We start from the raw sequence: 133,348 nt of genomic DNA, 5'->3' as shown, positions 1-133,348 counted from the left end.
TAGCAATAATAGTTTTGCCAACCACAGTCCCATTCAGGAACATAACCTCTATAATTGATGAAGGATTATCATGTTGCTTTTAGATGTGGGGAGGTCAGGGAATCATTAAATGTAAAAATAAAATAATTTAAATGTTCTGATTGAAAATCATAAGCTGGAGGCACAGCCAAAATGCCCATGGATGTTGGAAGAATACCCTCTTTGACATAAAATTATAAATTATATCAACATTATAAATTATATTGATTCATTTCTGAAATTTTCTCCAGATATTTAAAAACAGATCAGTAAAAACCTCAAAACTGACTTTATCCTTCTAAAGTTTAAAATTTCATAACCGGCTGGGTGCAGTGGCTCACAGCTGTAATCCCAGCACTTTGGGAGGTCGAGGTGGGTGCATCACCTGAGGTCAGGAGTTGGAGCCTAGCCTGGCCAACATGGCAAAACCCCGTCTCTACTAAAACATACATTTGCCAGGCATGGTGGCATCCCCCTGTAGTCAGAGTTACTTGGAGGCTGAGGCAGGAGAATGGCTTGAATCCAGGAGGTGGAGATTGCAGTGAGCTGAAATCACATCACTGCACTCTAGCCTGGGTGGCAGAGTTAGATTCCATCTTGGGAAAAAAACTTCCATGATTAGTTAGCCAGCTAGAGGTACAAACTCACATGAGGCCTCTGAGAATTCAATAATTTTTAGTGCTATCCTAAATTTATTACCTATAAAAATATCTATAAAATCCTGGATCTGGCCATTCAAACCTTCACTGACAGTAGGGTTACTCTGGTATATCAGATTATGAAGGTTCTATATCTGACAGACATTTTGGAGGCCTCTTCAATTCTATCATCTTAAGACAAATGCCCTGAACTTTGTAAACTGCAGTCTTTTCTCTTATTCAAATCTACTAATATCTCCTCATATAATTCACGTGAATAAAAGGTTTGAATTAAATAGGGCATACAGTAAAGACTTTTGCTATCAGAACAGTTCAAAAACCTCAGATTTGTGTACTTCAAGCCTTGCCAATCTTTTAACCTACTTATATTCAACCAGTGAGATCTGTTTGAATGGACTAAAGAGTAGATTCAACCCAACGTCAAAGTGAGTATTCTTCCAACACCTAACGCTATAGACAAATTAATTTGTTGCCTATATCATCTACAACTTATGACAGCATCCTCTTCAATAATTGCAAATCTAAATTTTCAGATCAATACTCAGCTGGGTTTCAGGCATGACTAATCTGCAATTAACCTGTTATACTATTTTAATATCTTATAACGAAGTTAACTGAAAAAAGATAATATTATTGGCAGCTTTTATTGGTCATTTATCGAGCTTGAACTAAAGGCTAATCTATACAAGCTCAATATAGATCCTGGTTGTTGACACTTTTACAAAACCTGCACTTCAGTGGACAAGAATAATATCTTGGCATATTTCAAATAATAAATATAATTCTAAGCCACCTACAATTCTTGTGTATTTTCTTTAAATAATCTAGCTTTTTCTAAATTTTATATTAATTTAAACTCTCTACAGTGGGTGCTTAAAAAAATACTTGGCTCTTCTGTTTGTGTTCTTTACAACATCAAACCATGATACAGAGAGGATAAACTTGAGCCACCAAGAAGTGGACTCTGCCTAGGAAGACAGTTTGCTGAAGTCAGAAGGTACTGGTCTAGGAACTAGAAAACCTGATTTTTGCCCAAGAGTTAGAATTGTGAGCAAATTCTTTCTGGTTTTTAGTTTCCATCTGTAACGTAATAACCCAATTGGATTGGATAATCTCTATGATTCCTTCCACATTCTGAATACTTGGATATCTACTGTTTCTAAATATTTTGGTATTTCTTATAAAGCTCTTTCATGTTTACTTTATTATTTTTTCCTCACAAGAATTCCTGAAATAGACAAGGCAGAAGTTTAGAGAACAGATGGGTCGGGTATCATTTTAGATGTGGTAACTAAGGTTATGAGAGATTAGGTGTGATATGGTTTGGTTGTGTCCCCACCCAAATCTCATCTTGAATTCCCAGGTGTTGCAGGAGGGACCTGGGGGGAAGTAATTGAATCATGGGGCAGGTCTTTCGCGTGCTGTTCTTGTGATAGTGAATAAGTCTCGTGAGATCTGATGGTTTTAAAATGGGGAGTTTCCCTGCACTAGCTCTCTTCTCTTGTCTGCCGCAGTGTGAGACATACTTTTCACCTTCTGCCATGATTGTGAGGCCCCCCCAGCCACATGGAACTATAAGTCCCTTAAATCTCCCTTTCTTTTGTAAATTGACGGGTCTTGGGTATGTCTTTATCAGCAGTGTGAAAATGGACTAATACAAGGTGATTGGTAAAAATTACCTATCTGGGGCCAAGTTCGGTGGCTCACGCCTGTAATCCCAGAACTTTGGGAGGCCGAGATGGGCAGATCACGAGGTCAGGAGATTGAGACCATCGTGGCTAACATGGTGAAACCCCATCTCTACTAAAAATACAAAACTAGCCGGGTGTGGGGGCGGTTGCCTGTAGTCCTAGCTACTGGGGAGGCTGAGGCAGGACAATCGCTTGAACCCGGGAGCCGGAGGTTGCAGTGAGCAGAGATCGCACCACTGCGCTCCATCCTGGGTGATAGAGCAAGACTCCACCTCAAAAAAAAAAAAAAAAGCAAAAAAAACCCAAAAAACAAAACAACAAAAAACCAACAAAAACAAAATTACCTATCTGGTAAAGAGCAGAACTGGAACATAAACTCAGATCCTCTCATTCCAGCAAATTTCTATATAGGCCACAAAAACACACACAACAGGAAGTATAACTGCTTGGAATCATTAGTTATATGCATGAATTACTTCTAAAGGAAGTGATACTTCCTTTAACTACTGAAACTACACTACACTTAAACTCAAAGCTAATAATAGAAATAAAAGTAATAAAATAACCAGTGCTTTATTGTAATATGAATGGGAGGGTAATTACAATGGTTTGGAAAATAACAGCTGAGCTCTGAGGGGTAGGTTTGAGGCTACAGTGTGGAGCACAGTTATGATTCAGTTATGGCTCCCCTCTTACCAGAAATGTACAGAAAATGTACAGATGTGTTTGGAGAAGCAAAGCTATGAGGAAAGAGGAAAAATTGGGAAACCCTTATTACATAGCTAGGTGAAAGTTAATGAGAAAACTAATGGCATAAAAACACTTGAAAAGCAATAGTATATGAGAAACATATCATGTACCATGTTGGATAAAAGTAAGACTAGGAAAGGATATAAACTTGATGGTTAGATTGCAGTAAAAACAAAGTTTGTGCCGACAGATTTACAGCTTTAAAAAGTGATAGGACACAAGAAGCACACACTGAAATACTAAGGAATAAAGGACATGATGTGCAAAATGAAATAATTAAGAAAAAATAAGTAATTGTGTTTGTGTGTGCTTCTGTGTGTGTGTCTCAAAATGTTAAAGAGTGATAAATCTGGGTAAAGGATACATGATAGTTCTTCCCATTATTCTTAACATTTTTCTGTAGGTCTGAATCATTTCAAAATCAAATGTAAAAGATAAAAGCAGTGATAGGAGCACAGCCATTAAGCCATTCAGCAATGTCACAAGACTTTTAATAGAGTTGAGAATAATTTCATGTAGTATTTCATACACAGATCAGTGGACTTGAATTCTGGTTCACATTTGTCCTCTAAGTAGCTATGCAGTCTTTGACTATTCTTGGAAAAATTGGTTTTGGACTAGATCAGTGATTTAAAAACTCTTCTGTGGATTCTGGAAAAGTATTTTGGGCCCAAAACAGCAAAGCAGGAAGTATGCCAGGCGTGCCTTCTATCCCTGTCCCCGTTTAACCAGAGAAGCATTCCTTTTTTTTTTTTTTTAATTTTTTTTTTTGACGCTCTCATTGGTTCAAAACTTTTTTTTTTTTTTTTTTTAATCCCAAAGCCAGTGAACTAGATGACCTTTAAGGCTGATTTCAAGCATGAATTCACAGGCTTCAGTTGTCTGGGGGGGAACTGTGGTATATTAGACCCAAGGGCCAAATCCCCTAGCCATTGTGTCCTGTAGAAACTCTGAGCTAATAGTGGTTTTTAAATTGTTTAAATGGTGAGAAAGAAAAGAATACCTCGTGATTTGTGAAAATTCTATGAAATTCAAATTTTAGTGTCCATATGTTTGATTGAAACACACCCATTTGTTTACGTTTTGTCTCTATGGCTGCTTTCACTTACTACAGCAGAGTAGAATAGTTGTGATAAACATCAGAGACCTTATGCCCAAAAGGCGTAGATATTTATTATCTGGCCCTTATAGAAAATGGTTGCCAATCTCTTTTGTAGAAGTAATAGCCATTAAAACCAATAACCATTATAAATTATCAATTTTAGGACACTCAGTGATTTCTGTGCCAAATATTTAGACCAAAAAGAAAATTGTCCTTTTTTCTTTTTGAGACAATGTCTCACTCTGTCTCCCAGGCTGGTGTGCAGTGGCATGATCATGGCTTGACCCCTAGGCCCAAGTGATCCTCCCATCTCAGCTTCTCCAGTAGCTGGGACCATTTGCGTGTGCCATCACACTCAGCTAATTTTTGTATTCTTTTGTAGAGACAGATTTTTGCCATGTTGCCCAGGCTGGTCTTGAACTCCTGGGCTTAAGGGATCCTCCCGCCTCGGCCTCCCAAAGTGCTGGAATTACAGGTGTGAGCCACCACACTTGGCCATGATAATCCATTGATTTTAGCAAAAGAAACTTCTTTCTTTATTTCCTCAATTTCAAGGCATGCCTCATTAATCCTGCTGAATCTATGTTATTGAAAGAGGAGTATATATGCTTACCTCACCATTTGCAATACTATGGTGACAGTGAATTCAAAGACCTACCACGTGGAATTCTAACATACCCAGCTTGGTGTGTCAGTTTTTCAATACACAGATCTTTTCTCCAAGAACTAACGAATCCTAAGTGAAAATACACCTTAAAACTTTATAAGACCCGTGGAAAATGCGAGAGGTGTGTTATGGTTGAAGTCAAGCTGTGGGCTTAGCTGCAGACTATAGTGTAATCAGAAGCCTCTGAGGATAGGTGTTCACTGGTGTTAAAGGGAAAATAAAAAATAATATTCTTTTTTTTTTTTCTTTCTGAGTTGGAGTTTCACTCTTGTTGCCCAGGCTGGAGTGCAATGGCGTGATCTCTGCTCATAGCAACCTCTGCCTCCCAGTTTCAAGTGACTCTCCTGCCTCCACCTCCTGAGTAGCTGGGATTATAGGCATGCACCACCAGACCCGGCTAATTTTGTATTTTTAGTGGAAACAGGGTTTCTCTATGTTGGTCAGGCTGGTCTCGAACTCCTGACCTCAGGTGAAGAATATTCTTATAAAGAATATATCAGTGATAGAACACTTACAAATACCAGATCTCAATAAATTCTGTTGGACAACAAATTCTTTAAGAAACACAAGGGCTGGGTGCAATGGCTCACACCTGTAATCCCAACACTTTGGAAGGCTGAGGCAGGCAGATCACTGAGGCCAGGGGTTTGAGACCAGCCTGGCCAACACGGTGAAACCCCCGTCTCTACTAAAAATACAAAAATTAGCCAGGCTTGGTGGCATATACCTGTAATTCCAGCTGCTCAGGAGGCTGAGGCAGGGCAGGAGAATCATTTGAGCCTGGGAGGCGGAGGTTGCAGTAAGCCAAAATCACACCACTGCATTCCAGCCTATGTGACACAGCAAGATCCTATCTCAAAACAAAAAACAAAAAACAAAACAAAAGAAAAAGAAAAAGAAAAAGAAGCTCAAGGCATTGGAGAAGACTTTCTATGGCTAAAATATTTGTAAATCTGAGAGTGAGTCTATTTATTTTAAAAGCAATATTAAATTCATGTGCCATTTTCATAAAATTATTCCAGCAAAAACATTAATTGCAACAGCAAGCCTTTCCCATTGTTCCCTCAGTGAACCCCCAAAATTCAAAATATAATCTTCATTTTCATTTGTCATACACTAACATGTGCCATACATCTTACAGGCAATTACTGAATATGTCTTTGATGCAGTAAGACAGGTTCTGCCTAATTCTCTGACTCCACAGGGTTCAATGATAAACTCTGAAAATGAAAAAAACTCAAAATCTTTTCATGAAGCCTTCCCCCAATTTGTATTCAAGCAGTAACAGGTTTAGTTATTAGCCGTAGGTCTCCCCTGCTACCAACAATTCTATGGTTACTGTGTAGGAAACTATCAGTGAAGCCCATATAAGAAGCTGTGAAACCAGGCTTAGAAAAGACTGAAAAATGAGTGTTGTCAGCTTCACGCCTGCAGCAGCGTGTGAGGGCAAAGGTCTGAGAGAGAAATCTTCAGTTACCTTTTGCAGTAGCCTGATTTCCAGTCCATGCATTTGTTTATTTATGAATGCCTTTCCCTCATGCAAGAGCTCAAAGTGTACCCGATGGACTTAAGTCAACAGTAAGTAGCGGCGATGACAGACACTGAGCCCCAGCTGAATTGAAATTTTGGTACAAGAAACATAATGAGAAGGAAATAATCTAGCATTTTCTGAACACTTAGTGACTAGGTCAGTGCCTCCCTCCGACTTTGATGTGCACGTCAATCATCTGGGGATTGTTTTAACAAGCATATTCTGATCCAGCAGGTCTGGGAAAAGACCTGAGATTCTGCAGATTTTTTTTTTTTTTTTTTTTTCACAAGGTTTTAGCAACTGCTACCTGCTGGTTCCCAGGCCACACTTTATCACAAATCCAGATCCTTTATATTTAATACTTAACAATAAATTTGAGAGATAGATATTATCATCTTTTAAAACAGACATTAAAAGAGAGGTTAAAGGATTCATAATGGGGACACATGAGGGTTATCTAATAACAAAGTTCGTATTCTTTCCAGTACCCTAATAACACCTCACAGGAGTGACTGATGCTTTATTGTATGTTACTGTTTTGAAATTTGAGACCAATGCCTCAAATATGTCTGATCACCAGTGACATTTGTCTAAAATTCAGATCTTCAAGGCCCTGCACAATCTATTTCATCATAATTTCTTAATGAGGTCCCTAAGATAACTTACTTTTAATGATAACTGGTGATTCTTGGGACCAGGAATGTTTGGGAAACTGATCACCTAGGTCACACTTTAGTTTTGAAAACTCCAGTAGGGAACATTGGTGTTCTGTGTTTATCAGAGAGCTTTGAAGGAACATTGTCTGCTCAGGCAAAGAGGATATCAGAACCACTTTAATGAACATCAGCTCCACTGAGAAGGGCTGCAGGGTCAGATGGTGTGAAACTTCTGACGTAAGGGATAGGTTTAAACCTGTATCTTATAACAGGGTGCTAAAGTATAGGATCTAATTATGTCACTTTTAATTGTAAGGTGAAAGCAACAATAGCCACAAAGTTTAATTGTCCTCTTTATCAGGTAAATGATCTTTGTCACTCAATCCAATTACAGAGCATACGTATTAGAATAAAAGATCAACTAGAAAATATTTCCCATATCTGAAGTCCATAATTAAATATTTCATTAGAAACTTTCAATGAGATCAGAGTGAGGGTAATTATTTATTTCTGCTTTGAAAGGATACTTTTCAGCCAAGGAGATTACCCATAAATTTTTCACTACAGCTCTGATTGGTAAATATAGGGCCAAGGGAAGTAGACTTTTTTTTTCTTTTCTTTTCTTTTGAAATGGAGTCTTGTTTTGTCACCCAGGCTGGAGTGCAGTGGTGTGATCTCGGCTCACTGCAACCTCCGCCTCCCGGGTTAAAGCAATTCTCCTGCCTCAGCCTCCTGAGTAGCTGGGACTACAGGTGCGCACCACCACACCTGGCTAATTTTTGTATTTTTAGTAGAGATGGGGTTTCACTAAGTTGGTCAGGCTGGTCTCGAACTCTTGATCTCATGATCCACCAGCCTTGGCCTCCTAAAGTGCTGGGATTACAGGCGTGAGCTACCACCCAGGCCAAAGTAGACTTTTGAAAGTAAACATTAAGGTTACTTCTTTCAGATCATTGATATTTTTTCTTGCTTAAACAAAATACATTTAGAGTACTACAGTTATACATTTTTCAAATGCGTTCTAGGATCTTGATACAATTAAGTCAGTGTACTTACAAAATATATAATTTTTGCTTAATATATTCTGTTGTTAACAGAACCTAATAATTCAATTAATTACTAGAAGACTTTGGGTTTTCTTGACTTTCTATATTTTGAAGAAAATATAATTACCTATGACTATGTTCAAATGAAATATCATATTTTTTCTTAAAATTAACAAGGTATTTCAAGTAAGTCAGAAGACTTCTATATTGGAATCTTATTATGCCACAATTCACTAAGGGTAGAATTTGTTGCAGTGTAGGTCAACCAGTAAATAGACATATAGAGACAGTCCAGTCTGAGTTTGAAGCCTAGATCAGGCCAGTTATTTAACTTCTTTGAGCCTCCATTTCCTCATCTCTAAGGAAATGGGACATTTCATTGCTGGATTCTGTATTAGACTAGAGACAGTTTAATGGCATGTGGTAGATGATTAATGAATGGTCATTATTATAAAATAGTGTATAATTGCTGAGCTGCCAAAAGGGCCTACTTTTAATGATTGTAATTTACAGGGTAATCTCAAAGAATGAATCTCCCATAATCAGTTTAGCAAAATTCCTAAATATTTACTTCCCCCATTGGATCACAGTAAAGTCACATGATACCTACGTTTAACATATTTAAATTCAACTATATGCATTTGATTAGAAAAAAAATAGAAGGAAAAAAATCCCTCAGTTTTAATTTATCTGGGAAAATCAGCCTAATATTCCTCTCAATGAGCAAATACTCTGACATAAATATGAGAAACGTGAACCTTTTTTTCAATGGCCTCTCAAAGTATCAACATCTCAGTGTACAGAGCATAATTCTAGTATTTAAAAATAGACACTTTCGTGCAACATACTACTAAAGCACAAGCCAACTGCACTTTATCTTCTGCTCAAGTGAAGAAACAACGTTCTGCCTCAAAGTTGGAAGAAAAACTCAATTAGAACATTGAGAAATACTATGCCTCTCTCTGAAGTAACAACTTCCTGAGGAATTTTCCAATGTAATTTAAAAACATTTTTATTTTGAAATAATTTTAGACTACAGAAGTTGCAAAATAGTTGTCCAAATAGTTCAGAAAGTTGTTATCTACTCTCTACCCAGTTTCCCCTAAGGCTAACAACTTATATAACCATAGTATAATTATCAAAACTAGGAGATAAACATTGGAACAAAACTATTAACCTAAATAATGGACCTTATTCACATTTTGCCAGTTTTTCCCCTAATGTCCTTTTTCTGTCCTGGAATCTGATCCAGGATCTCACTTTTGATTTATTTATTATATTTACTTAGTCTCCTCCAAACTGGGACAATTTCTTACTCTTTGTCTTTCATGACTTTGATCTGTGGTTCCATGAAGGTAAAGAAATGTAAATCAAGTCAATAGTTTTTTCTTTAGTGTCTTAAGTATCAATTTTTCAGGCAATTCTTTATAAATCCAAAACCAGGATATTTTCTATGGTAGATTATTAATTAATTTGTCATTACACAAGTGAATGTAGCAAATGGCATTACCGAATTGAATTTAACTGCCCAAGTGACCAAAAAGAACAAACTTCTCCTATTCTTGCATAGTTGCTACCTTATAATAGGAACCATTTCAGACACTGGCAGAAGACTCCATGGCTAACATTCCATTTTTCTTATCCTCAGATGGATAGGAGATTCCTTGGCCTTCACATAATTTGTGAATTCTGACATCAGGTACTCATTACCATTTCTTTCTTTCTTTTTTTTTTGACACAGAGTCTCACTCTGTCACCCAGGCTGGAATGCAGTGGCACAAGTTTGACTCACTGCAACTCCGTCTCCTGGGTTCAAGCGATTCTCATGCCTCAGGCTCCTGAGTAGCTAGGATTATAAGTGTGTGCCACCATGCCCGGCTAATTTTTGTGTTTTTAGTAGAGATGGGGTTTCACCATGTTGGCCAGGCTAGTCTCGTACTCCTGGCCTCAAGTGATCTGCCCACCTTGGTCTCCCACAGTGCTAGGATTATAGATGTGAGCCACCGTACCCGGCCTACCATTGATTTCTTAATAATTTTTCTGGCATTTATTAAAAAAAAAAAAAAAAGCCAAAGCTTATAGACAAGTAACAATCATCTTATGTAGAAAGTTTTTAAAGAAGTGATTATTTCAACAGCAGTAATTGTCTGTTTGCTACCAATCTGTTCAAAAATATTCTTCAATTATAAACACTACATAGACATCAACTCTAATGATAGCATTGTTTAAAGATTTTACAGCATGGTGACAGAAATGAAAAAGAATAACTGAGACCTAAGAGGTTTAAAAAAGTTTTAAGCAATTCAAAGGATAGTAGTTATCAAATATGTCTATATTAGTAACATTAAAAGGCAGGGTTTATATTACACTTTTGAGTACCCGTAGCAACATATAAGTATTTCTCTAGATAAATTTTTTTTTTTTTTTTTTTGACAAGGTCTCACTCTATTGCCGAGGCTGGAGGGTAATGGTGCAATCTTGGCTTACTGTAGTCTTGACCTTCCCTAGCTCAGCTGAACCTCCCACCTCAGGACACCATCGCCTCGACTGCCCACTCCCCATCCTACCTGCCTACCTGCTCATGCTTGAGAATACAAGCATGAGCCAGGGCCACAGCATCTGGCCTCTAGAGAGACTTCCTATTTTAGTTTTTTCTTCTTTTATTTGTGAAGACTTGAAAAAACTATTGTGGTTTATTTAGATTCTGGTTTGTGATTTTTTTAAATAAACTTTTTATTTTGGAATAAATTTATGTTTAGAGAATAGTTGCAAATATAATAAAGTGAGTTTTCATAAACCCCTCACCAGTTTCACCTGTTGTTAACATTTTACATCACCATGCTGTCGCTTTGGTCAAAACTAAGAAACTAACATTGCTGGATGCAGTGGTTCGTGCCTATAATTCCAGGACTTGAGGTCAGGAGTTTGAGATCAGCCTGGCCAACTAACAAGGCCACATCTTTACAAAAATTATTTTAAAAAACAAAATTTAAGTAGAAACCAAAATTAATGTATTTCTATAAACGTCAGATTTTATTTGTATTTTCATCAGTTTTTTCCATTAATGTCCTCTTCCTGTTTCAGAATTTAATCCAAATGTCACATTGCTTTTAGTTGTCATGTTTCCCTAATGTCTTTCAATATGGGACAGTTCCTCAGCCACATCTTGTCTTTCATGACCTTGACACTTTTGATGAACATTGGTTTTGTAGAACACCTCTCAATTTGGATGTTTTCTTATGATTTGATTGAGGTTATGCATTTTGGGCAAGAATTCCACAGAAGCAACACTGTGCCCTTGTGATTACCTTTTATAAGGGATACATCCATGTGGTTATTTGGTTAAGTTAGTGACTGCAGATTTCTCCACTATAAATTTACTATTCCTCTCCTTTTTTTTTTTTTTTTTTTTTTTTTGAGACAGAGTCTTGCTCTGTCACTCAGGTTGGAGTACAGTGGTATAATCTCTGCTCCCTGCAACCTCCACCTCCCGGGTTCAAGTAATTCTTCTGCCTCAGCCTCCCAAGCAGTTGGGACTACACGTGCGCACCACTGTGCCCAGCTAATTTATTGTGTTTTTAGTACAGATGGGTTTTTGCCATGTTGACCAGGCAGGTTTCAAACTCCTGGCCTCAAGTGATCTACCTGCCTTGGCCTCCCAAAGTGGTGGGATCACAGGCGTGAGCCACTGCGGCTGGTCCTATTCCTCTCCTTTTTATTTTTTTGTTTTGAGATGGAGTTTTGCCCTTGTTGCCCAGGCTGGAGTGCAATGGCGCAATCTCGGCTCACTGCAACCTCCGCCTCCTGAGTTCAAGCGATTCTCCTGCCTCAGCCTCCCGAGTAGCTGGGATTACAGGCGTGTGCCACTACCCTGGCTAATTTTGTATTTTTAGTACAGACGGGGTTTCTCCATGTTGGTCAGGCTGGTCTTGAACTCCTGACCTCAGGTGATCCACCCACCTTGGCCTCCCAAAGTGTTGGGATTACAGGCGTGAGCCACTGCACCCGGCATATTCTTCTCCTTCTATACTCTATTCTTCAGCAGCCAGTCACTATGTCTAGCCCACCAGCAAAAAAGGGGAGATTAGGAAAGGGGGAGATTAGCCTTCCCACAGGAGGGCTTATCTACATATGGTGTTTGGAATTTTTTGGTAAGGAAAATTTGTTTATAACAGACTTTAAAATCTGACATCTTCCAGGTGTCCAATTTTTCCACCAACGTTGAAATAATATTTGTTGGCCAGGTGGGATGGCTCACACCTGCAATCCCAGCACTTTGGGATGCCGAGGTGGGCAGATCACAAGGTCAGGAGTTCGAGACCAGCCAGGCCAGCGTGGTGAAACTGGGTCTCTACTAAAAAAATACAAAAAATTAGCTGGGCATGGTAGTATGCGCCTGTAATCCGAGCTACTCGGGAGGCTGAGGTGGGAGAATTGCTTGTACCCAGGAGGCGGAGGTTGCAGTGAGCAGAGATCGTGCCACTGCACTCTGGCCTGGGCGACAGAGCGAGACTCCATCTCAAAAAAAAAAAAAAAAAAAAACCAAGAAAGAAATAATATTTATTTACTGCAAGTATATTTTTGGTGGATTCTAATAAAGTACAAGGCATACAAATTTTCCACCCTAATATGTTGTAATAGAAGAGAGAGGCATTAAAAACAAGTAAGCTGTAAATAAACAAGATAATTACATATTGGGATAACTGTTATAAATGAAACTCAGCAAGATATGAGAGAATGTGGTAACTCTGGGGGAGGCCTTCTGAGTCAGTGCAGCTTGGAAAGGTCAGTATGAGGTGTTGACATTTGAACAGAGAACTCAAAAAAGAGAACAAACCAGTTCTGTGAAAAACGTTCCAAACTTCAGGATGATTTGGAGGCAGAAAATTGTCCTGTGATGGTTAATTCATGTGTCAACTTGACTGGGTCATGGTGGACCCAGATATTTGGTTAAACATTATTCTGGGAGTATCTTCGAGGTGTTTGTAGATGAGATTAATATTTGAATCAGCAGACGGAGTAAAACAGTTTTCCCTCCCCACTGTGGATGGGCGTCATCCAATCCACTGAAAACCTGAACAGAACAAAAAGGTTGAGTAAGGGAGAGTTTGCACCTTGTATCTGACTGTCTGAGCTGGGACATCAGTCTTCGCCTGACGTTTTAGGCTTGGGCTGGAACTTACATCATCGGCTTTCCTGGTTCTCAGGCCTTCTGGTTCAGACTAAAACTATACCACTGGCTCTCCTGGCCTCTGGGTATCCAACCCATAACTAATATATGCACCCAGAATAGAAAAGGGTCTAGAGGCCGGGCGTGGTGACTCACGCCTGCAATCCTAGCACTTTGGGAGGCTGAGGCAGGCGGATCACCCGAGGTCAGGAGTTCGAGACCAGCCTGGCCAACATGGCAAAACCCTGTCTGTACTAAAAATACAAAAATTAGCCAAGCATAGTGGTGCATGCCTGTAATCCCAGCTACTCGGGAGGCTGAGGTAGGAGAATCACGTGAACTCAGGTGGCAGAGGTTGCAGTGAACCGAGATGGTGCCACTGCACTCTAGCTAGGCTACAGAGCAAGACTCCGTCTAAAAAAAAAAAAAGAAGAAAGAAAGAAAGAAAGAAAGAAAGAAAGAAAGAAAGAAAGAAAGAAAGAAAGAAAGAAAAGGGGCTAGAGCAGCCCAAGTGTGGGAAAAGATGGTCACTTGCTATGAGAAGTAGAGAAGAGATGGAGCCTGAGGACCATGGCGAGCAAAAGGTTTGATTTTTACCCTAGGTATTGTAGGAAGCCTTTGAAGGATTCTTTTGCAGGAAAAGGCAATTAGATATTACATTTTTAAAAGATTATTCTGGCTGTCCTAAGGCTCACAGATTGTAAGAAGCAGATATTAGGAGCCCAGCACAGTAGGCCAAGCCAGAGATAACTGTATGTATATAGATTGGGGGCAGGTGTGGGGGTAGTGTCAGTACAGACAAAGAGAAGTAGAGGGATTTGAGAGAACATTTGGAGGTAGACCCGACAGGCCTCATGTGTCATAATGCGCTTATAAATAAAGTCTGCAAGTTTCAGTCATTGAGAGAAAGGGAACTACTTGATGTCATATAGAAAGTGCGAGCAGATTAACATAGATCAGGCACACTGTGTTTAATTTATAGACATCTAACTTTAATGTAATTTTTTAAGTACCTCATTTTTTGTTTGTTTTTGAAAAACAGAATCTCCCTCTGTTGCCTAGTTTGGAGTGCAGTGGCATGATCATAGCTCACTGTAGTCTGGACCTCCTAGGCTCAAGCAATCCTCCCACCTCAGACTCTGAGGAGCTGGGACTACAGGCACACACCATCATGCTTGGCTAATTTTTAAAGTTTTGTAGAGATGGGATCTTGCTATGTTGCCTAGGCTGGCCTTGAACTCCCACACTCAAGCAATCCTCCTTTCTTGCCCTCCCAAAATGCTGGGATTACAGGTGTGAGCCACTGCATCCAGCCAGTACCTCTTTTTTTTTTTTTATTATTGAAAAACTAATATATGATTATGATGGAGAATTTAGAAAATATAACATTATAGAATTTTAGGAGATTCCATCTGTCTTAGGGAAGGGTGGGATCAAACTCATAAAGAAGGACACAAAGATACATGAACAAGAATGTTCACTGCAGCATTACCAGTAACAGCAAAAAATCACAAATAAGTGTCCATGATTATGGAATTGGTAAAACAATGTAGCCATTAAAAAGAATGCAGTAAGCTTTTGTGCACTGAAAGGAAATGATGTTCAAGGTATACTAGGCAAAAAAGTCTAATGCAAATAGTATATATAGTGTGATCACACTCATGTGAATTAGAATATTTTTCATTGTATCTTCCCTATATTAAGTATATTGTAAATAAAAGTATGAAATGCATCAAATTTTGTTAGCAATGGTCACCTCAAGGTGGAGTAGGGATTAGGAAGGATTTTAACTTTATGCCTTATACCTTTTTGTTTTAGTAGGATTTCTTAAACAATGGATAAAAAGAAAAAAAAATTTAAGTAGACACAGAAGCAGTAATTTTAGGATTAATAAGTACTTCAATGAAGTATTTGAAGCAACAGTAAGAAAAAGTCCTATAAATAAAAGCATTACTTTTCTTTATAGTTTATATTAATCTCAAACCAGAAAAATGGAGATTATTAGGTTGAATTTATTAGCATTTCCAAGATGAAGTTGAGACTGTCTTTATTCATGTTCTTCAAATTAACATTAAAAATAAATAAATGGATTAAAGGTTTTCTGTGTCATTTATTTAGGCAATGCCTCTTATAGTGGTTTTTGTGGTTTGGTAAATAAATACACAAATTTATTTGTGGAAAATACAAAAAATTAGTGGGGCATGGTGGTGCACACCAGCTACTTGGGAGGCTGAGGCAGGAGAATTGCTTGAACCCAAGAGGTGAAGGTTGCAGTGAGCCGAGATAGTGCCACTGCACTCCAGCCTGGGCGACAGAGTGAGACTCTGTCTCGGAAAAAAAGAATAAAAAATCCGCAACTTTCTTTTTGTCATGCTTTGTGAAAAAATGATTAAAGCATGGTTTTCTGAGCATCAAGATTATGGATTATTACAGACTATTTCCATTGTTTTCTTAAGGCCTATGTTTTGCAAATTCTATATAATAATAATGAATTACTTTTGCAATCAGATAAAGAGGTACTTTACAAAATAAAGTTAAATATCTATAAATTTAAAACAGTACACCTGATCTCTACTGATCTGCTTGCACTTTCTACATGACACCACGTAGTTTCTTTCTTTCAGTGGCTGAACCTTGCAGACTTTATTTACAAACTAGGACCAAATGACTTGTATTGTGATCACATTGGTCTGCACCTCTCTCCATCCAAAATGACAAGGCTAGGTCCATTGAGCACATCCTGGCAAACAACATTTAAAATATCATTACTGAAATGACTATGCAGGCTTTTCACCAGACTTCTATAGCACCACAAAGAAAAGTCAGAGCAAGAAGCTGACTATTAGAAAAACCAGCATCTTAAACCTTCTTTTAGCCCCAATCACATGGTGTGCAGCAGATACTCTTAGGTCACACAGAGTAAACCTGAAACTGCAAACTGCAGTTATGGTGTGCAATGTGATGGTGGAAAAAAAAAAAAAGGTTTCTTTGTGACAATTGAAATGTTTATGCTAAAGGTTTGAGACCCGTAGATGAAAGGTAAGTAAATACCGCAGGACATGTACATTGTACTACAGCCAGCATAGCATAATTATACTTTGCTTTTAACCTTTTGAAGCCTGTGTTTTCTGGTTTCAGTCTCTTCGCCTTTCAAATTATTTCTGACTCATTAGCCTTTTACCCTAAGGGCAATTCATAAGCTCCATAAAAGTGTGGATAGTTTTTTCTCTTTCTTTTCTTTTTTTTTTTAGACAGAGTCTCTGTCACTCAGGCTGGAGTATAGTGGCAGGATCTCTGCTCATTGCCAACTTCCATCTCCCAGGTTCAAGTGATTCTCCTGCCTCAGCCTCCTGAGTAGCTGGGATTAAGGGCCATGCTCAGCTAATTTTTGGATTTGTAGTAGAGACAGGGTTTCATTGTGTTGGCCAGGTTGGTCTTGAACTCCTGATCATACCACGTTGGCCTCCCAAAGTGCTGGGATTATAAGTGTGAGCCACCACGCCAAGCCGTGAATATTTTTCTTAAATTTCTTTTCTAGCAAATGCGTTCCATTTGTTTTTTAGTATCAGAATGTAAATTCCCACAGTGAAAAGCAACTAAATAATACTTATTTTCTTCTTTTATACACTCTTTTCTTTCCTTTTCTTTTGTGTGTGTGTGTGTGTGTGTGTTTTTCTTTTCTTTTTTTTTTTTTTTTTTGAGACAGAGTCTCACTCTATTGCCCAGGCTTGAGTGCAGTGGTACAATCACAGCTCATTGAAGCCTCAACCTCCCAGGGTCAAGCATTCCTCCCACCTCAGCCTCCCTAGTAGCTGGGATTACAGCCATGTCCCACCAGGCCTGGTTACTTTTTTTTTTATTACTTTTTTTTAGAGACGAAGTTTCACTATGCTCATCTCAAACTCCTGGGCTCAAGCCATCCTCCTGCCTTGGCCTCACAAAGTGTTGGGATTACAGGCATGAGTCGCCAAACCTGGTCCTATTTATAATTAAAAGCACATAACTGAAGACCAGTTCTTCATTACAACTGGAGACCCTAATCTGAAGAGGCTAGTTGGGAGCAAGATGGGGTAGACACTACTGGTATCCCAACCACGGACGAACTGATACTTTGGGATGAATAATTCTTTGTCATAAAGGGTTGTCTTTGCACTGTAGGATGTTCAGCAATATCCCTGTCCTCTACCCATTAGATGCCAGTAGCACAGAGCTCCAACACCAGAGATGTGACCACCAAAAATATCTCCAGACACTGCCAAATATCCACTAGAGAACAAAATCATCTTGCTTGAGAATGATTGCATTAGGCCAAAGACCTCACAAAATCAAGTCCTTTGTGCCTTTGCCAATTCAAATTGCCCCTTTGACTCCATGGTCAATCTCTACCCACTTAGCCACCCACCAACATAAAATACAGACACTCACAAACACCCTCACATTCTTCATATGAAAGACCTTGAACATTGTCTAGAGTTCTTCCTCTGAGCCATATGTGGCCAATTTGGCTAACAGGAGAGAAGTAACCACTAATGCCTATTTCTTACCCTCCACTGACATGGGAGTTCATGCTTATCCTTTTAAATGTACTTAAGTTCACAATGTGCTGACTTTCTTTCTTGGTTTCTTTTTGAAGATGGAGTCTCACTCTGTTGCCCAGGCTGGAGTGCAGTTGCATAATAATATATGAATGAAGCTTCAAACTCCTGGCTTCAAGCAATCCTCCTTCCTCAGCCTCCTGAGTAGCTGGGATTACAGATGTGAGCCACTGTGCTGGCATGTCTTGACTTCTGAAGCTCTAAAATGCCTCCAGCTTCTTTATCCACTAGCCATGCTCTGCAAACCCATGCTCCTCCATTAATTTTGTTTGACCGTATTATTATTTAATTAATTATGTCTATTCTGCCTTCAAATTGTTTTCCTCATTTGGCACTTAAATATACAGTTATGACCCAAGCTCAAGATAGCTATTTCCTGAAGTTATTCTAGATTAGATCCTCTTAACTAAAACTGGGAGTAGTGATTTATAGAATTAAACCCCAAAATCCTTTTTTCCTAAAACATTCCACAACAAAGAGACACATGTTAGCTTATGTAAATTTTATTTTTGTGCTTCTTAATACGTTTGAGGGATGTTTATTCTCCCCACTGCAAGTTGTCTGGTGTTTGAAGCAGTGAGGAAAATGGTCAGACCTAACTGATTTCCTCTATAGAGAAAACATTGTTAATGAATTATTCGCTGTGGAAAATTCTAAAAAGTGAATCTGCCATTGCTAGATTCATAGCCTTGAGCAAGCATGTAAATCTCTCCTAGGCTGTTTCATCTTTGATAAAATGAAGATGCTGACACCTACCCTCTAGTGCTACTGTATTGAATGAAATGACCTGTTTCAAGCTTTTAGCCCTGTGCTTGACATACAGGTGTTTTATGAGTGTCCTTTTTAGTGCTACTTCTCTTCCTTGTTTCCAGCACTTGCTAAATAATTTCTGGAGTCCAGGGCAAAATGAAAATGTGGGGCTTCCTTGTTCAAAAATTAAGAATTTCAAGACAACAGCAGAATATGAAATCAAGTGTTGAGCCCTGTGTGACTGCCTACGTTACACACTCATAAAGCCCTGCTTGCTCCCCTAGGATTTCCAAGGGTCTACTTTTCTATCCTTCCACGAAATTAAAAGCCACTCTTCAAATTAAACAACGGACAAGGAAATACATGCAATAACTAAAGAGGGCTTGATTATGTGCATTGTTTTTTTTTTTTTTTTTTTAACACTGTCTCACTTAAGCAACATGTTGAATGCTAGTGAATCTAGGGCTCTTCTAGAGAGACTGTTTTCATCTGCCATAGTATTTTAGTATTTATATCATTTTCTATCTGGAAGAATGAAAAGAAAAACAAACTTCGGTTGCCTATTAGTAATCAGACCCTTGAATGTTGTCCAAGAAGCACTTAGTGGAAAAAGAGACACTTAATTCAAAATCTCTCTATCTAGGCTGGGCTGTGGTGGCTCATGCCTGTAGTCCTAACACTTTCGGAGGCCGAGGTGGGTAGATCACTTGAGGTCAGGAGTTCAAGACCAGCCTGGCCAACATGGCTAAACCCTGTCTCTACTGAAAATACAACCACTAGCTGGGTGTGGTGACACACACCTGTAATCCCAGCTACTCAGGTGGCTGAGGCAGGAGAATCTTTTGAACGCAGGAGGCAGAGGGTGCAGTGAGCCCAGATAGCACCACTGCACTCCAGCCTGGGAGACAGACTGAGATTCTGTCTCTAAATAAATAAATAAATAAATAAAATGAAAAACCACCAAACAACTATCTAGATTTACCAAACGGCATTCACAAAGATAGCAGCATAGCTTTCTGAATAGCTAATTTATAACCTAGATATGAGACTGAAAGAACTGGTCTAGATGTTTAAGAATTAAATATGCAAAGAGGAACATTTCGTTTCCAAACCACTGAGACCCAGCTCTGCTTGTTATTCCTTTTTCTTTATGGATGCATCAACATATCCTTTAAAGCGGGGGTCCCCAATCCCCAGGCCATGGACCAGAACCAGTCCCTCACCTGTTAAGAACCATGCCACACAGCAGGAGGTGAGTAGCGGCCCGGGAGTGCAGCATCATCTGTATTTACAGCCACTCACCATTGCCGGCATGACTGCCTGAGTGCGGCTTCTTGTTAGATCAGCAGCGGCATTAGATTCTCACAGGAGACCAAACACTGTTGTGAACTCGCATGCGAGGGATCTAGGTTGCATGATTCTTATGAGAATCGAATGCCTGATGATCTATCAGTCTCCCATCACCCCGGATGGGGCAGTCTAGTTGTAGGAAAACACGCTCAGGGCTCCCACTGATTCTACTTCGTTATTAAAATGTAACAATAATAGAAATAAAGTGCACAATAAATGTAATGCACTTGAATCATCCAAAACCATCCCCCTCCCTTCCATCTGTGAAAAATTTGTCTTCTATGAAACCGCCCCTGGTGCCAAAAAGGTTGGGAATGGCTGCTTTAAAGGGTTTCTCAAGGTTCTAAAATTTTATTTGATAAGAAGTAGAATCATACAAAAAACAAAATATGTGTGTGAATATGGGTATTTATACAGATATAGTATATATACTTACATACAGGCAGGGAGGAATTTCCAAATTTCATCTACTGTAAAATATGCACACACCACACCAACACATGTGCACACATGGCATCCTAATAGAAGGCAAGGAGAATTGACATTTACTGAGCACTTCCTATGTGCCACATGTTTTATATACATTAGAATATTACAGTATATGGTAGCTTTTATCCTTTCATTCAGTCTCAATACTTTTTTTTTTTTTAACAGTAGAGCAACTGAGGCTCACAGCAGTTATGTAACCTGCCCAAAGTCACATAGCATGATGGAGAGTCTGGATTGGAGATTTTGTCTGACTGCAACACTCATGTATCAAATCCTATTCAGTTTTGATGTTAAAAATTCTGCGGTTGAATTCGTCACAGTGTATTTAAATAAAACAACAACAAACAAAACACAGCAAACCTTAACATAGTTGCTAATCATATGAGTCTTACAAGGCCACCTCTCTCTTACTATCATTTATACTCTTTCCCACCCCATCACATTAATCATCAGGTCTAGGGATTTGCAATTTTGCTAACAGCCGAACAGAACAAAGATAAAAAGTTAAAATTTGTGATGTTGGCCTCACTCCAAAGCCTTCAAGAAATAAAAAAAAAGTTAGGCCAGGGGCAGTGGCTCATGCCTGTGATCCCAGCACTTTGGGAGGCCTAGGCGGGTGGATCAGGAGTTCGAGATCAGCCTGACCAACATGGCAAAACCTCGTCTCTATTAAATACAAAAAATTAGCTGGGCGTGATGGCGCATGTCTGTTAATCTCAGCTACCTGGGAGGCTGAGGCTGGAGAATCGCTTGAATCCGGGGAGCAGAGGTTGCAGTGAACCGTTATTGCGTCATTGCACTCCAGCCTGGACAACAAGAGCGAAACTCCGTCTCAAAAAAATAAAAATAAAACAAATAGTCACTTGTGCTTTCAATCTCTCCGCTTCTGGCCTCCACCCAGCGGGAAAAACTCCTGCACGTGGACCTCTACGATTCCCTGGCATGCGCGTCACTCTGGGCAACAGGCTGGTCGACCACGACTGCGCAGGCGCGACGTACGGAGCGGCAGGAGACTGCCGCCCCCGGTTTCCCTGGAGACCAGGCGGAAGTGGCCGGAAGTAGCGCTGCGGTTGGCAGCGGCGGGATGGAGAAGCTGGGGGTGGGGCCGGAGGAGGAAGGCGGCGGCGACGAGGGCGACACCGAGGCCTGGCCCATGGAACTGGCGGACGTGGGGGCGGCAGCGAGCTCGCAGGGTGCGCCGCAGCCAGAGGAGCCAGCGGCCTCCTTGGGTGTAAATAAGAAGGGTGGGGCTGGCGGACGCTCTGGGCGGCGGCCACTGGGGCGCGACCGTCCCCGCCCCGCTCGGCCCCTCTAAGAGAGGGCTGCCTCCTTCTGCCTGGTGTTATGCGGCGGGTACCTCTAGAGGAATGGCTTCACCCAGTAGGAGTAGGGTGGGGCGTGTCCACACTACAAATGCGTGTCGAGGGTGCATCTGCATCGTCCTCTGTGAGGGGCCAGGTGGGGCGGGAATCCCTCAGCCAGCCAGACGACAACTGCAGAGGCTTCTGGGCCTTTTAAGTTTGGAGAAGTTGAGGACCTTGTCGCTCATTTGGCAGAAGGTGGGACCCGGTTCTCAGTCTTGGCAGGAAGGGATGGCTTAGAACCTAGGCGGAGTCAGGTCCGCTGTGGTCACGTCTCCGGTGACCCACTTTCCGCTCTGGTCTTTACCTTGTACCGCCCACCTCAGGGCCTGCATGCAAAGGCACCGGTTCTCATTTCCTGCTGGTTTTCTTTCATTCATTAATTTAGAGACAAGGTCTCCTAGCAGCCTCAAACCCCTGGGCTCAAGTGATCCTCTGCCTCAGCCTCTCCCTCCCGAGTAGCTGGGGCAACAGGCACGTGCCACCACACCTGGCTAATTTTCAAATTTTTTTTAGATCAGGTGTTGCTGTGTTGTCCAGGCTGGTTTCAAACTCCAGCCACAAGCGATCCTTTCACCTCAGCTTCGAAAGTGTTGGGATTACAGGAGTTAACCATCGTGCCTGGCCTTTTTAAGTTTTGAAACAGCTTTAGGTTTACTTGAAAGTTGCGGAGCTAGATCCCCCTAGTGTTGACATAAACTCAGTACATTTGTCAAAACTAGGAAATTAACATTGGTATAATACTGTTAACCGAGCTACACGCTTTATTCAGATTTTACCAGTTTTTCTGCTAATGTTCATTTTCTGTTCCAGGATCCCAACAAGAATATTGTATTGTATTTTGCCTGTCTTGTTTTTAGCCAGTGTTGAGAGAAGGAGTCGCCTCTGTCATTCCCTCCCCCGCACATGACCTAACAACTTTTTAAAATCAAAGAACTATTCAGTCTTTCAATTTAGTGAATATTTATTGATGGTCTGTTATGTCCTAGACACTGTTTTAGGCACTGGCGATTTAGCATTAAACCAGGTAATCCTGCTGTCATGGGAGCTAAAAATAGCCCACACTGGTACCCACTGGTTGTCTTTTGCCATTTTGTATTTCAGTTTTTGTTGTTGTTGTTTTAAATGTAAGGGCATGCTGCTTAGAATAATTTTCAAGTTGTGTGAAAACCAATGTCATTTCAACTTTTCTGCCCCTTCTGGTTTACACTAAAAGCTACTATAAACTTTCAGGTGATAGTATCAGCTCTTGCATCATCCATTATTTATCACATTTTTTCCCCTCAAACTTTTTACTATCCTGAGAAAAATGCAGTGCACAAAGAAACAGTAATTAAGAGGACTGAAAACCCTACTCTAAGTAGAGTTTCATGTCTTTGTAATTTCAATGCTTTCACACATAATCCAGTAAAAAACTAACATCGCTCTGCATTCTTCCTTCACAGGTACCATGTTTTAAGGAACTGTGAGTTGCTCAGAGATAATAAGCATCCTGAATTTCTTTTTATTTCTTTGCATATTGTGCAGGAGTTCGTGATCAAGTGTTGCCCACACGAAATTCTTCATCCAGAGTCATAGTACATGTGGATCTGGATTGCTTTTATGCACAAGTAGAAATGATCTCAAATCCAGAGCTAAAAGACAAACCTTTAGGTAATTGTACATTTATAATATTTTTATTGCATAGTGATTAGATTAGCAACTCATGCTCATTATATACTGATTTATTAACCTTATTAAGAAAGATTTTGGAAGCAGTTCTTACAGTGCTTTATAGCTGGTCATTTTTGCTTCACTACCAAGTGTAAATTTTACAAGCCTCATTTAATAAGTGGTGAATCTGAGAATAGTGTAGTTGGCAGAACAAATGAAGAGAAAGCAGAATAAATTTTACTTTTCTCTGCTGGTTAGTAGCTTAGTTTGCTGGGCAGATTTCTTTTTCTCAGTATTTGAAATTTTACAGGCTTTCCTCTCAAAAAACAACCTCTTATTACATTTTAATGGAAGTGTTCATCTGTCCTTCCCTTTCTGAAATTAACTCTTAAATTGTGTAACGTCTAACAAACTAGTTGGATTTTGAACATAAACCTTAGTTTTACTAAGACAGCAAACTTTCCATAAAAACATAAGCAGCTTTTCAAAATAAATTTTATATTGGATATTGTTGATATACTGGCTTGTTTTATCATTTTTATTATTCATATTTTAAATTGAGAAAGATAAAGAGATTTTCATGCATGCAGGAAAGATTCTTCCTTTAGTATAAGCATAAAGAACAGTTTTGCTTCACTTGCTGCTACCCTCTTGTGCCCACTTTGGCTTAATAAATCCCAATCCAGCATAGCTGCTTTACTGAAGAACAAAGGGGTGACTAGTTTTTGCTACGCCAAGGTGAGTCTAGGATCTTAAAACCTTCCTAAAGGTTGCCAAGAAGTTAGAATCATGGGCCTTAAGTTTTTTTCTCCTGAAGGCATTTCTAAGTAGTAGCACTGTGATATAAGATGTTCTGTGGATAATGCTTAATAAAAAAAAGTGTAATTAAGTACGAATGAATGATTATTGGGAAGTGAGGGATGTGAATGCTCCGCGTTTTTTGGGGAAAACTAAAGTAGTCTTTCATTTTTTGTTGTTGTTGTTGAGATGGGTTCTCACTCCAGCCCAAGCTGGAATGCAGTCGTGCGATCTTGGCTCACTGCAGCCTTTGCCTCTGGGTCTCAGCTGATTGTCCTATCTCAGTCTTCCAAGTAGCTGGGACTAGAGGTGTGCGCCACCACACTCGGTTAATTTTTTCGTGTTTTTAGTATAGACGGGGTTTTACCATGTTGCCCTGGGTGGTCTCGTACTCCTGAACTCAGGCAATCCACCTGCCTTGGCCTCCCAAAGTGCTGGGACTACAGGCGAGAGTCACCGTTCCCGACCAGTAGTCTTTCATTTATACTCAACAAATATATGACAAACTCAGGCTAGTGACATGCAGTGATGAGGCCATATAATGTAATGCTCTATTAAAAAACTCCTTTTTTAGTTAAGAAATCTACCAATCTGATTTTTTTAAATAGTTCACTGTGGAGTCTAAAATTACTACTACCTTTGGTTCCATGATTATATTTTGGGCGTTACCTGATATATGAAAAAACTTTATATAAAAATAACATTTCTTTGCCTTGTTTATGACATCAAAATTTTAGAAACAATGTCTAACAGAGAAATGGACATAACCTTTTTTTTCTACATGTTTGTATTTTACATATTTTAGGTGAACATTACTCTTACAATGGTAAGCAAGTAGTAAACTTGTATAAAAAGAGAAGAGCAAATAATTTTTAGCACTCTTGAGTCACCAATAAACTAGAACTTTTTATGCAGTCTGTAAATAAATGATTATTTAATCATTTTTTATAGAACAGTTCAATAAGTAGTAGGTAACTATTAGATCCCTAAAAATTGCTGTAGCCCGGCACTTGTTTTATATATTTCATGTACATATTATATTTTATATTGCTTTATATTAGCAAATTACTCAGAAGAGAAGTTGAGTTTTTCTAGCAGCAACCAGTATTTAGTTGTACTCAATTATTTTCATCTGGTTTTTTTTTTGGTAGAACATGCCCTATTATATGGCAATATAAATTAATCTGCTTTTATATTGTCTGGAAAAAAAATCCTAGAGAGATTTGGTTTGTATGTTATCACTGAAGATTCCATAGAATATATCGATTTAGGTTCATTTTTACTAAATTTGAGAAATGTAATACACAGATTGCCTTTTGTATATGAATAATTGATCTAACTTGTAATTCTGTGTTATTCAGTGTTTTGTTATTTAATAATAACTTTCCTTCTTCAAGGAGACAAAACAACCAGAGATTAAAAGTGGGGTATGGAAAAATAATACATTGGTATATTATAATTCATAATTAGGAGATAGCTTGAAAACCTAATGTTTCTGCATTATGGAAATTTGATTTATGGAGGCTGTGTTTTTTGAGACAGGGCTTTTGCTTCTTATCAAAACTGTCTTACAACTTAGACAAATGTAATATGGAATTAATAATGTCTTTAAATGTTTCTTCAATTGTGCTTGAGTTTCTCCTAAAATATTTTTATAGGGGTTCAACAGAAATATTTGGTGGTTACCTGCAACTATGAAGCTAGGAAACTTGGAGTTAAGAAACTTATGAACGTCAGAGATGCAAAAGAAAAGTGTCCACAGCTGGTATTAGTTAATGGAGAAGACCTGACCCGCTACAGAGAAATGTCTTATAAGGTTACAGGTACAAATGATAAGCAATATACTTTTAGCATTAATTTTTATGTAGGATGCCTGTTCATTACATGAATTTTTTAGTAAATGTAAAAATAACATAAGATGCTTTTTCCTAATAACTTCTTATTTTGGGTCTTGTCAACTTTAAAAATTATGTAAAAGGATAACTGTATGCTGTGAATAGTATTTTTAAGAAGATGTATAGTTGGAAGAAATTTTAACTCTGTTATGATTGATGTTTATATAATAGGGAAAAATGGAAAACAAAGTTTAAAAGTGAGAAAATGGGAAACTGTACTGTAAAAGATGCCAGGTCTTTAAAATTTTAAGTTTAAATGAATTATGAAGAAATAATGTTGTTTTCTAATGCATTCATGATAATTGAAAGAGGCTTCTGTAACTTTTGATCAGCATAATTAAAAATTGATTTATGAAATATTAATAAAAATATTGGATATATTAATATTTTCTTAAGTTTTATATATATACTAAATATTACAATGTAGCTAAACTTTCCCATGCTAAGGTTTGGATTTAAATCTTAGTGTTATAGTAAATTACAGGAAAAATAAAAATGAGTGTGCACTGGCACATTGCAAATATAGTAGATTGGTGCAAAAGTAAGTGTGGCTTTCACAATTACTTTTAATTGCAAAAACCTCAGTTACTTAATATATAGTGTAAAAATGCATAATGATCAGCTTTGCAATTATTTGTCTTTTTTACTTTTTTTTGTTTTTCTTTTATCACAGCAATTTTCAGATGACTGGGTTAAATGTCTATAATATACAAAGAGCTCTTAGAAATTAACAGGAAAAAGAAACCTAATAAAAAAGGATGAAGAATATGAATAGGCAGTTGACAAGAAGAACTTAACCCAGTGTCTAACAATTACAAGGAAAAAATACTCAAATTTATTAGTGGCCAAGGAAATTTGAATTAGTAAGATATTTTATATCCATCATACTTACCCAAAATTAAAAGGAATGTGAGAAAAAGTATCAAGAACACTTACTGAGTTTAAAGATAAATGTTCTTCCATCCAGTGAGATCATTGCTGGGAGTTTATCAAATAGAAATAAAATCATGAGACTGGCGCATTGTGACTCATACCTGTAATCCCAGCACTTTTGGATGCTGAGGTAGGAGGATTGCTTCGCTCGAGGTTGCAGTGAGCCATGATTGTGTTACTGCATTCCAGCCTGCGTGTGCATGACAGAGTGAGACTCTTGTCTCTAAAAAAAGGAGAACCACAAGTACATAAGGACATATGTACAACAATATTTATCGTAGCATGGTTTATGATTGTCAAATATATGGAAGGAAAAATGTCCATCAAGAGGAATAGCCAAATAAACTAAGACATCTGTATGATGGATATTATATAGCCATTAAAAAGAATGCATTGGTACAATACTATTTGACTGATGGAGATAGGCTTTGTTGAGTGAATAAAAGGCAAGGTACAAAATGATGTATCATGTTTTTCCAAATGTGTAAAATGATGGCCTAAATGCCTCCTCTCATATATATGTGTATGTCTACATATGAACAAGAAGAGAAACATTAGAGGGTATATTACAGGTTTTTAACATTGGTTAACTTGTGGTGGGAAAGGTGTAGTGCTGAAATGGGAGGAAAGAAGAAGGGATAGTGAAGCAGAAAAGACAAGATTATACTCCCGGATATCACTGCTTTTATTATGCAAAATTGTGTCTAAATATTAAAACTTTAGTTTTTAGAACTTTCCCTGTGGAGAAAAAATAAAAATTTGAGTTTTAGTGTACACAGAAGTGATTATATAATATATACAATTCTGTAGCTTGCCTTTGAGCTTAATGATCTTCCGTGTCATTCACAGAGATCTTCCTCACTCTCTTTAATGCCTGCACAGTATTTCATTGTATTTAGTCCGTATTTATTTAACCAGTTCTTCAGTGATACGAAGACAGTACGTCCAACTTTATGCCTGTTGTTGCTACATGATTAGTAATTGCACCTTCTTTCACTAAAAAAAAGTCTTGTTTTGGATGGTAATTTATATGGTTTCCCTGCATAGTGATGGATTATTAGGCTGTTACCAGATTTTTGCTCTTAGACATTTTCGTATAGAAATGTTGGCATACTTTTAAGGGGATTTCCATAAGGTAAGTTCCTAGAAGTGAATTGTTGGATCAAACATGATTTGCATTTAAATGTTTGGATATGTTACATTTGAGATTGCCGCAACATATTGCTAGTATGTACAAGAGTGTTAGATTTAAAAATCTTTGCTTCATAGTCGAAGAAGAGTAAATCATTGTTTCGATTTGCAGTTTTCCATGAGTAAGGTTGAGCCTTTTTTTTAATATATTTTTGGTCATTTATGTATCTTTTCTGTTAACCTATTCACTTGCACCTGTTTTTTATTTGGGTTGTTCATCTTTTTCTAAGTACTTGGTACTTTTTGTGTCATTTTTTTTTGAAAAAAGTTTTTTTTTAGAAAAGTTATTTTATCAATTTTTCTCACAGTATTTTTCTGAGTTGAAGTAGGAACATAGCCAATGTAGTCCCTTACTGTATTTATCTCTGACCTGTTTATAATATATAACCTTATTATTTATTTCATATTTTTATGCTACTGCATATATACCTTTCTCTTTAATTATAGACTCCTCTTTTGGGCACTATATATGTTTAATAAATGTATCTTGCTTATGAAGTTGATACCAAGAAAGAGGTTACAATGGAGGCTGGGCATGGTGGCTTATGCCTGTAATCTCAACACTTTGAGAGACTGTGGTGGGGGGATCATGTGAGGCCAGCATGGGCAGCATAACATAGCAAGACCCTGCCTCTACAAAAGTAAACAAAAAAAAAAAAGTTAGCTGGGTGGTTAGCATGTGCCTATAGTCCCAGAGGCTGAGGTAGGAGGATTGCTTGGGCCCAGGAAGTAAAGGCTGTAGTGAGCTGTGGTGTGCTACTCCACTCCAGCATGGGCAACAGAGTGAGACCCTGTCTCATTAAAACTACAGCAACAACAAAAACCTTCAGGAATGGAATAATTAGGGATTTGTCCTGTGACCTAAAATCAGTCAGTATTTAGTGATCCACCAGCTTCGTGCATGATTCTGTATTTAACTTGTTTTTCTATTTAGTACTTAAAAACTTATCCTTTATTTTTCTTATGTAGCATTCTTTTGATAAACTCTTTTGTTTTCTACAAGTTACTTTGCATATCAGGTATATACTTTAGAAAATAAATTGCAGAAATTGATGAAGGAAATGCAAAATAATGATTTTCTATGATCAGACATATTGTCTATCTGTCCTGAAAGGAGGTAATAGTTTTCTCTAGGTAATAGTTTTCTCAGGAGTGATTTTTGGTGTTTACTGTGTCACGTTGTTATCTTTATTGGTTTCCCCTTACATTGTCACTGTTGACATCAACAAAAAAAAGCACTTTTGGTATTTGTGAAAAAACGTGATCTATGTGGAATGACATAGTCCTTTTATTTCTGAGCTTCAGATTATATGACCTTAAGAATCTATGCATTTTTGTATACCAAGAGACTTGCATTTGTTTTCTCTTATCCAGCTGGTGTCAGTAGAAGGTGATTCAGAGGAAAGTGAAAAACTTTCTCAATGATTTTTAAGTTGTTAGTCTCAATGTTAATATATGAAAATTGATAGTTTTTTTGAATTTAATTTGAATATTGGTTTAGCTCAGTCTAGTAAACATTTGACCTAAGAACTAGATAATTGTGCTAGATGATGGGCATTTGAATACCTGTAAGTTGTGGTTCATCTCTGCCTCTCTGTCCTAAGGAATATGCTTGGGTTAATAAAAATACCGTGTTATAGTATATTTTGAAAGTTGACTGACTTTCTGTTTTCTTCAGTAATAACTGGAAATTTTTAATGTTATTTTGTTTTGCCTCTTTTAAACTCTTGGGGAAAATATAGCTAAAATATACCATTACTTGTTTTTAACTTTCCTGAGCAGCCTATAGTTTATTCTTTGACACAGTTCTTCAAGGTCACCAATTTACTGTAAGCATTGATATTTAATGTACTACAGATACAAAAATTATAGGTGTAGAAGATTGAGCTAAATATATTGCCATGAATAACTGCCCTAGGAATGCCATTTTTAGACTTTTTGGAAAATATTACCTCTACTCAAGATGTGGTACAGAAAAAAAGTCAGTTAACTGAGGGCTTTATTAAAGATATTATGGAACTATGAATGTATATAAAACCTTTAACAATAAATTTGATATAGTTTTAAGCACTAGATAGTTAAATTTATCCTAGTTATAACTTCATTTACATCTGTGCTCCAATATTATTTCAATTTAGAATTACTGGAAGAATTTAGTCCAGTTGTTGAGAGACTTGGATTTGATGAAAATTTTGTGGATCTAACAGAAATGGTTGAGAAGAGACTACAGCAGCTGCAAAGTGATGAACTTTCTGCGGTGACTGTGTCGGGTCATGTGTACAATAATCAGTGTGAGTGGGTTCTTATTGATTCTACCTACTAACTAAAAGTACATACATTTCTTAATGTTCAGTGAATTTGCTGTGTGATTCTGAAAGTTTCATGACTTTTGTTGGAGGTAGAGTTACATTTAGCCAGTACTCTGTCTAGAACAGCTAAAATTAGGTGTTGCTATTCCATAATAAGTATTAAGATTTTGATGACATGTAGCTCAATGCTCTGTGCACTTTTCATTTGCACAGACCTTTGTTCCTGTTCATTTGCACAGAGCATTCATCTGCGCAGAGTTTTCGTCTGACACAGTGCATCTGTTCCCATTTTAGAAAGCTATACCCAGCTGGGCACAGTGGATCGCCCCTGTAGTCCCAGCTGTTTGGGAGATTGAGCTGAGAGGATTGCTTGAACCCAGGAGTTTGAGTCCAGCCTGGGCAGCAGAGCAAGATCCCATCTCTTAAAGAAACAAAAAGCCATACCTCTTTAGGTCATTCTTAAGTTGCAAGAGTTGGCTTCTTAATATGCTTTTTGGAATAATTTTTGATTATTCTAAGACAGTCTCTAAGCAGAATTTTCAGGTAGGCTAGATTTGCCTTTGATGTGTCTTTTACATGTTCCCTTCGATTCCCCTGAGACCCTCATGTTGCTCTCTGACTTCCCAAGTTAGCACTTTTGGAATGTTGTCCAGGCTTATCTGCCATGTGCCAGAATCTTCTCTAAGCTCCTATTTAATCTGTTTATTTATAAATAATCTTTGTCAAAGTTAGCAAGAAAGCAGAATGGTTTGTCTCCTTCATGTATTAAGATATGAATGACTGATGGTATTTCCAGGGATATTTACATTTGAAAATAAGCTGTAGTAAGCACCAGTGAATATCTAATTAGGCTTTCAGACATCTTATGACTCTGCTGGTGACTCCCTTATCATACCACATACAAGACAAGTTACTCTGCTGTTGTGTAAGACTTGTCTGACCCTTTTGCTCTTAAGCCTCCCTATGCATTTCCTCTTATCCTCTTTTTTGAGAACTAGACATCAGTCTACAGAATAGTTCTCCACAGAAGAAAAGCAGTAAAACTACAGTTTCTATAATACATGGAGCTTTTCATGTATCTTTTGTACTTGTGCTCATTTGTAACTTACAAGGGCTAAGTAGCAAGAGTATTTCAGATATATTTCTATATAATTTTTAAAGCAAACTTAGATTTTATTGGTTAGAGTACATTATAGAGAGCTAGGTTTTATATCCCAAAAAGGAAATGTGGAATTATTGATTAATTCTTCATCTTTCACACAGATTTTATTAAAATTTTTTTCAAACCTACAGGAAAGTTGACAGAATAGTACAACAAATACCCATTGTGTCCTTTTCTTTTTTTTTTTTTTTTTTGAGACACAGTCTCACTCCGTCGCCCAGGCCAGAGTGCAGTGGTACAATCTTGGCTCACTGCAACCTCCACCTCCTGGGTTCAAGCGGTTCTCCTGCCTCAGCCTCCCAACTAGCTGGGACTACAGGCACGTGCCACCACACTGGCTAATTTTTTAATTTGTAGTAGAGATGGGGTTTCACCATGTTGGCCAGGCTGGTCTTGAACTCCTAACCTCAGGTGATCTGCTTGCCTTGGCCTCCCAAACAAAGTGCTGGGATTACAGGCGTGAGCCACTGCGCCCAGCTCATTATGTCTTTTCTTGTAGATAAACTAGTTGTTATTTTGCCACATTTGCTTTCTCTTGTCCTCTCTATGGATCGCTTGGTTGGTTGATGAGCTATTTGGAAGCAAATGGCAGACATCCTGACATTTCATCTCTAAATACTTTTAGTGTGAATCTCTTTGAGGTTAGGATGGTTTCATGTAATTCCAACACTGTTTAACACCTAAAGCAAATTTATTTTTATATAATTTTCTTACACTTTTCATAAAAGAGCTCTAAAACTATGTACAGGTCAGAGATTGTTTTCAGCAGCATATATAGTTAGTGCATGGTTAAGATTTAGATCTTTAAAGCATAATGTTAGCTTTCTTGTTATATAATAGTACTTTTATGCTTACTTACAGGTAAATATGAGTAAAAGTTTTGTTAATGTCAGTAGGAATGTTTTTATGAGATCAGTTTCCATAATGTGTTAATTATTAAGCACTCCCAGAATACAGTCACTATCACAGGCTGTTGGAATTTGCTTATTGAATTTGTTTACAGTATTCCTATGAAGCATGAAAGAGATTAGTCAAGTGGATAACAGGGTGGCAGTGGTCTCTTAGTCCATTTAGTGTTGCTTTAACAGAATACCTGAGACTTGGTAATTTACAAAGAAAAAAAGGTTCATTTGGTTCATGATTCTTGTGGCTGGAAAAGTCAAGATTAGGCCTCTGCATCTGGTGAGGGTCTCAGGCTGTTTCGCCTCATGGTGGAAGGCAAAGGGGAGCCAGTGTGTACAGAGATCACATGGTGAGAGAGGAAGCAAGGGCTGGGGGAGGTGCTAGGCTCTTTTAACAACCACCTGTCTCTGGAGCTAATACAGTGAGAAACTTACTCATCCCTGAGGGAGGGCATTAATCTGTTCATGAGGGATCCACCCCTGTGATCCCAACACCTCCCATTTGACCCCACCTCCAACATTAGGGATCAAATTACAACATGAGGTTTGGAGGGGACAAACATTGCAACCATACCAGGTGGTGGTGGTGGTGGTGGTGGTGGTGGTGGTGGTGGTGGTGGTGGTAGTTGGATATAGACTAAGCCTTCTACCTTTTAAAAATTATTTTGTAAAAAACAAAATTTTAAAGTTTTTTTCTTGTGACTTTGAATGACATTTGTTGTTTTTAAAGCTATAAACCTGCATGACATCTTGCACATCAGACTACTTATTGGATCTCAGATTGCAGCAGAGATGCGGGAAGCCATGTATAATCACTTGGGGCTCACTGGCTGTGCTGGAGTGGCTTCTAATAAACTGTTGGCAAAATTAGTTTCTGGTGTCTTTAAACCAAATCAACAAACAGTCTTATTACCGGAAAGTTGTCAACATCTTATTCTTAGTTTGAATCACATAAAGGAAATACCTGGTAAGACAAATATCTTTGAAAAGTACATATATGTCTTATTATATTTCTTTAATTTTAAAATTATAGGTACAGTGTAATTAATTCTTAGGTAGAGGTGTATGTGAGTGTGTGCATGTATGTGTGTGTATACTTGGTTCCTGGAAAAAACTAACAAAAACCATAATGTTTTCTGAAGCAAATTTGGATTAAGAAATATGTGAAAGTACTTTTCTTATTTTATCTACTTTGGATGGTTAGAATATGGTCATAAAAGTTATAGCCTAGAAACATACGGTCTTTATTTCCAGTCCCTGGGTCATACTCTTATACAGTACATTGCCTCTAGAGAGGGGAGTTTGTCTTTTACTAAGTCTCTTTTGGGATTATATATAAAATATTAAGGCTACAATGGACTTTCCAAAACATCTAGGCCAAGTTCCTCAGTTTAAAGATGAGGAAACTGATTTCCATGAGGAGTTTGGTGACCTATTTAGGTCATGGTGCAAGTTTGTTTCTTTGCAGATCAAATACCCAAGTTTTTATAGACCGTTGATAATGGATATGTTGAACTACATTTCTGTGGTATTGCTGGGGAATAAGATGTTATAAAAGAGTTCTGTGGAAGTGAATTTCTAATACCTCTGAAACTTAGATGTCAAACTTCACATTTTTAACTGATACTTGTGTGATTCCAAAATGTATTATACACTGCCTTGCCTTCCTTAGTATAGTATAACTATAATTTGAAATTTTGTGGATGACTTTGGTTCTGCCTTCTGAAGAACAATGTCAGGTTGTAATAAATTGAGGACTATATACTGGTGCAAAACATTATTACTTGGCTTTACTTTTGAGTTCTTGTAACTTTTTTTTTTTTTAAACAGGCTTTCTGCTTTCTCACTTATTTCCAAATTGCCAGCCACCTTTTATTTTTGCGTGAAAAATCTGTCACTCTCATAATTCCCCCTACACAGCCATCTCCTCCAACTTAGGCTTTTCCTGTGCAAGAAAATCAGATAACTGTGGAATTATTATTTTTAAATGAAAAGAATAAGGAGACACTAAATGGCCTGAGTGTTTTCTCTTGTGGATAAAGTATGACTGAATTTTAGTGCAAGAACTTTGTGACAGTTTTGCTAGCAAGATTTTTTGTTTTGTTTGCTTTCTGGCTCATAGCTGTATTCTGGATGGTAAATGTTAGATATGACTTATGGGTAAATATATGGTGGTGCATATAGGAACCAGTTAGTTTACCTAATATGTACACTTAATTCATTTTAATTGCTCTAGTGGCAGCCTTTTTGTACATTAATAATAATCATGATTTCTGAATATTTCTGGAATTTTACATAACAGGTAGTAAAATTTTTATTTTAGTAAGACAGCATTTATTGACTGTCTCTGTATTCATTTTGTTTTACTGCATTTTGTGAGGACTTCAAAGAGATGCATATAATTCAGGAGCCCTGAGTGGAAGAACAGCAACCTAGTTTGCAATGGAGTTTGATCTTTGCAAAATACAGTAGTCCCCCGTTATCTGCAGTTTCACTTTTCACAATTTCTGTTACCTGCAGTCAACTGTGGTTTGAAAATACTAAGATATTTTGAGAGAGGGAGGCAGAGACCACATTCACATAACTTGTATAAGTATATTGTTGTAGTTCTATTTTATTATTATTGTTAACCCTTATTGTGCCTAATTTATAAATTAAACTTTATCATAGGTATATATGTAATGGAAAAAACAGTACTGTATATATATAGGGTTTGATACTGTCCATGGTTTCAGGTATCCACTGAAGGTCTTAGAATGTATCCCCTGTGGATAAGGGGGGACTACTGTGTAAATTATAGAATTTAAAGATATGATTGATATATTTATAATATTTTAATTAGCTTTGTTTTAAGGAGAAAAGCTATTTTTAACTTTGTATGCACTTCTTTTTATTTAGGTATTGGCTATAAAACTGCCAAATGTCTTGAAGCACTGGGTATCAATAGTGTGCATGATCTCCAAACCTTTTCATCCAAAATTTTAGAAAAAGAATTAGGAATTTCACTTGCTCAGCGTATCCAGAAGCTCAGTTTTGGAGAGGATAACTCCCCTGTGATACCCTCAGGACCACCTCAGGTACACGATGATATTTATTTTAATTAAGTACTGGTTATCACATTATTTGAGATAAAGATTTCTAGTTACAGTACCATGTTCTTACTATTCTAGTTTGCTTAGTATGTGATCTCTTTCCTATTAGAAGGCTGATTTATTATTAATAGGTTGGATTAGTAAGTATTCTTAAATTGAATCTTAAGCATTGATATTTTGATATCTTAAGTTAGCTACTATGATTGAAGACAGTGCAACTTAATAGCCTATAATGCATATATGAGGCAAAATATTTTAATCTTTTAAAAATCTTGTTTTCAGAGTAGTCCAGTGATTTAGCAAATGGGAAAGGTATAATCACCCAATTAACATTGACTGATTTTTTTGCTATGGGACAAGCACTTTCCTGAGTGCTTGAAATACATTAGTCCATTTAATCTTCACAACAAAGCATCAAGGTAGGTAGTACGGTTGTTTGTCCATTCTTTCTTACCTTTCTTCTTTCCTTCCTTCCATTCTCTCTCTCTCAAGATGAGGATACTGTACTTTAGAAAGGTTAAATAACTTGAGGACCATATACTGGTCCAAGGATATAGTCCAAGGATATAAGTCTAAGTTTGTCCAAGGATAAACTTAGATTCAAGTCCTAGGTGATTAAGAAGTCTTGCCATAATCATACAATAAAGCTTGGAGTTGGTACTAGAGCTTTAGAGTTTTCTTAACTTTGAATTATTTTTTATTAACTGTTTTATATTAACTGTTAATTTAGTAATATTTGATATTAACTTTCTAGTGAGTACAGTAGCTTGCAGATAAAAAACAGTTAATATAAAAGTGAACTAAATGGCTGAAACTAAGGACAAGAGGTAAGTTAGTAAAGAATGTATTGAATATTTATTTGACTATACACTGATAATAATTAGACATAATTCTTAGAGTTTGCACTAATCCTTATTTATGCTTCTTTGATAGTCCTTTAGTGAAGAAGATTCATTTAAAAAATGTTCATCCGAAGTTGAAGCTAAAAATAAGATTGAAGAACTACTTGCTAGTCTTTTAAACAGGTGATTTTCAATCCATTTTGCCAAGTCATCCTATATATTCATTCTGTATACGGTATATAGAAAGAATATTTGATGTTCCATCTTGGAACTGACAGATTATCTGGAGAGTAAACAATGTAAAAATAATTTATCATGTGATTTCTCTGCATTATAAACTATTGTAAAGATGGTAATAGGGGCTCTTACCTAAATTTAATTCATTGGTCTTAATTCTAGTAACAGTGTGGTTGTCCTATGGATCTAAAGCTGCAGATGGTTACCTAAAGGGGTTTTATGGATATTTCTAACATTCTTAGACTTACTCTAGTCTTCAGGTGAGAAGAAGAAGTTTTAATTTTTCCCTGTGGCAATTGCAAAGCCTTTGCCCTCAACCTAATAGTTACTTGAATTTCATTAAGTTAGTACCATGCTAAATACAAATACATGCGAAATACAAAACGTGTGAAATTAACCATATATCTCTGCTAATAGTTACTTGCATTTCATTAAGAAGAAAAAAATGCAAAGAGGAATAATACTGTCATAATTCTGAAACTCCTGATACAGGAACAGCTATATAAATTTGTGATTGTTGGGGATAGGAAATTATTAAAGTAACAGTGAAGGAAGAAGCAGAAGAACCCTTGTATCTCTTTTGCCTCAGACTGTAAAATAAAACAGAGTCGAAGGAAAGAATGGCTGGCTGGGGCTATGTGTGAGCAGGGTGAGTGACTGCAGGTGTGTGCAGGGTTTCTGATCTGTATGTGAAGAGTATCACCTGGGGTTATAAATATATGAGTAGCACAAGATAAACTGAAAAGGAAATTTAATTTTGTGGTGCTCCTTGTCATTATACATGTATTTCTCAATATTCATATTCCACAAACAAGTATTATCTGTTTTCTTCCCCTTCTTTGTTTCTGCTTTTCTTGTTAGAAATTTCTCAAATTGTGGTTTCAGGGCTCTAACAGTTTAGAGTAGGTGTGCTTCTCTAATGATTCTAGGAGGACTAACTGTATTTAGAGAAAATGGTTTTTGGATGGTTCTAAGTCTGAGAAAACTGATGAAGTGAAATTTCCTCCAACTTTGCTGTTGTATGCAACGTGGCACTCAAATGTCTTGAGCAGAGCCATGTAGCTCATTGTTGGCTGCATGCAGCTGGGGCTGGCTGTATGACTGGGCTTCAGTGATATGACTCAGGCTGGGCCTGCGCGTATGCTAGTGAAACTGGGTCATTTGCTTCAGCTAAATAGAAGACTACTCTGAAATGCCTAACATTTGGAGACAGTTCTTCACGTAGAAAAACCGCAAGAAGTATAAGTTTTACAGGTTCTCTTATTTGAAGAGTCAACCCAGAAGTGAGACCAGGTGCTCTAAACCTGTGAAATACAAAACCTGTGAAATTAACCATTTATCTGTATCTCTGCTTGCCAGCTCCTTTTCTCCCACACCACGGGCCCTTATTTCAGTGACTGAATTATAACACCATCTAAGTGACTTGCAAAAAAAAAAATTACAGGAGTGTCTGTGTGTATTTGTGTATAATTACTTTTGTTTTCTCTAGAGTATGTTATGATTAATACTATAGGTATGTAAGAAATGTAAAAACCATATTATTTTTAATCCATCCTCTAGGCACTAGTTTAATATTGCTTATGATTCAGCCTTTTTCTAATGTGTCTTAATTAGCATATCATACTCTTTGAATTGCATAATTAATAGAACACGTTTAACTGGAAGATATTTAAACTAGTAGCCATTTAAGGTATTTTATTATCCTAGTTAAGCAGCCATCGAGAAGTTTTGTCACAAAGCAATAAGAGATAGAAAAAATTTATTTAATACAGAACTATTTTATTTTTTATTTTTTTGCGATAGAGTCTTGCTCTGTCACCCAGGCTGGAATGCAATAGTGCAATCATGGCTCACTGCAGCCTCAGCCTCCTGGGCTCAAGCAGTCCTCCCACCTCAGCCTCCAGAATAGCTGGGAAAGCACCTGCCATAAAGCCTAGCTAATTTTTAAATTTTTGTAGATGAGGTCTCGCTATGTTGCCCAGGCTGGTCTTGAACTCCTGGGCTCAAGTGATCCTCCTACCTGAACTTCCCAAAGTGTTGAGATTACAGGTATAAGCCACCGTGCCTGGCCCAAAACTGTTTTTTTCAGATCAGAATCTTCAAGTTGAGTGTGTTTAACAATATGCAATATTTGCATTTTATGTCTGAGATTTGGTTTTATATGCGTTGCCATGTGTATAAAAGGGGAAATGTTATCCTTTAATGACTTTTTTTCCATTAATTAGGTTTTGTACTTCTTAAGTGAATTTGTCATATAATTAAAACCTTTGTTTCAATACCAAAACCAAGACAATTGGATGAAACTCTTTTTAAAAATGCATGTGCACATATTGTATATTAATTATATACTAAGTATAGCATATGATCTTTGAAGATATTGCTCTAATAAACTATCATATAATGGTAATAGTGATTACTCTTTAACAAGAGTAATCTCATTTTGTAAAAAAAAAATCTTTTTTTTGGTAATCTCATAAGAAAAAAGTTTGAAAAAAGTTATTTTGTTATTTTTCACTTACTTGCTTTTGTTAGTGAATGATTCAGTTTCTTAAATTTCCTGCTGATTTTAATTTGCTGCCTTTTGGCTAGGTGTGGTGACTTACGTCTGTAATCCCAGCATTTTGGGAGGCTGAGGTGGGGGATCACCTGAGGTCAGGAGTTCGAGAGCAGCCTGGCCAACATGGCAAAACCACCTCTCTACTAAAAATACAAAAATTAGCCAGGTGTGGTCACACGTGCCTGTAGTCCCAGCTACTCAGGAGGTTGAGGCAGGAAAACTGCTTGAACCTGGGAAGTGGAGGTTGCAGTGAGCTGAGATTGTGCCACCACACTCCAGCCTGGGCAACAGAGCGAGATTCCATCTTGAAAAAAAAATTGGTTGCTTTTAGTTTTGTTTTGAATTTGTATTATAAAACAACTTGTTTTGATTATATCTTATATCTCTTCTATTTCTGACAGCACTCAATTCTGAGTGAGGCCTGAGAGTTTGACATCTAAACATTCAGAGTTTTAGTGCATAGACTTTGCGATGATTATTTGGATACTCAGGGACCTTTATTGCTTACTATTTTGTTATCTACTATATGTATAATTGTTATATTTAACAAAATCTGGCACCTTTAGATAAATGAGGTGTTATATAATTTAAAAAGGTAATACTTTTCTAATTCCTTATTTCCACTTTCTCTTTATTTTTAGAGTATGCCAAGATGGAAGGAAGCCTCATACAGTAAGATTAATAATCCGTCGATATCCCTCTGAGAAGCACTGTGGTCGTGAGAGTCGTCAGTGCCCTATTCCATCACATATAATTCAGAAGTTAGGGACAGGTATGGACTAGTTTTCCAACAGTTTCATTAGCAGGTTGAACTCTTAAACAAGCCAACTTTGAACTAGAAATATGCTCCAAAAATGGAGGGTCTTCACAGGGAATTAGCAAGCAATTAAATGCTTTTATTCTATCAGGAATTTTCACCAGAAAACTTTGTTGTTTGTTTATTTATTTATTTTTTGAGACAGGGTCTTGCTCTGCACGAAGGCTGAAGTGCAGTGGTGCTGTGATAGCTCACTGCAGCCTTCGTCTCCCCGGCTCAAACAATTATTCTACCCCAGCCTCCCGGGTAGCTGGGACCGTAGGTGCATGCTACCAGACCTGGCTAACTTTTTTTGACATTTAGGATAGACAAGGTCTCAAACTCCTGAGCTCAAGCAATCTTTCTGCCTCAACCTCCCACAGTGCTCGGATTATGGGCATGAACCACTGCACCTGGCCTGGTTTTTAAATAGATAAGTAAAGAGTCATTTAAGAATGTTTTCCAAGTTCAAAGAGAACAAAACTGTGATAACTGATAGCATGAGTCTTTATGGGCATTTAGATTGTTTCCATTTTGAAGAACATTTAAGTGCAAGTCATTGGATGGGCATATGCATATGTTTTCCTTTATCTTGGGTAGATTTTAAGGAGTGGAATTGCTGGATCATATGGGAACATGAACTGTTTAAGAAACTGCCAACTTTTTCCAAAGTTCATGTAATAATTTACATTTTCATCAACAATATATGAAGGTTCCAGTTTTTCATATTTTTGCCAATATTTGTATTGTCAGTCTCTTCGATTATAGTTGTTCTAGCGGTATATAGTATTGTGGTTTTTCTTTTATGGATAGTGTTTTTGGTGTTATATGTAAAAATTCTTTGCCTAACTCAGAGGTCATATATTCTGTTTTCTGTTAGAAGTTTTATAGTTTTTAAGCTTTATGTTTATGTCCATTTTGAGTTAATTTTTTATGTGTGGTATATGGTAAGGGACTTAATTCTTTGCTTTGCGTGTGGGTATCCAGTTGTTCCTGCATCATTTGTTGAAGATTTTTCTTCACCCACTGAATTACCATGGCATCTTTGTCAAAAATTAATTGACCATAAATATAAGAGTTTATTTCCTGACTTTCTTGTTTCATTGGTCTATATGTTTATCCTTACACCGATTCCACCCTATGATGGTCTCTGCTGCTCTGTTTATTTTTCTGCAATCTTTTTTTTTCTGTTCTTTCTTACAAAGTAGATAATCTGTATTGAGCTGCCTTTAAGGTCTCTGATTCATCTGTATCTCATAACTGCCATTGCCCCTGTAGTGATTTGTTGGTTTTGGTTACTGTGCTTTTTAACTCTAGAATTTCTGTTTGTCTTTTGTTTTTATGTTTGGTTTTGTTTCTTTATCGAGATTCTCCTTTTTTTGTACTCATTATATTTTGCTTTAATTTTTTAAACATGGTTGTCTTTAATTCTTTGGACATATCTATAATAATGAATTTGAAGTCTTTGCTAAGTCCACCTCAAAGTCAATTTATGTTAACTGCTTTTTCCCCCAAATATGTATCACACTTTCCTGTTTCTTTGCATGTTTTGAACTATTTTATTGAAAACTAGACCTCATAGATAATGTATTGTAGCAACTGTGGATTTAAAATTTTTTCTTGTAGGGTTTTTTTTTTCTTTCCTGTACTTTTTTTTAGGTAACTTGTCTGAACGTAATCTGCAGAATCTACCTCCCCTGGGTTCTGTAGCCACTGATTTCTCTGCTCAGTGTTCTTTTTTTTTTTTTAATTCAAATTTTTATTTTAATATGGGCTTCTGGGAAGTTGCCCATGTCTGTATAGTTTCATGGTTAGCCAATGTTTGGCAAAGGTTCTGCTCAAACACTACAGTCTGGAAGCTGTCTGCCTCTGCCAGTGGATAAGTGTATGGGTTGGAAAGGACTTAAAATATTTAGGTCATTTTCCCATACTGCCCAAAGTAATTTATAGATTTAGTGCTATCCCCATCAAGCTACCACTGACTTTCTTCACAGAATTGGAAAAAAATACTTTAAATTTCATATGGAACCAAAAAAGCCCACATAGCCAACACAATCCTAAGCAAAAAGAACAAAGCTGGAGGCATCACACTACCTTACTTCAAATTATACTGCAAGGCTACAGTAACCAAAACAGCATGGTGCTGGTACCAAAACAGATGTATAGACCAATGGAACAGAACAGAGGCCTCAGAAATAACCACACATCTACAACTATCTGATGATCTTTGACAAACCTGACAAAAACAAGAAATGGGGAAAGGATTCCCTATATAATAAATGGTGCTGGGAAAACTGGCTAGCCTTATGTAGAAAGCTAAAACTGGATCCCTTCCTTACACCTTACACAAAATTTAACTCAAGATGGATTAAAGACTTAAATGTTAGACCTGAAATCATAAAAACCCTAGAAGAAAACCTAGACAATACCATTCAGGACATAAGCATGGGCAAAGACCTCATTGACTAAAACACTGAAAGCAATGGCAGCAAAAGCCAAAATTGACAAATGGAATCTAATTAAACTAAAGAGCTTCTGCACAGCAAAAGAAACTATCAACAGAGTGAACAGGCAAACTACAGAATGGGAGAAAATTTTTGCAATCTATCCATCTGACAAAGGGCTAATATCCAGAATCTACAAAATAGTTAAACAGATTTACAAAAAAAAAGCAAACAACCCCATCAACAAGTGGGCCAAGGATACGAACAGACACTTCCCAAAAGAAGACATTTATGCAGCCAACAGACACATGAAAAAATGCTCATCATCACTGGTCATTAGAGAAATGCAAATCAAAACCACAATGAGATACCACCTCATGCCAGTTAGAATGCCGATTATTAAAAAGTCAGGAAATAACAGATGCTGGAGAAATAGGAATGCTTTTACACTGTCGGTGGGAGTGTAAATTAGTTCAACCATTGTGGAGGACAGTGTAGCGATTCCTCAAGGATCTAGAACTAGAAATTCCATTTGACCCAGCCATCCCATTACTGGGTATATACCCAAAGGATTATAAATCATGCTGCTATAAAGACACATGCACGTGTATGTTTATTGCGGCACTATTCACAATAGCAAAGGCTTGGAACCAACCCAAATATCCATCAGTAATAGACTGGATAAAGAAAATGTGGCACATACACACTATGGAATACTATGCAGCCGTAAGAAAGGATGAGTTCATGTTCTTTGCAGGGACATGAATGAAGCTGGAAACCATCATCCTCAGAAAACTATCACAAGGATAGAAAACCAAACACCACATGTTCTCACTCATAAGTGGGAGTTGAACAATGAGGACACATGGACACAGGGAGGGGAACATCACACACCGGGGCCTATTGGCGGGTGGGGAGCTGAGGGAGGGATAGCATTAGGAGAAATACCTAATGTAAATGGTGAGTTGATAGGTGCAGCAAACCAACAGGGCACATGTATACCTATGTAACAAACCTACACATTGTGCACATGTACCCCAGAACTTAAAGTATAAAAGAAAAAAAATTAGGCCGTTTTCAAGTTTTTCTTGAATTTTAATTTCTGCTAGGCCCTCTTTATCTCCCCGTGACGTGCATGTAGCCCTTTCAATGAGTGTATGGAGAGCTTAGGCCCTCTGTGGCCTTCCGTTTATTTGCATGTAGCCTCCTAGTCAGCTAAGGTTGTGAGGGGAGCCTATGTAGTCCCTCTTTGGTTCTCTCATTTCCAAATCTCCTGGTGACATTTCTGGCTGGTCCACTGATCTGTCATTCACCCCAACCACAACTAAAGCCTCAGACTAGCAGAGCTGTGGGATCTTCCCATTCATTTCCTATCAAGTTTGCTCATTTTACTGGCAATGTTGCTAAGTGTGGGCTTTTGCCCTCTGCCTCAAATCAGGTCTGTCTCCTCTAGAAGTGAAACTGCTGACTTTTGCAGCCTTCACCCTGTACCAACTGAGGTATGTAAAGGGGCATTCGAACGGTCCCAGACAATGAAGTCCCAGACAAAGTCTCCTACTTTGTTAGCTAACATATAGCAGCTGTTCATAAATCAGTACTACTTACTTTGTTTGCCTTTGGTTCATTTCCAGATTTCCACCAAAATGATTGTTTTTGACAATGTTCAGTTTTATAGTAGCTTTTTGAGAGCGGATTTTCTGACCATATCACTGTACTATAACCAGAAATACCATATTTCAAATCTTTTGAAAAATTTTAACCATTTGGTATTAATGTTGAAATGTCTTAATTTGTTATATAATGTCAAGATGCCCAGTGATACTTATTTAGGATTTTAATTTCTTAATCTCAGCAATATAAAATATATTATGCTCTTAATATTAATTATGTTTATTATCTTCTTAACATTTTATTTAGGAAATTATGATGTGATGACCCCAATGGTTGATATACTAATGAAACTTTTTCGAAATATGGTGAATGTGAAGATGCCATTTCACCTTACCCTTCTAAGTGTGTGCTTCTGCAACCTTAAAGCAGTAAATACTGCTAAGAGAGGGCTTATTGATTATTATTTAACGCCATCATTATCAACAACTTCATGCTCTGGCAAGCACAGTTTTGTAAGTATACTCTTTTTTGTTCAGTTTTCTAAGTATACCCTTATGGGATTTGTGTGGTTAAATTACAAATCTACGTGCTTGTCTTTTTGATAGAGTTTAGAGATTCTTTTGGGTGATATTGTTTAGGTAATTAACTTGTTTACAATACCTATCTTACGGTTGCTGGCCTTAAATATACTGTGATCTAAGAAGAAAACATAAGCATCACTGGATAAAAGAGAGAACCATTATGGAGGTTCTCTATTTTGGAATTGTTAACACATTTTATAAAAATATGTGCTCTATAAAAATATGATGGATTAGCTCATAAGTATTAAAATATTTTCAGGTATTAGAAGTCACATCTTTTTGTCTTTTAGCTGACATATGAGTTACCAGTACCTTTCCCACGATTCTTTTGTTAAAGTATTTACATTTTCTTGGTTTTGAAATAGTAGTGAATGTTGATAGCGATATTGATAGAATTGACTACTGATTTTACAGTTGTAAAGTTAACAGTGTGACAATAGAAAGGCAGAGGCCAGTCACATTTTCAGACGACTAAAACAAAACCCCTTTACTAATAGACCACTATTTAGTAAATGTGGGTTACCTTAAAAATAATTATTTTTTACTAAATTGTTCATGCCTATAATTAACTCAATTTAAAATACTTTTTTGTTTGTTTTGTCAGTATAATTTTAATAACCTTTTCATTTTCATTTAAGTTTAAAGTGAGAACAGTATAGTGTATGCAAATAGTGAATTAATGGTGTCTTCAAATTACTTTTTTCTGTGACCCTTTTTATTCCATCTATTAAATTTGAAAAAGTGTTTTCTGTTTACATTTTATTCGGTGAAATTGGAATTAAAAGTGCTCACTTATAGTGGCATTAGAGAAGTAAATATAAGTGAAAGTACCTTGTATATATTTGTCACACAGTAGGTATTCAATAAATATAAGGGCCTGAATCTTTTCTACTCCTTTTACTTTTTTGGAGTTCATATTGTGTTGATGTTTACTGAGTTATATTTGACTATGTTTATATTTTTATGCTGCTTAAAACTAGAGGAGACATTTAAATGAAAAACTATGGGAAAATTACACAAGTTAGAGTTGAAAATGTCTTTAAATTTTTATATAAATATAAACTCGTACTATATCTTGATGATGTTGGGTTTTTGTTATAGACTTTTTAATCTTTTTGTTAAAAGTTACCCTTTAGAATAATAATTTTTGGAAAACTAGCCCTTGATGCTGTATGTGTATGTTTTTCTGAAAAATACCCTTAGGTGAACTTGTGTTCTCTAGGCCACCATTCTTGTATTTATAGAATTGAAAGTTTGGTTGCATGATTGTTACACTCTTCCCAGGTCTCCAAATGCATGTTTACCTCTGTCTCGGTGCTATCTAGGAAGGAAACCTCTTCCTGGAATAGTGGGTAAAGATTCACAAAATAGTGTGACTAATTGTGGTAGTAGATCTCTAGTTATTTGGAACAGACCACAAAGAGTTGAATTTGCTGAGTAGGTTAGAAACATGTCAGATAATAGCTACAGGCACATAGCAGCAGCAGGGATATTTAAAACATATCAGATATCTAAATTAATCTGTTATTCTTGTGTTCTAGAAAATGAAAGACACTCACATGGAAGATTTTCCCAAAGACAAAGAAACAAACTGGGATTTCTTACCAAGTGGAAGAATTGAAAGTACAAGAACTAGGGAGTATCCACTAGATACCACAAATTTTTCTAAAAGAAAAGATATTAATGAATTCCCACTCTGTTCACTTCCTGAAGGTGTTGATCAAGAAGTCTTTAAGCAGCTTCCAACAGATATTCAAGAAGAAATCCTTTCTGGAAAATCTAGGGAAAAATTTCAAGGGAAAGGAAGTGTGAGTTGTCCATTACATGCCTCTAGAGGAGTATTATCTTTCTTTTCTAAAAAACAAATGCAAGATATTCCCATAAATCCTAGAGATCATTTATCCAGTCGCAAACAGGTATCCTCTGTATCTCCTTGTGAACCAGGAACATCAGGCTTAAATAGCGGTAGTTCTTCTTATATGTCTAGCCAAAAGGATTATTCATATTATTTAGATAATAGATTAAAAGATGAACAAATGAGTCAAGGACCTAAAGAACCTCAAGGATTCCACTTTACAAATTCAAACCCTGCTGTGTCTGCTTTTCATTCATTTCCAAACTTGCAGAGTGAGCAACTTTTCTCCAAAAACCACACTACAGATAGCCATAAGCAAACAGTAGCAACAGACTCTCATGAAGGACTTACAGAAAATAGAGAGCCAGATTCTGTTGATGAGAAATTTACTTTCCCTTCTGACATTGATCCTCAAGTTTTCTATGAACTACCAGAAGTAGTACAAAAGGAACTGCTGGCAGAGTGGAAGAGAACAGGATCAGATTTCCACATTGGACATAAATAAGCATATTCAGCAAAAAAGTCTGAAAATCTAGGGAATACCATTATTTTCAGATTAGCAGTTTATTAAGCTCTTCTATATTAAAACACTAATAGATATTCAATAATGGAGTAAACTGTTTGAGATAAAGCAAGAATAGTTGCAGGAAGTAAATTCTGGCACAAAGCATAAAAATATAACAGAAGAAATAATGTAAAATACTATCTTTTCTGTCTAAAGCTGTTTTATATTGCTTTTCAATAAAAAGAATACATGGTCAACCTAGAATATTTTTCATGAATTGGTGGGGAGATGTATATGCTTGTATATAAAAAATAGCCAAATCGTTGCTATGGTAAAGGACACATTTTTTTTTCCTATGATATGTGGAATATCTCAAATGCAGCCTGTTAGGATATAACCAAATAGCAAATCCTACTGCCAACTAACCTATTAAAAATATAGACAGTTTTGACTAAAGTACATTACATTTAGTATGTTGACTTTTAAAATACCAAAGCAATTTATATTCAATTAATGCTTCTTCATACACCAATAATCTACCACAATACACAGCACACAAGGGCCATTCAATAAACATTGAATGAATGAATGAATGGTTTGGCTAGGGCCAGGGTGGGGAGTTGAAGTGAGAGAACAGTGTATGTTGTAGAGAACAGTGGTAGAAGGAACTCTCCATGCAAGTAAATTAAGGGAAAGATGGACACCAGAAATGCAAGGTGATGGGCCTATAAGCATACTGGATAATGGAAGAAGTCCATTTCTTTCCAGCTAGTTTGAAGGGCCTAAAAGCACTGAGTTACATGTTTTTGTATCTTGCCTACATTTGGAGATGATATTAGGTTGTCATAACAACCACAAATATAGACCATTACTAAAATGGTGGACGTCTTCCTTCTCCCATTGTTACTGTCTTCTTTTGCCTGCTAAACTAAAAATTGGATATAAGATTGAGAATGTGTTATATAATTTGCAAGACATAGAGGATGTTTATAGAATATACTAAAGTATCCCCCAGCACCAATATGGGAGTATCATGGTCTCAAGTTTATAATTTTTGCACATATAAAGAAGAGACTTTAAAAATAACGTACACAAATGTGAACCAAAGAGTAGCTTAAAAATACTTTCTTCTAGATCTGAAATTTTCTTTCCTTTTTTTTTTTTTTTTCCTGGAGACAGAGCCTCACTCTGTCGCCCAGGGTGGAGTACAGTGGCGCGATCCCAGCTCACTGCAACCTCCATCTCCCAGGTTCAAGCAATTCTCCTGCCTCAGCTGGGATTACAGGCATGCCCTACCACACCCAGCACATTTTTGTATTTTTATTTTGTATTTTTAGTAGAAACCACATTTCACCATATTGGCCAGGATATTCTTGAACTCCTGATCTCAGGTGATCCCCCACCTTGTCCTCCCAAAGTGCTGGGATTACAGATGTGAGCCATTGTGCCCGGCCCCAGGTCTGAAATTTTAACTTAGTTTTGGATTCCTTGGAATTTGAAAATACGCTAACACAGAAGATTTTAAATAGGTAGTTTGAGGTTATCAAGAAAAGTAACTTGGAGCAAGAACATCAGAAATTGTTCACCATGCAAATATTTAGTATTCTGAATCAAGGAACATAGTATTTTTTTACATGAAGTATTCCAGTAAGGTAATTAAACTTATGGAAGGGATATATAACTTTTTGTAAATAATTCATTAAAACATTTTATAATCCTTGTAATGATTTCAGGAACTTCCTAGAAGGGTCTTAAGAAAAAATGGCTAAGTAAACAAAGTGAATGGTTTTGTCCAGCTTAGAAAGAGAAGGTAAAATAGTTAAAAATACATTTCATAGATTGAGAATGTAGGGGCTGTGTCACAGTTATGCTACTTATTTTGTGGTTTTAAGTTAGTCTCAACATTTTTGGGTCTCAGAATCAACTTTTTATGGGATCTTTTTTCTCTGTTTTTAAGATTATCTCTTTTTGATGTTTTGCAAGTTTACTGTATTATTTGGAAGTGCGAATTTCTTTTTATTCTTAGCATATACTGGCTTCTTCCTGTATTTTTAAATTCATGTTCTGTAAAATTCTCAATCACTAGCTCTTCAAATATTTCTTCCCTGTTCTAGGACCTTATACAAATGATAGACTTTCTTACTGTATCCTTCATGTATTTTAATTTCTCACATTTTTCATCCTCTTGTTTCTTTTTACTGCATTTTGGGTAATTTCATCAGCTGTATCTTTCTGTTTACTAGTTCATTTTTCAGTAGCATCTCACCTGCTGTTGAAAACTGATGGTTTTAATTTCAATAAATATATTTTTCATTTGATTCTTTTTAACTTCCTATTTACTGATTACAGTCCCTTGTAAGTCTATTTCTAATTTTTAAAAGTCAAATATTTGATATTTTTGATAATTTCAATATTTTAAGTTTTTATAAGTTTACATTTAAGGTTATTATTTATTGCCTATATTGTGACTTATTTCCTTGAGTATGTGTTAATCCGTGAGAAGACAGAGGACCTAAGTTGTGTGTTTCCCTTCAGTATGATTTGAGTTCGTTGCTTCTCTGGGTGAGGTGGTACAAACTCCTTGGCATACTCTATTCACCTTTGAGGATCCTGATTGAATGCCAATGCCTTGTCTTAAGTTTAAGCTCCCTAACCCTTACTACTAGCTGAAGGTTTTGTCTCTGCAGGTCAATTGCAAACTAACAGGCCGAAGCTATCTGCCTTCAGGGATAAACCCCATCTTTCAAGCTGTCTTCTTGCTTGATGCTTCCTGCTGCTTTCTTGCTTTTGTTTCAGCTCAAGTTTTTTTTTCTGTATCTGTCTTGAGTGTAGAGGGTATTTTTTTTTTCTGTTTCTGTCTTGAGTGTATAATATAGAGGGAGTTTCTGTCTTGAGTGTAGGCCTGGAGATTTTCCCTATATGGTACAAACCAGCAATGAATTAAGAGGTCTGTTTTCTCCAAGATCTAGTGTTTTGTACTGGGAGAACACTTTTAAAAAGTGTCTATTCCACTGTAGTGCCAAAGTACAAATTTATTTGGATTTATTTTTTGCCATCTTATTTTTTACCATATTTCTTTTTCTATGTTATGCTTCTTTCTCACCTTTATCTCTCCTCCTGTCTTTTGGTATCAGCTGGATTTTCTATTTAATCATATATTTTTCCCTTTACTGATTTGGAATGTGAATGTTACAAGTACTTTTGATTATCCTTAAACATCTAAAAATGTTACCCTCTTTCCAAATAACACAAAGGTATTGAAATAACATTAATTCTAATGAAATTCCACAGGTTCTTTATTGAATCTCCAAATTGGATATTATTAGTATTTTATATAATCAATGTTTGTTTAGATTTGCCCAAACGTTTATCTTTTTTGATGGGACATGGTGGGAGCTTACCTTTTTTCTTGTGTGTCAGATGTTCCTTCTAGGTAAAATTCTTTATACTCTCTGAAATTATGTCCTTAGAGCTTTAGATTTAGAACCGACATCTCTTGAGCTGTTCTAAGATAATATCTTTTCCTTTGGAGATGTGCAGTTTTTATTATATGTCTAGCTGTAGATTTATCATGGATTTAGGTTTATTCTGAATCTGCAGATTTGTGTCTTCCATCAAATCTGGATTGTTTTCAATATTAAAAAACTTCTATTTTAAAATCTGTATATAGAAAGGTACATAAGCATAAATGGACATGTTAATGAGTAATAGTAACAACTGTGTAACTACCCAAGTCAAGAAATAAAAGATATCAAGTAATCAGGAAGTCCAGTGTTTTCTCTGGGGTTTCATTACGTAGGCATGATTTATTAAAATCTTTACTGTGTGATTGAACTTAATCTCCAGCTTCCCTCCTCTACCTGGACATCAGGCTGGCTCAAAGTCTCAACACCCTAATCATGGTTATTTTTTTGACATGTGCTACCTCCATCCTAAATCATCTTGTTAGCATTAGCTGTCTAGGGCCCACTGTGGGTCACATCATTAGCATACACTTTCAGGGCTTACCATGAATAATGAAGGCACTCCTGTTGTTGAGGAAATTCCATGGGTTTTAGGAGCTCGGTGTCTAGGAACGCTGAACGAAGACCAGACCAATTGTACTACAGTATCTTTTTTTTTTTTTTGAGATGGAGTCTCACTCTGTTGCCCAGGCTGGAGTGCAATGGTGTGATCTTGACTCACCACGACCTCCATCTCCCGGGTTCAAGTGATTCTCCTGCCTCAGCCCCCTGAGTAGCTGGGATTACAGGCAGCTACCACCACGCCTAGGTAATTTTTGTATTTTTAGTAGAGATGGCATTTCACCATGTTGGTCAGGCTGATATTGAACTCCTGACCTCGTGATCTGCCCACCTCAGCCTCCCAAAGTGCTGAGATTACAGGCGTGACTCACTGCCCCTGGCCCTACTATAGAATCTTTTAAAATGAGTTTTGAGATGTCTTATGGTCCCCAAAGTGATCTACTTTAGTAAATATATGTATGACTTGACTGACAATGTGGTTATGCTCAGATAAGGCCATTGTAAATTGAAAGTATCATGAGTTAAATACATTTAATGTATCTATGAAACATCATAGCTTAGCTAGGCCTACCTCAGACATGCTCAGAACAACTCACTTTGGCCTACAGTTGGGCAAAATCATCTAACACGAAGCCTGTTTACAGAGCCTGGACTGGGTGGGGTGGTTCATGCTTGTAATCCTAGCACTTTGGGAGGCCGAGGCGGGTGGATTGCCTGAGCTCAGGAGTTCGAGACCAACCTGGGCAACATGGTGAAACCCCATGTCTACTAAAATACAAAAAGTTGGCGTGGTGGCACATGCCTGTAATCCCACCTACTCAGGAGGCTGAGACAGGAGAATCGCCTGAACCTGGGAGGCAGAGGTTGCAGTGAACCAAGATCGCACCATTGCACTCCAGCCTGAGTGACAGAGCAAGACTCCATCTCAAATAAAACAAAACAAATATAAAGCCTGTTTTATAATAAAATGTTGAATATCTCATGTATCATGCTGCATTTCAGTCACTGAATAGAATTAACAGCAGATAGTACTGGAGAAAAAATTAGTACACTTGAAGACAGAGCAATAAATTATTCAGAAGGAAACAGAAAAAAAATAAACAGAGCATCTGTGAGCTATGAGACAGCTTCAAGCAGGCTAATATATGTCTCCTCTTATTACTCCCGGGTTCAAGTGATACTCCTGCCTCAGCTTCCCAAGTAGCTGGAATTACAGGCATGCACCACCAGGCCCGGCTAATTTTTTTGTATTTTTAGTAGAGAGAGGGTTTCTCCTTGTTAGTCAGGCTGGTCTCGAACTCCCGACCTCAGGTGATCCGTCCACCTTGGCCTCCCAAAGTGCTGGGATTATAGGTGTGCGCCACCGCGCCTGGTCAGTATATGTCTTATTCAAGTCCCCAAAGAAAGAGTGTGGGAGATGTAAAAAATATTTGAAGAAACAATGGAGAAATTTTTCCAAATTTGAGGATAACTATAAACCCACAGGTCCAAAGAGCTTGGCAAATCCCAAGTACAATAAACATGAAGAAAACTATACCAAGGAATATCCTAATCAGAGCTCTTAAAACCAGTGATAAACACCATCCCTTCAAAAAGACATACTATTAGAGAAAAACAAGCAAAACCAACAATTTTGAAAACATTGGAAGCCAGAAGACAGTGGTCTAACATCCTCAAATGAAGTAAAGAAGTGGGGGAAAAGTCTGTTAACTTAGAATTCCAAACCCAGCAAAAATATCTTTTTTTAAAAAAGTAAAATAAGAACATAAGGCATACATATGAAAGAACTCATGCCCAGTAGACCTACAGTATCCATAAAATTAGAGGAAGTCCAACAGGCAGGAAGAGCACACCAGATGGAAATACAGATCTACATACAGAAATAAGGAGCACCAGAAATGTAGGTATATTTAAAAGCTTTTTTTGTTTCTTATTTCCAAGTGTCTTTTTAAAAGTTGGCTATATAAAACAAAAATAAAAATTATTAAAAATACATTGGAGGGTTACAATGTATGTAGGAGTAAAAGGTAACAATAGTACAAAGGCCAGGAGGGGAAGTATATAATTTTAAGTATATAAATGGTAATATATTATTGTAAGGCCCTTAAACTAAACATGAAGTGGTGGGTTACAGCTTGAAGACAGACTGTGGTAAGTTAGAGATGTATAATATAAACCCTAAAATAACTACTGAAATAGCAAAATAAGTTTTAATAAATAAGATAGTAAAGTCAAGCTGCATATTCTGTATTAGTAAAGCTTAATTAATTTTCTGAAAAAATAAATATAAATATAAATATAAGTTGTACTACTTTATTTCTGCACTCTAGTGGAACTTCTTTGCTTTTTTTACTATAGATACTGGAATACCTTTCCAGATGCCTTTGCAGCCAGATGTGAACAGTGTTCCATTTCTGGCTAATGAGATGTAAGCATCTTTGTTGGTGTATGGGGGTTCCCAAGAAAGCTATGAAATAGGACTAAACTCAGCTAAAATATCTTTTGCCTTTCACTCTTTTTCTTCCTGCTTAGAGCACTGGTACAGTGCCACCAGAGAGACAAACGCTATAAGCTAAGTATGGCAGAACTGAGTGCTGTAAAGAGCATTGGTCCCTAATGACAGTATTAGGCCATCATGTCAGATCTCTACTGCAGACTCCCAGACTTATTGTATGAGATCAATAAACCTCTCAACATTTATGTCCCCTATAAATCGTATTTTTGTTGTTTGCAGCCAAACATTTTCTTAACTAATATAATAATGTCCCCCCCCCCCGCCATGGAATCTACTGTTCTGATTCATTAATATTATGTGTCCAAAATCATGGTAGAGAGGGGACATTGAAAAGGGACATGGGGCATAAATAGTCTTGATAATTTCTTGGTAAGACTATTTATGACTATATTTAGTTAAATATAAACATTTTTGTTTTGGTAAGTCCACTAATGTCTGAATATCTGAAAGTATTGGAGGAGTTATATGGTAAGAAAGATAAGATTTATAGAAAAATCTAAGTTCAGAATTGTTAAATTATTTTTATTTGTCATATTATTTGGATGCCAGTATTACTTACCTTTAAACCTTTCTGTTTTATGTGATAGTTATTATCATATATGGTACCTTCTGCAATACCTAGCTATTTAGAAGTAATCGAAGTGACAAAATGCCATAATATATGGAGATGATGACAGGACAAGGAGAAGGAATCAAAGATACAGTACCTGGTATTATTTCCTTTTAATTTGTTTGCTATTATTATTTACATTTTACCTTAAATAGGAGACAGGTTAATTAAATATCCAATTTTCCTATCTGTAAGACAAAGAAAAAACTTATGTTTGGCTTTCTGATTTCAAGATTTTTATCTTTCTTGGGATATATATTTTATAAAATGTATAATTTGGTTATTTGTATGTTTATGAAGTTTAGGGGTGGCTAAAAGGCTCACATTCTTCTAAGAGTAAAGTCTAAATTGGAAAATAGTAAAAGTTGCATACTCACAAAATTAGGCATATTCTAAATCATAGTATAACTACAACTTTAATTATGTCTCCCGAACATTCAGTAGAAAAGGGAAAATAACACTCAGAATCCCAGTAGATTTAGGAAGAGAGTTGGGAACATAAGACAGTCTCCCTTTAGTTATGCTGCTCTTTTAAATTGTAGTGGTTTTTTATGTGCCTTCCAGCTTCTCCCCCACTGTGCCCTTCTTCTTCCCACAGGTCCCCAATCCCCAGATTTCTGTGCATCCTCTCTCATGCAAAGAAGGCTGGAAGACAAACTTCTGAAGCTAGAGGGTGATTACTAAAGGAGTTTGAAGTGAGTGCCATGAAAAGACCTAATTACTCTTAATGAGAATGGTATTTCTGTATGTTCCCACACTTGAATTTTGACCGCCTTTATTTAGATACCACCAGTTTTACATGCACTCATTTATGCGTGTTAATTCTATGCAGTTTTATTGCATGTATAGATTCATGTGACCACACCACAGTCAATGCACAGGGCAGGTTTATCACAAGGATCCCTCCTGCTACCCTTTCAAAGCGACAGCCACTTTCTTTCTTCTCCTCCCACTACCTCCCTAACCCCAGAAACCACTAATTCTGTTCATCTCTATCATTTTGTCATTTCAAAAATGTTAAATAAATGGAAGAATGCACTATTTAACCTTATGAGATTGGCTTTTTTATTCAGTATTATTCCCCTGAGATGATTCCAGTTGTTGTGTGCATCGATAGTTTGTTCTTTTTATTACTTAGTAGTATTCTGTGTATGGATTACCACAGTTTAACTCTTCACCCATGTGGGTTGTTTCAAGTTTTTGGCTATTTGGAATAAAGCTACTATCAACATTTGTGTACATGTTTTTGTGTAAATGCTTTCATTTCTATGGGATGAAGAGTACAATTGCTGGGTTGTACAGTAAGTATTTGTTTGATTTGCAAGCCACTGCCGCACTTTTCCAGAGAGGCAGTTACCGTTTCACATTTCCAGGTGCAATGTATGAGTGATCCATTTTTCTCCAAATCCTTGCCACCACCTGATGTTATCACTATTCAAAAAAAACTTAGCTATTCTGGTAAGCTTGTACTGATATGTGCCTTTACCTAATGGCCAATGATGCTGAACATCTTTTGATATGGATATTTTAGTGAAATGTCCATGTCTTTGTCCCTAATTAGATTGTTTCTTATACAGTTGAGTTTTGAAAGCTCTTTATATATTTTAGTTACAAGTACTTTGTTGGAAATGTCTTGCAAATATTTTTTTTCCAGTCTATCGCTTATCTTTCCATCATCCTCTCAGGTCTTTCACGTAGTATACCTTTTTTTCTTTTTTAACTTTGATTAAGGTCAATTTGTCATTTTTTTCTGTTAAGAATCATGATTTGGTGTCAAGTGTAATATCTCTGCCTAGTTGTAGGTTCTGAAAATTTTATCCTGTGTTTTTCTTCTAAATATTTTATAGTTTTATATTGTGCATATAGCTCCATATTCCATTTTAAGTAAATTTTCGTACTTAGCGTAAGGTTAGATCAAGGCCTATGAATGTCCAGCTGCTCCAACACCATTTGCTGAAAGGCTGTTCCACTGAATTGTTTTTAAACCTTTGTCACCCATCAAAGGTGATTTAATATACTCACGAGAACAGTTTATTTTTACCCATTCCAATGCTCTTTTCTTTCTGAAGACCTCTGGATCCTATTTAATCTTCATTTTTAGCAGGCAGTCCTGCTGTTCAGGTGTAGTATGAGGACTGGGTGGATGTGTTGGTTTAGCCTTCCATTGGGCCCTGCCATCACCACTCTGGCAAAAGTAGAGCACAGACTGCCTCTCATTGCAGATGGGTGAGGTGGCAGTTCAGCTCCCCTTCTGGCCCTGCTGACATCCTCCTGGCAAAGGGGGGCACTGATTTGCACATCCTTTTTGCTTCCCAGTGGGACTGGAAGCTTACCTCCCTAATGGAACCTGATGACACAGGGGAGGTGACAAGGAAATGGAGTGCTGCCTAGGCCCGTGTCCTACCTCTTTGTTTCACCTTGTTGATACCCAGGTGGGAATGGAGGCTCAGATCCCTGCTGAACCCTGCTAACACCAGAGAGGGTATATTAGTTTCCAATGGAAACTATAACAAATTTCCACAAATTTAGTGGCTTAAAAAAACAAATTTTTTGTCTCATAACTCTGGAGGCCAGAAGTCTGAAAGCAGGGCCACACTCCTTCTGAAAGCTCTAGGGGAGAATCCTTTTTCACTTCTTCCAGTTTCTGGTGGCTCCAAGTGTTCCTGGGCTGTGGCTGTAAAACTCCAGTCTCTACCTCTGTCTTCACATGGCTTTCTCCTCTTCTCCATGTCTCTATCCTCTGTGTATCTCTTATAAGGACATTTGTTTTTGGATTTATGGCCACCAGGATAATTCAGGGTGATCTCATCTTGAGATCTTTAATTATCTTTGCAAAGACCCTTTTTCCAAATTAGGTCACATTCACAAGTTCCAGGGATGTGACATGGACATTTTTTTTGGTGGGTCACTGTTCCCACTACACCCTGATGGAGGGTGGGGATAGAGGCTTAGCATCCTGCTGGACCTTGGTGACTCCAGGGGTGGGAGTAGGGGTGGGAGAGGGTAGTGAAGCTCCCTGGTCACTAGTCTTTCTTTGCACTACCTAGTTGCTATGGGTTGAATGTCCCTCTGCTTTTATGAATGGATTAATGTTACTATCACAGGAGTGGTTTTGTTATAAAAGTGAGGTCTCTCTTGCTCTTACTCTCATGCCATGTGATGCCCTCCACCATGTTATGATGTAGCAAGACGGCCCTCACCAGATGTCGGTACCAGGCTCTTGGACTTCTCAGTTTCCAGAATTGTGAACTAAATACACTTCTTTTCTTTATAATTATTCAACCTGTGGTATTCTGTTATAGCCACAGAACATGGACTAAGACATTGGTTAAGTCTCGTTGCTGCCAGCTAGGGGTGGAAGCTGTCTTTGTCACTGGACTTCACTCATACTACCTATATTACCTCCTGCTTCTGCTGAGTGGAAGACAGAAAATCAGGTCCCTGCTTGGTCAGTCTACATCACCTGGAAGGGCAATCAGTGCTGCCTACATCTGCCAGGTAGAAGATGGGAGATTAGCTCCCTGCTCAGCTTTGCAGACACCATAGGATAGGGGTGTGTCAGGGCACTCCCATCTGCTTCTGTGGGATGGGGGTGGGTAGGATGGAAAAGTATCTCCTTGCTCTGCCACACTGAAACCATGGGGGTGGCTTGTAGGTTGATGCTTGGCTGGTGTAGGGTGGGCATTACAAAAAAGGGTTTTTGTTCTGTTAGGCGCCTGGTCCTATGACTAGGAGGAGAAGGCTTTTCATGCATGCAGTTGTGTGTGTGTGTGTGTGTGTGTGTGTGTGTGTGTGTCTTTCCCACCTGGGATATGTGGGAGGCAATAAGGAAACCCAGAGAACTCACTGAATGTCATTCCTTAAGTCCCAACGTCCATAGATAGCTTGCTGCATTCTTTCCACCTATGCTTGAGTTTTCCTATGCTTGTTTGTTGTGTTATGTGCAGGGTCTTTAAGTTTTAAGAGGAAAGACTTGGGAGGAATGGGCTATTGCATCTTGGCCACATCAGAAATTGTTTGATGACTCATTCCATTTAAAATTCTAAATGTCATTAGTCATACATTTTAGTGGAATTCTTTTCAATTTTTATGTTCATTTTCCCCACAATTCTCAATTTAAGCAGTAAGTGAAAGAAAAACATTTTAAAGTATATTTTAACCTTTAGTTAATGCTGACCTCTGACTGTATCTGCTTTCTTATTGGTTCTTATACAGAGGATTTTACAGGGACAAAAGCAAAAGATGAAAATATGCTAATAACACTTGTTATTTAACATCATTCTTATGTGAGATTAAAAACTGTATTTAATGCCATATTCTTGTACAACTATGAGTTCTTATTTTTATGAACTATCTTCAGCAATGTGTACAAGAATACTGTTTAGAATAGTTTAACAGTATTATTTATGCATGTTGACTTAGAAGTAAACTGCAATAACTACTACACATGATTTTATAGCAGAATGGCCTCATTTCTTCTTTTGGTATCATGAATGACTATTATGACGAAATCCACGTCCTGATGGAGTTTTGTGTGCCTTTATTCCATCTTTTGCATTGAGGATGAAGTTTACTAAGTTGGAAGGCATGGTTTTTTCAATTATTGATGGGGACAATTTTCCTCTCATTTCTGTCTGGACAAACATCACTAGTTTGGAATATGCTGGGTTTCTGTAAGCAAAAGAAGAGTTAAAAAAAAGATAAGAAATTTTTAGATTTACCTACTGAATTTACAGGTTTTTGGAGAGCAGGATTCTTATTCACCATTGACATACTTAAAAATTGTACTTAAAAATATTAAGTGGCTAGAATATTTCTTAAAACCTTCAGTTTTAGGCACCCTTTTCTTTTTGTCATTTTACTGACTTTTAAAAATTCTAACAGTAATGTATGCTTATTATGAAAATTTAAACAATATAAATTTTTCATAATTAAAGAAAAATTTCCCTCCCTTATTTCCCTTATCCTGTTTCCCAGAGATAATCACTGTATATAGTTTTAATTGTTATCTTTTCAGGTGACTGTCTATATAGATATGTGTATATATATATACACACACATATACAAAGACAGCATACATCTGTACATAAATGAATATGTACTCCAGATATATAAATAGAGTTTTATTTTTTTAATGGAGACATTTTTCTGCAACTAGTTTTATTTTTATCTTATGAACTTCCTTCTGTGTCTGTACATACAGATCTACTTAACTGTTTTTCATGGCTACAGACAGTATTTCTATTCTATTTAACAGTCCTTTTATTGACTATCATTTAGGTTGTTTCTCACTTTTGGCTACTGTAAGTAAAGCTGCAATAAAATATCTTTGTAATGTATCCATTTATGCTTTTTTTTTTTTTTTTTTTTTTGAGACACAGTCTTACTCTGTTGCCCAGGCTGGAGTGCAGGGACGTGATTATAGTTCACTGCAGCCTCGAACTCCTGAGTTTAAGCAATTCTCCAGCCTCAGCTTTCTGAGTGGCTGGGACTACAGGCATGCCCAATCATGCCTGGCTAGATTTAAAATTTTTTTTAAAGAGACAGGGTCTCATTATGTTGCCAAGGCTAGTCTCAAGCTCCCGGCCTCAAGCGATCCTCTCACTTCGGCCTCCCAAAATGCTGGGATTTCTGGTGTGACCCACCTCACCCAGCCCCATTTACACTTTTATAAATACTTAGAATTTCTAGGTCAAAGGTTTTTGCATTAAGCTTTTTGACATGTTAATTCCACACTGCACTCTAAGTGGTATTTTATATTCTAGCCCACCGATCTTCACACTGGGGTAGGAAAGGATGAATACTTTTAAGAGAATAAGTTTTCAAATCTCTAACTTCCATATGCATTTTTTCCTTAATCTGATGTGTAAATATGTCTCTGATGGAGATGTGGGCTTTTTCTTTCCTATCAGCCTGTTCAAAATCGCCCTTCTCTTGCTTTATACAACAAAGGCATACCTGTTATCCACACTAAATAGTACTATGGTGCTTTACCTTGGTATGTAAAAATCTTTGAGATGCTAAAGGGAAAATCTGAGTAGAAGCAGATTGAGAAAAAAATCTTTTCCAAGTCATGCCATTTTTTTTTTTTTTTTTTTTTTTTTTTCAGTAAAACTGAAGGATCTAATTGAGCTGTCAGCTGACAGGTCTTTTTTTTTCCTTTTGAGACAGAGTCTTACGCTGTCACCCAGGCTGGAGTGCCGTGGCATGATCTGGGATCACTGCAAGCTCAGTCTCCCGGGTTCAAACGATTCTCCTGCTTCAGCCTCTCGAGTAGCTGGGACTACAGGCATGCGCCACCATGCCTGGCTAATTTTTGTATTTTTGGTAGAGACGGGGTTTCACCATGTTGACCAGGCTGATCTTGAACTCCTGACCTCAGGTGATCCACGCACCTCAGCCTCCCAAAGTGCTGGGATTATAAGTGAGGGCCACCATGCCTGGCCAGGTCTTTTTTTAATGATAACTATTTTTTGATGATCGGTCACTACATAATTTATGGTATATAGGCCGGGCGCGGTGGCTCAAGCCTGTAATCCCAGCACTTTGGGAGGCCGAGGCGGGCGGATCACAAGGTCAGGAGATCGAGACCACAGTGAAACCCCGTCTCTACTAAAAATACAAAAAAAAATTAGCCGGGCGCGGTGGCGGGCGCCTGTAGTCCCAGCTACTCAGGAGGCTGAGGCAGGAGAATGGCGGGAACCCGGGAGGCGGAGCTTGCAGTGAGCCGAGATCGCGCCACTGCACTCCAGCCTGGGCAACAGCGTGAGACTCCATCTCAAAAAAAAAAAAAAAAAAAAAAAAAAAAAATTATGGTATATAATTCATAAATTTTTATATAAAAATAAAATAAAAAATATTTTTATATAATTCTGAAATTTATTTTTATTAATTATTATTAAATCAGAAATTATTTAATTGACAGTGCTGGAATTATACTCTCCATTTTAACACATTTATGTTAATAAATTTTCTTCAGTTTTCTTAAAATGAAAGCACCACTAGACTTGATATTGAATGCTGTCTTATCAGTAATATACACCCACAGTTAAATGAAATGAGTGTAATGGTTAAAAGCGTGGACTCAGGAACTAGTCTGCCTTGGTTTGAAACTGAGCTTTGCTATTACCTATATATAACCTTCAGATAGTTAATCTCTTTGGGCTTCCACTTTCTTTCCTGCCCATTGGGCACAGTCATACTACCTACTTTATGGGGTTACTTTGAAGATCAAATGAGTCAATATATGCAAATTGTTTATAACAGTGCCTAGCACATAGTAAGTGCTATTTCAGTTTTGCTAATAATAAAATATGTGTTTCTAATAACAGTTTGCACTATGTTTAATATTTATATATAAACATATTTTTAATTTTGATCAATATGTAATGATAACTTAATCCAGAAGGCATATATATATTTGTAGTTGTTAGACAGTAGAGTTATGGGAAGTAAAACAAATTTTAAAACTTTAAACACATGTCATTTTTGCAAAGAATTAGGATGACTATGAAATAATTCAAACCATAAAATATATTCTATTAGAATAAAATTATATGAGGGGAAAAATAAAAATGTGAGTTCAAGGAGGAAAGGAATGATGTAAGTTTTCTGACTGTTAAAAGTTGTATTTATTTTAAAGTGAATAATTTAATGGTGGGTTTCAAGTTATGGTATTTATAATCTACTGGATATGTTTATAAGGATGATATAACCATTTTTTTTAAAAAGTCAATGTTTAGCACATGCTGGGAATTGTACTTTTCATCAATGTAATTTACTTTTCATCAATGTAATCCCTATGAAAAATTTTAATGTCAACTTAAAAATGTGCAAGGGAGAATATAGTTTTATAAAATTTTCAAGGAAGACGACCGTTCCAACAAATAGCGTGAGTGTCCATTTTCTTATACTTTTCTCCATGCAAGGTTTAGACTATTTTTACAGTGCCTCAAATGGCTAGATTGAGAACAGAGTAGTTCCCTCTTATCCTCTGTTTCACTTTCTGCAGTTTCATTTACCTAAGGTCAACCCATTCCAGAAATAAGAAAAATTCATAAGCCTTAAATTGCATATTGTTCTGAGTAGTGTGATGAAATCTTACATCATCCTGCTCTGTCCCACCCAGGATGTGAAATCATCCCTTTACCAGCGTATTTAGGCTGTATAGGCCACCCACCCATTAGTCACTTAGTAGCCTCCTTGATTATGAGATCAAAAAACCATGGTGTATACATAGGGTTTGGTACTATCCATGGGTTTAGACATTTACTTGGGGTCGTGGAACATATCTCCATGGATAAATGGGAACTGCTGTCCTTACTAGTAGTTTCTATGGTCTTAAATCTTTCTTTGTGTTTACAATGGCTTTACACACATAAGAAAGCCTTTCTAATATTTACTGGAGTGCACTTCTGCATTGACAAGGTGCAAGAAGGGGACTTGGCCAGTGAAGCACGCTTTAAGGTGTAAAATTTTCCAACTATAGTCCGTGCCAGTGGTTGATTACCTTGCTGAATTGGTGTAATTACCCTTCATTTGTTTTGTTTTCTCCTGCTATGGAGAATAAAATCTTGGCCCTAGATTCAAAATTGACAAATGGGTAGAAAGACCACGCATTGTTATTATTATCTGTATCAACAATCCTGTACATCAACGTGAATAATTGTGAGGTTTTTTAGTTTTCCAATTCAGTAGAGGAAATGTTAAGGAATACAGGTCCAAAATTTAATTTCATTTGGGCTTCCTTCACATACATTTTTTTTCTTGTACTGAAACATTTATATCTAACCAATGCATCTGTTTTCATGTGCCAATATCTTTTACTCAATAAAAAATCATTTAGCAAACATTAAAACTTAAGGAACTTATGAAATGATATACATTGAATTAGAGTATATGCTTTTACAAAATATGTATATTTTATGCTGCCATTTTATCCCAAGGCCACCTTTAGGCAGTGACTCATCTCTGATTTCTTCAGCTTTTCTTTTATCTGAATGTACCTACTGGATCTCATTTTGCAGGTATCTGCTCTTAGTAAGTAGTCCATTGGGAAGAATTCATTCAAAGTAAAGCATTCATTACTGATAAATGTGTGTTATAATTCTAGGAAAGTTTATTTTTAATTCATAAAAGTTCCTTAATAATTTACAGAAATGACTCTAATGGAGAAATAGAAAATATCAAGGAAGCTTAACTGCTGGGAAATGTTTGTGTGTGTTTGATTGTTCTCAGAAACCTCAGATCATACTTTATAGGGAAGTATCCATTCTGATTATACTTAAAATGAAAATGATTATATGAAGTTATTTTAAAAATCATATTTAGGGGCAGTTTTTTTTTTCCCCCAACAGAATATGCTGGTATGTATTTCTACTGATGAGCCAGGAATCTTGAACTAAATCACAAGTTGAACTAAAAAACCTGTTAAAATAAATAAGTGCAAATAACACTTACTCTTTCATTGGTGAACATACAAAGCCACAAGGATGGTTATAACCACGGATATAATTTGAAGATGGAGGATATTCTGGAAAATCCACGCTTTTAGCTAAGAGATTTTAAAAAATTAAAATGAAACCTATTTCATAAAGAGGAAAAATTATTTCCAGCAGCATATTTTAAAAAATATATAATATAGCATTTAAGTTGGTTAATAGCATTAACATTAGTTTTATATATGTGAATGTTTATTTGCACATATGAAGCCAAAATTGAGAAAATACCAGTATCAGCACTATTGTCCTCTTAAATTTTTTCCTGCTAGTATTTCTAAAGATGCTGTCAACTTCTGTATACAAGAAAAATGGTTAAAAGTATCATTGAACTATTTTCTGAGATTTGAAGCAAAAGATGGCTCAAATCTCAGAAAATAGTTAATGCCTATAACTAACTTAAGTCTCACTGGGTTTGAGTGAAGACCGTTAACTGGCTTTGGGTGAAAACTATTCTACTAGGGTCCTGGGTTCATAGATTTTTTTGTTAATCATGGTTTTTTTTTAAGTAAAATATTTGAAGTGGTTAGATGGTCTGTCAATAACGATATTTTAAAATGCTCCCTTCTGCAATTCCCTGTAACTAACTTCAAACTCTAACTGAAAATCAGTAGAGTTTATTTTAGAATTATGCAACATAGTATCTGTATTCTATGTGAATGCAGAGGGGGTTGGTTTATGATTTAATTTATGATAATATATATATACTCTTTCTAAAAATATTTTAAAACATATATGTGTTTATTCTGTGCAACTGAATCCTGCTCTTATCAGAGAAGATGGATTTTCTGATATGATTTTAACATAAGCAAATCAATTCCATGGGAAATACAATGTAAAACACTAACTTGGAGACTAGAGTTGTTGAATAAATTTTCCATTTTTATGACTTATATCATTATCTTGACAGAGCCTATAATAGTACTGCCAGAAGTGATGTTATTATAAAAGATTTTTTCTCTGTTTGAAATATGGAAATTCTGCTTGTCTTCTTTAAAAAAAATCTGTTGTAGTCTACAAACAGGTATGGGTCTTTTATGAAGCATATGGTGTGGTAGTTAGCACTTATTTTGGAAAATCAGAAAGAACTGAGTTTTAATTCTGGGTTAGCTGCTTATTAGCTATGTAACTTAATTTCTTAACTGCTTAATTTCCATGAACTTCAGTTTCCTCACTAGTGAGATAATGCAAGCAAAATATTTAGCTTATAGCAAGGTACAGGGTAGGATAAAAAAAAGAAATGTTAAGAAAACTATGAGTACTGATCGAAAATTCATTCAATGGAAACTTGTAAAGCAAATTCAATAGTGATTTGTGCACCAAATCACTATCAACTAGAGGTTGATTACCTCTAGTTGTTTTTAATCTCTACTTCTTTTTTAGCTTCCCTCTGATCACTAATAATTATATAGAAATGGTCTGCTTTCAAAATGTGGAAAATAACAGATGTATGATCTGTTTAGACAGACTATTTTATGTTGTAGGCCATGAATACATTATATGTGCCCTCATTTCAAAAATGAGACAACTAAACATATATGAACATTATGAACATCAGCCCTTAGTGGCATGCTGAAGAAAGAGCTAACTGGGTTTGAATGAGTGCTACGACGCAGTCTGGACTCTGAAAATTAGAGTACTAAAGATATCTCGAAGGAACTGAAATCTTGCTGGGAAATAATAATTAACAAAATGTAATTGTCCTTGGTCCCAAGTAGGAATAGTGAAATTAATCCAAATTATAGAGAAAAACAGGCTCTATGCCACTGTGCTACCAAAGTTCCTTCACCGTCAGTTATCTTAAGTTATCTGAGTCCATAGATCCTCATGGTATGGAATGGTATATTTTGATCAATAATGCAAGTTAGAAAATTACACATATGCATTTTACAGAGTGACACATTTGGGAGTGGGGATAGGTATATATCAAAACCTGCAGTTTCTAAAAGAAATAAAAGCACATTTATGTAAAGAGCCATCTAGTGGAAATTTCTTTAACAGTTTTATCAGTTACTGGATATGCTCATTATAAGCAATTCAAATATAAAATCATATCTAACAATTAATTTTGTTTCTTCGGATTTTAAAAACGTATACTTGAAGTTTTAGGCTACAAGTATCTATCTATATTCACTGCTACATGATATATGCTACAAAAGTCTAAGAGATGTTGTAAACATTGACCATTATATAAATGGCACCTTCGGAGTGTCACAGGCATATCTACATGATACGTGTACTTGTTGATCCTACTGAGTAAACTTAAAAAGGAAATAATTATAAATATAATTTATTTGAAGCTGTGAATAAAGGGAAAACATTTATTAATGGTTCATAGTAATTCCAAGATATGGGCAAAATGCTTCAACTTACAACTGATAATGTTCATATTTCCTTCGTAGCGCTTGATGTACACTAAGTCGATAAAGTCTCGAGGGGAAATGGAGCCCATGGCAAAACTTTGTGTAATGGTATGACATATGAATGTGTCCTGCAACAAATCAAACCATAAAGAAAACAACCATTATTTAATATCTATTCTTTGTATTGTTTCCCTCCCAAATTTTATTGCATATGATTGGCCTCCATTTGGAAAAAGCAGTGCTTTGAAATTTTAAGACCTCATCACCAAATCAGCTTGGATTTTGAGTGTTAAAGGAGCATTAAATCTATGAGTGTAGAAAATTCAAGAAGCAATCTTGAGATCATCTACTCTTTCCATTTTTAGATGGAGAAATTGAAGCCTAACAGATTAAATCACATTCACAACTAGAGATAAGTAAAGAAATAGAATCTAGGTTTCCTGATTCCCCATATAGCACTATTTCTACTACTCCACATAGGTTAAGTAATATATTCTGAAAAATACATTGATTTAGCACCCTGTAGTGTAAGGTCTAAAATTAAAGACCAATGTTGGTCTTGAATGGCCTAACTACACATTCCTTTCCCTCTTCATTCCTGCAGATAAGATCCCCTAGCCAAACAATCCTCCTTCTTAACAGGACCAGCACGGTTACTATTTATCCCTGTTTAGTGGTCTCAGTTCCCTGCTGGCCCATGGAATCATTCAAACAAGACAATCACATTCTTCTGCAGGAACCGGGGCTCACTCTACCCTGTTGACACAAAAGCTGCCTCCCACAGCCCCTAGGTGTTCACTCTGTTCCTATGTTGCCCTGTGTCACATAGTTTGTTCTCCCTTCTTGGTCTGTGATCAATGATTAATAAACTTCAATCTACTTCACTTGTCCATTGGTGGGTATTATGTGTTTGACCATCCCCATAACCCTAGAGTGGGACTCTCTCCCTCACCAATAGGTTGAAAAGGAGGCAGTTAAGACACATCCTTGAACAGGCATGGTGGCACATGCCTGTAATTTCAGCTACTTGGGAGGCTTAGGTAGGACGATCGCTTGAGCCCAGGAGTTTGAGGCTAGAGTGAGCTTTGATCACAACACTGCACACTAGCCTGGGCAACAGAGTGAGACCCTATCTCTAAAAAGAATAATAATTATAAAAATAAATAAGTAAATAAAACATACTCCTGGAGATGAATACTATAAATCTTTACAGAAAGGGAAAATAATTCTAATTTAGAATTAGGAGACCAGGTACAAGTCCTCGTTCTACCACATATTGGCTGCACTATCCTTGAGTAAGTCACAAAATCTCTCTGAATTTGTTTTCAGGTTTTTGGATGTCACGTCTAGTATTCTTTCTATTATACCATATGGCTTGAAACAACAATAGAAATACCTGAAGTGCTAATCGAACTGTATGATTAGTATTATAAAACGATGAATGAAATAGTTAAATTTTTGGATTTTTATTTGTGATGCCCAGTGGTTCTCAAATTGAATGTTCAAATCCCAAGAAGATCATGGACATCTGTTTTTTGTGGATAGGCACTTCCTCTCTACAAAATAAAACTGATTTACAAGATGAAGATCAAGGACTTTCTACAAGATGAAACAGATTTACCTTCATGGGCTTTTCTACAACTCTTCTCTCCTAGATTTTAAGATGAGTTTAATAAAAGTAGGTAAAATTACGGAGTTCTAAATAAATGATAATTTGATGGCACATATGTGGGACATTTATTTATTTATTTATTTATTTACTTATTTTTGTTTGATAAATGAAATACAGGTTGGAGACTTAAAGAACTAAAGGCCTAGTGATCTGAAATTTTACAAATGCAATCATTTGTGAAAATCATAAAAGTTAGTTTCATTCCATCATTCACGTTTCTCATCTCTTTTAAATAAAGCTACTATTAGCCAAAAATCTAGGACTCATTTTTAAAAACAGCTTATTGAGTATAATATACATACCATGAATTCACCTATTTTAAGAGGTAGTTCAATTAATTTCCCAAAGGAAATTTATTTGTGCAATTTCACTACAATCCAGTTTTAGAAGACTTATCTGATTCCTCTCTGCCTGCATCAGTAAGCCCTATTGACTCTATCTCTGTATCTTTGGGTTTCCTGACTTACCTCCCTCTCCATGTCTACAACCCTAGCACAAGCCACCATGATGTCTCATTTAGATTACTCTCATAGCCTCATAACTGTTTGTGCTGATTTCATTCTTACCCCCTTATAATCCATGCTTCTTTCAGCAGCTGTCTCTTAAAAGTGTAAATCAAATCAGTCACTTCCCTGCTTAAAACACACCAATGGCTTCCCACTGAATGTATAGCAAACTTCTCCCCCTGACCTTTGATACTTTTGCAGAATCTGATCCCAGCCTAACCTCTACCTCTTAACCACTTTTCTCCTTGCTTTTTATGGTCAAACCCCACAGATCTTGTTTATCTTCTGATTAAACACTGCCAAACTCTTTCCACCTCAAGACCTCTGTATTTGCTTTCCCCTGTGTCTGCTACTCTCTCCCAGATCTTTCCATGTCTATCTCCCCAACCTCCATTTTGTTACCCAGGTTTCTAATGTCTCTCACTCAGACTGGCCTTTCCCAATTCTCTAGCTATAAATTAATTTCTCCTGGTTATTGCCTCTACTATTATCATTCATAACACTTACTCTTACCAATCCTAGCCTTCATTATCCGATAAGTTTTAACAAATTGTTTATTTGTTTATTATATCTCTTCTGGTGAGAATATAAGTTTTGGGCAAGCAGGGACAATTTCTGTCTTCTTCTCTTATGTGTCCCTAGTGAACTGAAACAGTATGGAGTTCACAGTAGCTGCTCAAAAAGTATTTGTGAAGTGTGAAGTATTTGTGAAGTGAATTAATTAGTCAAAAGAACATAAACATCAGCCTGGGAGAGTTTGGAACAAAGTCAGGATTCCCCCAGAAACAGGTTTCCTAAGATGGAGAAAACACAAACAACTGGAATGGACATATTACTGGAAGAGAGGAGAATCATCCCTCCATCCCTTCAGGTGGTTATTTATTTATTTGTTTGTTTTTGAGACGGGGTTTCACTCTTGTTGCCCAAGTTGGAGTGTGATGGTATGATCTTGGCTCACTGCAATCTCCGCCTCCTGGGTTCAAGCGATTCTCCTGCCTCAGCCTCCCAAATAGCTGGGGTCACAGGCACATGTCACCACGCCTGGCTAATTTTTTGTATTTTTAGTAGAATCAGGGTCACCATGTTAGCTAGGCTGGTCTCGAACTCCTGACCTCAGGTGATCCATCCGCCTCTGCCTCCCAAATTTCTGGGATTACAGGTGTTAGCCACTGCGCTCAGTCCCAGGTGGTTATTTTTACAATGGCCTTAATAAATAAATGAGATATCTATAGTGTGCTGGACCAAAGTTTGGAATCACTTATCCCACTTCTTCATCCTTGTTTCTACTTGTGATGTGGTTTGAATTTGTGTCCCTGCCCAAATATCATGTTGAATTAGAGGATCAGCCTGGTGGGAGGTAATTGGATCATGGGGCAGACTTCCCAATTGCTGTTCTCATAGGTGAGTGAGTTCTCATGAGATCTGATGGTTTAAAAGTGTGTGGTACCTCCCCCTTAGTTCCCTCTCTCTCCTATTCTGCCATGGTAACAGAAGAGTTACCTGTTACCTCATGCCAAGGTGTTCCCCTTCACCTTCTGCCATGATTGTAAATTTCCTGAGGCCTCCCAGTCATGCATGCTTCCTGTGAAGCCTATAGAACTGTGGGTCAGCCAGGCACGGTGGCTCATGCCTGTAATCCCAGCACTTTGGGAGGCCGAGGCGGGTGGATCACGAGGTCAGGAGATCAAGACCATCCTGGCTAGCATGATTAAACTCCGTCTCTACTAAAAATTAAAAAAAATAAAAAATAAAAAATAAAAAATTAGCCAGGTGTGGTGGCAGGTGCCTGTAGTCCCAGCTACTCGGGTGGCTGAGGCAGGAGAATGGCGTGAACCTGGGAGGCGGAGCTTGCAGTGCGACAAGACCCCCCCACTACACTCCAGCCTGGGCAACTGAGCAAGACTCCATCTCAGGAAAAAAAAAAAAAAAAAGAACTGAATCGAGTAAACCTTTTCTCTTCATAAATTACCCAGTCTCAGGTAGTTATTTATAGCAGTGTGAAAACAGACTAATGCAACCTCTTTTTGCCATGTATCATTATTCCTGTCATTTCATTCATTTTTTCTCCTCCTGAGCTTTCATTCTGCCCTTACCTCATACTGATCCTTTCTTCTGTCTCTCTCTAAACCATACTTTCCTCTCACAGTCTCTCTTCTCTCAAATTTCTACTCCAGTTACCTTTATTTTCTCTTTGTTTTTATTCTCTCTCTTTGTATGTATTTAACTGAGATAATATATTTGAAAGTGTTCCTAAACTTCAACCTTCTATATAATGTTATTTCCTTACTTTATCTTTACTGATGTGGTTTGGTTCTGTGTCCCCAACCAAATCCCACCTTGAATTGTAATCCCCACATGTCAAGGGCGGGACCAGGTGGAGATAATTGGATCATAGGGGTGGTTTCCCTCCTGCTGCTCGGTGAAGAAGGTGCCTGCTTCTCCTTTGCCTTCTGTCATGATTATAAGTTTCCTGAGGCCTCCCCAGCAATGTGGAACTGTGTGTCAATTAAACATATTTCCTTTATAAATTACCCGGTCTTGGGTATTTCTTCATAGCAGTATGAGAACGGACTCATACACCTACTCTTAAACATTATATGCCGTTTGTTCTTTAAGTCCTTATGGTATGTGTCTGCATTGTTCCTGTTCTCATGATAGTGAGTGAGTTCTCATGAGGTCTGATGGTTTAAAAATGTGTGGCATTTCTCCCCCTTTGCTCCCTCTCTCTCCTGCTCTGTCATGGTAAAATGTGCTTACTTTCCCTTCACCTTCTGCTATGATTGTAAGTATCCTAATATCTAATGTAATATGACTAAAATAAATGTACAGACTTCCCATCAATAAGACATACTTAACTTTTGTTTTCCATGTAATGGAGGTGAATCCCTGAGTTCTGTTCCCTTATAACAAACGGCACACATTGCAAGAGAGGTTACCAGATTCAAAATGTAATAATGCATTTGCAAGCAGAATAAAGCTAATTGGAATTAAACTCTTGGAAAGTAGGGAAGTTTTAAAGCTTTTCTAAAGACTTCAAGTCAATTTGAAACTATAAAATACTGTGTCTACATAACATAGTTTTAATAAACTCAACTCACTAAGGTATAAACTAAAAATATATTAATGTTCTAAAAGTCCAGTATTAAACAACAAATTACCGAATCAATCCTGTGTACCATATCGTATACTTGCAATGATTTATCCCATGTAACTCTCTCTCCAGTTTGGTAGAGGAAATCAGATAGTTTAGCTGCTGATTCTGGAATTATCCCTTCAACACGATATCTACAGTTAACAAAATCAAGAAAATCCAAAGCTTACAAAGTTTAGTCTAAGCTGAAAATGTAATACTTTCAAAGCATAAAGGTAGGCTAATTTAGCAAAAAGCAATGAAGAAAACTTAAAGGTACTATCAGCAATTCAATACATTAATATTCAATTGGAAGTAGCAAGGTTTATTTAAATATGCATTGCAATAAATACCTTATTTCAAAATTCATCTTTCTATAAGTAGGCTATTAGTTATTAAGTTTTTGGGGAGTCAAAAGTTACAATGGGATTTTTGCACGGTGGGTTGGCACCCCTAACTCCCACATTGTTCAAGGGTCAACTGTAATGCTTTATTGAAACACAGCCACATTCATTCATTTATATGTTAACTCTGGGTGCTCTTGTGCTATAATGACAGAGATGAGTAGTTGCAAGAGACCATATGAGTTGCAAAGCCTAAAGTATTTACTCTCTGTCCCTCTACTGAAAAACTTTGCCAACCCCTGATTTAGGGTGTCCACTCAGTGGCTAATCTTTCATTTTCCAGTCACTTTGTAAAGGTAAGAAAAGTACAAATTACAGTTATATTATATGGCTGTAAGGCAGAAATTATTTTTTCGTTCATGAACAATTAGAAGGTTAATAGCTGCATAAAACTAATAGCAACAAAGAAACAAAGAGGACCAGCCAGAAGTTTAACAGAGAGAAGCAGAGAACATACAGCTAAAGTGACCCACTAAGAGCACACTCATCCCTGGGGTCTGGATGGCTGTGTTTATGCACAGGCTCTCCTACTCAGTACCAATCAGGGCAAGATGTAATGCAGACTTGTAAGTATTCCCCAAGCCACATTCAGATTGATTAGCAAAGAGCTGATGCCTTACTGACTCAGGCACATAAGTATAGTACAACCTTTGATGCATCACTGATGGGAAAATAATCTATTCTATCCACTGTAAAATAAAATATACTCATAGCTGGGTCTAGAAGACTGTGTATGCTGAAGGCTGCACCGTCTGAGGAGAGACTGGTGACAAAACTTCCAAGCTACCAGTCTCTGGCTAAATCCAGAGCAAAACCACAAAACTCTCTGAATTACAAAAGCAGTCTTCAATCCACATACATATTTGACAGTAGAAGGTAAAAATTACCACAAAATGGCTTATGTTGACCAAGGAGTGATCCATGGGAAGCCAGGCTAAAAGATAACTGCAAGTAAAAAGTCAGAGCAGAGATATCAGAGGCTACAGGCTGTGGCGGAAACAGACTTCACAGAATTAGTCCAGTTAAATCACCAAACAGATAAACAAATGATCAAACTCATAACCACAAACCCAGGATGGGTGGATGGAGTCAGTATCCAGAGTTGCTACAATATTTTACCTAAAACGTTGTTTTCAACAAAAAACTGTGAGTCATGCAAAAAAACATGAAAAGTGTAACCTATACTTAGGAAAAACAGCAAGCAGGAGAAACTACATTTTAGGGGGCCTTATCACATAAAGATGTTGGAATTATCATGTAAAAAATTTGGATGGGTGCGGTGGCTCACTCCTGTAATTCCAGCACTTTGGGAGGTCGAGGCAGGTGGATCATGAGGTCAAGAGATCGAGAGCATCCTGGCCAATATGGTGAAACCCTGTCTCTACTAAAAATACAAAAATTAGCTGGGTGTTCTGTCATGTTCCTGTAGTCTCAGCTACTTGAGAGGCTGAGGCAGAAGAATCGCTTGAACCCGGGAAGCAGAGGTTGCAGTGAGCTGAGATCACGCCACTGCACTCCAGCCTGGCGACAGAGTGAGACTCCATCTAAAAAAAAAAACAAAAAACTAAAAGCAATGATTGTAAATCTGTTCAAAGAACTAAGGAAAGCAGGCAAAAAAAAAAAAAAGAGAGAAAAATAAACAGTGCCTCAGAGAAATGTGATATGCCATTAAACACATCAACATACACATTTTGAGAGTACCAGAAGGAAAGAACAGACACTGCACTCCAGCCTGGATAAGAGAGTGAGACCCGTCTCTAAAAACAAGAGAGGATAGAGAAAAAGAAAAATATGCACAAAAATATAGAAATAAAATAATAACTAAAATTTCTACAAATTTGTAGGAAAACACTACATTCAAGAAGTTCATTGAATTCTAAGTAGTACAGGTGGAAAAACATCCACCTCCAGATATATCATAGTCAAAAACCTGAACGTGAAAATAAAAATAAAGCCTTGAAAGCAGTTAAAAAAAAAAGGCATTACATAGAAGGGAACCATAATAAGACTGACAGCTGGCATGTCATTAGAAACAATGGAGGCCAGAAGGAAGTAAATGACATTTAAAGAGTTGAAGAAAAAAAGCTACCAAAAAAGAATTATATATCCAGCCAAGTTATCTTTCAAAAATAAAGGTTAAACAAAGACATTCTGAGATAAAGAAAAACTGAGAGAATTTATTGGTAGTAGTCCTGCCTTACAAAAAATACTAAAGGGAAGTTTTTCAGGCGAAAGGAAGAGACACAAAATAGTAATTCAAATCCTTACAAATAAAGAGTTACAGTAACAATAGTGTGTAGCTAATGTTACAAGACAGTATAATTAAATATTTCTTCCCCTTTCTTCTATTAACTGATTAAAGACAATTTCATAAAACAATACTGATAACATTTTATTGGGCTTATAACATATAGATATAATTAACAATAAACACAACAGAGGGGGATGGAAATAAAGCTATATTTGAATAAAAAAATAACAGCAGATAGTAAGTCAAATCCATAGAAACAAATGAAGAGAACCAGAAATGGTAAATAAGAAAGAACATATTTCTACAGCTATATTCCTATATAGATGTATTCTTGCAGATATATATGTGTATTTAGAAGGGTAAGATAGAAATATCTTTAAGGATGTTTGTATTCTCCTATTAACTTCTTTAAAATATAATATATAAAGCAATAATTATAACAATATGGTATTTGTAACATATGTAGACATAATATGTACAACAAAAAACAGTACAAAATGTTGGGGAAGGGGCTGGAACTATATAGAAGTAAAGCTTTTATATCTTAGTGGAATTAAGTTTGTATACATCTGCAGTAGATTCTGATGAGTTAAAATATATATTGTAGCTCCTAGAGTTATTACTGAGAAAATAACCAAAAAATGTAGTTCAAAAATTATTAAAGGAATTAAAGATGTTACACTTGACAAAGCCTACTTAATACAAAAGATAGTAAAAGAGCAGAGGAACAAAATAGTCATGAGACATACAGAAAACAAAATAAATTTTTGAAATACAGGAAAAATGACAGACATAAATACAACCACATAACAATAACATTAGGTGTGACAGGATTAAACAAGCCACTCAGGAGGTAGAGATTGTCGACAGTATTTCTTTTAACCTCAAACAAGTTCCAACTATATGCTTGCTGTCTACAAAAGATACTCTTTAAATTCAAAGATACATATAGGTGAATGTAAAAGGTCTTAAAAAGATACACCATGCAAATGGAACCATAGTGAGCTGAGGTGACTCTACTGGTATCAGATGAAGTAGACTTTAAGATAAAAACTATTAGCAGAGATAAAGAGAGATATATTATAATGATAAAAGGGTTAACCGGTTCGGAAGATGTAATAATTATAAACATATATTCATCTAATGATAGAGCCCAAATACATAAAGGGAAAATGGACATATCTCAAGGGAGAAATAGATAATTTCACAATAATAATTAGAGACCTCAATAGGTCATTTTCTTTTTTCTTTTTTGAGATGGAGTCTCCCTCCCTCGCCCAGGCTGGAATGCAGGGGCGCAATATCGGCTCACTGCAGGCTCCCCCTCCCAGGTTCAAGCCATTCTCCTGCCTCAGCCTCCCAAGTAGCTGGGACTACAGGCGCCCACCACCACACCCGGCTAATTTTTTGTGTTTTTAGTAGAGACGGATTTCACCGTGTTAGCCAGGATGGTCTCGATCTCGGGACCTCATGATCTGCCCACCTCGGCCTCCCAAAGTGCTGGGATTACAGGCGTGAGCCACTGCGCCAGGCCCAGGTCATGTTCAATAGTGAACGAAACAATCAGAAGAAAATCAGCAAGAATATCGAAGACTTGAACAACACTAGATCTAAGAGACACCTATGGAATACTCCTAAAAATAGCAGAATACATATTCTTCTCAAGTGCATCTGGTACATCCTCCAAGAGAGACCATCATTCAAGCAATGAAACAAGTCTCAAATTCAAGGATTGAAATTTTACACAGTATTTTTTTCCATCACAGTGGAATTAAATTTTAACAACAGAAATTTGGGAAATTCACAAATATGCAGAAATTAAACAAAACATTCTTAAATAACCAGTAAGTCAAAGAAGAAAAATTAAGTCAAAGAAAAATTAGGGAATAATTTGAGATAAATAAAAATGAAAACCCAGCATGCCAAAACTTACAGGATGCTGCAAAAGCAGTACTTACAGGAAAATTTATAGCTGTAAATGTCTATTTTTTTTTTAAAAGTTCTGAAATCAATAACCTAGCCTTTAATTTTAGGAAACTAGAAAAAGAAGAGCAACCTAAACCCAAAGCTAGCAGAAGGCAGGAAATAATAAGGATTACAGTAGAAAGTACTGAAATTGAGAATAGAAAAATAAGAAAATCAACAAAAACACAAGTTGTATCTCTGAAAAAGATAAACAGAATTGATAAATGTTTAGCTAGATGGACTAAGCAAAAAAAGAGAATAGACTCAACTAAAATAAAGACTGAAAGTGAGGACTACTGACCCTATACAAATAAAAAGGGTTGTAAGAGAATAATGATGTGTCAACAAATTAGATAGCTTAGATGAAAGGGACAACATCCTAGAAAAGCACAAATTACTGAAACTACTTTAAGAAGCAATAGAACATCTTAATTATCTATAACAAGACAGAGATTGAATTAGTAATCCAAATAATCCCCATAAAAAGAGCCCATGCTCAGATGGCTTCACCGATGAATCTGATCAAACATTTAAAGAAAAAGTTTTACATAAATTCTTCACAAACTATTCCAGAAAATAAAAGAGGAGGAAACATTTCCCAAACAAATCTTAGCTTGATATCAAAACCAGATAAAGACATCATAAAAAAAAACTATACCCCAGTATCTCTTATGAATATATATGCAAAAACCTTCAACAAAGTACTAGCCTACCAAATCTAGCAATGTATAAAAAGGATTATAAACCATGACTAAACGGGATTTATCCTAGAATGTAAGGTTGGTTTACCCTATGAATTATCAATTATTACAATACACAATTTTAACAGGCCAAATAACAAACCCACATCATTTCAATCGATATCCAACACCCATTCAGGATAAAGCATTCATAAAATGAGGGGTATAGGGAAATGTCCTCAACTTGATAAAGGGGATCTATGAAAAATCCACTGCTGCCGGGCGCGGTGGCTCAAGCCTGTAATCCCAGCATTTTGGGAGGCCGAGATGGGCGGATCACGAGGTCAGGAGATGAGACCATCCTGCCTAACACGGTGAAACCCCGTCTCTACTAAAAATACAAAAAATTAGCCGGGTTCAGTGGCTGGTGCCTGTAGTCCCAGCTACACCGGAGGCTGAGGCAGGAGAACAGCGTGAACCCGGGAGGCGGAGCTTGCAGTGAGCCAAGATTGTGCCACTGCACTCCAGCCTGGGCGACAGAGCGAGACTCCATCTCAAAAAAAAAAAAAAAAGAAAAAGAAAAAGAAAAAAGAAAAGTCCACTACTACTAACATCATACTTAATGGTGAAAAACTAAATACTTTTCTATTAAGATCAGGAATAAGACAAGGATGTCCACTCTTGTCACTGCTATTAAACATTGTCCTGGAGGTACTAACCCAGGCAGTTAGGTTAGGAAAAGAAATAAAAGTTATCCAGATTGGAAAGGAAGAAGTCAAACTCTTCATGACCTGATTTTTATATACAGAAAAAACAACAGAATTCACTAAAATAATACAACTAATAAGTCCAGTAATGCTTCAGGATACAAAATCAATATACAAAAATCAATTTTATTTCTATATACTGGGATTAAAAATTTTTTTAAAGTAATTCAGAAAACAATTCCATTTACAATAACATCGAAAAGATTAAAGCCTTGAAATAAATTTAACAAAAGTCATTGAATGGTGTTAGAGTAAAATAAAAAAAAAAAAAAGAAAAAGTTTAAGATATATACTGAAACTTATAAAACATTTTGAAAGAAATTAGAGAAGCTCAAAATAAACAGAGACATCCTATGTTCAGGTATTGGAAGACTCAATATTTTTAAAATGGCAATAATTCTCCAAATTGAACTACAGAGTCAAAGCATCTTTGTTAAAATCCCAGCTGACTTTTTTCTTGAGATGGAGTCTTGCTCTGTTGCCCAGGCTGGAGTGTCTAAAATTCATATGGAAATGCAAGGGAACCAGTATAGCCAAGACAGTCTTGAAAAAGAGAAAAGTTGGAGGACTCACACTTCTTAATTTCAAAACTTACTAAAAGGCTATAGTAATGAAGGTTGTGTGGTATTGACATAAGGATAGACATAGAGATCAATTGAATATAATTGAGCACCCAAAGGAAACTCCTAACGTATATGGTCAATTGATTTTTGACAAAGGAGCCTAAACAATGCAATGGGGAAAGAAGAATCTGCAACAAATAGTGCTGGGACAATTGGACATTTACATGCAAAGACATTGAATTGGATTCCTACCTCACACCATACAGAAAATTAACTCAAACTGATCACAACAGATCTTTATGTAAGAAATAAAACCATAGATTCCTAGGGATAAATCTTTGTGACTGTGGGTCAGACAATTAGTTCTTGAATTCAACACCAACAGAACAAATAACACAACAGAAGACTGATAAATTGAACTTCAGCAAAATTTGTAAAAATTGTGCTTCAAAGGACACCATCAAGAAAGTGAGAAGACAACCTACAGAATGGGAGAAAATAGTTGCAAATCATATATGTGATACTAAAGTCATATCCAGAATGTATAAATAATTCTTCCAACTCAACAATAAAAAACCAACCCAGTTTTTAAAAAAAGAGTTTGGATAAATATTTATCTAAAGAAGATATATGAATGGTCAATATGCATGTAATAAGAAGCTTATGGTCACAAGTCATTAAGGACATGCAAATCAAATTCACAATGAGACACCATTACATACCCAACTAGGATAGCTATAATCAAGAAGACAGATATGAAAAATGTTGCTGAAGAGGTGGAGAAATTGGAACCACTGCTGTTAGGAATATAAAATGGTGCGGCCACTCTCTAAAATGGTCTGGCAGTTCTTCAAAATATTAAACATAGAATTGCCATATGATCTAGCAATTCCAGTCCTAGATCTATAGCCAAGAGAAATAAAAATATATGTCCACACAAAAATGTGTACACAAATTTCATAACAGCATTATTTATAATACCTAAAAGATGGAAGCTAAATGTATATTAACTGATGAATAGATAAACCAAATGTGGCATATCCGTACCATAGAACATTATTCTGCAATAAAAAGAAATGACGTACTGACACAAGCTGCAACATGGATGAACCTCAAAAACATGATAAAAGATTTTGTGAAAGAAGCAAGTCACAAAAGATCACAGAGCATATGATCTCCTTTATGACATGTCCAGAATAGGCAAATATAAAAGGCAGAAACTGTCACCTAGTCACCTGGGGCTGGGGTGAATTGGATAATGGGAAGTAAATGCTAGTAGGCACAAGTTTCTTTCTGGGTGAGGAGAATGTTCTAAATGAAATTATGGTGATCCTGGTACAACTCTGTATATATACTAACAAACACAGAATTGTACACTTAAAGTAGGTGAAATTTAGGGTACATAAATTATCTCAATAAAATTGTTAAAAGTGAATTAGTTCCACAAGTTCTTTTTTCTGAATTAGAGAATGACACTAGATTTATTTCTCATCTAATCTATTGCATAAAAACAATTACAACAAAAATTCTTAATGTCTCTAGAGTAGGTAGAAAACCTATATTTTATCTAAATAACTTGCTCTAACCTGCAAACCAAAATAAGATGATTCAGTAATTTATAAACTAGTCATCAGTAATTATTTTGTTATCATATCTCTTAATTATCAATTTGTATTTATTCATTATAAATGTATTTCCCAATTTCCTGCTCTGCCCACACCCAGTATTAATTATAAACCAGCTGATGTTAATGGTGGAGTTATTGATGATACTGATGTTACTGATTTTTTATTTGTGAAATAGAGAACTGTGTGAAATGACCTAATATAAACCCCAAATTCTATTTTTAAAATAGTGCTACAATATTCATCATTGAACAACATAACTTTTTGTCCCTTAAGTTTTTCATAAAATGGAATGGCAGCAGAGTTTGAACAACACTTTCCAAATTATTATATTAATAATATCTGAATTATTTTTGTAGTTAAGAAAAATTTTAACTTTGGGAAGATACTGAACCAGGTTTAAGAAGATATTAAACTGGGGGGGTTTTCATTGTTCCTCCAAATATATCTACACATTATGTAGAACAGGATGAATCCTGAGCTGTTAGAACTCTTTATTTTGGTCACAGCAACTTTATTAATTACATTTGTTACTTTAAAAAGTGTTTAACCTGTGATATGGTTTGGTTCTGTATCCCCACCCAAATCTCATCTTGAATTGTAGCTCTCATAATTCCCATGTGTTGTAGGGAGACCTGGTGGAAGATAATTGAATCACGGAGGCGGTTTCCCCCATACTGTTCTTGTGGTAGTGAATAAGTCTCATGAGAGCTGATGTTTTTTATAAAGGGTTTCCCCTTTCACTTGTCTCTCAATCCTCTCTTGTCTGCTGCCATGTAAGACATGACTTTCACCTTCTCCCATGATTATGAGACCTCCCCAACTACATGGAACTGTGAGTCCATTAGACCTCTTTCTTTGGTAAACTGCCCAGTCTTGGGTATGTCTTTATCAGTAGTGTGAAAATGAACTAATACAACCTGTTTAAACCTGAATGCTTTAATTTATAAAACTTACAAACTGTCTCACACATCTGCCTCAGAAGGTAGAATAGAGGATTAAATGTAGTGGTGGTAATGATGGTGGTAATAAGTAGTAATGATGGAGGAGAAAGTAGTACGCTAAACAAGCATGAAATGCATAAAGGCAGAAAACGTACATTCTGCTAGAATCCATCTCTGGAAACTCTGCCTTCATTATTCCACAGATACATCTGACAGTTTTGATGAGGTCAGAGAGAATTATGATTAAGAAAGTACAGCCTCTGAGGTAAAGTCTTGGTGTCTAAGTTTTTGTCTCACTAACACTAGCTAGGTGACTTGGAGATAGTAACTTACACAGGCCCTTATTCATTTGTAAAATGGGGAAAATAACAGTGCTTACATTGTGGGAAATATGAGAAATACATTTAGAAAATGAAAGAAAAGTATTTAGCATAGTGCCTGACATATAGTAAGACATTACTGTTCACTGCTTCTAACACTGAGAGAAATGTGTAGACCCGTGTGCTGGTAGGTCTATATTTCATCCCTTAAGAGCAGAAAGGAATGAAATTCCAACCAAAGAACTGCCCCTCTTTCAGGCAAATGCTTAAAGGTAACCACAAAAGGCCCTTTATGAGTGGCAAATTATTAAGAAAAGGCATAAGTGTTGAAAAATTATCTTGAGGTTTTTTTGTACTGCAGTTATAAAATATATAACTTTCCATTTGGTAGCCAGTATAATATAACTAAAGTCCATAAATTCATTCAATAAATATTTATTGAGTGTCTTAGTGAGAGACACTGTTCTAGTGCTAGGGATACTGCAGTGAACACAAGTGATTTATCTCTAGTCTGGTGACTATTAAAGTTAGTATCCTCATCAAGTTTGTATTCTAATAAGAGAGACATATAATACATAAGAAAACAAAGAAAATAAATTTCATATAGTGAAAAGTGCTATGAAGAAGATAATAGCAGAACAGTGTAGTTAATAGAGGTTGAGTGTGTGTCTATTTGGAAACTTTGGCCATGTGGCTAGGGTCATTCTGAAGAGGAGACAATGAAACTGAAATCTTGAAAATAAACATGACATTAGCCTTGGAAACATTTTGGGGAATAGATTGCCAGGCAAGAGAAGAGCAACTAAAAAGGCTCTGAGATGGGTTTAAGTTCAGTGCATTCAAACAACAGAAGTTCATTGTGGCTGTAACACAGGGACAATGAAGAGAAGTGGTCAGAAATGAGGTCAGAGAGGTTAGCAGGGCCCAGATAGTTACCTGCAGGTCATGATAAAATCTTTGGACTTATTTCAATAGGTTTTGGGGAAACAGGTGGTTTTTGGCTACATGGATAAATTATTTGGTGGTAATTTCTTGAGATTTTGGTGCACCCATCACCTGAGCAGTGTACACGGTACCCAGTGTGTAGTCTTTTATCCATCATCCTCCTCTCACCCTTTCCCTGGAGTCCCCAAAGTCCATTATATCATTCTTATGCCTTTGTGTTATCATAGCTTAGCTTTCATTTATAGGTGGGAAAATATGATGTTTGGTTTTCCATTCCTGAGTTACTTCACTTAGAATAATGGTCTCCAACTCCATTCAGGTTGCTCTGAATGTCATTATTTTGTTACTTTTTATAACTGAGTAGTGTTCCATGGTTTATATATACCACATTTTCTTTATCCACTAATTGGTTCCATATAATTGCAATTGCAAATTGTGCTGCTATAAGCATGTGTGTGCATGTGTCTTTTTCATATAATGAGTTCTTTTCCTCTGCATACATACCCAGTAGTGGGGTTGCTGGATCAAATGGTAGTTCTACTCTTAGTTCTTCAAGGAATCTCCATACCGTTTTCTGTAGTGGTTGTACTAATTTACATTCCCACCAGCAGTGTAAAAGTGTTCCCTTTTCACATCCATGCCAAAATGTATTATTTTTTGATTTTTAAATTATGGCCATTCTTGCAGGGGTAAGATGATATCTCATTGTGGTTTTAATTTTCACTCCCTTGGTAATTAGTGACATTGAGCATTTTTTAAAAATATATGTTTGTTGGCCATTTGTATATCTTCTTTTGAGAATTGTCTATTCATGTCCTTTGACTACGTTTTGATGGGATTATTTGTTTCTTACTTGCTGATTTGTTTGAGTTCTTATAGATTCTGGATATTAGTCTTTTGTTGGATGTATAGTTTGTGAATATTTTCCCCCATTCTGTGGTTTATCTGTTTACTCTGCTGATTATTTCTTTTGCTATGCAGAAGGCTTTTAGTTTAATTAGGTCCCATATATTTATTTTTGGTTTTGTTGCATTTGCTTTTGAGTTCTTGGTGATGAACTTTTTGCCTAAGCCAATGTCTAGAAGAGTTTTTCCAGTATTATTTTCTAGAGTTTTCATGGTTTCAGGTCTTAAATTTAAGTCTTTGATCCATCTTGAGTACATTTTTGTAAATGATAAGGGATGAAGATCCAGTTTCATTCTTCTACATGTAACTTGCCAATTATCCCAGCACCATTTGTTGAATAGGGTGTTCTTTCCCCACTTTATGTTTTTGTTTGCTTTGTTGTGGATCAGTTGGCTGTGAGTATTTGGCTTTATTTCTGTGTTCTCTATTCTGTTCCATTGGTCTATGTGCCTGTTTTTATACTAGTCCCATGGTATTTGGCAACTAGAGCCTTGTAGAATAGTTTGAAGTTGCTTAATGTGGTGCCTCCAGATTTATTCTTTTTGCTAAGTTTTGCTTTGGCTATGTGGATTCTTTTTTGGTTCCATACGAATTTTAGGATTTTTTTTTCTAGTTCTATGAAGAATGATGATGAGACTTTGTTGGGAATTGCATTGAATCTGTGGACTGCTTTTGGCAGTAGGGTCATTTTCACAATACTGATTCTACTCATCCATGAGCATGGGATGTGTTTCCATTTGTTTGTGTAGTCAGTGATTTCTTTCAGCAGTGTTCTGCAGTTTTCCTTGTAGAGATCTCCCACCCTCCTTGGTTAGATATATTTTTAAGTATTTCTTTTTTTGCAGTGACTGAAAAAGGGGTTGAATTCTTTATTTCATTCTCAGTTTGGTCATTGTTGCTGCATAGCAGTGCTACTGATTTGTGTATACTGACTTTGTATCCAGCAACTTTATTCAATTATGAGATCTAGGACCTTTTTGGATGAGTCATTAGGGTTTTATAGGTGTACAATCATATCATTGATCAACAGTGACAGTCTGTCTTCCTCTTTACCCATTTGCATGATTGCTCTGGCTAGGACTTCCAGTACTATGTTGAATAGAAGTGGTGAAAATGGGCATCCTTTTCTGTTCCAGTTTACAGGAGGAATGCTTTCAACTTTTCCCTGTTCAGTATAATGTTGACTGTGGGTTTATTATAGATGGCTTTTATTACTTTGAGGAAAGTTCCTTCTATGACTATTTTGTTGAAGATTTTAATCATAAAGGGATGCTGAATTTTGTCCAGTGCTTTTTCTGCATCTATTGAGATGATCAAAATTTTTGTTTTAATTTTGCTTATGTGATGTATCACATTTATTGACTTGGGTATGTTAAACCATCCCCGCATCCTGGGTATGAAACACATTCGATCATGGTATATATCATCTTTTTGATATACTGTTGGATTTGGCTAGCTAGTATTTTCTTGAGGATTTTTGCATTTGTGTTAATCAGGAATATTGGTCTTTTTTTAAATGTCTTTTCCTGGTTTTGTTATTAGGGTGATACTGGCCTCATGGAATGAAGGGAGGATTCCTTCTTCTCTATCTTTTGGAATAGTTTCAGTAAGATCATACCAATTTTCTTTGAATGTCTGATAAAATTCAGCTGTGAATCCATCTCATTCTGGACTTTTTTGTTGGCAATTAAAAAAATATTGTTTCAATCTTGCTACTTGTTATTGTTTTTTTTTTCTTTCAGATTTTCTATTTCTTCCTGATTTAATCTAGGATGGTTGTATTTTTTCCCAGAATTTATTGATCTCCTCTATTTTCTAGCTTGTGCCTGTAAAGGCACTCACAGGAGCCCTGAATGATCTTTTTGTATTTCTGTAGTATCGGCTGTAATATCTCCCATTTCATTTCTAATTGAGCTTATTTGGATCTTCTCTCTTCTTTTCTTGGTTAATCTTACCAATGGTCTGTCAATTTTTTCTTTTCAAAGAACTAGCTTTTTGTTTCATTTATCTTTTGTAATTTTTTTTGTCCCAATTTCATTGACTTTTGCTTTGATTTTTGTCATTTTTTTCTTCTGTTGTGTTTGGGTTTGGCTTATTCATGTTTCTCTAGTTCCTTGAGGTGTGAGCTTAGAGCGTCTATTTGTGCTCTTTCAGGCTTTCTAATGTAGGCATTTAATGCTATATACTTTCCTCTTAGCATCACCCAGAGGTTTTGATAAGTTGTGTCACTATTATTGTTCAGTTCAAATAATTTTAAAATTTCCATCTTGATTTCATTGGTGACTCAAAGATCGTTCAAGAGCAGATTATTTAATTTCTATGTATTTGCACAGTTTTAGGGTTCCTTTTGGAATTTCCAGTTTTATACCACTATGGTGTGAGAGGATATTTGATGTAATTTTGATTTTCTTAAATTTATTGACACTTGTTTTATGACCTATCATATGGTCTTAGAGAATGTTCCATGTGCTGATGAAAAGAACACATATTCTGCAGTTGTTGGGTAGAATTTTCTGTAAATAAGGCCGGGCGTGGTGGCTCACGCCTGTAATCACAGCACTTTGGGAGGCCGAGGCGGGTGGATCACAAGGTCAGGAGATCGAGACCATCCTGGCTAAAATGGTGAAACCCCGTCTCTACTAAAAATACAAAAAAAATTAGCCGAGCGCGGTGGCGGGCGCCTGTAGTCCCAGCTACTCAGGAGGCTGAGGCAGGAGAATGGCAGGAACCCGGGAGGCAGAGCTTGCAGTGAGCTGAGATCACGCCACTGCACTCCAGCCTGGGGGACAGAGCAAGACTCCGTCTCAAAAAAAAAAAAAAAAAAAAAAGAATTTTCTGTAAATATCTGTTAGGTCCATTTGTTATATGCTACTAGTTTAAGCCCATTGTCTCCTTGTTGACTTTCTGTCTTGATGACCTACCTAGTGCTATCAGTGGAGTATTGAAATCTCCCACTGTTATTGTGCTGCTGTCTATCTTGTATCTTAGGTCTAGTAGTAATTGTCTTATAAATGTGGGAGTTCCAGTGTTAGGTGTGTATATATTTAGGATTGTGATATTTTCCTATTAGACTAATCCTTTTATTATTATACAATGTCCCTCTTTGTATCTTAAAGCTGTTTTTGCTTTAAAGTCTGTTTTTTTCTGATATAAGAATAGCTATTCCTGCTGCTTTTGGTTTTCATTTGCATGGAATATCTTTTTCCACCCCTTTACCTTAATTTTATGTGAGACCTTATGTGTTAGGTCTCTTGAAGACAGCAGATACTTGGTTGATAAATTTTTGTCCTTTCTGAATTCTGTATTTTTTCAGTGAAGCATTTGAGACATTTACATTCAATGTTAGTACTGAGATGTGAGGTAATGTTCTATTCATCATGCTAGTTATTGTTTTAATACCTTTTTTGGTGTGTGTGTATGTTATTGTTTTATAGGCCCTGTGAGATTTATGCTTTAAGGAAGTCCTATTTTGGTGTATTTCAAGGTTTTGTTTCAAGATTTAGAACTCCTTGTAGCATTTCTTGTAGTGCTGGCTTGGTAGTGGCAAATTCTCTCAGCATTTGTTTGTCTGAAAAAGACTTCAGCTCTCCTTCATTTATGAAGCTAACTTTTGCTGAATACAAAATTCTTGGCTGACAATTATTTTGTTTCAGGAGGCTAAAGATGGGACAACACTTCCTTCTGGCTTGGAAGGTTTCTGCTGAAATATCTGCTGTTAATCTGATAGGTTTTCCTTTATAGGTTATCTGATGCTTTTGTCTCACAGCTCTTAAGATTTTTTCCTTCATTTTGACTTTAGATAACCTAATGACTATGTGCTTAGGTGAGGATCTTTTTGCAATGAATTTTCCAGGTGTTCTTTGAGCTTCTCATATTTAGATGTATAGATCTCTAGCAAGGCCAGGGAAGTTTTTCTCAATTATTCCCTCAAATAAGTTTTGCAAACTTTTAGATTTCTCTTCTTCCTCAGGAACACCAATTATTCTTAGGTTTGGCCATTTAACATAATTCCAAATACCTTGGAGGCTTTGTCCATTTTTTTTGTTTTTTGTTTCTTTCAGACAAGGTCTCACTCTGTCACCCAGGCTGGAGTGCAGTGGTGTGATCTTGGTTCACTGCAACCTCCACCTTCCAAGCTCAAGTGATCCTCCCATCTCAGCTTCTCAAGCAGCTGGGAGCACAGGCATCCACTACCATGCCCAGCTAATATTCTGTATTTTTACTAGAGATAGGTTTTGCCATGTTGCCCAGACTGGTCTCAAACTCCTGAGTTCAGGTGATCCACCCACCTCAGCCTCCCAAAATGCTGGGATTATGGGTGTGAGCCACTGTGCCTGGTCCCAGCTTTTAAAAATTCTTTTTTTCTGTGTCTTTGTCTGATTGGGTTGATTTGAAAGGCTTGTCTTTGAGTTCTGAAGTTCTTTCTTCTACTTGTTCTAGTCTGTTGTTGAAACTTTCCAGTACATTTTGTATTTCTCTGTGTCTTTCATTTCCAGAAGTTGTGATTTTTTTTATGATATCTATTTCTCTGGAGATTTTTTCATCCATTTCCTGTATTTTTGAAAAAAATTCTTTAAGTTGCTTTTCATCTTTCTCTGGTATCTCCTTGAGTAGCTTAATAATCAACCTTCTGAATTCTTTATATGGCAACCCACAGATTTCTTCTTGGGTTGGATCCATTGCTAGAGAACTGGTATGATCTTTTGGAGGTGTTATAGAACCCTGTTTTGTCAGATTACCAGAATTACTTTTTTTGTTTCTTCTTATTTGGGTCTACTATTTCAGTGGAATGCTCTGGAACTTAAAAGCCTGTTGTTCAGATTGTCTAGTCCCAAGAGGTGATCCCTTGATATGGTGATCTCCCCCTTACCCTAGGGATGGGGCTTCCTGAGAGCCAGATTGAAGTGATTGTTATTGCTTTTCTTGGTCTAGCCACCCAGCAGGGCTACAAGGCTCTGGGCTGTGGCTGGGGAATGTCTGTTAAGAGGCCTGTAATGTGATCAGTCTTCAGGTCTGCAGCCATAGATACCACATCTGCTCTGGTGGAAGTGGCAGGGAAGTAAAGTAGACTTTGTGAGAGTCCTTGGTTGTAGATATGTTTCGGGTGCTGGCTTTCTCAAATGCTGGTTATGGTGCAGTGAAGTTGTCATGTGGACGCACTCAGGACCTCTGGTTAGACAGGATGTTCCAGGAACATCCTGGAAGTAGCTCTTGTCTTCCCCTAGGATAAGGGTTATACTGTCATGAGTTGCTGTAATGGCCTTAGTTGGCCCCCAGCCAGGAGGTGGTGCTTTCAAGAGAGCACCAGTAGTAGGGGGATCTAAGCTTGCCCCAAGTTGGCCAGGGTAGGTATTTTGGTTTCTCAGGCAATGGGCAGGGCCATAAAGCTCTCAAGAGTTTCTGTCTTTTGTGTTCGATTACTAGGGGGGAGGAATACCATAAGGTGGGGTCAGGATTAGGCAGATCTGGCCTCAGACTCTCCTTGGGAAGGGCTTGCTGTGGCCACTGTGGGGAATAGGGGGGTGGTCCTCAGCCAATGGGGTTATGTTATAGAGGCAACTGTGGCTGCCTTCTGCTGTGTCATATAGTTTGGCAGAGAAATAAGTGATAGCAGGTAGGAAGGGTCTCACCCAGCTCCCACGCAGTTGGTGAGGCCGGTCTTGCTCCCATAGTGCCCTACTCGGACTTTGCCCCAGGTCATGAGCTTCCCTGCTAAGAAGGTAAGCAAGGTTTTTGGAACTTGCCCCTCCCTGCCTGCCCACTCCGTTGGTGGTGACTCCCACACTTGTATCTGTAGCAGTTCCCATTTGCAGCACTCCGGGCGGCCCCAACCCCACTGATTCTGCTCAAGAAAATTTTTGCCTCATCAAAATTATTCCTAATTTCAGTTGGGAGTTTCTTTCACCCTGTGACCCCTCCCTAATTCCACTGGCTTCCTTCTCTGAGGGCCCCTGTGACATATAGTCATGGATGGCTTCCCTGGGCTCAAGCTGGACACTGAGAGTGCCTGCAAAGCACTTCCTGCCACTGCTTTTGCTTTTATATTTCACTCAGCTTCTTAAATACATTTCATCTCTAGGTATGGTTATATCCCTCTCCCATGATCTGGATTTTCAGATTCCCCAGTGGGGATGTGTGTTTGGAGGCAGGTTTTCCCCCTCCCACACTTTGGGAACTCACAGTTTTTCACCTGTCTCATGGAATTTGCAGCGGTGTGCTGCTTCTTTCAAAGGTCTGTGTATTCCTTTGGTTTTCTTGGTATGTTCCTGCAGTAGTTCTTGGAGCACAAGTTCATGGTGTGAGACCCCACAGGCTGTTCTGTATGTCCAAGTGGGAGCTGCATATTGGCCCTGCCTCCTATCTCCCATCTTATCCCAAAGTCTCAGTTTGCAGAATTCTTCTGGACTTTTAGATACAATGGGATACCTTTAGAAGATTTTAGGCAGCAAAGTGACACAATCTGAATGATAATTTTAAAAATATACTTTGGCCATTGTGTGAAGAGTGGGATGTAGTTGAATAAGAGTAGACACAAGGAGATTAGGAGGTTACTAAAATAATCCATTGAGAGATGATGGCAGCTTGCACTAGGATGGCAACAGAATAATAACGAAAATTAACCTCCTTTTCTCTGTACATATTTGGTCACTTAAAGCCTCTATCAGAATCCAAATCTGAGGTCAATCATCCTTTCTGCTGGCCAACGCTTTATAAGCACCTTCTTGGTTAAAAAAAAAAATTGGAAAAATTGGAAAAATTTGAATTGAAGTTAAACAAATTTTTTACTTCAGGACTTCTCTGAACCTTAGAGTGAATCTTTCCTGGCATGGTGGCCTACACCTGTAATCCCAGCACTTTGGGAGGATGGAATGGGAGGAGTGCTTGAGCTCAGGAGCTGAAGGTCAGCTTAGGCAATACAGTGAGACTTTATCTCTACTAAAAAAAATAATAATAATTATCCAGGTGTGGTGGTGCACACCTGTAGTCCCAGCTACTTGGGAGGCTGAGGTGAGAGATAGAGGCTGCAGTGAGCTACGATGGCACCACTGTACTCCAGCTTGGGTGACAGAGCAAGACCCTATTTCAAAAAAAGAAAATAGAAAAATAAAAAGATAATATAGTATGAAGTGTTTTAGAAACTTATTTGACAGCGCAACCCACTTTTTTTCCAAAAGGCATTTTAAGGTATTACATTTCTCTCAGATGCTAGTTTGGCAGACTGCACTGGACCTACCATATATCTCCAAAGTGTATAGTGTTTATATTTAGTTGCCCATTCTAAATTCATATGCACATATTTCTTGTTTCCTTTTTATTCCTGACTTTTAAAATAAAGCCATGAAGCTTTGTTGGAAGCACCAAAAAATTTTAAGGTTCCCTATCTTTGCTCCCTATTTGATAAAAATCTCACTTTCTTTTCACTTCTGGTTGGGGAAGGTAAACTTCAAATGAGCTAACATATTCTGCTTGATTTATTTTACAAGAACCTAAATACTTGCCATAGCTGATTTTGAAAAAAATGCATATTGACAAATATAAACTACTTTCATTATACTCTCCTTATGTACATAAAAATGTACAAAATTAGGCTAGGCAGTGAGTCATGCTGGAGAAAATATGCATGTAAAATGGAGCTTCATGTACTTTTAAAATCAATGTTAAATTTAAAGCTGTTTGATACTTAATAGACTATAGCTCAACTATAAAACAGAATCAAAAGACAGTTTTCCAAAAACCATTGTGCAGTAGGCAGCCTCTAAAGTGATCCCCAATAAACCCCACCTCCTGGTACTGACATTCTGTGTAATCTCCTCCCTTTGTGTCAGGGCTGGATCTAGTGATTCACTTGTAATTTAAGGAATATTGCAAAAGTGATGGATGTCACTTATGCAATTAGGCTGCAGAAAGACATTGGCTTCTGCCTTATTTGCTCTTTCTTGCTGTCTCCTAGCCCCCTCATTGTGAGGGAAGTAAACTGCTATGTTTTGAATAGCCCTATGGAGAGGCTATATGCCAAGGAACTAAGGAAGTTTCCAGCCAAGAGCCATCAAGGAACTGACGACCTTAGTCCAACAAGCCCGTGAGGGACTGAATCTTGCCAACAACAATGTGAGTGAGTTTGGAGCATAGCCTCCTTCAATCGAGTCTTCAGATGAGACCTAAGCCCAGTTGACACCTTGATTACAGCCTTGTGGATTCCTTGAGGCAGAGGCACCTAGCAAAGCTGTTCCTGGATTCCTGATCCAGAGAAGCCATAAGATAATAAATGTTTAAGTAGCTAAGTTATGGGATAATTTGTTGTGCACCAATAAATACCTAGTACACAGTGCATATAAATTTCACTCAAACTGTGAGTGCAAAAAGTACCAACTGTTTAGTTTTGCATGTAAGAGTAAAATACCTCTGATGAAAATTTCCAATAAAGCTTTAGAACAGCTTAACAGAACCTATTCTTTGGCTCTAGGCATTTGTATAGCACCCTGTATATAAATACTCAATAATTACTTGTAGACTAAATAATAACTTCCAAGCTTTTAAAAAATGCCAAGGTTGCTGTCTGCACTGGTCTGATCTGTAAGATACCAAAAAGCCATATTATCCAAAAGTTAATTCCCCTAGTGTACCTAGGCTTGACCATACCCACTCCTCCCTCAGTTTATTTTTGAAAGTGCCTCTATTGGAATCATTATTTCGATAAGGTAGGGATTATTTTCCTGATAATTGTTAAAGTGAGTGGGAGAAAGCATATCAGCTTTGTCCAATGGTAAAAAATTGAGTTGAAATATAATATAGGTAAATTTTAGTGAAATTTAAAAAAACCAAGAAACATAAAATGAGGTAGTTGAAAGAAGGAGTGGACACCAAAAGGAAGGGAAATGAATAAAATTTATGATGATCTGATGGCCCTGATGTACTATCATGAGCAATAAATGAACTCTGAAAGATTAAGCTAAAAAAAGTAAACAGACTTTCCCTTAGGGTACTTGTATTTGAAATAATTTGATCCTTAAAAGTATATTTAAAAGAAGCACACAGAAAAAAATGCATATTTAAAATGAGGAAGTAGGCCGGGCACAGTGGCCCACACCTGTAATCCCAGCACTTTGGGAAGCGAAGACAGGCAGATCCCTTGAGCTTAGGAGTTCGAGACCAGCCTGGGCAACCCCATCTCTACAAAAACATATAAAAATTAGTTGGGCGTGGTGGTGTGCACCTGTAGTCCCAGCTATTCAGGAGGCCGAGGTGGAAGGACTGCTTGAGCCCAGGAGACAGAGATAGCAGTGAGCCGAGATTATGCCACTGCACTCCAGTCTAGTGACAGCCAGACCCTGTCTCAAAAAAATAAAATAAAATGAAGAAATAAACTTTACTTGTTAATGGTTCATTTAATGGACATATGAAGGGTTTAAAATTCCATAAAATATTACTGTTAGCAAGAAAATACCAATCTGCTCTTATAGTAATTATTTCTTGAAGTGAAAATTTCCTATTTTAGTGAATTAGTAATTATAAGAGATTTTTTATCTGATTGTGATCAGATTCGAAAATAGAAGATTAGATGGTATCTAACTGCTATATTAATATCACATTTCAGCCTAGTGACAATAATTTCTATTTATTACTATAAAATAATTTATTATAGCTAATGAAGCAGCACTGAAATTCCAGATATATCAATGGCATTGAATTTAAAACAGTACTTGCAAATAGAAGATTGTACTCACAGGTTTCCATGGAATTTTCTAGAAGCCTTACTGGAAACAGTTATCTTTTTCTCAAAGGGGAATAAAAATCCACAAATAATTAGCTGTCAAATGCAGGAAAAATGAAAATGAAAAACAAAAGTAAAAAAACGTTTTTTCTGGTTGGTAAAAGAAAAAAAAAAAAAAAAAAATATATATATATATATTTCAGAGACAGGGTCTCACTATGTTGCCCAGTCTGTAGTGGCTATTCACAGGCACAATCATAGTGCATGACAGCCTCAAACTCCTGTGCTCAAGCAGTCCTCCTATCTCAGCCTCCTGAGTAGTTGGTACTATAGGTGCACACCACTGCACCTGGCACAGAAAATACTTTTTTTAAAAAAATCTTTACAATGAATTGTTTCTTACTTAAAAACAAACTCTTGAAACATATTTTAACTTATTTTCTTACTGAAATTTTAACCACTTTCCAGCCTGATGTATCTTGAGTATAACCTAAAACTTCTTGGACAGTTTTTTGGGCAATTGCCTTGTAGTCCATCTGTCTGCAAAGTTTTAAAAACAAACAACTGGTAAGAATATAATCATATAAAAACTTAAGAAGTGCTATCTTACATTTTAATATTATTTCTATAGTGCCTATCACATAGAAATGAACACAATTACTTGATGAATGCATGTATGCATGAACCCCTCTCTGCTTACAGTCTTTCAAACAAGAAACTGTGGCATAGTAGAAAAATCTAGACTTTGGAATCAGAAACCTGGGTCATATCTTGTCTCTGCCACCTATTAATTCTGTGAAGCATGTTACTTAGTATTTCTGTTTTTCCATTTTTCTCAAGGTATAAAATCAGGATAATATCTGTCTTGTAGAATTAGTGTGAGGATTAAATGAGATGATATGCTTAAGGTTCTATCCAGTGCCTGGCATATTATAGACATTCAAAAAATAATTTTAATTTCTAACAGTTTAATCATGCGTCCTTTCTCTTCTGAAGCATCATGAGCTGTTGGTTATGTGTTCTTGAGGATTAATCTTTTTAAAGTGAGTAGCAGTGGCACTACATGATCTTGCCCCTGGCTTCCTCTTCAAATATACCTCCTACCGGGCTTCTTCTTGTTCACTTAGCTCCAATCATTTGATCTCCTGGCTGTTCCTCAAATACAATCAAGCAATTTCTGACTTCAGGTTCTTTGTACTTGCTGTTCTTTCTGCTTGTCACTTTCTTCTGCAATGTGTTCATATAACTCTTTCATAGATATCTTTGCTTAAATGTCACCTCCTCAGATAGGATCAAGTTTAAATCAACTGAATTCAAATGTACTAAACCCTACTTGAAGTTAGAAACTGCAATGGACTGAACGTTTATGTCTCCCTAAAATTCATATGTTGAAATCCTAACTCCCAGGGTGATATTAGGAGATGATTAGGTCATGAGGGCAAAGCCCTTATGAATGGGATTAGTGCCCTCACAAAAGAAACCCCAGGGAGCTCACTGGCCCCTTCTGCCATGTGAGGACACTGCCAGAAGTGGTAGCAGTCTGCAACAAGAAGAGGGCCCTCATCAGAACCTAACCACTCTGGCACCCAGATTTCAGACTTCCACGATCCAGAACGCTGAGAATTAAATTTATTGTTTACAAGTCATTCAGTCTTTGGTAATTTCTTATGGCAGCCCAAAAGGACTGAGACAGGCACCATGGTAGGTGTAGCAACAACAATTGAGTAAGATACTAGATACTATTTCTGCTGTGAATGAGTTCAGGAAGCTGCAGTCTCACTGGTCGTTTGGTTCATCATCCAGCTTTCAGTTAAGGGGAAGCTGGCCGGTAAGTTGAAAGCAGAACTGGATTCAAATCCTGACTTTGTCACTTAGCACCAGCTATATTATTTTGGGTAAATTGCTTAATCTTTGAACTTCAATTTCCACATCTATAGAATGGGGATAATAATATCTATCTCACTGAATCATTATGAGAATTAATATATGTAAAAATGCTTGAAACAGTGTGGAGCCCTTTACTAGGTTATCAAAATGGTTAGTTTCTCTTTAAAAAATGGACACATGTAAATCCATCATTTAAAAAAGTCTCCAAAGATCTGCCTCCTTAAGCACTTAAATAAACCTTCTTAAAGTTTAATTATTAGAACATTTCTTCCTTAGCTCTCACCTAAAACTCTTTAGGTTGGACATAAATCTATTTTCTCTTATTTAATTCTCCAGCAAGGCACAACAAGTAGTTGATAGCCTCTATATTTGAAAAGTTTTAGTAAACCATTATTATAACCTCCTTTTTCCTAGCAGAGTCCTGGTTTCTTTACCTTTCCTCACAGATTTAATTCAGAATTTTAGTAACCACTGGGGCTCCTCTCCAAATCCCTGTGGAAATCTCCATATTTCTTAACCTGCGAGGAAACAAAGCAGAAGTAGAAATATTTAGATCCATGAATTAGGTAATATATTTGATAATTTCCTTTGTATTTTCTCAATGCCCTTTGTCTATACTTTGTCTTCACTAGGAAACATTTGCTATATATGCGCCCCAAGATGAAAGAAAAAGTTAGTACAAAAAACTTTAAAAGATAAAACTTAGAATCTTTAAGAAACTTTTTTTTTTTTTTTTTTTTTTTTTGAGACGAAGTCTCGCTCTGTGGCCCAGGCTGGAGTGCAGTGGCGCCATCTCGGTTCACTGCAAGCCCCGCCTCCCAGTTTTACGCCATTCTCCTGCCTCAGGCTCCCCAACAGCTGGGACTATAGGCGCCCGCCACCACGCCCGGCTAATATTTTCTATTTTTTAGTAGAGACGGGGTTTCACCGTGTTAGCCAGGATGGTCTCGATCTCCTGACCTCGTGATCCACCCGCTTCGGCCTCCCAAAGTGCTGGGATTACAGGCCTGAGCCACCGGCCGCGGCCAAGAAACCGTTTTAAAGAAACTCAGTTTAAAAAGACATTTAGGTGGAACGTGGATACCAAAATCTAACTTTTTAAGCTCATGTCATTAACAATCCTTGTTTAATCCCTGAACAGGGCTTGTCTTAGCATAAAACACCGTTCTTGATTTCCTATTAGAAACCTACTTGATATTAACTGATCCAGACACTTTGAAGATTATTGGGACATACCGCTAGGAGGGTATGTCTTATTTTCAAATCACCAACTATTACTGCCACAATAGACTTGTGTTTAACCACTAAACTGAACGTTATAGCTTCTGGGCTTTTTCATTTGTTAAGAGAAAAGGGAAGGTAAAATTTAGTAGGCCACAAAGAGTAAAAAGAAGAAAGCACAAACAGTAAGACTACAGTTGTATTACCTGGTGATGGAACATCGGATGAGCTGGAACATATTCAGATGGAGTCATGGTCAAGGATATCTTCACTCATAGGGTCAGTGGAAAATAAACACAAACCAAGATTGGGATGGCCTCTTTTTTGTATACACCAATTGGTTGAAACTGGATTCTTTCCAGACTTGCAATCAGGTTTACACATGTTAGTGAGTCTTTACATCTGTTTGTATAATGTCCCTCTGTCTGGGCTGCCTGACTGGGTACCCAATCCGTGCTGGGTCACTGCTATTCTTCCCTGGGAATCAAGGTTCCCTAGGAGTTTGTTAAATCCCATCCCTGGCTAAACTCGGCTCTCCAATCTCCCATCAGCTTTGTGTGTGAGAGGCTCCGGGGTGTGATAGGAAAGGCACTGAAGGGGAGTGAAAGAAGTGGTGAGGGAGGCTGCCTACTAGCTGAGATGATGTCTTATTTTTGGCGGGGGATGCTCTGAAAGCGGGGAGGCTGAGCTCACTTGGAAAAACTGGAGCTGTGGGGCCGACTCTCAGCAACCGGAACGACGACCGCCAGCGCCCTTAAGTCTCCCTCCCCATCCAGTGCCCTCCCGCAGACCCCGGGGCCGGCCGAAGGGAGATCAGCCAGTCCCCGCGCAAACTGGCCAAGACTAGCTGTGACGAGGTTGGGAGGGCGTGGGGGGCAGCGACTTGGATGCAGCCCACATCCGCCCCCTCCCAGCCCCAGAAAGGAGGGAGAAACAGCACCTCCCAGCAGGGGTCGCGACCTAACGCTCCACAGCATCCTCTTCTCCGCTCTGGCCGCTTCCTCGCCTCCCCTAGCGCCCGGCGCCCCACTGCCGCGCGTGCGCACCGCAGGCCGGCGCCATGTTGGGGCGGTTTGAAAGCGAGCGCGGGCGTTGAGCTCTGCTGTGACGGCTGAGTAAGCTGCGAGTGAGGCGAGCCTTGAGGCGGGGCGGTGTCCGGGTTCGGGATGCTTTGCGGTGTCTCGCGTTGGGTAAAGGCCTGAGCTTTCGGCGGAGAGCTGTGGAAGTGTGCGGTTTTATTGTTTTGTTTTATTTTTATTTTGGGGCCTTAGAGGTGAGTTAGGCCGGGAAGGACGGTGTCTTTTCGAGGGTTGTCCCATCCTGTGACAGCCGAGAAAAGGCGAAAGGAGAGTGGCGAGGAAAGAGGAGGAGACGTTTCCTGAGGGAGGGCGCTTGTGGAGTCTCTGTGGAAGGAGGAACACTGTAGGGGGAGTGCCCCCCGGACGAGGCAGGGTCGCGGTACGCGGCGGAGGGGCCTGACACAGGCGTTTGGGGACCTGAGGCGGCGACGGGAAGAGGCTTGCGCTCTGGGTCTGTCGCTTCCGAACACTTCTCCTTCAGTCCATTGCGGCGCTCGCCCTGGTTGCTGAATAAATGGTTTCGGAGTGAAAAGCACCTCTTTGAAGACCTTGTCTGTGTCTGTGACTGCCGGGCGGTGGAACATCAAAGGGAGGGTGTCGCCTGATTGGGGCTGGAAAAGTTGGAATTCAGAGCGCCCGGTAGGGGAAAGATGCGCAGCGCGGGGTGCGGGCGACCTTCGCTGACCAGTCGTGGGTTCCTGGCTTTCTGCTGCTGAGTAAACAAACGTTCCCTTTCCTAACTTAGGAGTCACAGAGCTATTTCCAAGAGTTGTTCTTAATTTCCTGTGCGATATTCCCATTGGCTATTTGACACTGAACGTTCTGTTTTTGAATCAAAGGTAGTTGAAATTTCTTGTCAATAAGTTTAAAATTCTGTTTTTCTGCGTGATGGATTTTCTTTTGAAGATTCGAACTGAAGCCTGTACAGAGGAAATGGTAAGATATATGGGATTTGCGTGAGATATATGGGATTCAAAATAATCCTGTGGCTGAAGTGGGAAGAAGTGGGTGGGTCCATACCCACCTTCAGCCACAATTGGGATCTGTTCAGTGATTGTTGGAAGCAGGATAATGAGTGCATAGGGGTTTATTGAATGATTCTACTTTTGCGTACACTTTTGGGGAAAAGTTGGAAAACTTTTCATAATAAAACTTAAATTGTGCATTTTCTTTTTGTCTGTCCTGTGTGCTGAAATAACTAGTAAATGTTATCATCCACTTACGGATACCAGTACAACAGCTTTCTCTTTTAAGGTTTTGTAAAATAAAATCAGTAGCCTGTTCGGCATTCAAAGAGGGAAAACGTTTGGTCAGGCTTATCCAAACAAATTTATTTGAGTGAATTTAAACTTCTTTAAATAAAAGGGATACGAAAAAGGTGAAGCTGGCTTAGTTTAGCCATTCGTCAGAGATAATACCAGTATTACAGCATTCAGAGAAATCAATGAGACGAAACAACTGTTACCTCCTTATGTTCTGCCATTTGCACTGACCACGGTCAGATCTCTTGTAATGGCCATTGTATGCTCTAAGGCTGTGGTAGGATGATGTTTTACTTTGTCTCTTATTTAATAAGAAAAGTTTCGATATTTTAAAGCCAAATTTAATAGTTACTAAGATTACAAGTTGTTATAACTTAAATATTTCTAAAATTATAGCCAAAAATTAAACATTATAACATCATAGCATATGTTAAGTCCTCAACAATACTTTTTTAGTATAGGAAATCAATTGCTTTAATTTTAAAAAGAATGTCATCATGGACTGAATTAGTGCCGCTTCGTTCTGTTATTTCTTAGGTTTTCAAATATGCATCCTATTACTGTACTGAGGTGGACAGGGATTCTCTCAATTTTAAGAACGGACAAGCAGTAAGAAGAACACGTTGAGTTGATTTTCACATTATTTAAGCTTCCTTTAAAAGAGGTGAGCTGAATCCATTTAACATAAGAATTGAAAATAGGGAGGGTGGTAGCAAAAAACGAAGGTCAGGAAATGGTTATTAACTATGTTAGGAAACGTGCATATTGCTAGCTCATTCCAGAATAAGACCTACAGTTTATTTACAGTTAAATGTTGTAAATGTACTAGCATTTATAACATTGAAAGTAAATATTCTCCTTTGTTCCTTCTTCTTTTGAATACTTCATTTGATGGCTTTAAAAAATTATTGAGCACTATTATCTGCAGCACATGGTGGTAGGCTTATGATTTGAAAAATATTGTGTATAGGGGAATTTTAGGTATTGTGATGTCATAGAATATATCACCATAAGGGAAAAGACTATTCGTAAGTAGTTTTTAGGACTTTTTAAGGAGTGAGTACTCTTTCCTTGGTCTTTTCCATGTATATTCTCAGATTATTTTTGTATACATACTTCCAGGCACGTGGTAGGTACTCACAAAATGTTTTCTAAATCATTGATTAAGAAATTCACAATAATAAAGATAACAAAAAATCTACAATTCCAAACAAGGAGTGTCTGTTATAGATAATGGATTTTATTCTTTAAAGAAAATTATGAAAGGTTTACATATTTAGTAATTTTGTTTGTATATGGTCACTATTTTAATTGGCACCTTAACATTTTGTTTTTGTATTACAGTTGTTTTTAAGGGAAATGAATAGAAATAATCCACTGTGAAGAAGCCATGGCAAAATCAAAGACAAAACATAGACTTTGTTCTCGAGAATCTTCAGTATCTTCGCTGCTGGCAAGCTGCAGCCTGAGTGATAGTAATTCCTCTAATTCTGATGGCTCTTATCACTATAAAGATAAGCTGTACAGATCTGCTTCTCAAGCTCTACAGGCTTATATTGATGATTTTGATCTAAGCCAAATGTATCCTGGTACCAGTACTGGAAAAATTAACATTGATGAGGATTTTACTAATATGTCACAGTTCTGCAACTATATTTACAAACCAAACAATGGTATGCTTTTATTTTTTATGTTTTCTTTATGTTCATATGTTTTGAAGCATTTGAGAGATGTACTGTAGTATTGTAAAGTTTGACATTATTTTTGTTATTTTTGAGTAAAAATAACATAATATTGAGATCTGGGTATTTTTGTAAAATGATTATATAATTCTCTATGGAACAGTAATATTCACAAGATGTTAAGAGTTTGTCCATAATAAAGCTTCCTTGAAGACAGGTTTGGAAAATGCAGTTGTTGATAAGCCAATTACTACTTTACTGAACACTTACAGAACGACCCTAGAATAGAAAAAGTTTGTGTTCAGTTCTTAGGGGTATGTGGTCAGTATATTCCAGAAGAAAAGAATGAGAAGAGCTGTTCTCTATGTGTAATCCATGCCATTGCAGGGTTTGTAGGTGAGAAAACAAGTTATTTTTCCACCTAGTTTAATAGCATATTTTTTTCTAAGCTACAGCCAATATTGAGTGACCAGTGTTACTGTGATTGTATTAGTGTATCAAATATGTCTAGATGAAAAAAGTTGAAGAAACAGTAAATTCGAGAACACAGGAAAATTCAGGAGGTTGGAGAGAAACATGCAGAAATTAACACAGAATGAAGAATCGTGAGAAAAGCACATCCTATTTTATCAACCTATACCTTTTTATACTTTTAATCGAAACTTTAGTGAGGATAAGGGGAAAGCAGCAAAATGACTCTTAAATTCTTAATTCTCATTTACTGTTGGATATTATAAAATATTTGTATGTAATAAACAGAACTGTTCTTTGTTTTTCAGCTTTTGAAAACCTTGATCACAAAAAGCACTCAAACTTCATCTCCTGTAGAAGACAGACTATTAATGACATAGACTCCATGAGCCTAACAACTGATGATCTATTAAGACTCCCAGCAGATGGATCATTTTCTTATACTTATGTTGGACCTAGTCACCGAACGAACAAGAAAAACAAGAAATGCCATGGAAGACTGGGTTCATCGGACGTTGAGAAGAATCCAAATTTTCAAGGACCCTCCACTCCCGTGGGCAAGGATAACTTTGTTACTCCTGTTGTATGCACAAATATAAATGGAAAGCAATGTGGTAGGCTAAAAAACCCAAAACTTATGAATAGGACTAATAATTGCGTTTCTGAATCATCTTTGTCTTTTCCCAAGAAATCGTCTTTCAAGGACAGTTCAGAACACAGTCTTGAAAAGAATTATCCAAGATGGCTCACTAGCCAGAAATCTGACCTTAATGTTTCAGGGATAACTAGTATACCTGATTTCAAATACCCAGTCTGGCTCCACAATCAAGACTTGCTACCTGATGCAAATAGTCAAAGGGTTTGTCAAATATTTAAAGATGATCAGTGTTCCCATAGACACAGTCATCAGGCACAAGGAACTTCTCAGCTTATGAATAAATTAGATTGTTTTGAATATGCTTTTGAACCTTCAAACTTTTCAAATTCCTTGAGCGATGATAAAGAATTAGTTAATGAATACAAATGTGATTTTGAACATAGTCAATGTGAATGTGAGAATCCACTTCTCCCAGGACAATCCACAAAGCCATTCAGTGGTAATACTTTGTTTATAGCTTATAGTTCTTTTTCTTTTTTTTTAAACCAAAAGAAATGCTGTAAGTTGATGTGATATCTGGGAGTTTTTATGTTTTGTTTTCATGTCATACATCTTTTTAAAATGCTTATAATCTTCACATACAGCATTTTGTACCTAGAATATGTCTTTTCTCCCATTTTTTTCTTTGCTTGAGATGTCACATTGTAACATAATTTGCTGTTATAGATGAATGTACATTCCAAATGATCAGAACTCTTGTTGACTTTGTGAGATCTTGCTATGCTTTACATTAATTTTTTTCTTTAAGGATTAATAGTCATCTTTTACAATTAGGTGACAAAATTGAATTGCTTATCTTGAAGGCCAAGAGAAATCTAGAGCAGTGTACTGAAGAATTACCAAAGTCCATGAAAAAGGATGACAGTCCTTGCTCATTAGATAAACTTGAAGCAGAAAGATCATGGGAAAATATTCCTGTTACTTTGTAAGTAAGTGACAATGGAAAAACTGTTTAGTTTTCCAAATGAAAAATATCATGTGAATATCTGATTTATATTTAAATGAATGGTGATTAATAATATTGTAATTCCATAGAACATAGCTTTGTGTTACTTGCTTTAAATTTCATTTTTCGTTTATTACCACAAGATGGTATGATGTTTCATAACCTTAGGTACTTTATATAACATCTGTCTTGGTTATGTGTTCATTTTGTTTCATTATAAAATATTGATAAGCATCTTAATATGAGGGATTAGAACCAGAAACAATTATTTTGCAGAGTAGGGTTATGAAATTCTTGTTATTTTCTTCTGACTTAAAGCTTTTCCTCTGTTCCTCTATATTCTCTCCATATAATGGAGTTACAAATTTCTTTTTTTTTTTTTTTTTTGAGATGGAGTCTTGTTCTGTCACCCAGGCTGGAATGCAGTGGCACCATCTTGGCTCACTGCAACCTCCGCTTCCTGGGTTCAAGCCATTCTCCTGCCCTCCTGCCTCAGCCTCCCCAGTAGCTGGGATTACAGGCCTGCACCACCATGCCCAGCTAATTTTTGTAGTTTTAGTAGAGACGGGGTTTCACCATGTTGGCCAGGCTGGTCTCGAACTCCTGACCTCGTGATCCTTCTGCCTCGGCCTCCCAAAGTGCTGGGATTACAGGCTTGAGCCACTGTGCCCGGCCTAGAGTTACAGATTTCTTATTGTTTACATTTTACTTTCCCTTTTAGTTGTTGTTTTCCTTAAATGATGGTACATTTTTTATTATCAGAAATGCCTTATTGCTAACCCCATATCATGCCTTAGGCTTTGATAATTTATTATCTTTAGTTGTCTAAACTTTCGTTCTGTTATAGACAGAGTCTATTAGTTCCTGGATTCTTTTTTTTTATTCTCAGTTGATTGTCTGTTTTCAGAATGTAGACATTGACTATAATTCCAATTTAGAAGCCTACCTATGCCATTTTCTTGCTGTATGGCCTTGTAAATTTACTTGACTTCTCTAAACTTTAAAGATGGAGAAATAATGTCTGCTTCAGGGTTATTGTGAGGATTAATTTGACTAGAAAATGAATATAAAGTTTCTGACCTAGAATGAGCTCTCTTATAAATTTTAGTAGTGATGATGATTATCTAGAATATTTTGTTTTCTCCTTTTAGCTTAATTTCTCCATATATATTTCATATATATCACATATATTTCATATATATGTTGAGATATATATATTTAAACTTAGGTTGATAATGAGTTCATGTAATGCTTAACTTCTCTTATCCTTCTTGTTTCCTAGTTGCTTATTTTATCACTTGTTCTGTGTATTAATAAAGTATCATAGCTGCAATACTTTGATTTTAATTGGAACCAAAATGGGCAAGCAAGTAGTATCAGAGGTGCTTAAAATTTTTGAATGTACTTAATGTATTTTATAATTTGATAATGTAACTTCTAACTTGTATAATTAATACTATCAATAGTTTGGCTGAGTACCTTGCATATAACAATTCAATTTGGAAGACTGAATTTATATTGTGATGGGAATGTTTGTAGATAAAACTAGTGATGAATTGCTGAGAAGGAATAGATCTCAGTTTGAGATTGACAAATTATTATCAACCTGTCATCAAAAACAAAATGGAATAGGAGTACTCAAGGTAGTGTTTTAAGTGGTAGAGCAAAACCACAATCAGATCATTGCTTTTTTAAAACAGCTATTATGGAAAAGCTCAAATAAATTACGAAAGTAGAATAATATAATGAACCTCTATGTACTCTTTACCCGTCTTCAACAGTGTGGTAAATGTTTTTTAATAACAGATGGGCAGATCTACAAAGTGTTAGTAAAGAATCGGAGAAAGGACTACCTGATAGTATGAAAGAGCTTGTGAATTAGAAATCAAATATGTCAATAAAGAAGCATGCTTATTAAGAAAAACATCAGCATTGTGTAAATGTTAAAAAAAGATTCTTAGACATCTGAGTTCTTGAGTTACAAACATACCTTATAGTGATGTAAGAATAAGAGAGAAATAGGTTGAATTCATTTTTGTGATTAATAGAATTGGATTCTTGGAACATTCTTATTTTTGCTGGGGATACCCTTTCCTCTACTACCCCGTGAATATCAGGAAAAAAATGGGTATTTATTAAATGTACTAGGTACATAGAAAATTAATTCAGTTTATGCAATATATCTGTGAGATAGATGGGACTACAAATGTTGAAACTGAAATTCAGATAAATTACCTAAGGTCATACAATGAGTGGGACTGAGATTGCATGCAGGAATGTTAATTTCAGAATTCTTTTTCCAGAATAATCTGTCCTTTATGTTAATACCAGTTATAAAGGGGAAGTCTGTTCTGTTGCCTTCAAGTAGGAGAACATTTAACTGCCATTCTAGTAAAAACTTTTAATAGTTCATGGGGTTGTTGATTATTATCTGGTAACAATGTTTAATTGGAAAAATGTACTGTTTATTTCAAACAAGGTGAACTTGTGGAGCATAGTCTATAGTTCAGGCCTTGTTTAGCTGAATGCTGATATCTTCAGTTTCTTCATAGTGTTTACTTAAAACTTGAAAAGAGAAGCAGGGAGATAAGAAGGGGTTGGATTCTGGTATCAGTTTAGGGAGAAGGTAAGGGAATTACCATACAACATTAATATGGATCATATCCATGATGATTATTTCTTGGTGATTACTTGTATTTAAATGAGAATTCTTAAATCATGTACTGTTTACTTTTTAGAAATTGGGAACGTAATTACTATCTTGCATCCTTTAAATCCTGTTTAGCAAATCTCCTATTCCTGTTAACTCTGATGATAGTCCTCAACAAACTTCAAGGGCAAAGAGTGCTACAGGGGTTCTTGAAGACTTTCTAAATAATGATAATCAGGTAGGTGAAATGAAAAGTTTTAAAACTTATTAAAAAATTTATGAATAATATGTAGATACTAATTTTTAAGTTACCATCAGCGCAAATATTTATCATTTCTTTGTGTTGGGAACTTTCAAAAATCCTCTCTTTAATGTATTTGGAAATATATAATAATTTATTGTTAGTTATAGTTAGCTGATACTGCTTTAGAACACTAGGACTTTTTTTTTTCTATCTAGCTATAATTTTTTTATCCTTTAAGCAATCTCTCTCTATTCCTTACCTCCCTCCTACCTTTCCCAGTCTCCAGTAACCACTGTTCTACTCTTTACTTCTATGAGATAAGCTAGTAAGCTTTCCCATGTAAATGGGAACTATGATATTTATCTTTCTGCTCCTAGCTTATTTTACCTAACATAATGTCCTCCAGAGTGATACATTTTGTCACGAATGACAGGATTTCTTTCTTTTTGAAGACTGAACAATATATATATACATATATATATATATATATATATATTTTTTTTTTTTTTTTTTGAGACAGAGTCTTGCTCTGTCACCCAGGGTGGAGAAGAGTGGTGCGATCTCGGCTCACTGCAAGCCCCGCCTCCCGGGTTAATGCCATTCTCCTGCTTCAGCCTCCTGAGTAGCTGGGACTACAGGCGCCCACCACCACACCTGGCTGATTTTTTTTTTTTTTTTTTTTTTTTTTTTTTTGTATTTTTAGTAGAGACGGGGTTTCACCGTGTCAGCCAGGATGGTCTTGATCTCCTGACCTTGTGATCCGCCTGCCTTGGCCTCCCAAAGTGCCGGGTTTACAGGCTTCAGCCGCTGCGCCTGGCCCAGCTGAACAATATTCTGTTGTATATATATGTCACATTTTCTTTACCCTTCTATCTGTTGATGGATACTTGAGTCTGTATCTTGACTATTGTGAATAATGCTGCAGTAATGGATAATACTAATTTATATTCCACAAGTGATTATTTCTTAAAGGTAAGTTGTAATGGGAAATCTTAAACCATAATAATGACCTTCTTTGTCTCTTTCTACAATTGTTGACTTAGTCTAATTTGTCTTATATAAGTAAAGCTACTCCTACTTGCTTTTGGTTACCACTTGTGTGGAATATCTTTCTCCATTCTTTCACTTTAAGTCTATGTGTATCTTTAAAGGTGAATGGAGTTTCTTGTAGGCAACATATAGTTGGACAATGTTATTTTTATCTACTCAGGAAGTCCATTTCAAATTTTAACTGGGGAATTCAATTTGTTCACATTCAAGGTTAATATTGATAAGTGAGGACATATTCCTGTCATTTTGTTTACTGTACTCTGGTCATTTTATATGTTCTTTCTTCCTTTTTTCCCCTCATATTATCATTATGGTTTGGTGGTTTTCTGTAGTAGTGTTTTATTCTTTTCCCTCTGCTAGTAAGTTTTATATTTCCATGTGTTTTCATGACAGTGATTATCTTTTTGCTTCCAGATGTAGAATTCCCCTGAGCATTTCTTGTAAGGCAGGTCTAGTAGTGGTGAATTCTGTTGGTTTTGGTTACATAAGAAAGAGTTTATTTCTCTTTCATTTCTGAAGGAAAGCTTGGCTGGACATAGTATCTTGGCTTGTGATATTTTTTTCGACCCTTTTAATATATCATCCCATCCTCTCCTGGCCTTTAAGGTTTCTGCAGAGATATCCACTGTCGGTCTAATGGGAACTCCCTTACATGTGACTTGATGGTTTTCTCTTGCTGTTTTTAGAATTGCCTTTGCGGTGTAACCATAATGTGCCTCTGGGAGGCTGTTTTTAGCTTAAATCTACTGGGGGCCATTGAGCTTACTGGATTTGAATGTCCATATCTCTTCCCAAATGTGGGAAATTTTCAGCTATGATTTCATTAAATAGGTTTTCTATGCCTTTTGACTTCTCTTCTCCTTGTGGAATTCCCATGATAAGACATTTGTTCATTTTATAGTACCCTTCAAGTCTTGTAGGCTTTCTTTACTCTTTTTCCTTCTCTGATGGGGTAATTTCAAGTGACTTATCCTCAAGTTCAGAGATTCTTTGTCTATTTTATCAAGTCTATTAAGCTCTCTATTGTATTTTAAAATTTCATTCATTGAATTCTTCACTGCATATTTTCTGTTTGGTTCTTTTTTATGATTTCTGTTTGTTGACTTTGTTGCTCATATTGTGAATCGTTTTCCTGATTTGGTCAAATTATCTCTCTGTGGTTTTTTTGTATCATTGATTTAAAAAAAAAAAAAAGATTTTGAATTCTTTTCCCACCAATCTGCTGATTTCCTTTTCATTGGAGTCTGTTACTAGAGTTATTATATTCCTTTGGTGGTGTCATATTTTCTTGGTTTTTCATGTTTCTTGTGTTTGTTTGTTGGTATCTGTGCATCTTTCTGAATTATTTTCTGTGTGTTTTGTTGATGTTTGCTGTGTTTTCTTTGAACAGCTATTTTGAATTCTTTGTTTGCCAGATCATCTGCAGGTCTGTAGGATCAGTCACTTGTTTTGTAGAGGTTTTCTGTTTGGATTTGTCTGAAGTTTTCTCATGATTAGAATGAGGTTATGCATTTTTGGCAAGAATGCTGAAGAAGTGATGTGCTGTTCTCACTGCATCATGCTCATTATATATTTATATCATTAATATATTGATAAATTAATGCAATAATAGTAATATGTAATAAAGATAGAATATGTAAAAACTGGTTGTATTAACTTTGAACACTTAGTTCACTTTGAACACTTACTAAGGATAAAGATAAAAGTGATCTTTATCCTTAGTAAAGATACTGATTCTACTTGTAATTATTAAATATCTTAGAAAGAACTTTGCGACTTTGCAGATATCCTGTTTCTCCTCAAACTTTCGTCTACTAATTTTAGTATCCATTTGTGAATCCTGTCTTGTTTCTATATTAACTGAAAACCTTGTATAATGAAAAACTATCTTTTCCTTTATATTTGTTTAGTAAATTATATTATACAGATTCACTAATTTATTTTATTCTTGGTTTAGAGTACAGTATAATTAGTTATGCTGCTGTTGAAATTGTTTCAGGTTAGGCCATTAGGAGTTCCTTCATGTTGGCTCCTGTGTCCTTTTTACATGTCTCCATTCTTTTTTGAGCAGTTCTTTGAGGACCCATGGTTCTTTGTGTTGGAAAATGGCATTTAGAAACTAGGATCTAGGCATTAGTTGTGCTGAGTGCTACTAGGGTGTTGTTCATTATAAACTATGTCAGCAGGAAGATCTAGGAAACAAGTTTACCAACCCACACATACTCACATATGTACATTTTTTTATCTGTTGATCTGTGTACATATATGTGTATATGTGTGTGTACCTATAAATAAACACATATATGTATAAAATCATGAGTTCGTATTGATACCTCTGATTCCAGTCTAATACCATGATTTGTTTTAGCTTTTCCCATTCCCTATTTGTAACTTTCTCCTCCTATGAGAGTCCTTTCATTATCTACAGTAAGTTTGTTTGTTCAGTCTTATTATACATGCAAAGTAGTTTTAGAATTGCTAACCCATATTCCTCTAATTAACGAATTTACTAACTAGATTACATTATTTGTCTATTGCTTTTTTTTTTTTTTTTTTTTTGAGACAGAGTCTCACTCTGTCTCCCCAGGCTAGAGCACAGTGGCACAATCTCTGCTCACTGCAGCCTTTGCTCCCAGGTTCAAGCAATTCTCCTGCCTTAGCCTCCCGAGTAGCTGGAATTACAGGCACCCACCATACCCGCCTAATTTTTATATTTTTAGTAGAGGCAGGGTTTCACCATATTGGCCAGGCTGGTCTTGAACTCCTGACCTCAAGTGATCCACCTGCTTCAACCTCCCAAAGTGTTGGGATTACATGCGTGAGCCACCACACCCAGCTAAATATTGCTCTTTTGATCTTTAGCCTTATAACATCATATCAAAATACTGTTTTCCAGAGTTACTTAGGTTAATTATTTTCTTCCCAACTCCCTTTGGTGTGGTTGTGCTGTTTATTTATAATACTGTTAGTTGGTTCATTTGTCTTTGTATACAGTTGGTCCTCTGTATGTGTGGGTTCCACATCCGTAGATTCAACCAACTGCAAATTGAAAATTTGGAGAATAATAATAAACATAACAATACAACAGTAAAACATAATTTAAAACACAGTATGCAAGTATTTATGTACTGTTGACGTTGTGTATTATTTATTAAAAGTAATCTAGAGATGATTTAAAGTTTACAGGAAGATATGCATAGGTTATATACAAATACTGTGCCATTTTATAATCAGGGACTTGAACTTCCTTGAACTTTTTTTTTTTTTTTTTTTTTTTTTTGAGACGGAGTCTCACCCTGCTGCCCAGGCTGGAGTGCAGTGGCACGATTTCGGCTCACTGCAAGCTCCACCTCCCGGTTTCTGGCCATTCTCCTGCCTCAGCCCCCTGAGTAGCTGAGACTATGGGCGTCCACCACCACGCCTGGCTAATTTTTTTTGTATTTTCAGTAGAGATGGGGTTTCACCATGTTAGCCAGGATGGTCTCGATCTCCTGACCTCGTGATCCGCCCACCTTGGCCTCCCAAAGTGCTGGGATTACAGGCGTGAGCCACCGCACCTGGCCTTCCTTGAACTTTTATATCCACACAAGGTCCTGCAAACAGTCTCCCAAGAAGCCAGCGATGACTGTATATTGGGTTCTCCTCTTGTTCTGTTTGGTTTAAATAATTTGTTTTTTGAATGTATGAAATGTCACTATGGTTCTAAGAGTCAGAGATATACAGAGATGTACCCAGAGACATTTACTAGCAGGTGTCAATGACAAATCTCAGAACAAATTGTATTATCCATACAATATTTTTAAAACATTCATTAACAGTGGCACAAACAGTTCGTATGTTTTCTAGTTTTCTGTCTTCTTTTGATACTGTGACCACTACTTTGCATGAAAATCACTCAGCTCAGGCATAAATTCCAGAGGCAGCCTTTTGTAACTATTATGGTTGGCATAAGGCAGTCGAATTTCTAAAACAAGATAGTGGCTAGATGCAGAACATTTGGAGATTATGCCTCAGATGCTGTCTCCCAGGGTGTAGGAGTATATCCTAACTGGATCCTTTTACCCTGTTTTTTTTTTTTTTTTTTTTTTTTTAATGTTTTTATATTGTTGTGGTAAAATATACATAACATAGAATTTACCATTTTAATCATTTTTAAGTGTACAGTTCTGTGGCATTAAGTACCTTCACATTGTGTGTAGCTATCACCATTGTCCATCACCAGAACTTTATCTTCTCAAACTGAAACTTTGTACTCATTAAACTCTAACTCCCTATTTCCCCCTCTCCCCAGCCCCTGGTAAGTAGCTTTTTACTTTCTGTCCCTATGGACTTGGTACTGTAGGAACCTTGTATAAGAATAATCATTATATATGTATCTTGTTGTGACTGGCTTATTTTGATTAGCATAATGTCTTTAAGGATCATGTATGTTGTAGCATTTGTCAAAATTTCCTTTCTTTTTTAGATTGAACAATTTTCCATTGTATGTATGTGCCACATTTTGTTTATTCATTTACCCGTTGTTGGACTCTTGGGTTGCCTCCATCTTTTGGCTATTGTGAATAATTTTGCTGTGAACATGGGTATACAAATATCTACCCAAATCCCTGCTTTCACTTCTTTTGGATATATACCTAGGAGGGAAATTGCAAGATCATTCAGTAATTCTATGTTTAATTTCTTGTGGAATTCCTGTACTGTTTTCTACAATGGCTATGGCATTTTACCTTTTCACTCCCTGTTTCTTATATCCTGTTCTGTAACTGTGGAAATGTCTTTAAAATCTTTTTAGCCATACTGCTTACTTTGAGTATCTTATGCTAATCAACAACTTTCTATAGAATTGAAGTTTAAATAGTACTTATGGTTCACAGTCTATGCTAAAATATATTAAATTACAGACATCTGTAGAGTCCTATTTGCTACGTGGTAAATAGCTATTAGGACACAGAAACTCATTTGAAAGATGTAAACTAATAGACTGATAAGACTTTTAAAAAGAAATTTTAAAATATCCCTCACCAATTATCTTAAAAGAATCCTGACCATCTTATGTGTCTGAAGCACTGCTGCATTCTTTGAACACAAATAAGGTCAGTGGTAATCGAGCTGTGAGTGTTACTTAGGTAGAAGGAATGTATGGCCCATGAAGAGGTGAAAAGCTAGCATTCTGTTATAAAAACATGTTTTAAAGTGTGCAGAGAATACTGTATTTGAAATTTTGGTCCTTGATCAGCTGAAAAGAACATGTTGGCTTACCTGTCCTCTGAAGACCTTTCATTTCATTTAAAATTTGTGATTTTGAATGTGCTAAATTAATTTGTCATAAATATAAACGTGCATTATTTATTTTAAAAAAGCAGTGACTAGAAAGGATATTCCAAACTGTTAATCATGATTGTCTCTAAGTAACTTCACCTGGGGCTTCGGAATAGGGAAGTGGTGAGTTACAATTTTGATTTTTTAAAATATTGACATATATTGTTTGGATTTTTACATTGGTTTTCTATTAGGGGAAATTAATACAAAATAAAACTCTTCTTTCCCTGAGTTTGGATGGTTAACCTTATACTATCAACTGTTTTAACCTTAGAGCTGTACTCTTTCTGGAGGCAAACATCATGGTCCTGTTGAAGCCCTGAAACAAATGTTATTTAACCTTCAAGCAGTACAAGAACGTTTTAATCAAAATAAGGCCACAGAGCCAAAAGAAGAGATTAAACAAGTAAGCACAAACATGATTTATGAATTGAGATTTGTGAATTTGTATAAAGATTTTTTCTACATTTTTTAATAGACCTACTTATAGTTTCATGTTAGTAAGCATGCCATATACACATGTTGTAAGTGGCAGTAGTATTCTTTTTTGTTAGGAAGTAATGTACTCAACATTTAATTCTGTTTGATTTCTGTAGGTGTTTATCTCTAAACAGATTGTTCTATTTAACTTATGGTTATAAATCCAACATCTTATTTAGTTATGATGATGTTACAACTATAGTATCAAAGGGTTTTAAGAGTTGTTTTGTAATGCTCTACAAAATTAATCTATATGGCCCATCTTCTGGTAGTTATATTCGGGGAGACCTGGAAAACTTTTTCAACATTAGATTCCTCCACACACCTTTGTCATTTGAAATTTAATTTTGTTGCTGTGTGTTTATTGGCTGTTATGAATACAGTCATATCAAGTTTTATTTTAAAGCCATTTTATTTTTTCAATTTGTGTATTTCCCGGGAATTTGAAAATCTGTTTCTGTTTTGGACTGCCATTCTACATGATGAATTTTTTCCCACAAAGGTATAGTGTTTAAGAACATAGAGTTTCTGTTTTCCCAAATGTGATAGTGAATTATAATTCTGTCACTTACTAGCAAGTGCAATATTTGTGCAAATCATTTAACCTCTTTAGTTTCAGTTTCCTATTTAAAAAATTACTGATTTTTAATTGACAATATATATATATTTTGGATGTACAACATGATGTTTTGAAACATCATGGAATGGCTAGGGGAGCTAATTACCTCACGTACTTTTTGTGGAGAACATGTAAAATCTACTCCATTAGTAATTTTCAAGTATACGATATGTTGTTTTTAATTTTAGTCACCATGTTGTAGAATAGATCTCTTGACCTTATTCTTCTCACCTAACTGAAATGTTGTATCCTTTGACAAACATCTTTGCAACTCCCCTGTCCCCACACCCAGATTCTACCTAGAAGTGAGATTATTATTTAGTGTCTGTCTTTCTATGCTGGGCTTATTTTATTGATCAATTTCTTTTTCTGTACAGTGAGGATGTTGAGAAGATAGATATATATATAAAAATATAGATAGATATATGTGTATATATATAGTTTGTTGAGACAAACTATATAAAGTACTTAGTATAGTGCTTGGTACATGGTAAATACTCAATAAATGATGGCTGTTTTTATTGTCATTGTTTTATTGTTATTCAGTAGATATATGAAATTCAGTTTTCATTACAAATGAGTGGATCAGCTTTTGAGAACCTTCATAGTCTGCTCATTTGAGTTGTATTTCTTAATTTCTGTCCTTACATTCTAATAATCATAACGTTAATATGTAATCTATCCTTCTTTCCCCTCTTGTTTTAAACATCATTGAGATACAAACCTGTTCAGTAAAGTCATAATTTTAAGCCAAGACTTGATTTTTAATGGACACATGTGTAGAAGTATACTTTAGGACAGTTGAAAAATGGTTGTTAGTTGGAATGTTTTTACAATAAATGAAAAATAAAAATATTTAATGTTCTTTTGAAAATTATTAGAATTCTTTGGAAATGTAGAAAATATTTTTTAATGTTTTAATCACATTGTAAATACCATTTAATTTTATAGTTATATAATATTTTTAATATTTTTTAATATTTGATGTTTTTAATAATAGGTTTCAGAAGATGATTTCTCTAAATTACAGTTGAAGGAAAGTATGATTCCTATTACCAGGTCGCTTCAGAAGTAAGTATTCTTTACTAATATGGATGCGAATCCATCTTAGCCATTCCTCTGACTCAAATCAAAGTTACAGGGTAGAAATAAGTAGTTTTAAGAGTAGCACTACTAGGCATATTTAAGCTTCTTGGAGCACACTGTTTAATTACACTAAAAAACATTGTTTTCTTTTAGACTTGTGCTTTTTCCTATTCAAAATGTCCTAAGGACCTAATGAGATAGCCTTAGACCTCTAAAATATAATGGATATGAATGACTCATTTTTGAGTAGTAATAGCAACAATTTATGATAGTATTTTTGTGAGTATCCTATAACAGGAACTTGTATGAAATGTGTTTTCATATATTCTCCCTAGAATAAATTTAATAATAAATGGATCATTATTTGGAACATCACTACAGAAATCTAAAGTAGATATAATGACCTGGATATAAAGATAGGTCTAATTTTCTTAGTTACATTATCTTAAATAATAAAATGGAGAAAAATACAAGTTGTTTCTATAGTCATAATATTGACAGAAAAGAATGGTATTTATTTTGGAGTTTTTGTGTGACTATAAAGTGTCCTCAGAAGATGGAATACTGAGCTTAGGAAATACTGAGATTAAAAGTTTCTGCTCTAATCACACCTTTTGATGTGGCTGCCTTTTAAACTTTGAGAATTTGCTTAGGCTTCTGTGATCTAAGGAAATGGTGGAAAAATAAAACACTAGACATGTAAACTTATGAATCTAATTGTCACAAATGTGTATATAGTTTTCATAGTTAAAATATATCATGTAAGATAATTTTTTTCTCTCTACTTAATTTATTATCTTTAGGGTATAAATAATGCACCTTTGTTTGTAGCTTGCCATAGTACTGGGGTATAATGTTCCATACCTAATAGAATTCAGTGAATAATGATAGTAGTAGCTAACATTGAATGTTTACCAAACGTCAGTATTCTAAGTGTTATTGAATATAATTCATGTGATCTTCACAACCTTATGCGGTATTATTATTATTTTCATAATACAGATCAGAGAATAGGCATGGAGTAGTAAAGTAACTTGTCCAGTGTTGCATAGCTAGTAAGAGGAAGAAGGGTGATTCAGACTAGGTAGTCTGATTTGAAAGTCTGTATTTTTAACACTCGTCTCATTAGTAATAGTGATGAATTATTCATTGAGACTAAGTACAGGGCCTCAGTTGATCATCTAGTATGAAGACTTCATTCTGCTTTAAAATTTGAGGTGAATGACCATAGGTTTTCCATTGCTCTTTAAAGCATTGATACTGAACTTGTCACAGACCTAAATGTGTTTTCTGAGGTAATGTACATATCCTAGATGTTTTTCCTGGTGAAAACAAACACTGTATTGCAAGTCATTAAATCACCACAAAAATCAATACTGATCTATAAGTGCTTTTACCATTTGCTAGAATTTTTTTAATAGTAACTTTTTTTCTACTATAAGCAATCAAGTCTTACCTGTATATGGAGTTTCATTTTTAGAGAGAGTTTTATGTTTTGTTACATGGCCTTTAGTTATTTATTCTGTTGTATTAATTGGAGCAGTCTTAATTTGTCTTTACATTCAGAAGTATTATCAGTAAGACATTTGTACTGTAATGAAGTAAGCTTACACTTAGAAAAGTTATTTTCAGTCTCAAGATTAACTGTTTTAAGGACAATTTAAATTTAATTCTTTCTCAGAATTCCTTTTTCTGGCTGCAAAATATTCTGGTTAGCTATATGGTCATCTTTTCATACTTCAGATATTTCAAATGTATTTCAAAATTTCTAAAATATTTCCAAAATCTTTCAAAAGTTACTGATTATACTTTGTAGGTTTTATTGGCCTTTCCTAAGCTAAAAGTCCTATTATGGCTCTTTACATTCCTCAAATAACAGTTTTTGTTTTTAATAATTTGGGTGGCTTCATAGGTGGGAATTGAACAATGAGATCACTTGGACACAGGAAGGGGAACATCACACACCGGGGCCTGTTGTGGGGAGGGGGCAGGGGGAAGGGACAGCATTAGGAGATATACCTAATGTAAATGATGAGTTAATGGGTGCAGCACACCAACATGGCACATGTGTACATATGTAACAAACCTGCACGTTGTGCACATGTACCCTAGAACTTAAAGTATAATAATAATAAAATAATAATAATAATTTGGGTGGCTAACCAGTTTTAAGATATCTTTCATTACCCATAGGGAACTGTAAGCTAGTAGTCTGGCCTTTGTTTAGTCCCTTAAGTACTCAGTTTTCTTATATTCTTCAAGTGGAAACATGTGCTCTCTAGGAAGACTCATTGGAGCTGGGATTACAGGCGCATGCCACCACGCCCGGCTAATTTTTGTATTTTTAGTAGAGATGGGGTTTCGCCATGTTGGCCAGGCTGGTCTTGAACTTCTGACCTAGGGTGATCCACCCACCTCAGCCTCCCAAAGTGCTGAGATTACAGGACTGGCCATCACCTCCAGCCGAATGTTTTAAAATTTTAGTTATTTTGCCTCTGATTGGTTAGTAGCTTTGGGTGAATTATTGTCACTTAGTCAATGAAGGTGGGAATCTCAAAAATTAACTGAAGTTGCCAAAAAAGGTGGGAGAATTGAGAGTCTTCTTATTACATTTGAGTAAAAGTGTCCAAGAAGTATAGAGTACAGGGAAATAGATATACATGCAGTAATTAATGCTACTAGTTTCCTTCCATCTCCTTGTCCTGGATAAAGTGGAAGATGCAGTTTATTATACATTTATTGAACAACTTCTATGTGTTAGAGACTATAGAATAGAGTGTTGTAGTCGTTACCTTTCTGCTCACCATAAGTGGAAATTACTGGCATTAGAGGTTATTACACAGCTTATGTTTTTTTTCTTTTTTACATTTAATTGTGTTTTTTTTTTAGATGGAGTTTCGCTTTTGTTGCCCAGGCTGGAGGCTGGAGTGCAGTGGCACGATCTTGGCTCACTGCAATCTCCACCTCCTGGGTTCAAGCGATTCTCCTGCGTCAGCCTCCTGAGTAGCTGGGATTACAGATGCCTGCCACCACGCCTGGCTAATTGTCTTTTGTATTTTTAATAGAGATGGGGTTTCACCATGTTGGCCAGGTTGGTCTCAAACTCCTGACCTCAGGTGATCTGCCCATCCCAGTCTCCCAAAGTGCATGGATTACAGGTGTGAGCCACTGCTTCTGGCCCTTCCTGCACATCTTAATTACTATATTGTCACTCTGTTTTTCCTTAATATCTTTCATATTTATTAAAGATCTGAAATATGACTAATTAACTGACGTTTTCTGAGTGGTCCTCCAGGAACTGAAAGATAGGGGAGAGAAAAACTGAAAAAATATAATTAGAGAAGGCTTGGAAAGTTAAGGGCCTCTTTTCTTGGTTTGAGGAATGATTGAGTTTTCTCCACTGAGACCTGCAATACAGTCTTGGCATTATTTTAGAGAAAAATCTAGGTTGTTGGTATAACACCATATTATATAGGCTTGTTGGAGTAGTTAGCAGCTTCTCCTACACTCAATAAAAATGAGTTTTGTTTAGATCTGTAACTAATCCTTAAATGCTATTTAAAAAATAGCTATCTTGAATATAAATGTTAAAAATAATTTCTGTATTTTACTTCTTAACTAATACACAGCATACCAAAAGCAAAGGTGTCATTTCACAGAGCTCTAGTGAAAATTACTTGAAAAAAGTGTATTTGTTAAGTGTGATACAACTGATACCTATTGTTTCTTGTTAGGGCACTTGGCAGACTATCTTAAAAAAAGTTAATGTCGGCCGGGCGCGGTGGCTCAAGCCTGTAATCCCAGCACTTTGGGAGGCCGAGACGGGTGGATCACAAGGTCAGGAGATCGAGACCATCCTGGCTAACCCGGTGAAACCCCGTCTCTACTAAAAAATACAAAAAACTAGCCGGGCGAGGTGGCGGGCACCTGTAGTCCCAGCTACTCGGGAGGCTGAGGCAGGAGAATGGCGGGAACCCGGGAGGCGGAGCTTGCAGTGAGCTGAGATCCGGCCACTGCACTCCAGCCTGGGTGACAGAGCGAGACCCCGTCTCAAAAAAAAAAAAAAAAAGTTAATGTCAAAAAATGTAATTGTTAAAGTAAATGTTTATAGAACTTTAAATTATTTTAACCCTCAGTTATTCACATCTCAAGGTTTTATAAGAAATAAGTCTCAACGTTTATATAAATTTACTTCTCATACCAATTTTGAAGTTAATAATCAACTTTATTTTATTTTATTTTGCTGTCTGCATTGGCTATTCAGTTCTTAATAATTGGTTTACAGTGTGTTTTATACTTTTTAATGAAGGGCTTTGCACCATTTATCTCGCCTGAGAGACCTGGTTGATGATACCAATGGAGAACAGTCACCGAAAATGTGAAGAGGAAAATGAAACTGTTACCACAATAGTCACCACAGAACAAATAGGCATTTTTTCTGTTACTTAAACTGACAAAGTAAATATAAGCCATACATTATTTTTTGATTGGTTCAAGGATTATGTATTTCTAAAACACTAAACTTGAAAATACCCATAGGTTTTAGGACCTGTCTTCATTTTGTGCCAACATACTAGAATGTGAACTGCAAGGATCCACAATATATCCTAAAGTCTTACTTTCATCTTCTCGCCAGCAAATGTCTCATATTTAAAGATGGATGACTTCTATTATTGAAGCCTACCTGGATTTAACCTTCTTCAGCATCCTCAACATTTTATTATCTGGTTCAGGATCATTAAGAAACTTACTGGTTTTTATCCAAAATCTTTTATGTGAAATAGACTTTTTTTTAGATATAGTTAGCATCACTTAAACAGCTTAAAGGAGTATCAAAATTGTTATTGTATATGTCATCTATGCAGAAGTCTATTACTTTGAAATTTTCATAAATTTAATATTTAAGATACATTGTATTTGAAAATTGCATTAATAGTGGAGTGATACAGTGTTAAAAGGAATGTTGTATTGTGACATTCAAGAGAACCTCCTCATTTAATTAGTACTTTGATTCTGTGTAAGATAATATTGATAATGCTTGACAGTTTCCAAACCTTTTTTTGGAGGGATATTTAAGAATTTAATATTTCAATATTAGGTTGTTTCCCAGATTTTAATTTTGGGGTTAGCTCAAACTGGTGAAAACTATGACTCAATGGCCAATTGCTTTATGAAATTTGATAATTAAAACTTAAAATGAATATGGAAAATCAGAAAGCAACTCTGTATTTTAGAGCAATTTTGTAAGAGTTGTATTTTCTTTAACACAATCTCTAGTCTTAAGTTTGTCTCTAGCTGGAACCGAACAAAGCTCTGTAATTTTTACCAAGCACTTATTATTGATACTTCTTATAAGTAGTAAGCATCTTTATTAACACAACTGAGAATTAAGTCATAAAACATAACTAATACAGCACATTACAGCCTGATGAAATTAAAGAATGTGTATATATAACTAGCACAGATTAACACTTCACCCAAATGATAGCGTTTTTCCTCAGTAGATTTATTGTCAAATAGGAATTTCTAAGCACATTGAGTCAAAGCATTTTTTCCAAGTTAATAAAGCATCATAGCACTTTGGGAGGCCGAGGCGGGCGGATCACAAGGTCAGGAGATCGAGACCACGGTGAAACCCCGTCCCTACTAAAAAAAAAAAATACAAAAAATTAGCCGGGCGCGGTTGTGGGCGCCTGTAGTCCCAGCTACTCGGGAGGCTGAGGCAGGAGAATGGCGTGAACCCGGGAGGCGGAGCTTGCAGTGAGCCGAGATCGCGCCACTGCACTCCAGCCTGGGGTGACAGAGCGAGACTCCGTCTCAAAAAAATAAAATAAAATAAAAATAAAATAAAGCATCATTTAACATCTTTGTTAGAGGTGACACGTCAAACACTACAGTGAGCTCTGTGGGTTTTTTTGTTGGTTTTTTTTTTTTTTTTTTTTTTTGCCAGTGAGTTTTTTACCATGCTGCTCTGACCAGTTTGAGAGGCAATCACCAACGGATTTGTTTTCTTTATTCTGTGGAGATGTTTTTGCCACTGACACTGTTTTCTGATTATAGTCTGCTTCATAGAAAATAGCCTGCATAAACAAACAAGGAATTACTTTGAAATTAAAGTATGCCTGACTATTAAAAATGCAGAGTTTAGGTGGGTAAACATCAGGTAGGTCTGGGTGGGTCATGTTCTAGGCCTAGAAAAATCCACTGTTAGACAAGTTCTAAAGAAGGCAAGGAGATAAAGGCATCAGGTGGTAACTTCTAATTGAATATTATATGTTGATCATACATAATATATACTATGCCTGGAAATTGTAATGACTGAAAAGCACCTATTTGGTTAGTGCTCCTATTCATGAGACTGTATCTCCAATACTAAATGAGATAAGCCTGTTCTAAAATCTTATAGCCAGTATTTTAAGAAACTTGATTATACTTACCAAAGGAACATTGTTTTCTCTTGTTTTAAATACGGAGAGGTTTAATCCTTTACCTAACAAAGGAATTAATTTTAGCAAAATGATTCATTCCAACCTTAGGAGAGTCAACTAAGAAAAATAACGAATCTAAGTAATAAACATTCAAGAAATACTCTAAGTAAGAGATTTAATTACAATTTTAATATCTCAGGGTTCTTTTTAGGTTTCCAGGGGAAAAGAGCAGGATAATAGTGTGGAGACTGCTAAGTTGAGAATTTAAAAGAAATGAGAATGTAAAATTTTTTAAATTGCATTGTGAATATAAAATTTTTATCTTTTGCTCTCACTCTTTTAGATGTGTTGAGAAAATGTTAAATAGAAAAAAGTAAGAAATTTTAATAAGATGTTTCAGATCTTTGAGTATGAAAAATATAACAAAAAAGCCTAATTTCAAAAGACTATTTGAGATCAAGGGACAATGGTGTGACCAGTATGAAGGGTCAAGACTGAAATATATTGTCTTTACTATCAAGAACTCTACTTTCAGTTTTTTCTCACAGTTAATTTCAGCTTCATAGAGTTTTCTGACCAAATTAAAAAACACTGTTTTCTTGGGTTTGTTTTCGGTATATGTCATTATAGTTATGTTATATCTTGTTGAAATTTATAATTGTGGGGTTTTTTTATTGTTTTAGTATTTAATGGTGTATAATGTGTTATTAAATTATATGTAGTTATACCAAAATGTTGCCTGAAGATAAATCATGACAAGGTCCCATGTTTATTTCTATGTTATAGATACCTGGAATTGATCTTGTAGATTTGAATTTTTGTTTCATTTTTTTCTGTCCCACCCTTCGCTCTGTATATCTCAGAACATTTTTGGTAGAAGTGCTATCCAGAAGTGAACTTGTCAAAAGGCAAGTAGCATGAAAGGAGACAGAAGAAGCAACAGGCCAATACAGAGGATAATTTCTGAGCACTTGAAGTTTCTTCAAATGTGCAAGACTGTGTGTCTTCCTATTAGATGTATGAATTGGATATTTCATGCATAATTAAATGTGTTGGATTGCAGTGCCTATCATACAGCGATTGGAGTAAATTGAGGCCTAATCCTGAACATATTGTAGAGCATATTGTTAGATATTTTTCCTGTGATATTTGAAGTTATTATTTTCCCATTTCCTTTTTCTTTTTTTCTTTGTAATCATATGTCCCTAAGATTGTTTTCCTTTTTTGCACCAAAAACAAAAACAAAAACTTAGCTTTTTATCCTCCCAGTGTATTCTGCATTGTCCTTACCCTAGATCAGCCCCTTCTGTGTAACAGTTTTTCTCACAATGTAGCAACTTTTATCTACCCTTCAGTACCTTCACTGGGACTAGTTCATTCATTTTCAAATAGCTATTTCAACCTTTAACCTCTCCTGTCTTTGTCTTTTACACAGAAGCCAGAGTGACTGGTCTTGGCAAGACTCTGTTGTGTATCACCACTGTAACCTTAATGATTTGTTTCAGCAAATTTGCTGTAGTTCAATTGCTTTACTCAGATTCCCCCAAACTTTATATGTGTATTCTCACCTTTGTGTATATTATTTCTCATGCATGAAATACTCAATTTTTATTCTTTTATCTAAAGCTTACTCTACATTTCTTTAAAGCTCTGACCAAGTATTTTATTTTGTCCCTAAACATTCTAACTATCCACCAAACTGTGGTAAATTGGCTTTTCTTTTTCCTTCCCCTGTCATTTATTTACCTGTTATATTTCATTTTAATATTTTGGATGGTACCTCTTATACTATGCTGTATTCCTAGACAAGGAAATGTATATCAAAATATGTTAGATGATTGATGGTTTTATCTCCTCGATGATAGAACTTTTTATACTGCTTTACAGAATCAAGAAAAAGTAAAGTGTATTTTACATAGTGGTTTTAAGTATTGACTGATTGATATTCTAAACCTGGTTTCCTGTATAAAGTTGTAAGTTCAAGATAAAGAGACCACATTCTTATTTGAGGTTCTGGAAATCCTTTATTTCTTTTTTTAAAACATTTTGATAACTTTTTGAAAAATTTAAACCTTTTTAAGAGCAATTTGAGGCTCATAGCAAAATGAAGAGGAAAATAATCTGCACAGAGATTTCCCATATACCTCCTGCTCCTGCATATGCACGACCTCCCCTTTTCATTGTCTGCCACCAGAGTGGTGAACAATTGATAAACCCACACTGAATCATCATAATCACCGAGAGTCCATAGTTCACGTCAGGGTTCACTCTTGAGGTACATTCTGTGAGTTTGGACAGACGTATAATAAACTGTGGCTCCACCCCAGTGTGCAGTCCTCTCAGTGTACAGGCCAGTTGGATTCTGGGGACCCCTTCCCACCTGGCTGTCTCATTCCCTTCTAAAGTACATCTAACTGCCGTTAGAAGGATAAGGACGAAGACCCATCTTAACCGCTTCCTCCTGACAGGGGGTGCTGTTTTGGGAAAACGGCAGTCAGAGATTCCTCATAGGCCTGTCTTAGGGTTCCCAGCAGAAGGGGCCATCATGGAGGCTCCGGTTGCATGGCCATTTGGAGTTTGATGGCCTAAGGGCAAGAACAGACAAACTGGGTTATTAAAAAGTATATGTCAAAACGAAACAAAGGGAGAGGTAAGGACAGCTCAAAGATCCCAAGGCCTTTTGCCAGTCTGCACAGGGATAGAGAGGTCAAAAGCCTGACGTAATAAACACTTTTATGTTTTTACCAGCATGTTGGGCTTCTGGATTCCCTTCCCCTGAGCCCAGTCCTAAGCCAAACAGTTTAATGTTTGGGAAATTAACTTTTCCCACTGTGAAGGGTGCATCTGAGGGGAGTGTCTTGTAGTTTGGAGACACAATTACCTCTCTGTGAAGAGAGGACAAAGGAGGGAAAAAGAAAAAGCCTCTTTTCAAAGGAGTCCTAGGAGTTCAGGATGCATTTGAAAGGGGTACAAACTGAAGAAGAAAGACCATCCATCTACAAAGAGGGGAGCAGGCATCCCTAGTTCTCTTTTTAGCAGATACCCAGGGTACGTGAGAGAGAAGGAAGAGCATTCTCTTGTCCTTGTATTCCTGAGTCCCGGCAACCTTGGCAGGTACCACCACGGATGTTAAAGCGGCTTTAACTCATGTTAACAGGGTACCTAGGAGGTGGGAATTATCCACTCTTCCCTCGTATGTTCTGTTTCCCCTGCTGTCCATAGCCTTGAATTCCCGAGACCTCATTTATGCCATGGATACTAGCATGGCCTTTATCTATGAAATGGGAAGGGTAGCTTAATTGACAGCAATCAGCCACATTCACCTGTGTTGTGTCTTTTCCATTATCATCTGCCTCTGGATCCCTCAGATCCAGTTTTCCTTCCGAGGGCTTTGACCTGAAGCTTGGAATTGAGTTTGGGACAGAAATATGTCTCGGGGATTTGCATGGACTTCTTATAAGCCAAATGCTAAGGTGAAGCTGTGGAGTTGAGTCCTCCTCCAACAAGGGAGAGAAAAGGATGTCTTGTGATACATCCAGATAACTGGTGGCTATAGTTATGCTGCTAAGATTTGGGTGCATTGTGCTTGGCTTTGGTTAGCTCCCTTGGTCTTACTTTCCCATAAAGGAAACCTCCAAGTGATGGGCATCCTATTTATTCCCATCAACTGGCAGGATTTGCAGGATAACTGCTCAGAACTAGAGTATTGATCCAGATTTTTACGTTACCCATTCCTCTGTTCTTTCTGAGCTGCAGCTGGAGATTGCTGGTTGGTTCACAGGAACAAGTAGGGTTATTCTAAAATGTAGGTGAAAACTTAAAAACAACTAATGAGTTGAGAATTTAATAACAAATGTATGATAATTTTTGAAACCTAATTTCTCTGTCACCAGTCCTCATTTTTCTTTAAAAAACATAAATCATCATAGGACTAAGTGGTTTCCAAAATGAACTTTAGTCTTATAATTGGCCTGATTATTCGCATAAGGTGCAGCAAGAGTAATTATTTCTACATAGTCCTTTTGAATTGGCTTTGATGGAACTCTGTTCCACAAGGAATCTCAGTTGAGACCTTTTAAAGCTGAGCCCAGCCATGGGTTTGTATCCTCAAATACCTGTGAGTTGGGTGATGCTCTCCTTTTAAGGTCCTAAGATAAACTTGGAGCTCCTAGGCCTGTTACAAAGTGACATTGTTTACTGATCACAGGTCAGGAACCCTGTACAGGGACTGTGTAGGCAAGGGTATGAGGCCAGTTCTTCCTACGGGGCTTTTAGCAGCTCTGCAAGTGAAGATTGACTCCTTAAAGGGAAGCATACCCTTCCAGTCAATGCCTTAGTAAAATAACCAGTTTCTCCAATTGCATCCTGTTGCAAAAGAAAAGTGGATCCTTATTGCACTGATCCAAATAACTATATTGCCATAAGTTAAGAATACTCACAGATAGTTTCCAAATTCTAGAGGAACCAGGCAGAGAGAAACAAACATACTCCAAATTTTTGTTCACAGGAGTGTAATTTAATTAAAGGCCATAGGAGTGCAAAATAAATTTCCTTGACTTTAAGAAACAAAACATGGATCAGCAATGTTCGAAGCAAAAATCAAAAAGATTTGCTTCAGTTTCCTGAGTTCAGTCCATTTAGTGAACTCTTGTTTTGCCTGATATTCATGAACACTTCAGCTCTTTGAGTCCTGTACATTTTTCCTTAATTCCAATGTCACGATCTCCAAAGTTATCAGAAACCTGTACTTGAGAGCACCTGTCAGAGTCCTATGGCTTATAATAAACCATCTTTTGAAAAGGATTAAAACAAGGTAATAATTGTCACTAGCAAAATGTCCAGGATGGTTAGAAACATAATTGACAAGTTTATCTCTGTGGTTTACAACCTTAATTATGTTTGATAGCATATACTTAGACATTAGAATTTTAGAAGTCCCATATAATTTTGGAATATGTAATAGTATTATTCACCAAAATATAACCTAAAGAAGATCGAACATCATCTTGGCAATCCCATGTAACTAAATATGTCAAATAACCATGTTTACCTCTTTTGTGCATGTTTCAGGGGCCCTCTGATCCATCCAAAAAGCCAGGCATCAGGAAAGACAATTTTGAAACTGAAGTTTGATTTTGGGGAAGCCTATTAAGTATGTTAGAAGTTCAAAGCACTTGGTATTATGAAATAGAATTTCAGATTACCATAAGTTATTTATTTTGCCAAAATGATGACTCCAAAATTTTAAAGAAACAAAAACCTTTTATAACCCTTTATGAATTTTGCTAAAGAGCAGATTAGCACCTTAAGAATACCTTGTTGTGCTTTTATTTTAATGCTCAATTTATAGAAAAAACATATAATACCTTTTTAAAATTTAGTCAATATGTTCAAACAGAGAACCTCTTCTGCAAGATTAATTCTTAAAATCCTTTTGCCACTTGTTTGACCCTTCAGCTTTATCTTATCTAATTTAAAACAATCCTTTATCCATAGGCAAAAACTTACATTTCCATGCCTTCTCATAACCTTTTACTAAAAAACACATTTTACTGTTCTTACACATCTTGTATGTAAATATATTTATAGTAGTTTCAGTTACATGTTATAATGGTAACTCCTAGCAATTTTAACTTTAATGTAAAACCTGGTAAGTTGTTTTAATTTTATGCCAGGTACAACCAAGATTTGACTCCTTCAAGCATAATAGAAGGGGTAGTTAGTTCCATATGTCCCCAGGCCTTAACAGTTGTGGACCAGGCAAGTCAGATAGTTCTCAAAACCCAAAAAGCAGCTTATAACCTCAAAACACTTAGCAAACCTTACATCTAACTTGCATAATTTAGTCCACCTATTTACATTTTGATGGCATGTGCTTTTAACCAATAATCTTTAGGGCTATTTTATTGTTTCCTCAAAGATTAAAGTCATGTGAACTGAGAGGTACCACAGCTTTTATCTTCCCTTTAAAAAATATTTGATCTAAGCGCTGTATTTCTTTAGGTCAAATTACTTTTTACAGACATCATCCACACAACACATATAGCTACATAGACAGGCAGGAGAAAACTGAATCCCCTGGTGGAGCCCTGTAAGAGACCGGGCTAGGAAAACATGCAGATATCAAACCAGAAAGGACTTCTTCCCTAAGGCAGGATTGCTAAACAAAGCCTTGCCACACCCCCAGGATGTAAAACAAGATGGAGGCCTGCAGCGAAGTTTGCTACTAACCATACACACGTGCAAAGCACACCAGATTGCCTACAGCTTAAGACCAGCCTCACAAATCCTTTTTCACAAAACTTTACAGAGAATATAAACAGTGATCCTTATCATTCCTAGCCTAGTAAAACATCTTCTAAAAAGAAAAATCTTGCTTAAAAGTTAACTGCTGGTGGGGTGGAGAAGGGGAAGAAAAGAAACAGTTTAAAAATGCCTGAGGAAGAGCATCTTATTCTTATACAACTGGTTCCTCCACCAGGAAGAAAAGCTTAATCACTATCTGTTGGAGTTGAACCCCTTGGCAGGGGAAGGGGAAGATCTCATGGCATTCCCCAGCCCCAGCCAGTGAGAGACAGGACTAGCTGGATTTCCTAGGCTGACTAAGAATCCCTAAGCCTAGCTGGGAAGGTGACCTCAACCACCTTTAAACACAGGGCTTGCAACTTAGCTCACACCTGACCAATCAGGTAATAAAGAGAGCTCACTAGAATTCTAATTAGGCAAAAACAGGAGATAAAGAAATAGCCAAGCATCTATCACCTGAGAGCACAGCAGGAGGGACAGTGATCGGGATATAAACCCAGGCAACGGCTACCCTCTTTAGGTCCCCTTCCTTTGTATGGGAGCTCTGTTTTCACCCTATTAAATCTTGCAACTGCACTCTCTTCTGGTCAGTGTTTGTTAGGGCTCCAGCTGAACTTTTGCTCACCGTCCACCACTGCTGTTTGCCGCAGTCGCAGACCCGCCGCTGACTTCCATCCCTCCGGATCCAGCAGGGTGTCCACTGTGCTCCTGATCCAGCAAGGCGCCCATTGCTGCTCCTAATCAGACTAAAGGTTTGCCATTGTTCCCGCACAGCTAAGTGCCCAGGTTTGTCCTAATCCAGCTGAACACTAGTCATTGGGTTCCACATTCTCTTCCATGACCCACAACTTCTAATAGAGCTATTTCACTCACCGCATGGCCCAAGATTCCATTCCTTGGAATCCCTGAGGCCAAGAACCCCAGGTCAGAGAACAGGAGGCTTGCCACCATCTTGGAAGCGGCCCACCACCGTCTTGGGAGCTCTAGGAGCAAGGACCCCCTGGTAATACCAGGAGGGGAGGAGGAGTGAGAAGGTCTGCTTGCTTGTCTATCCCAAAACAGAAAGGAAAAGGCCATGAAAATGCCCCCGACCCCTGGGAGTGACAGGGGTATGAGTACAGTTTCCCCTACCCTTAGAAGTCCCACGATGAAAAGGCTTAGGATAGTGAGAGGCTTTGAGTCCCTATTTCATTCACTTCTTAAGCCTCACAGGGGGCACCAAAGCTGTTGTAGGACTTACTCCTTAGTTCAGCTAAGAGCTGGGTCCTTGTGACACAGCCATGAAATATTAGGCTTGCAGACACTTTGAAGGGTGAGAATAATGGAATTTATCGGGCAAAAAGGAAAAAAGGGAAACAGGGACTCTCTGAAAAACCAGAGTCCCTACTAGTGTGCTTCCTGTTTTGCAGATAGAATTCCAGGTTTCACCCAGGAAGAGGAGGGGCCAGGCTTTTCCCTGCTGCAAATGGCATGAACTTCTGTGGCTCCACCCCAGTGCACACTCATCCCCGTGCACAGGCCTGTTGGAGTTTCTCTGGGGACCCATTCCCACCTGGCTGTCTCAGTATAGACTATTTTCATTGCCCTGAAAATCCTCTGTGCTCCACCTATTGGTCCCAACTCCAACTGCCTGAAAATCCACCTAAAATGAGGTAAATTAAATCTATTTTGGAGGAGCTATTTCTTTTTTTGATGTTGCTGCTCCTATTTATTAAATAGGAGCAACAGTTGTGTATTTTGGATGACATAGCTGTAGCCTTCTGACCTCTTGAGTCCTCAAAACTGAGATTTTTGAGTTTTTAAGTGTTTTCCATTTCATCAGTTATATATTCAAATTTACAGCTTTAGGACTAAATCTAGGAAAATTCAGTCTGTTATAAAGGGTCAAGTCCATTTATGTTGCTACAGCAAAATGCCTGAGACTGGGTAATTTATAGAGAACATAAATATATTTCTCATAGTTCTGGAGGCAGGGAAGTCCAAGGTGCTGGCAGATGTTTGGCTGTCTGGTGATAGCTGCTGTCTGCTTCTAAAATGATATCTTAATGCTGCATTCTCTGGAGAGGAGGAACTTTGTGTCATTACAGATGGAAGGGACAGAAAGCAAAAGGACCCACCAGCTTCATTCACCAAGCTCTTTTATAATGACATTGATTCTACTCATGACTTAAATACCTTCCAAAAGTCTCCAGCTTCCAATACTGTTGCATTGGGGATTAAGTTTCCAACACATGAATTTACGGAACACATGCAGACCACAGCACTGGTTTTGCATTGTGTTGCTTTTTCAAGCCTGGCTCGTTGGTCACTATCAGTTTGGGTGTAATCTAGAAGCAAACCAAATCGTGATTTTAAACAAGGGAAGTTTAATATAAAAGTTTTAAACTAGCTGAGGGAGAGTACCCAAGAAAGGGCAGACTTGGAAGAGGGAGCCTAAAGTCTGGATTCAGACCTTGTTGAAAAAAGGGTAACTGTGGCCCACTGGATTGCAGTGAAAGTTATGGTTTGCTCAGACCGGTGCTGGCGTTTAGTTACTAGGCCAGCAGGAAGCCACACTGGTGACTCAGTGTGTGCAAATGCAGAAGGAGTTGGGGGAGGGGCACTGGTGCTGGCAGGACATCTGGAGCGTGAGGCGTCTGTTTTGGGAGGGTGGCAGAAGGTGATCACCAGCCTGGATGAGGTCTGTAAAGTCACTAAGAATAATACATTCCCGAAGCGTGGCTAGGGCAGAGCTGCCCCAGATGTCTTCACACCCACACTTCTTACTGATGGTGTAGCTGTCAGAAAGCAGCAGGAGAGTCCCTTCGGGGTGAATTTGAAGCTGAGAGACCATACATTGATGACTAGTGCAGAAGTTGATCAGGCTGTAGGAAGGTTTTGATGAGAGACATCATCACAAAGTAAATATAAAATGTCTCACTTATCCTCCTTTGCCCTCCTTGTTTTGCAACATATTGCATAGCCTGTCCAAGAAATGTGGGCATACGGGTAAGGTAGTGAAAATATCAGGTCATTTAGAAAACTGAGGAACCGTGAAAAACCTTGAGCCAATATTTTCAAAATCTAATGAATTTGATAACTTCATAATGTAGTTCATGAACTAGAAATCGAGACTACTATATATATTCTGGAGTTACATGAATGGCACCCTCAATATAGCAGGAGCATAGAGCATTCCTTTCATTACTTTTCATCAAGATGGTCATATAGTTTTATATAAGCAATTCTGGAAGTGGAAAATTCTCTGCAGTCGGAATGCTTTGTTTTTTAGCATATACTTGCTTCAGTTAAGTCATGATTTACATTTCTGTCTTCACATTTTACTCTTAATTTTGCCTCTTAAGACAATTTCATATACATATTTCAGTCTTCCCAATTTCTGTTGAAATCAACAGAAGTAATGTTCCATACTTTAGGCTCAATGTTTCTAAATTATTTCTGTGGTAAAAGTTTTATTTCTTTATTATTGTTTCACCTTTCTAGATGCTTTCCAGCTTTTAATTTTTTTTTTTAATGTGGCACCAGATGTCCAGAATTCATAGAGTAGAATATGGGGACTCTATGTTTAATAGTTTATTACAGTACTTTATTTGACTAGTATTTATTTGGCTCCTGGCACTGTTCTAGGGTGTGTGTGTGGTGGGGGTTGGGGTGGGGGGTTGATCACAAATAAGGCATCACTCTATCATGAGGAACTCAGTGGAGGAAATATATAAATGGAGAAATGTATACTATAACCAGGTAAGTATTGCTTCAGAGAAATGAAGCTAGAACAACTGATAAAGAATTACACAGAACATGGATCAGCTAAGTGGCCTGGGGAAAACCGGGAAAGATTTCACTCAGGAGAGGATACTTGAGCTGATACAGAAAAATGAACAGAAGTTTGCCATCAAAGAAATTAGGTAGAAGGTGTTTTATTTGTTTGTTTGTTTGCTGTTGTTTTTTGAGACACAGTTTCACTCTTGTTGCCCAGGCTGGAGTGCAATGGCACGATCTTGGCTCACTGCAACCTCCACCTCCCGGGTTCAAGAGATTCTCCTGCCTCATCCTCCCAAGTAGCTGGGATTACAGGCGCTTGCCACCATGCCCGGCTAATTTTTCTATTTTCAGTAGAGACAGGGTTTCACCATGTTGGCCAGGCTGGTCTTGAACTCCTGACCTCGGGTGATCCACCTGCCTTAGCCTCCCAAAGTGCTGGGATTACAAATGTGAGCCACCGCGCCCAGCTTGAAGGGTGTTTTTTCTAGCCAGGAGATAATATGTGTGCAAAGATTGAGTAGTGAAAAGCCTGCTACAGAATTTGTTGAATCAGAATAGTGTGTGCTGTAAAAGAAGTCTGGCTTCAGAAACAGCAGATTTATGATTCCACTATTTTATTAGCTCTTTACTGTGGACTAGTGTCCTGACCTTGCCCAGGCCTTTTTTGTTTTCCATCTCTTTTTTCATATCTACTTTGCAGTTTTGTTTTGAGCATTAAATGAGAAAATGTATGTCTGGCACATACGAGCTCAGAAAATACTAATTGCCAAGGGGGTAATACATTTAGTTGAGGGAGACACTACGAATAAGACATAAAGCTGCTTTTGCCTCTAAGGCAATAAAATGCCCTCTCCATTCTGTTCTCCACATTACAGCAAGAAAAATCTTTTACAAACATGTCATGTGATGTTGTATCTCTTCTTAAAATTTCCTGTGCCTTCCTTTCAGAGTAAAATGGAAATTCCTGCCATAGTCTAGAAAGCTCTATGGTATGCCAATATCTTTCAGTCCCCTCACCTAACAAAACCAGTGCATTTTCTACCATTCCATTTGCTGTATAATTCAGCCACATTGGTCTTGCTGTTCTCAATTACTGTGAACATGAGTGTCTGCTTTCAGACCTTTGTGCTGTTTCCTCCACCTGGATAGTCTTTCCTCAAATATTCTGTGATTCACTTCCTCACTTCAGGTGTATGCTCAAACATCATTTACCAGAGGCCGACCCTGACCACCACCATTGCTCATACCATTACTCTTTGCCCCTTTCCTCCTTTATTTTTCTTTAATTAATATTGAGGTTAGGGCCTTTGTTTCATTCACTGCTGTATCCCTAACAATTGGAAGAGCGCTTAGCATTTATGTAAAAAGCTCCAAAAATACTTGTTCTCTGAATGAATGAGGCTGAGAAGGTGACTTGGGGGCCCATCTGAGGCACTTGATATACTCAGCCAAGAATTTTGGATTTATTCTGTGGACAAAAGGAAGGGGATTAACATTTTTGATGCAACCTAAAATGCATATTAATTTTTTGTTAGTCCCTATATTGATTTGTGCTTGCAGTAAGTGGAACTTTTTTTCAGAAACTAAAACCATTTTTTTTTCTTTCTAGTAGCCAGTCCTTAAAACCTGATGCCATGGCAATAACACATTATATTAATTTCTTTAGATAGTAATGAAAGGTAGAATGAAGGCTTATTGTTTTTGTTCAGAGATAGAGCTACTCTTCTTGAGGTTTCTGTGATGTTTTAGTGTAAAATAAGTTCCCAGAATATAGTATTTTAATAACGATGTTAAGAGGGCTATTCATTTATTTTAGGTTGCAGTAGTAGATAATATTTAATTTATTGAACAATTTACTTTTTGGGGGGTGGGGGACACAAGTAAAAGAAAACAGAAATGAACACAAAGAAGTTTCTTTTCGCAGGTGATCCAGAAGCACTGGTGACAATGAGGAATAATATCGTGCATGACCTGGCTCAAGATGGTGCCCCTAACAATTAAAAAGTCAATGCTGCTTTAAATCACAAGTATTCAATAATTTTTTAAAGAGAAACCTGGGGAAACATAGAATTTTATTCAGAAACAGATTTGCTCATTCCAAGCCAAAGCAGAATAGATATTCTATTAAAAGTGAGCAAAGCAACATCAATCATACTTTAATAAAATGATTTTTAAAAAGATAGAAGAAAAAATTAGCAGAGTAGCAGATATTTCAAAACTTTAGTTCTTGTTCTCTCTCTCTCTGTCTCTGTCTCTCTCTCTGTGTGTGCATGTGCATAGTTTTATGAGGCAGATTTCTTAGGAGGGTTTAACATTTAAATATAATCTTTTCCTTCTCTTATTAGCTAGAGTACCTTAGGCAAATTAAACCTCTGATCTTCAATTTCTTAAGTAGAGCTATGGTATCTATCTCATACAGTTGTGAAGATTAAGTGAGGTAATGCTTGTAAAGTGCTTACTCACTTAGCACAGTTCCCGGAATATAATAAGTGACCTGTGTTAGTTGTTGCTGGTAAAAAGAATTATGCCAGTACATGGTGTCAGAATTTCAGCCAGTAATGACTACCTGTAGACACCGAAGTGTTAATACTAAGAGCTGTTACGCTTTTTTATTCCACTAGAGGGCACGTTTCTCCTTCTGTAAACCTGATGGCAGCCATAAAGCATTATGACTCTGTCCCCAACTCACTCCCCTTCCCTTTAGCATCCTCAGCCCTATGATTTCTGTTAGACCACTAATAACCTCACATTGTGCCGGGTCTCTCCCTGGTTATCCTCCCCACACCCACGTAATGGAAGGATGTTTTAGCCTTGGCACATGCTTTTGCCAGTGTAAAGGGCGGTCCTTTATTACATGTAAAACATGTAATAATAATTGGCTTTGGGTGTTCAGCAAGACACAGGTTTGATATAGTGAGCTAGGAGTAGGGATTCAAAGGAAACATCCTTATTACTTCTTACCCTGAGCATTCTCCCTCCCATATGCATGATTAAACCAAGTCTACCTAGTGGACTGAACCAGTGGGGTAGCCTCCCCAACATCTCTCCTATTTTAAGTCAGGGAAAAAACCAGAAAATGTGGGATGGGGAAAGAGGCAGGCAGAGACAGGGGGAAAAAGGATGAGATACAAACTTTGAGAACATCACTATTTATAAATGACAGATCTTGAATTGTACCTGGGAGATGCAGTCCCTGCTCTAGTTTCTGGAAAGCCACATTCTCTATGACCCGTGATCTTAGGTTCAAATGAAAAAGTGTAAACATAGCACCAACTGTGTACTAGGGGTTCCTTGGCTATTGGAAGTCCTCGCTTGTTAAGAATGAGCCAAATCCTTCCACAGGCCTCCTTATCTGGGAGACACAAGTAAATCAAGGATCTGGTTCAATAATTTGAACAGCATCTTCTCAGGACCACACATCTCACCTTGAACAAAAAGAGGGCAAGTTAGGAATGATTTTGATGTTGACAGATTTGTAATAAAGGTCAAAATTGAGACATGACTAGAGGCTTTCCAAAAGGTAATTAAAAATGGTCAATCACTGGTTCTGCTGGAACTAGATTATTAGCAATCTAGTAGAAATAATCATCCTTTTAATAA

The 133,348-nt window shown here is 37.0% G+C and overlaps 3 protein-coding genes and 1 long non-coding RNA gene across 26 annotated transcripts; 2 read left to right on the top strand and 2 right to left on the bottom strand.

Moving 5' to 3' along the window:
* Positions 1–12,703: 12,703 nt before the first annotated feature.
* LOC105489427 (uncharacterized) lies at positions 12,704–21,504 on the bottom strand. The gene is made up of 3 exons (XR_011616871.1): positions 21,199–21,504; positions 20,422–20,503; positions 12,704–13,194 (listed from the first exon to the last, which is right to left on the bottom strand). It is a non-coding gene; the product is annotated as an uncharacterized lncRNA (long non-coding RNA).
* Positions 21,505–21,525: 21 nt separating this feature from the next.
* On the top strand, positions 21,526–50,957 carry LOC105489428 (DNA polymerase iota). Of its 4 annotated transcripts, none has more exons than XM_011754251.2 (10): positions 21,526–21,667; positions 23,363–23,488; positions 25,945–26,109; positions 30,444–30,596; positions 33,409–33,645; positions 35,577–35,755; positions 36,704–36,795; positions 40,048–40,178; positions 44,564–44,769; positions 46,380–50,957. In XM_011754251.2, exons 1-10 carry the CDS (start codon positions 21,559–21,561, stop codon positions 47,196–47,198), a joined length of 2,217 nt encoding a protein of 738 aa, XP_011752553.1. In that variant the 5' UTR covers positions 21,526–21,558; the 3' UTR covers positions 47,199–50,957. The 4 variants fall into 4 exon arrangements, with proteins under 4 accessions (XP_011752553.1, XP_011752555.1, XP_011752554.1 ...); XM_011754253.3 differs by having other exon boundaries at positions 21,582–21,705; XM_011754252.3 differs by having other exon boundaries at positions 21,586–22,033.
* Positions 50,958–58,476: 7,519 nt separating this feature from the next.
* On the bottom strand, positions 58,477–96,786 carry LOC105489431 (StAR related lipid transfer domain containing 6). 15 transcript variants are annotated; one of them, XM_071085294.1, is made up of 10 exons: positions 96,647–96,786; positions 95,913–95,935; positions 94,920–95,003; positions 93,045–93,138; positions 92,816–92,947; positions 92,612–92,694; positions 71,545–71,671; positions 66,219–66,336; positions 63,808–63,901; positions 58,477–59,019 (listed from the first exon to the last, which is right to left on the bottom strand). In XM_071085294.1, the coding sequence occupies exons 4-10, from the start codon at positions 93,132–93,134 to the stop codon at positions 58,836–58,838; spliced, it is 828 nt and encodes a 275-aa protein (XP_070941395.1). In that variant the 5' UTR covers positions 93,135–93,138; positions 94,920–95,003; positions 95,913–95,935; positions 96,647–96,786; the 3' UTR covers positions 58,477–58,835. The 15 variants fall into 15 exon arrangements, with proteins under 15 accessions (XP_070941395.1, XP_070941397.1, XP_070941400.1 ...); XM_071085296.1 differs by having other exon boundaries at positions 95,913–95,972; positions 96,647–96,661; XM_071085299.1 differs by lacking the exon at positions 96,647–96,786 and adding an exon at positions 96,374–96,630.
* On the top strand, positions 96,628–131,787 carry C19H18orf54 (chromosome 19 C18orf54 homolog). Of its 6 annotated transcripts, XR_011616868.1 has the most exons (12): positions 96,628–97,721; positions 98,585–98,711; positions 99,392–99,720; positions 100,509–101,297; positions 101,633–101,783; positions 104,590–104,692; positions 111,342–111,473; positions 113,167–113,237; positions 124,751–124,832; positions 126,578–126,738; positions 127,396–127,638; positions 131,673–131,787. XR_011616868.1 is itself a non-coding variant. In XM_011754264.3 (9 exons), exons 3-9 carry the CDS (start codon positions 99,438–99,440, stop codon positions 117,632–117,634), a joined length of 1,062 nt encoding a protein of 353 aa, XP_011752566.2. In that variant the 5' UTR covers positions 96,629–97,721; positions 98,585–98,711; positions 99,392–99,437; the 3' UTR covers positions 117,635–121,596. The 6 variants fall into 6 exon arrangements, 3 of the variants coding, with proteins under 3 accessions (XP_011752566.2, XP_011752565.2, XP_070941394.1); XR_011616869.1 differs by lacking the exons at positions 126,578–126,738; positions 127,396–127,638; positions 131,673–131,787 and adding an exon at positions 117,562–117,710 and having other exon boundaries at positions 96,629–97,721; XR_011616870.1 differs by lacking the exons at positions 124,751–124,832; positions 126,578–126,738; positions 127,396–127,638; positions 131,673–131,787 and adding exons at positions 117,562–117,710; positions 117,792–121,596 and having other exon boundaries at positions 96,629–97,721.
* The last annotated feature ends 1,561 nt before the right edge of the window (positions 131,788–133,348 follow it).

This window comes from Macaca nemestrina, chromosome 19, assembly GCF_043159975.1.
Source record: "Macaca nemestrina isolate mMacNem1 chromosome 19, mMacNem.hap1, whole genome shotgun sequence".
Lineage (NCBI taxonomy): Eukaryota > Metazoa > Chordata > Mammalia > Primates > Cercopithecidae > Macaca > Macaca nemestrina.
This window is presented reverse-complemented; position numbering and strand designations above follow the sequence as displayed.

Excerpts from the sequence above, each read along its gene's own strand:
- LOC105489431 (XM_071085294.1), bottom strand. The coding sequence starts at position 93,134 with ATGGACTACAAGGCAATTGCCCAAAAAACTGTCCAAGAAGTTTTAGGT. Across the intron at positions 92,948-93,044 it reads GGAAAGTGGTTAAAATTTCA|GTGCAGTGGTGTGCACCTAT; the intron begins GTAAGAAAATAA and ends TTTCTGTGCCAG. Across the intron at positions 59,020-63,807 it reads GTATGTTCACCAATGAAAGA|AAACCCAGCATATTCCAAAC; the intron begins GTAAGTGTTATT and ends TTTTGCTTACAG.
- C19H18orf54 (XM_071085293.1), top strand. The coding sequence starts at position 99,438 with ATGGCAAAATCAAAGACAAAACATAGACTTTGTTCTCGAGAATCTTCA. Across the intron at positions 101,784-104,589 it reads GAAAATATTCCTGTTACTTT|CAAATCTCCTATTCCTGTTA; the intron begins GTAAGTAAGTGA and ends AATCCTGTTTAG. Across the intron at positions 113,238-117,561 it reads ATTACCAGGTCGCTTCAGAA|GGCTTTGCACCATTTATCTC; the intron begins GTAAGTATTCTT and ends TTTTTAATGAAG.
- LOC105489428 (XM_011754251.2), top strand. The coding sequence starts at position 21,559 with ATGGAGAAGCTGGGGGTGGGGCCGGAGGAGGAAGGCGGCGGCGACGAG. Across the intron at positions 23,489-25,944 it reads GCTAAAAGACAAACCTTTAG|GGGTTCAACAGAAATATTTG; the intron begins GTAATTGTACAT and ends ATATTTTTATAG. Across the intron at positions 26,110-30,443 it reads AATGTCTTATAAGGTTACAG|AATTACTGGAAGAATTTAGT; the intron begins GTACAAATGATA and ends ATTTCAATTTAG.